This window comes from Lygodium microphyllum, chromosome 13 (assembly GCF_053477565.2).
Source record: "Lygodium microphyllum isolate KBCC chromosome 13, Lygodium_microphyllum_v1.1.10, whole genome shotgun sequence".
NCBI lineage: Eukaryota > Viridiplantae > Streptophyta > Polypodiopsida > Schizaeales > Lygodiaceae > Lygodium > Lygodium microphyllum.
The window spans coordinates 39351174-39495352 of record NC_141147.1 but is presented as its reverse complement, the minus strand read 5'-3'; positions in this window follow the sequence as shown (position 1 = coordinate 39495352).

Here is a 144179-nt window from a genome sequence, read left to right as displayed (position 1 = left end):
TGAATCAATTGATGCCCTTGGTGGAGTTGGAGAAAGCTACCTTGGATGGGCAAGGAGTAATCGGGGTATTGTTGGCTGATGCAGATGCAGATTCATTGAGGTCAGAGGTGTTTGAATACATCAAGGAGCTCTGGGGCCAGTCGGCTGGATTGTTTCAAGAGCATCTAGCAACACCTATTGACAAGTTAAAAGCCTAGTTTGAAGCTCCAAGAGAATATTCACTTCGGGCTGAGAATGTAGATATTAACCGTTAACTGTCAGACGAACAAGGTGGAAAATCTAGAAAAGCTAAAGCAGAAGACAAAGGCCAAGGCAAAGTGGAACAGAAGACGAAGGCACGCTAAGAAAATTTTGGAAACACAAGAAGTGCGGAAAAGTCCTAATTAAGAAAAAAAGCGCACAATGAAAAGTGCAAGTCAATACTTTTGTAAAAGAGTGCAAGCGGATCATGGTTTAATTTGAGGAGCACCGAGCTCTCAACCGTGCAATTTGTAAATGTAGACGGGCGGTGTAAAGGAAGCTAGGAGGATAGGAGGACAATGGGAAAAAGGGCCTAGGCCACGGCCGGCCATGTAAAAAAGGGGATAAGAGGATGACCGCCCAAAAGGGATTTAGGGTTTTGTATATAAAGTTGAAAAGTGAATGATGTTGAGATGGCAAGCTCAACATGTGCGGACATCGATGATGGACCGCCTAGCTAGATGAGTCCACACATCTACATTTAGCACGTTCGTGGTCATTATGATACTCACATGGCCACTAACTTATCACTTATTATACTTAGTTTGTTACACCTACCTACAACTGGCAAAGACATAGCACCAGTCGATTAGTGTAGTCAGTTATGCATTGTTTGACTTATAAGCCACTTTCCTTTATTTTGTATCTTATCTATACTTTGTGTACATTGTATAGTGCGTGGAAGAAGAAGAAGAAACCAGCAAGAAAATGTTTTGGCCTCCATCTCTCTTCTTGTGTTCTTGAGTGAGCTTCCTCTTGTGTATGCAATGTGTGTTTTTGGTGCAGCAGCTCAAGCAAGTCCCCCCACCATGCGATTCTTGACATGGTATCAGAGCTGCGCCACTGAGAGAGGCTAATTTTGAAGGCTGAAGTGAAGGAGAAGAAGCAAGGTTCAAGCAAGCAAGCGATGGGTAAGAAGCTCTCCCATTCTTCCACTCTCTCTCTTGGATAGTACATGTGGAGGCACCGGAAGTAGGGTTGAGCAAAAATCTCAAATTGCTATGAGATTTGGTGTGTGAGCAGTTATTTTGGCATCTGAGGCCATTTCAGGCCCCGTTTTAGAACCGCAAGGTTGCGGACAACAATTTTAGGGTACACTGTGATTTCAGCTGTATTGACCAAAAGTGGGTGTGCAGGTTACAAATTGCAAATCTATAAATTTTGAGGTATTTGCAAGAAGAAAACATAAGGTTATCTGCAAATAGGTTGTAGATTACATGTACTATTGAGCAATCAATGAAAAAGGTTGCTTGGTGTATTATTGTGTACGTGTTGTGGAAGATTGTAGAAGACTAGCTTGCTATGTTATATCCTTGTTTGTGATAATGGCAGAGAATAGTGGAAATCCGATTATTGAGAAGCTCAACAAGAATAACTACCCTTCATGGAAGTTCCGTATGACAAACTTCCTCACTGGAAAGGGCCTTTATGAGTTTGTCTCAGGTGAAGAAAAGGAGCGAGAGCTGGGTATCCCTCTGGCTGTAGATGAGTTAAAAGCATGGAAAGAGTGGAATGTGAAAGACAAAAAGGTGATGTACTGGCTATCTGCAGTAATTGATAATACTATGCTGGGACATATCAGGAATGCAGAAACTTCACATGTAGCTTGGACAATTTTTTGAGAGCATGTTTTTAGTAAATATTCAGGCATGAAAGATTCAACTCAAGCAAGAGTTGAATGCCTTGAAGAAAGGAAAAATGTATTTCAATAAGTATGTGTTGAAGGTGAGGAGCATTGCAGATGCTTTAGCAGAGATTGATGCAATGCCAGATGATGATGATTTGGTTTCATCCACTCTGAGTGGCCTTAACAATGAGAAGGCATGGAAATCATTTGTTACTTCAATATATGTATGGAAGCCATTTCCAGTTTTGATGAGCTAATCTCTCTCATGATTACTCAAGAGATCAATATGCAGGGTGATTCGTCTGAACGAAATGGTGAACAGGTCCAAGCATTTTACTCGAGTTCAGGAAGGGGACGAGAGGCCGTGGTATGGGATGTACTGTCGATAACTAGCAAAATAGGTTCAATCAACAGTTTGGTGAAATGTAGGTTTCTAGAGGCAGAGAAAACTTTAGAGGCAGGGAGAGCTCTAGAGAAAGAGGTGGATGGAAGAATAGAGGTTCTGGAAATTCTGCTATTTTTTACCATTATTGTGGCAAAACAGGCCATGTTGCAGCCCATTGCTATGCAAAGAAGGATGATATTCGTAGTGGTAAATTGCAACAAGGAAACTATGCATCATCTTCATGACAGAATGAAGACAAACATGAGCGTCTCTTTGTTATGCAGCATATGATGAATGCAGTTACAGGAAAGGGGACACATGATGATGTATGGTATGTCGATTTAGGTGCATCTAATCATATGACCAGTCATGTTGAATGGTTTGGAGAGATGTAAGACCTACAAAACCCAAGTTATGTGCAGGCGGGTGATGATTCATGCCACCCAATTTCACACATTGGAAAGGTTCCCCTGTATGATGGCCAGACAAAGAGTCTGATAGATGTATTACATGTGCCATCAATTACAAAGAATCTAGTATCTATTGGCCAAATGGTAGAGTAGGGATTGCAGGTCCAATTCAATGCAAAAGGTTGTTTTGTAGAAGACTTTAATGATAAATGTAGGTTGGTCACAAAAGGAAGTAGGGTTGGCCGAATGTTCACCTTAGATGCTGGAATTCTTGCAATGGATGCTGCTATGTATGCTAAAGGAAAAGGAGTAGTTGTAGATATTGAAATATGGCATAAATGTATTGGACAGGCAAATGTGCAAAGGCTGAAATTAATGCAGTCCAGAGGATTGGTTACAGGGTTGCCTTCATTTAGAGTTGCAGAATTGCATAAAGTCTGTGAAGCATGCCAATTTGGTAAGCAGGCAAGACAACCCTTCACACATGACAGAGAAGTGAGTAGAAAAATACTTGATGTAGTGCATACAGATGTTTGGGGGCCTACACATAATGTATCTCTTGGTGGCAGTAAATACTTTGTCACATTTATTGATGACTGCTCAAGGAAGTTATGGGTATACTTTATGAAGGAAAAAAGTGATGTGTTTGAGCACTTCAAAATTTTTAAGGCAGCTGTTGAAACAGAAACAAACTTAAAAGTAAAGTGCTTGAGATCAGATGGAGGGGGAGAGTACCTCTCTAATGAGTTCAGTGGCCTCTTGAGGATTAATGGGATAAAGAGAAATTTTACTTGTAGGTATACCCCACAGCAAAATGGTGTTGTAGAAAGAAAAAATAGGCATATTGCAGAAGTTACACGAGCATTAATGGATGAAAAGAATATGCCCAAACATTTTTGGTCTGAGGATGTCCATACTGCTGTCTACATTATGAACAGAACTCCCACAACTGCAGTTCATGGGATGACTCCTAAAGAATGCTTTATTAGCAAGAAGCTTGATGTATCGCACTTGAAGGTATTTGGTTGTGTCGCATACGTTCATGTGCCAGATGAGCTATGGAAGAAGCTTGATCCAAAGGCATAATTTTTTTTTCTTATTGGATACTCTTTAGAGCAGAAAGGGTATCGTTGTTATAACCCTGTCACACAGGTGAGTTCAGAGTGAGCAGGGATGTTATCTTTGATGAGATGAGAAGTTGGTATACACCTGTGCTGGTGATGTTTTGGATAATGATAATGATCAGGACAGCTGTGTAGAAAGATAAACAAGAATCACGGAGTCTTAGTGGACTAGAAACATCATCTGGTACTACACCTATATTGAGCCCATGGTCTGGGAGACTAAGGAGTAGCCCCACATCTTCAGGTGGATCTATAAGTGCTGCAAGGAAGGACAAAGGAAAGAAGAAAGTGTTGGATGGTAATGATGCATCTACCAGTCATTTGGGATTGGATGGACATTCTAGTGGTTTGGAGAGCTTGGATGATGAGCTTGGTATTCCTTCAATCAGGACACCAGGTGTACAGAGAGCTCATAGTAATGTAAAGGCTCCATTGAGTGATCCGGTGGTATGCAGATCTAGCAAGGTTAGATACCCTATTAAAAGATTTGGTTTTGAAGGTTATGCAGCTCACCATTATGCTTATATGGTGAAACTAATTGAGGATGTTGAGGCCACTTGTTTTGAAGATGCTGTTGGTCATGCTCATTGGGATGTAGCAATGGATGAGGAGATGGATGCATTAGAAGCCAATAAGACTTGGGATTTGGTACCCTTACCTAAGGGTAAGAAAGCTATTGGCTGTAAGTGGGTTTACAAATTCAAGCATAATGCATATGGTTCAGTTAGCAGGTATAAGGCTAGCCTGGTTGCAAAAGGCTATGCTTAAACATATGGCATAGATTATGAAGAGACATTCAGTCTAGTTACTAGGATGGCAACTGTTAGGTGTGTGATTGCCTTGGCAGCAACCAAAGGTTGGATTTTGTAGCAAATGGATGTTAAGAATTCCTTCTTACATGGTGAATTGCAAGAAGAAGTGTATATGGAGCAGCCAGCAGGTTATGAGGATTTAGAGCATCCCACATATGTGTGCATGTTAAAGAAGGTGCTCTATGTGCTGAAGCAAGCACCTAGAGCATGGTCTGACAAGATTGGAGAGTATCTTGTCAATATTGGATTTTGTATTTTTGATACTGATCACTCACTTTATGTGAGAAAGGGAGATGCAGGGTTGGTCATCATAGTCATCTATGTGGATGACTTGATTATTATAGGTGACAGTGACAATGGGATTGCTGAAGTTAAGGACTTCTTGAAGAAGAAGTTTGAGATGAAAGATTTGGGTCAGTTGAGATACTTTCTTAGTATTGAGATGATCAGATGTGATGATGGTATATGGCTATCCCAAAGGCAGTATGACCTGGATATGTTATCCAAGTATGGTATGACAGCTGGTAAGCCTCTTTCAGTACCATTGGAGCAAAATGTGAAGTTGAGTGCCGATGTTGGAGATGAGATAGAAGACCCTACTATGTTTAAGAGGATAGTAGGGAGTTTGATTTACATGACTATCACAAGGCCAAACTTGAGCTATGATGTTGGCCTTGTCAGTCAGTTTATGCAGATGCCTAGAAAGCCTCATTTGGATACAGTTAGACGTATATTAAGGTATGTGAACTCCACTTTACATTATGGACTTTTTAATGAGATAGGTAAGGACGTATAGGTCTTTGGATACACAGATGCAGATTGGGCTGGTAGCATGTCAGACAGAAGATCTACAAGTGGATTCATGTTTTTCCTTAGTAGTGCAACAGTTACATGGAGCAGCAAAATGCAACCTACAGTTGCTTTATCGAGTACAGAGGCTGAGTATAGAGGTGTTGCTATGGCAGCATGTGAGGTGGTATGGTTGCAAAAGTTATTAGGTGACTTGGATGTGCAGGGAGATGGTCCAGTTGTCATTCATTGTGACAACATGAGTAGCATACATCTAGCTAGGAATCCAGTGTTCCATGCTATGACAAAACACATTGAGGTGCACTACCACTTCCTGAGAGAGAAGGTACTTGCAGGAGAGATTGACTTGGTATATATCAGCACACAAGATCAGATAACTGACATTTTAACAAAGGCATTGGGTGCAGAGAAGCTTTGAAAGTTTCGAAGCTTACTTGGAGTTGCAGAGATAGAGTTGAGCTTGAGGGGGAGTGTTGAGATGGCAAGCTCAACATGTGCGGACATTGATGATGGACCGCTTGGCTAGATGAGTCTGCACGTCTACACTTAGCACGTTGGTGGTCATTATGATACTCACATGGCCACTAGCTTATCACTTATTATATTTAGTTTGTTACACCTACCTATAGCTGACATAGCACTAGTCAATTAGTATAGTCGGTTATGCACTGTTTTGTAAAATATTACACGGCACAGCGAACAAAATCTGAGATAGAGATAGAGAGTACACAATAGATAAGAGGAGAATCAGTAAATTCTTTAACTCCAAACAACTGATACAAAGATGGCTCTGTCCACCCGTGCGCTTTCACTGTGTGAAGCTTAGATGGCGATCTAGATAGAAGATAGGTGAAGAGCTTAAAGCTAGCTACAACAACAACTCTGACTGGGTGAAAGATGAGTGTTCAATGGCTGTGAAGGGGTTTAGCTTTTATAGCCTGCGAAGGCCGTGAGGTTGGCCTGATCGACCTACCATATAAGCCTCCAGTAGTTGGCCAGTGAATATTCCCTTTACCATCGGGCCACGGGCACTGCCCCCGGACCCCCGCTAGGGGGGCCGCTGGCCCCCATGGGACCCCCTAGCTAGGGGCCGCTTCCGTGGCCCCCGAACCCCACAATAGGGGCCCCTTTTAACTCCCTTACCCCGCAACTTGATGCAATGCGCCTTGAGTTGGTACCCCTTAACCACTCTGTCTAACCCAAAGATTAGACCCACAACGGTCACCTTTTTGCCATCCGGTCACATAGGCCTCATCTGATATACAAGTTAGGACTCAACCAATGTCGGGCATTTGGCTTCTCCTCATAATGGAGGCCTTACAACTTTGAGCACCATGGATCATTGGTAGCACCTAATGAGGGTGGGGCATTAATCATATCTAACACCCCCCCTCAATGTCCACCCATAGGTGAACTATCTCCTCGGCCCAATGCCGAGTCTCTGAAGATGAACTTGAAGTAGATCCTTCATAAGTGATTTGGTGAAGATATCCGCTCCATTCTCCTCTGTTGGACAGTAGACCAGTTCCACTATCCCATCCTCCATCAAATCACGCACATAGTGATGCTGGATCTCTATATGTTTGGTGCGTGCATGAAACACTGGATTTTTGGCAATGGCGATGCAACTCTGATTGTCACATCTCAGCATAGTTGGTTCTTCATCCTACACTCCCATATGTCATAGAATCCTTCTCAACCATACTGCTTCACATGCAACAAAACAAGATGCCTTGTACTCTGCTTCGGTAGAAGACAATGCCACTGTTGGCTGCTTCTTACTAATCCAAGAGAAATTTCCTGAACCCAAAGAGAAACAATAACCAGAAACTGACTTCCTGGAATCACTGTCTCCTGCCCAATCTGAGTCACAGTTCCCCACAAGAGAATTTCTGAAACTATATGTGATACCATAGTCAAGAGTTTTCTTCAAGTATCTGAGCACCCGCATCCCAGCCTTCCAATGACTCTCATGAGGTTTGTTTGAGAACCTGCTCAAAACACCAACAGCAAAACTGATATCTGGTCTGGTGTTACACAAGTAGATCAGACTGTCGACCAACCTCCTATACCTCCCAATGTCTGCTAGTGCTGATGTATCCTCGACGGATAACTTTGCATTCACCTCCATAGGTGTAGCTATCTCCTTGCACTTGGTCATGCCAAATGCCTTCAAGATCTCCCATGCATACTTCTTTTGAGAGATGAAGATCTTTCCTGGCTCTTGCAGACTTCAATCCCCAAACAATAGTGTAGCAAGCCCAAGTTTGTCATTTCAAACTTAGAACTCAAAGCCTTTCGAGTTTGGTTGATCATATCTTCATAGTCACCTGTAATAAGAAGGTCGTCCACATATAGGACAATCAGTATAGACTTTTTACCATCCTTGTAAACATACAAGTTAGCATCTGAGGCACATCTTTTGAAGTTTGGGTTTAAAAAGAACTTATCTATCTGTTGGTACCATGCTCTGGGGGCTTGTTTCAACCCATATAATGCCTTCTTCAGCTTACACACTTTGTTCTCAGAATGGGGGGCCTCAAACCCTGGTGGTTGAGCCACGTACACCTCCTCCTTGAGGTCACCATTTAAGAACGTTGACTCAATATCCATTTGGTACACTGGACACTTCTTGTGGGCAGCCACTGCAAGTACCGTGCGAATAGTGGTCATTTTGGCAACCAGTCTAGCTTTGTGAAAATCCTTGGGCAACCAATCTAGCTTTGTACTTTTCTAAGGTACCATCAGCCTTGTACTTTACCTTCCAGATCCACTTGGTGCCAATAACCTTCCACTTTGTTGGTCGATCCACTAGCTCCCAAGTGTCATTCTTCATTATGTTGTCATACTCCGCCTGCATAGCAGCCTTCCATGATGGATCTGCAAGTGCTTCTTCTAAGTCAATTGGCTCCTTTACTTCTCTCATAATCTCAACCATCAAGGCCATATTGACTATGTGAGCAAAAGCCCTCCTTTGCTCCTCTATTCTCTGAGACCTCCTTGGTCTGTCTGCCTTCTCCTCAACAGATGCATGCATAGGATTATTGTGCTCATAGAGCTGCTTCACCTAGCACGGCAATGGCTGTTCTGGTGGAGTGATGTCAGGTTGGTGAACTTTTTTCTCATCATCTGAAGATGATGCTGTCAAGATTGTGGGAGAGAAGGAAGGAGTCTCACTTGTAGCTTTCTTACTTGCATAATGGGGGAATACACACACAGGTGGAGGCTGAAAACAGTTTTCCTCTTCTTAGTTGTGTAAGCCAAAAAAACTCTAGTACAAGGAAATAGAAGAACCCTATATATAGGTCTCAAACCAAACTCAACTACTAAGGTGGCATACTAACTGAGCCACGAACTAGAGTAGATAAGGATAGCTATCATGTAGCTATTATTCATGGGCGGTGTACCAACCGCATCTGCAACTAACAAGTCGGTGACATAAATGCACAACGGTCACCCTGGCATATCACGAGTGGAGCTCGATATCTCAACACTCCCCCTCGAGCTCAATCCCAATTCCTGCACACCAAGAAGGTCTCTGAACTTGCGCAGCTTCTCTGCGCCCAATGCCTTCGTAAATATGTCAGCTACTTGATCCTCTGTGCTGACATAAACTAGATCAATAAGACCTAGTAAAACCCTCTCCCGCACATAATGATAATGCACCTCAATGTGCTTTGTTCTAGCATGATAGACTGGGTTATTTGCCAAGTGTATACTACTCATGTTGTCACAATAAATGACAACTAGCCTATCTGTAGGCTGATGCATATCATAAAGTAGCTTATGCAACCAAGCTACCTCACATGCAGCCATTGCTGCACCCCTGTACTCAGCCTCTGTGCTGGACAAGGCAACTGTAGGCTGTTTCTTGCTGCTCCAAGTGACTGCAGCACTCCCAAAAGAGAACACATATCCACTGGTAGATCGTCTATCAGAAATGCTACCAGCCCAATCAGCATCAGTGTATCCATGCAATTGTATCTGAATCCCAGTCTCATAAAATAGTCCATACTGCAATGTGGACTTCACATACCTGAGTATGCGTCTAGCCGCATCCAAATGTGGTTTCCTTGGAGCCTGCATAAACTAACTTACCAATCCAACAGCATAGCTCAAATCTGGCGTGGTAATAGTCATATAAATCAAGCTTTCTACTATGCGTCTGTACATAGTAGAGTCTTCCAGAAGCTCACCTGCATCTGCGCTCAGCTTCACATTCTGCTCCAAAGGAACTGAAATAGGCTTACAGCATGTCATCCCATATTTGGACAGCATGTCCAATCCATACTGCCTCTGCAAGAGCTGTATCCCACTTGGTGATCTAATCACCTCAATGCCCAAGAAATAATGCAACTCTCCCAAATCCTTCATCTCAAACTTCTGATTCAATAGCATTTTCACATGAAGGATATCTTCATCACTGTCACCTGTCATAATCAAATCATCAACATAAATGACAAGTAGCATAATACCTTTCTCTGTTTTTCTCACATAAAGTGAGAAATCTGCCTTGGAAATCTGAAAGCCAATGGTGACAAGATACTATCCTATCTTGTCAGACCATGCTCTAGGTGCTTGCTTCAAGCCATACAAGGCTTTCTTCAACCTGCAAACAAACTGAGGATGAACAGCATGCACATAACCTGGTGGCTGCTCCATATAGACCTCTTCTTGCAAATCACCATGCAAGAAGGCATTCTTTACATCCATCTGATGTAAAGACTATCCCTTTGATGCAGCCATATCAATGACTGGTCTTACAGTTGCCATCCTTGCAACCGGACTGAATGTTTCTTCATACTCAATGCCATATGTTTGTGTATACCCCTTGACTACTAATCTTGCCTTGTATCTGTTCACAGAACCATCTGCATTGTGCTTCACCTTATAAGCCCACTTACAGCCAATTGCATTCTTACCTTTAGGCAAAGGTACCAATTCCCATGTAGCATTTGCTTCCAAGGCATCCATTTCTTCATCCATGGCTTTCTCCCATTTCTCTTTTCCCATGGCTTGCTCAAAAGAAGTGGGTTCTGGTTCGTGTATCACTTTGACCATATATGCATAGTGAATGGCTATAAATCCATCATATTTCAGCCTATCCACAGGATACCTAGCTCTCGTAGACCTGCGCAAAATAGGTTCTCTCCCAGGTGCTCTCAAAACATCCCTGGTCTTTCTTACTCCAGGTGTAACAATAGAAGGAATACCCAACTCATCATCAATGCTCTGTTCTGAGCCACTGGATTCACCATCCACATAAGAGTGACCTGCATTCACATCAAACATGGGCTGATCAACCTTCTCTTTTCCTTTTCGTGATACCTGTATACCACTATCTGCATTGCTTTGAGAAGATTCTCCTGATCTCAATCTGCCTGTCCATGGCAAAGAATGTGAACCACTACTAGAGGACGCTCCAGGTCCACTAATATTTTGTGACTGCTGCTGTGAATTCTGTGCAGCATTACCATTTTGTGCATCTACATCATCAATCACATTTACTGGTTTATACCAGCTACTCATCTCATCAAAAACAACATCTCTGCTCACTGTAAACTTACGAGTAGAAGGGTTATAACATCTATACCCTTTTTGCTGCAGAGAGTAACCAATAAAGATGCACTTCTCAGCTTTTGTATCCAACTTGGATCTCAACTCATCTGGCACATGTACATAGGCAATGCAACCAAAAATTTTCAAATGAAAAATATCTGGTTTCCTACCAGTATACCTCTCCTCTGGAGTCATCCCATGTATTGCTGCAGTGGGAGTCCTGTTCATTATATAGAGTGCTGTAGCAACTGCTTCAGCCCAGTAAAAATCTGGCAAGTCTTTTTCGTTGAGCATGGCATGAGATACCTCTCCAATATGCCTGTTTTTCCTTTCTGCAATTCCATTTTGTTGTGGGGTATGACTGCATGAATATTGCTGCTTTATGCTATGCTCCTACAGGAACCTTGAAAACTCATTTGAGAGGTACTCTCCCCCTCCATCTGACCTTAGGCATTTTATTTGCAGGCCTATTTCTTTTTCAACCATAGCTTTAAGAGTTTTGAAATGCCCAAAAACTTCACTTTTCTTTTTCATAAAATACACCCAAACTTTTCTGCTATAGTCATCAATAAAAGTGACAAAATAATGACAGTCTCCAAGAGATGCAGCTTTAGTAGTCCACACATCAGAGTGGATTAATTCCAATGGCTTCTCACTCTCTTGAACATGTCTAGGAAATGGTTTCCTTGCTTGTTTTCCAAATTGACAGGCTTCACATACCTTATGCATTTCTGCAACCTTGAATTTAGGCAATCCTGCAACAATATTTTGGACCTGCATTGATTTAAGTCGCTGTACATTAACATGACCAATGCGTTTATGCTAGATATCAATATCTGCAACTACACCGGTCCCATGTGCAAACATTGCTGCACTCAATTCAGGCATGTCTGCATCCAACGTAAACATTCTGCCCTTCTTCTTTCCTTTTGCTATCAAGCGACCTTTATTTTTCATATCCTCAACAAAGCATCCATGAGGATTAAATCTGACCTGCAAGCCCTGCTCAACCATTTGACCAACAGAAACCAGATTCTTGGTGATATTCGGGACATGAAATACATCGGACAGGTATTTCTTTTTCCCATCCTGCATAGACAAATGAATTTTTCCAATCTGCACAATAGGATGTGCAGTATCATCACCGGTCTCCACAAATCCTGGTTTTTTCATTTTCCTTGCATTCTCCATCCATTCTGCATGACCTGTCATGTGGTTTGATGCACCTGAGTCAACATACCACACATCATTGCTTTCTTCTGCACTTGTCATAGAATTGTTCATGTGCTGCACCATAAACATATGCTCATTTCTGTCATCACCTTGTCTACTAGAAGATGCATAATTTCCTTATTGCAATTTTCCATTCATGATGTCATTCTGCTTTTTATAGCAGTCTTTAGCCATATGACCCATTTTACCACAGTAGTAGCATTCAACATTGCTATTTGCATTTTGGCCTCTTTGCCATCCACCACGACCTCTTTGGCTCCCCCTACCTCTGGAGTTACCACGTCCTCCTCCATAGGACTGGTTTTCTTGAGTTTGCTGCATATTCTGATTTCTACCACGGCCTCTAAATCGGCCTCCTCTACCTCTGCCTCTACCTCTTCTAGCATTTGAGTAGAAGACAGCTTCTTTTGAAGTTCCTCCTGAAGAAGGTGCACCACCATTTCTCTGCTCCTCAGAAATTAGAAGAGCAATCAACTTCTCAAAATCAGGAAATCTTTCACGGATGGAAATGGATGTTCGGAACTGTGCATAATCCTTTCCTAGACCATTCAAGGTCACATAAACTAAATCATCATCTTCCACTGGCGACCCAATGGAAGCAAGTGCATCTGCAATCTTCTTCACCTTCATGTGGTAGTCATTGATGCTCATATTTTCTCTTTGCACATTATGCAACTCTTGCTTGAGTTGCATTTTTCTAGCTTGCGTATTTGTGCTATATATTTTTGACAAAGTATCCCATGCCTCCTTTGGTGTACTTGCATCCTGAATATGCACAATCATAGAGTGTGAAATACTGATAGACAGCCAGTACATAACTTTCCTGGCTCTCTCATGCCATGCTTTGAATGCCTGCATTTGCTGTTGATTGGGAACATCAGGAAGAACTGGTTCTTCTTCATTTCCTGCAACAAATTCCCAATATCCTTTTCCCATAAGGAAATTCGTCATTCTAAACTTCCATGCTTAGAAGTTGTTCTTGTCAAGCTTTTCAGTTATAATCTGTGAAAGAGAATCAGACGCCATTATAGAATACTGCAAAAAATTGTGTCACTGCAGAGAACACAGCTTCAGCCTCACAAGGGCAAATCTGCAAAACTGTAGAACAGTGGTCGCATAGCATAAAACTGGGCCTTTTCTTGAGTGCGTGCAGAAAACTTTCGCCTCCAAAACAGGCCCCGAAATGGCCTCAAATCAAAAAAATAGGGTCGCCATGGGGCTAAAGCCCTCTCCCGCAGCATGTACTGCCCTCTTGCCTCACCGCGAAGGGCGTCTGAACCTGAGACAATGCACTCTTGCAATTTCCAGCTGTGCTACTTGCATAGATCTGCTCCCAAAACAGAAAATGAAAGCAACACTGCTCCTCTTACCAGAACACTGCGAGCTTGGCTTGCTTTCTTGAGCTCCTTACCACGAACAAGGCTCTGATACCATGTCAAGATTGTGGGAGAGAAGGAAGGAGTCTCACTTGTAGCTTTCTTGCTTGCACAATGAGGGAATACACACACAGGTGGAGGCTGAAAACAGTTTTCCTCTTCTTAGTTGTGTAAGCCAAAAAAACTCTAGTACAAGGAAATAGAAGAACCCTATATATGGGTCTCAAACCAAACTCAACTAACTAAGGTGGCATACTAACTGAGCCACGAACTAGAGTAGATAAGGATAGCTATCATGTAGCTATTATTCATGGGCGGTGTACCAACTGCATCTGCAAAACTGACAAGTCGGTGACATAAATGCACAACGGTCACCCTGGCATATCACGAGTGGAGCTCGATATCTCAACAGATGCTTCCTCCTCCTTAAGGATAGGGATAGCTCTCGGGACAGGTTCATACTGGACTACTTCTTCGCTTGATGATAAAGTGGAAGAACTTGCCTTCTCCTCCTCCACTGTATGTGGCTCCTCCTTGAACACCACATCACGGCTCGCGATGATCTTCTTTTCCTCTTGGTCATATAATTTGTAAGCCTTCTACTCATCACTATAACCCAAGAAGATACATTTTCTATTTTTTGGTTTTAACTTGTTTCTCTTCTCATCTGGAACATGTGCATAACATTCACATCCAAAAATTCTGAAATGGGAGATAGATGGTTTCTTACCAATGTAAGACTCATAAGGTGTTTTTCCCTTGAGAGCCTTTGTGTAGCTCCGATTTAGAATGTAGGCTGTAGTATTAATAGTTTCAGCCCAAAAATGGTTAGGCAATCCTTTGCCCTTTAGCATGGATCTTGCCATCTCCACAATGGTGCGATTCTTGCGTTCCACAACACCATTCTGCTGAGGTGTGTGAGGCGTCGTCAATTGACGCTTGATCCCTTTGCTCTTGCAAAAGCCTTCAAACTCCTTTGAGTTGAACTCACCACCACCATCTATTCTAAATTTCTTCACACTTTTCCCTGTTTCATTCTCAACAAGTTTTAGCCATTCTTTAAACTTACCAAAAGCTTGAGCCTTATCACGAAGGAAGTACACTCACATCTTCATACTGTAGTCATCGAAAATCAACATAAAATAAGAAGATCCCCCCAAGGCCTGTGTAGGCATCTTACCACACAAGTCAGCATGCATTAACTCTAGAGGAGCCTGTGCTCTATTCTTGCTTTCTTGTGGAAATGCCTTTCTCTGTTGCTTGCCCATCATACAAGCTTCACATGGTTCCTTCAATTCAGTTATTGTAGGTAGGTGAGCAACCATACCTTGCTTTTGCATCTCCTTCAACACTGCAAATCCGATGTGTCCAAACCTTTCATGCCAAAGCTTACTTGTACCCACTCCAGCGGTGACTGTAAGAGCACTTAGCTCATACAGGTTGTTCCTTCTTTCTCCTTTGCCAACAATTGTGCCAGCACTATCAAGAATTTCTGCATGTCTTCTTGAACCTCACTTCATGACCAAGATCAGTTATGGCAGTAAAACTGATAACAAATTTCTCCTTTGCCAACAATTGTGCCAGTACTATCAAGAATTTCTGCATCTATCTTCTTGAACCTCACTTCATGACCAAGATCAGTTATGGCAGTAAAACTGATAACAAATTTCTCTTGATTTCGGGAACATACAACACATTTGAAAGCTTTTTGACTTCACCATTTGTAGCAACAAAAGAAATAGTACCTGTGCCCGTAGCAGGGCATTTAGCATCATTTCCAACCATCACAGTGATGGATGCTTGTAGAGGCTGCATAGAACTGTATAGACCTTTCTTGTTGGTCATGTGACGGGAGGCCCCACTATCCAACACCCATGAGTCAGTGGTAGATTCTTCTTGCGCCGAGGAGCACACTTCCTCAATGGTCGCCATGAATAATTCCAGCTCTGCTTCAGCCGTATTGGCTGTCTCTTTCCCCTTACTTTTAAGGATATCATTCTTTTCATCTGCCTTCTTGACATGACAATCTACAATTGTATGTCCTTTCTTCTTGCAGTAGAAGCACTCTCCTTGAAACTTCTTCTTTCCACCCTTCTTCTTTTTGTCTCACCATCATTTTTGGTGGAGGAACCACCTTTGCCTTTTGCATTGGCAGAGAATGCAACATCTCCATTATTGCTTCCTTCTGGGGCTTTCAGCCTCAACTCCTCCTCCATCAATAATGCACAAAACTCCTCAAAAGTCAAAGCTTGACGTCTCACCTAAGTATTAAGGGCAGTTACTAGTCCATCAAACTTTTGTGGACAAATTCGAAGACACCTCCGAGCTAGCTCTTTGCTAGTCTTTTGTATCCCAGCGCCAGCCATCTGGTCACGCAGATTCTTAATCCGAGTGATGAATGCTTCAACCGTCTCTCCTTTAGCAAACTTCTCCGCTGCTAGTTGATTCTCCAAGTTTTGAATCCTTGTTTGGTTTCGTGTTTCATACTGACTCCTTAGTATATTCCAAGCCTTTGACGCTTTGGTTGTATGCTGAATCAAAGTCAGAACACTGTTAGAATAGCTTGTAACTAAGGCACACAATGCATCTGCATTCCTTCATTTCCAAGCTCATAGAAGATCTGCATTCGGAGGAATCATCACACTAGGATTTGATGGGTCGGGGGTAGGCTGTGGTTCTACGTTAGTCCCCAGTACAGTCTCCAGAAGCTCATAAGAATCAAGGATAGTTGTAATTTTGAACTTCCACAAGGTGTAGTTTGTACCATCTAACTTGCCTTCGCTGAAGGTTGGTGGACGAATCCTCAGTGTTTGAATAGTCAGTACAGCAACACCACCTCCTGCACCACTTCCTGATGTGCCAGAACCGCTTCCGAAAGTCGACATAGTTCCTCTTTGATGTTGAAGCCTTTGCCTCTTGCACACTCTCCGATCTCTAGAGCCCCCTGGGCTCTGATACCATGTAAAATATTACACGGCGCAGCGAACAAAATCTGAGATAGAGATAGAGAGTACACAACAGATAAAAGGAGAATCAGTAAATTCTTTAACTCCAAACAACTAATACAAAGATGGCTCTGTCCACCCGTGCGCTTCCATTATGTGAAGCTTAGATGGCGATCTAGACAGAAGATAGGTGAAGAGCTTAAAGCTAGCTGCAACAACTCTGACTGGGTGAAAGATAAGTGTTCAATGGTTGTGAAGGGGTTTAGCTTTTATAGCCTGTGAAGGCCGTGAGGTTGTCCTGACCGACCTACCATATAAGCCTCCACTAGTTGGCTAGGGAATAGTCCAGGGAATATTCTCTTTACCATCGAGCCGGGGGCGCTACCTCCGGACCCCCACCAGGGGGGCCGCTGGTCCCCTTGGGACCCCCTAGCCAAGGGCCGCTTCCGTGGCCCCCGAACCCCACAATAGGGGCCCCTTTTAACTCCCTTACCCCGCAACTTGATGCAATGCACCTCCAGTTGCTACCACCTTAACCACTCCGTCTAACCCAAAGATTAGACCCACAACATCTAATATACAAGTCAGGACTCAACCAATGTCTGGGCTCACTTTTGGCTTCTCCTCATAATGGGGGCCTTACAACTTTGAGCACCATGGATCATTGGTAGTACCTAATGAGGGTGGGGCATTGATCATATCTAACATGTTTGACTTAGTAGACCACTTTCCTTTTTGTTTTATCTTATCTATACTTTGTGTACATTGTATAGTATGTGGAAGAAGAAGAAAAAACTAGCAAGAAAACGTTTTGGCATCCATCTCTCATCTTGTGTTCTTGAGTGAGCTTCCTCTTGTGTATACAATGTGTGTTTTTGCCGCAACAGCTCAAGCAAGTCCCCCCACCACGCGATTCTTGACAAATGAGAAGCTCATTCTTGTGTGTGACCAAAAGTGACTCTCCTCTTCTTCTTCTTCTTCTTCTTCTTCTTCTTGCTTGCTTACTTGAGCTTGTGCTTGAGAGAGGGAGTGTGAGTGTGAGGGAGTGAGTGTGTGAGGGTGAGGGACCGGGGAGGAGAAGCTCTCCATCTTTTCCTATCTTCTTCTCTTCTCTTCTCTTCTCTTCTCTTCTCTTCTCTTCTCTTCTCTTCTCTTGCTCGTGGCTATGGAGCTTGGAGCGTGGAGCTTGAGGATGGAGCTTGCTTGAAGCTTTGCACTTGGATTGTGGAGCTACCGGAGTGCGCGGGAGAGGAGGTGACTTGATCGGCATGGAGGTAAGCTCACTACAATCATAGATATAGATGGCACGTCAGCTATGTGAGAGGTAGCCATTAGTGATCGACTTGGAACGCTTGAAACAATAAGTGGTCCGTGGGTATTGGCGGTTGAGTGAAAGCTCTCACATTTTGATTCCATTGTCAGGACCAATGGATTCAAACCTTGAGTGCTTGTGCGCTTCAAATCGAGCATTGAAGTAGGGTTTTTCCCGCCGAACCGGTGCTTGAGGTAGATAGGTAGGAAGTGAGGGAGTTTGAAGAGGTATTCGATCTCCTTAGCAAGTAGGTTTTTGTTGTTTTGGACTTGGGAAAGTATGATGGAGTAGTGTAGATATTTTCCTTATGATTTTTTTTCTTGCATTTAGGAAGGATAAGAGCAAAACATTGGAGCAAACAGTAGGGTTTTTTGTTGTTGTATAATAGGCTGAAACAGGGAAAATAAGTGCTAAAAATGAAATTTTGGGGTAAGTGTTAGTAAGGGAGGCAAAACTAAGGTGAGTACATACTTGGGCAGGGTGATAAGGGGCCAGGAGTGGCAAGAAAGGCCACATTGTGCATTGTAGGGTTTCAAGAGATCAGGAGAGAGGGAGAAAGCTTCGTTGCATAGATCTGCTTTGACCTGGCCGTTCAGGAGTTATTTGCCCAGTCCAGGTAATTTTACATCTTCCCCTACATGAGTAGGTTGTATCTGGAGCTGCTTGACCAGTGGGAAGACCTCCAATGCTCAATGCGATGAGTTTTGTGAAGTTCGGCGAAAAAACGGGTAGCGCTCGGCATGTCCGAGTGACAGTGATTTTGGGCCGAGTCCCAAAATCAGCCCTTGGTCTGCTCAGCCATCCTCGGCCCACTACCACTCCGACCACTTGACTCGGCCTACTCAACTCAAACACCCACCACTCGACCCATCTGAATTGATCATTCGAACCAACTTTGAAATTTGGCCCTCAGCCCTGCCGACTCGGCCCACTTGACTCGGCCCACCTGACTTGGCCCTGTCGACTCGGCCCACCAGACTTGGCCCTCAGTCCACTCAGCCCTCGGATAGGCCGAATTTGACATTTGGACCAATTACATTCGGCCCTTTCTATTCGGCCCTCGGACGGCCCGAATTGGACACTCAGACCCTGCAATTCGGACCTTTTGGGTCGAATTTAGATTTTTTCAAATTTTAACATGTAGACCCTGAAATGGACCGAGAGATCATATAGAGCCAAAACCACCTCATAGATCTATCACTCGGCTGAAATCTAGAGCAAGTAGTTCAAAACTTGACGAAAACTGTCCTTCAAATTGCACATGGCATTTATCGTAACGGCCTTGTGGGCCGGGGGGGACTACCCCTTGGACCCCTGTAGAGGGGCCCCCTCTGCATCTCCCCCAAGTAGGTTGGAGAGAAAATGCATGCCGTGACATGTCCTCCAAATTAGACCCTAGTGTGGTAATGGCTCTACACGAGCATGGATTGTCAGTTGCAAAAGAGCAACCAAAAGCCCATACCTGAACACAGACAAACAGAGACCCTAGAATCTCAATGGACCAATCTAGCTAACAAGGGCAAAAAGGCCACACTGCAAAAACACGTACGTGTTGCATTCGAACAGCATCTAGTCAAAGGTAAAATCAACAACATCAAGCTACAACTGTGAGGATGACTAGATATGACAGTCCTGACGATAGATGCACCTTGAATAGCACTGCACAGATGATCCAAGACATCAGTGGAGAATCCATATCTGGTCATGCAGTTGGGGACCCAAGGGCATTTGTAAGAAGGCTTAAATTTATGAGCCAAGACCCGAAAGATGAAGACATAGTACCACGTGCTTATCTTAGGGTCAAACTCACTGCGAAAAGAGAGCACACTATCAATGCTCTCATTGATGAAGGAGCAAGTTTTAATATATTGACTTATGAATCATGGACCCTACTAGGCCAACTAGAGCTCACACCGACTAATGCAACTCTTAGCCCTTACAGGAGACACCCACAACCATTCATAGGGAAGTGCAAAATCCTTGCGACAATTGAAACTGAAAGCTTGCCTATCCTATTTCATGTTCCTCCAAATAGTGCTAATTATGGGAAGGAAACCCTCCCAGGAAGACCCTTCAAAAGAGCGACCAAGTGTGAGGCCAACTATCTAGCACAAAGGATACACCTGACACTACCGGGCGTGAGGATAGTCACAACCTTTAGCAAGGGTGACCTCATTGAACCTCGAGGGAAAGGCAAGGAGGGTGCTGACATAATAGTCAAGCCTGCTAATGAGAGCAAGGACTTGTTGGAAGAGTTGATACAAACACATGTGGAAAAATGCGAACCAGTGAGTGAGGCCATGCCTGAATTAAGAAGGTCAAGAGACAATGCCAAGGACGGGGTCGTATTGCTGCGCATTCGAGGTGTGAAAACCACCCGAAAGTTGTGTGTGCGATTTAATACTTTATGCATACTAAGTTGTTGTGATTACATTTATTCTCTGCGTATGAGTATAGATGCTCACATGAAGGGCTTCACTTCAGATGCTTTTGTTAATAGCACACTTATTAGTATCTATGGTAAATGTGGCAGCATTTTAGAAGCGGAGAGCATGTTTGATGGGCTGTTTGATCAGGACATTGTCGTGGCATGGAATGTGATGATCTCATTACACTCTCAACTAAAGAATGGATGTGGAAGATGGTGATGGAAAGAGACATTGGAAGTATGGCTCCCTCATCATTTACAAGTCTTTTAGAGAAGAGAAGGGTTTCAAGCATAGAACTTGCACGCAACAAGGAGATTGTGAGTGCACACAAGAGAAGCATTAATAGTCTTCAGGTACCTGATTTCGGGAGCATCAGATGGATCTGTTGCTGCTTATGACATTCAGCAGTCAAGCGGCTTTGTGATATGGCAACAGGAGCATTCACTCATATACTCACTGGTCATCGAGATAGTGTGTGGGCTGTACAGTGGTCTAGGAGAAGTGAATGGGTTCTTGTTACGGGTGGTTGTGATGGAGCCATTCGATTTTGGGACATTCGAAGGTCAGGGCTGTTACAGATGGATAAACAGTTGAACAACAGGTTTTGGAGTCAAATCCGCTTCTTGAGGCTTTTGACAATGCAAAAAAATAGTGCGAAACGACAAATTGAGAGGAGCCATGCTTTAGGGAAAAGGAGCCGTGCTTTGGGGGGGAAAAGAGGAGCTTTTGTGTTTTTGAATCGAGCTTGGGGGATTTTTTTTCCGGAATTGATGGATCTGGTATACGACATTTTTGGATGAGGAATCAGAAGGCGGAAAAAAGGGGGGAAAAACGACGAAAAAGCTTGACGGAATGCAGACTGAGTGCTGAAGTCTTGTGCAAGAGAGAGGATTGGAAGAGAAAACAGTGAAGATGGCGGAACAAGAGGGGAACTAAAACAGAGAAGGAGGAGGACGATACTCTGAGCTGAAAAGAGGGGAGCAACGAAAAGTGCAGAGAAAGGATTGGAGGAAGAGCTACGAGGAGGGCAGACAGAGTATTGGGAAGGAAGGCGCAGAGAACAAGTGAGGAGGAACAGAGCATGGAAGAGGAGAAGAAAAAGTTGTCCACTGGGTGTTCTTCGGGAGGTTTTTTTTTGGGAGTCTCGATCGAATGCCTGAAGACGGAGGGAGATGGCTCTACTGGTGATGAAGTACAAAGAAGATGACGGAGGGGAATTCCTCATTGGATTCGTATGAGGACGAACTGAGACGCTTTATAAAGCCTTTCCCTATCTGCAATCGAATCCACACGAAGAGAGCTTAACAGCAGCTTCAGCAAAGTAGAGAAGATCTTGGATGAGAACAGGGTGCTTATTGGGGAGATCAACTAGAATCATGAATCCGAGATGCTTGAAAATCTCACCAGGAATGTGACATTGATCAAGGAATTGAATAGCAACATTTCCCAAGTGGTGGACCTCTACTCGGACATGTCGACGTCCTTCGTCGACCACATCGATACCGGAGCGCTGGATTATATGAATGAGACTAACTCTAGCAATGATGCTGAGGCAATGGCTGGATCAACTGGTCAGAAAAGGGTGCATGGCCTGACACACAACACACTCCCTCGCAGAGATTTTCGCCCAGAGCAAAACGAATAGAGATTTTCACTTGAAACAAGAATTATCACAGGCTCACAGCCAGCAATTCAATCTTCCCAGCGATGAAGATCTTAGATGATGGCCAAGCTCTCCGTCATCCCTGTACGCTGAGAGTATACTGTGCCCTGCAAGGTCACTAGGAAATGTGGGTCCGTCACTGTCCGCCTTGTGCCTACACCTCATGGTTCAGGCAACATTTGACTGCTTGCTAAAGACCTACGGTTTCTTGATTCCTGCAGGACCTTTGGAAAGAGACAAGGAAACAGAGGGGGTGACTGAAAATCCTTCGACAAGAGGAGGTAGAGCATTTGTGAAGCTTTGGAGGAGATGAATAGAAAAGAAGACTACCTTTTTACACGTTACCAAAGCAGAAAGATTTGGGTATGGAGGGATGAAACATGAATCAACTCTATTGTAGCTCATGAGGAGATATGTGTGAAGAAGAAGAACAACCTGTCACGAGAAGAGAAGAAAAAAATCAGACAGTCATCCTTGGGAGAATAACAACAGTAATTACAATTGGAACTTGAGCTTGGAAATTATGTTCTCTCATACAGTGTTAATAGATATGGCCTGAAAAGCTTTTGAATCGGAAAGCCCTCATCCAAATGTTGTAAATCTTTCTTCTAATTCAGATGATGGCATGTCAATGCCTCATGAAGAGCCATCAGTTTTGTCTTGATTTAAATACCATTAGTCCTTGAACCATACCATCAAACTAACTTGAAGAAAGAAGTCGTGCTGTCCAAATTTCCAGCTCACCGATTGCTATTTCTGCTTATATGCATGTGTATCATGATTGATGAGAAAACATAAGATTCCAAGGCAGATTCTAAGCTTTCCTTTGATCATTCATATTCCTCAGTAGAAATTATGTTTATTCTTGATAAAGAGTGCCAGAAATCTGATTGATTAACCACAATTGATGACTATCTCTGGGTCTGACAATTCAGAGGCTGCTCAAGTTTTTTCTTCTTGAAACAGTGTCTTGGGATCATTTTCTCATCTTGATTAATCACCTGTTTGATCTTTTATCCTGAAATTAGTCAAGGTCTTCTGTAGACACGACTTTGCTTTGCTTTGGCAAATCCTTCGACAACGGGCTTTGGACTTATAAATATCATAGAAGACCCCAAAAGAGGCCCAAGCCTTATAAACGAAGGCATCAATGGAGAGCTAATACAACGCCAAGATGGATATCCAAAGCATTGCTACGTGCTCAAGGGTACCATGTAGGTAACCGATGGATTTGGGTACCAAAACCCCCTGCTAAACCACCTCTATCAATTGAAGGCGAGATTGCATCAAAAGCTATGAAGCACAGGAGGAAATCTAAGAGAAACTCTAGGTCTCGAGACAAGAAACCAAACATGGGTGTTCAAAAGAAAGAGCCTCAGCCTAGCATGCTTAATAAACAGATGTCATATGTAACCATTGAGCATGCACAAAGACCACTAGTGCTCAAGGAGCTTTTGACTTCCCAAGAGGATAATGAGCACTAAAGGCACAAGGCTGCTCGTGAAAAGGCTAATTACTCAACAAAGCAAATGGCATAATCGTCTAATAGCCTCGAGAAAATCATTCAGCCAGTGCCAAGTCCACTTAAGAGTCCTAGATCTTCTACACCCTCTTTTCCCAAATGGACACAGGAAGCACAACATCAATCGTCAAGGCTAGTTGCTCAATCCCAATCTCTATCTCCATCTAAGCTTCCAAATGTCCAAGAGGTGGGACATGGCACCACTCGTAGCTCTCGGCCCAAGGATATGCTTGTGCAACCTAATGTGACTAGATCAACTCATGCTCGATCTACACAGGTGAATGCTCAAAGGGCAACAAAAGACATGCCCACTTCTGATCTCCCTAGGGACTTGACACCGCAATCCACCAAGGGTAGCCAGCCCACTAGACTAGCTGCTACTACTTCCAATCAGGGATCACAGTAGTCACAACCCCTCGCCGTTGTCAAGATTGTGGGAGAGAAGGAAGGAGTCTCACTTGAAGCTTTCTTGCTTGCACAATGGGGGAATACACACAGAGGTGGAGGCTGAAAACAGTTTTCCTCTTCTTAGTTGTGTAAGCCAAAAGAACTCTCATACAAAGAAATAGAAGAACCCTATATATGGGTCTCAAACCAAACTCAAATAACTAAGGTGGCATACTAACTGAGCCACGAACTAGAGTAGATAAGGATAGCTGTCATGTAGCATTTATTCATGGGCGGTGTACCAATCGCATCTGCAAAACTAACAAGTCAGTGACATAAATGCACAACGGTCACCCTGGCATATCACGAGTGGAGCTCGATATCTCAACACTCCCCCTCGAGCTCAATCCCAATTCCTGCACACCAAGCAGGTCTCTGAACTTGCGCAACTTCTCTACGCCCAATGCCTTCGTAAATATGTCAGCTACCTGATCCTCTGTGCTGACATAAACTAGATCAATAAGACCTAGTAAAACCCTCTCCCGCACATAGTGATAATGCACCTCAATGTGCTTTGTTCTAGCATGATAGACTGGGTCATTTGCCAAGTGTATACTACTCATGTTGTCACAATAAATGACGACTGGCCCATCTGTAGGCTGATGCATATCATAAAGTAGCTTATGCAACCAAGCTACCTCACATGCAGCCATTGCTGCACCCCTGTACTCAGCCTCTGTGCTGGACAAGGCAACCGTAGGCTGTTTCTTGCTGCTCCAAGTGACTGCAGCACTCCCAAAAGAGAACACATATCCACTGGTAGATCATCTATCAGAAATGCTACCAGCCCAATCAGCATCAGTGTATCCATGCAATTGTATCTGAACCCCAGTCTCATAAAATAGTCCATACTGCAATGTGGACCTCATATACCTGAGTATGCGTCTAGCCGCATCCAAATGCAGTTTCCTTGGAGCCTGCATAAACTGACTTACCAATCCAACAGCATAGCTCAAATCTGGCGTGGTAATAGTCATATAAATCAAGCTTCCTACTATGCGTCTGTACATAGTAGGTCTTCCAGAAGCTCACCTGCATCTGCGCTCAGCTTCACATTCTGCTCCAAAGGAACTGAAATAGGCTTACAGCCTGTCATCCCATATTTGGACAGCATGTCCAATCCATACTGCCTCTGCAAGAGCTGTATCCCACTTGGTGATCTAATCACCTCAATGCCCAAGAAATAACGCAGCTCTCCCAAATCCTTCATCTCAAACTTCTGCTTCAATAGCATTTTCACATGAAGGATATCTTCATCACTGTCACCTATCATAATCAAATCATCAACATAAATGACAAGTAGCATAATACATTTCTCTGTTTTTCTCACATAAAGTGAGAAATCTGCCTTGGAAATCTGAAAGCCAATAGTGACAAGATACTGTCCTATCTTGTCAGACCATGCTCTAGGTGCTTGCTTTAAGCCATACAATGCTTTCTTCAACCTGCAAATAAACTCAGGATTAACAGCATGCACATAACCTGGTGGCTGCTCCATATAGACCTCTTCTTGCAAATCACCATGCAAGAAGGCATTCTTTACATCCATCTGATGTAAAGACCATCCCTTTGATACAGCCATAGCAATGACTGCTCTTACGGTTGCCATCCTTGCAACCGGACTGAATGTTTCTTCATACTCAATACCATATGTTTGTGCATACCCCTTGACTACTAATCTTGCCTTGTATCTGTTCATAGAACCATCTGCATTGTGCTTCACCTTATAAACCCACTTACAGCCAATTGCATTCTTACCTTTAGGCAAAGGTACCAATTCCCATGTAGCATTTGCTTCCAAGGCATCCATTTCTTCATCCATGGCTTTCTCCCATTTCTCTTTTCCCATGGCTTGCTCAAAAGAAGTGGGTTCTGGTTCCTATATCACTTTGACCATATATGCATAGTGAATGGCTATAAATCCATCATATTTCAGCCTATCCACAGGATACCTAGCTCTCGTAGACCTGCGCAAAATAGGTTCACTCCCAGGTACTCTCAAAACATCCCTGGTCTTTCTTACTCCAGGTGTAACAATAGAAGGAATACCCAACTCATCATCAATGCTCTGTTCTGAGCCACTGGATTCACCATCCACATAAGAGTGACCTGCATTCACATCAAACATGGGCTGATCAACCTTCTCTTTTCCTTTTTCGTGATACCTGCATACCACTATCTGCATTGCTTTGAGAAGATTCTCCTGATCTCAATCTGCCTGTCCATGGCGAAGAATGTGAACCACTACTAGAGGACGCTCCAGGTCCACTAATATTTTGTGACTACTGCTGTGAATTCTGTGCAGCATTACCATTTTGTGCATCTACATCATCAATCACATTTACTGGTTTATACCAGCTACTCATCTCATCAAAAACAACATCTCTGCTCACTGTAAACTTACGAGTAGAAGGGTTATAACATCTACACCCTGTTTGCTGCAGAGAGTAACCAATAAAGATGCACTTCTCAGCTTTTGGATCCAACTTGGATCTCAACTCATCTGGCACATGTACATAGGCAATGCAACCAAAAATTTTCAAATGAGAAATATCTGGTTTCCTACCAGTATACCTCTCCTCTAGAGTCATCCCATGTATTGCTGCAGTGGGAGTCCTGTTCATTATATAGACTGATGTAGCAACTGCTTCAACCCATAGTAAAAATCAGGCAAGTCTTTTTCGTTGAGCATGGCACGAGATACCTCTCCAATATGCCTGTTTTTCCTTTTTGCAATTCCATTTTGTTGTGGGGTATGACTACATGAATATTGCTGCTTTATGCCATGCTCCTGCAGGAACCTTGCAAACTCATTTGAGAGGTACTCTCCCCCTCCATCTGACCTTGGGCATTTTATTTGCAGGCTTGTTTCTTTTTCAACCATAGCTTTAAGAGTTTTGAAATGCCCAAAAACTTCACTTTTCTTTTTCATAAAATACACCCAAACTTTTCTGCTATAGTCATCAATAAAAGTGACAAAATAATGACAGCCTCCAACAAGAGATGCAACTTTAGTAGTCCACACATCAGAGTGGATTAATTCCAATGGCTTCTCACTCTCTTGAACATGTCTAGGAAATGGTTTCCTTGCCTGTTTTCCAAATTGATAGGCTTCACATACCTTATGCATTTCTGCAACCTTGAATTTGGGCAATCCTGCAACAATATTTTGGACCTGCATTGATTTAAGTCGCTGTACATTAACATGACCAATGCGTTTATGCCAGATATCAATATCTGCAACTACACCGGTCCCATGTGCAAACATTGCTGCACTCAATTCAGGCATGTCTGCATCCAACGTAAACATTTTGCCCTTCTTCTTTCCTTTTTCTATTAAGAGACATTTATTTTTCATATTCTCAACAAAGCATCCATGAGGATTAAATCTGACCTGCAAGCCCTGCTCAACCATTTGACCAACAGAAACCAAATTCTTGGTGATATTCGGGACATGAAATACATCGGACAGGTATCTCTTTTTCCCATCCTGCATAGACAAATGAATTTTTCCAATCTACACAATAGGATGTGCAGTATCATCACCAGCCTCCACAAATCCTGGTTTTTCCATTTTCCTTGCATCCTCCATCCATTCTGCATGACCTGTCATGTGGTTTGATGCACCTGAGTCAACATACCATACATCGTTGATTTCTTCTGCACTTGTCACAGAATTGTTCATGTGCTGCACTATAAACAAATGCTCATTTCTATCATCACCCTGTCTACTAGAAGATGCATAATTCCCTTGTTGCAATTTCCCATTCATGATGTCATTCTGCTTTTTATAGCAGTCTTTAGCCATATGACCCATTTTACCATAGTAGTAGCATTCAACATTGCTGTTTGCATTTTGGCCTCTTTGCCATCCACCACGACCTCTTTGGCTCCCCCTACCTCTAGAGTTACCACGTCCTCCTCCATAGGACTGGTTTCTTGAGTTTGCTGCATATTCTGATTTCTACCACGGCCTCCAAATCGGCCTCCTCTACCTCTGCCTCTACCTCTTCCAGCATTTGAGTAGAAGACAGCTTCTTTTGAAGTTCCTCCTGAAGAAGTTTGCACCACCATTTCTCTGCTCCTCAGAAATTAGAAGAGCAATCAAAGCAATCATTGCCATCAACAATTGCTTGCAACACCCAATTGTTGAGATTCAAAGTTAAGAGCTGAGTGCTCTCTCTTTCTTCTTTCATTATCTAATAGACCACACACATAACATAAGTGCATACAATAGTACTAAGGTACGTAAGACCATTCACACTAGGTCTAAGACCACCGACTTATTTAATGTCCCACACTTGCTGATACAGCTGGACATAACTAATGTCGGTCATACAAACTAACAGGAGAATAATAGGAGCTTGATATTCTAACACTCCCCCTCAAGCTCAAAGCACCTGATAAACTCCAAGTAGCTATCTAAAATTACTAATTTTTTCTTTACCCAAAGACTTTGTAAAGATATCTGCAACCTGTTCATCAGTCTTCACATGCATAAGATCTACTCTCGTTGCAAGAACCACCTCTGTGATAAAATGGTAGTGTACCTCTATGTGTTTTGTCCTGGCATGGTATACTGGACTCGTTGCCAGGAGTACACTACTGATATTGTCACATAATAAGGTCACTGAAGCATCCACCTGAATATCCAAATCAGCCATAAGCTTGAGCAGCCATGAAATCTCACATGCTGCCAATGCAGCACCCCTTTACTCTGCCTCAGTATTAGACAATGCAACCGTTGGTTGCTTCTTGCTGCTCTAGCTGATCATGCTACTTCCAAAGCCAAAATCATAACCACTCGTAGATTTGCGATCATATGAGCATCCTGCCCAATCCACATCTGTGTATCCAACCAGTTTCAAGGGCTTATCTCTCATATAGAAAAACCCATAATCTACAGTCGACTTAACATATCTCATAATCCACCTAGCAGCATCCAAATGTGGGTTCCTAGGCTTCTGCATAAACTGACTTATGAGCCCAACTGCATCACTCAAATCTGGCCTAGTGATGGTCAAGTAGATCAGACTTCCAACCATCTGCTTATACATAGTTACATCCTGAATTTCAGCTCCAGTGCTAATGTCCAGCTTGACATTCTAATCAAGGGGTGTCTCGAATGGTTTGCATTTAGCCATGCCATAACTTTTTCAGCATTTCCATGGCATAATGTTTCTGCATCAGCCATAAACCATTTTCAGCCTTGATTACCTCAATACCCAAAAAGTACTTCGATTCACCGAGATCTTTCATGTCAAATTCAGATTTCAGCATCTTCATCACATGCTGTATGCCCAAGTCATCATCACGAGTGATTATCAAATCAACATATATGACTAGCACTACCAAGCCAGTGTCAGTATTCTTTGTAAATAGGCTATGATCAGCCCTACCAACAGTAAATCTCAACCTTTGCAAGTAGTTACTGATCCTAGCATGCCAAGCTCTCGAAGCCTGCTTCAGCCCATACAATGCCTTTTTTAGCTTGCATACATAATGTTGAAAATCAGGGTGAACATACCCTTCTGGCTGAACCATATAGACATCCTCTGCTAAGTCACCATTAAGAAAGGCATTCTTCACGTCCATCTGCTATAACTTCCAGCCTCTAGCAGCAGCCAAAGCAATCACAGTGCGTATGGTTGCCATCTTGGCAACAGGGCTGAATGTCTTCTCATAATCAAGTCCATACTGCTGAATGTCTCCTCATAATCACAGTGCATATGGTTGCCATCTTGGCAACAGGGCTGAATGTCTCCTCATAATCAAGTCCATACTGCTGGGCATACCCCTTAGCAACCAGCCTGGCTTTGTACCTTTCCACACTGCCATCTGATTTGCATTTGATTTTGTAGACCCATTTGCAGCCAATGGTCTTTTTTCCTTCAGACAGTGGCACAAGATCCCATGTCTTATTTTCAGCCAAGGCATTCATTTCTTCATCCATAGCTACACACCAGTTCTCATATTCCACTACTTCAGCATATGTACCTAGTTCTTTGATCTCCATCACTTTTTTCATGTAAGCATAATGCTTTGCAGTGTAGCCACTATATGTCAACCTATCAACAGGGCATTTGACCCTCTGTGAGCATCTAGGTTGTGGTGCACTGCTTGATTCCCCTCTCTTGTGAGGTGGAATGTACCTGCTCTGCCTTGCGCCAGGTGTATAGATAGTCGAAATACCAAGTTCACTATCTAAAGTGTTAGAGCTGACTCATATCCAGAAGTCATTCTACCAGGTATCATCATACCAGATGCATCCTTAGTAACTTTCTCTTTTCCTTTGCTGTCCAAGACATCATATCTCCCCCTCACTAACATACTGGTGTCAGTGGACGGTGAGCTCCTCAATCTCCTTGTCCATAGGGATACTGTATGACTACTAGGTCCTGTCATAATAGTGCTCCGCTACAAATCAATTGTAGATACATGAGTGGAAAGCATATCCAATGGCACTATAGGCGGTGATACATACCAAGAACCCATCTCATAAAAAATAACATCCCTGCTCACCAAGTTCTCCCTGGTAGAGGGATCATAGCATTTGTATGCCTTCTTCTCCTGCAAATATCCAATGCAAACACACTTATGCGCTTTTGGATCTAGCTTCCTCCTTTTTTCATTTGGAATATGCACATAAGCAAGACAACCAAAAACTTTCATGCGACTTACATCTGGCTTATAGTCATACAGCTTCTCAACCGGTGTCATCTCATGAATACTTGCAGTGGGATACATGGCTGTCGTAACAGCCTCAGCCCAATAATAGAGCGGCATCTTCTTCTCATTCATCATGGCACAAGCAGCTTCCATCAAGACCCTGTTCTTTCTTTCAGCTACCCCATTCTGCTGAGGTGTGTAGCTACAGGTAAGCTACCTGTGTATGCTATTTTCAACCAAAAAGTTGTGAAACTCATTTGACACATACTCCCCACCGCTATCTGATCTCAAGCAAGAGATATAATAGTCAAATTCCTTTTCAACCTTCTTTTTAAACTGCTGAAAAATAGCAAACACCTTATCATTTGTCTTCAGAATGTAAACCCAAGTATAGCGACTGTAATCATCAATGAATGTCACATAATACTTCGAGCCTCCCATGGATGCATTATGGGATGGCCCCCAAACATCAAAGTGCACTAACTGCAATGGACGTGTACTCTGCCTTACATGCTTGAAAAATGGCAACCTTGACTGCTTACCAAACTGGCAAGCATCGCATACATGACCAATATCTGAATATTGGTAACAAGCTGTTTTTTCTGCATAATTTGTAGCCTTTGCAAATTCACATGCCCCACTCTCTTGTGCCAAATTTCCAAATCTCTGATAGTGCCAGAACCATGGGCAAACATAACTGAATTTAGCTCTGGCAAGGTAGCATCAAGAGTAAACATTCTGCCATTCCTGTGACCGCGAGCTATCAACTTGCATCCATTGCCAAACTCTTCAATAAAGCAACCATGCTTGTTGAATCTAACCTGCAAGTTCTGCTTCGACAGACAGTTAGTCAATGTCATCATGAGTTCTCTCTTCATCTTCCATCCTCCATAGCTTCAGCAGTTTGCCATGCTCTAGATCCCACATATTTGACAAGAGGGAGGTCTCTTGGTTTAATGCATTAAATTTGGTGATTTCAGAGGCGATGAAGAGCAAAAAAATGGTGGAGATCACAGCCAAGAGAATTCCTCATAAGGTTGCAAGCTTATAAAATCATTTTTTAATGATTGGAGAGGGCATCGAAAAAATGGCCCCCTCCCTCCCCTCTTCCCACCAAAAATCAAAATTTTCATGTCTCTTCATTCCCAACAAGCTTAAACTTAAGTTTCAAAAAAAATAGATCACTTTTGCATGTTTACACTTCTTGCCCATGGATTTTTCACTTTTGAGGGGAAAAACACACTCGAAATTGAGTTCCGTCTAGACGATTGGCTTCGTGACATTGAAATCTATAAAATTGCCTAGCGTGATGCACTTTCCAGCTTTCGGATCGTGTAGCTGCTTCATAATATGAACCTTGCAAGGATTAAATGGGGGGTCAAATAGACTCTGGTCGACAAACTGAGACTTGCATTGGCTTCCTGGCATTGAATTCCATCTAGGGAAACTCTAGCACATTGATCCAAAACCTTTTTTTTTCTTTTGAAGTGGGTAGACTTGGTGGAAAAGAGGAAGAACTTACACTTCCTCCTGCACCTAACGGACTATGTGCAGGAGTTGGGTGACTGAGACCACTGCCTCTTATACGTACCGGGCTACTCCTTTGAGGAGAATAACGACTTACAATCTCCAACCACTGTCTAGCCCTCTCAGCACGTTCTGCTTTTTGGATTTCGGCTTGACGGTCCTTGTCAGAGGACATAAACCAACTTCTTTTTGGTCCCTAGAAACCCTAGATCCAAAAACCACCACTTATAGGCGGCTCTCGATAGTAGACGCACCACTGATGGGACCTAAAATGGGCCGGCACTAGCTATAGCACTAGCCGGACCTCATGTTCATGACACACAAACACCCTAACGGCCTCGCGGACCAGGAGCGTCAATCAAATGCTAAAGGACAAATTGCCCTAAAGTTTAATTCATGCGTTTATAGTTTATGGTCCAACGATCCCCTTAAACTCCTCGGAGGGAGAACCCAAAGTACATAGGCATAACGGCTCATCACACACACAAAGGAGGCACTCCACCGACTAATAGTCAGAGCTCCACTGCAGCTCTCCTACATTGCAGGGATTGGCCCCTTGATGCGTTGCTAAACATATAACACATACGAACACAAACTCCTCTCTTTTATATTTCTTGTATTTCCATGAGATATACCATGCTTCCTCACTTAACAGTCCCTTAGGAAATCAACCCTCTACCCTACGGCAAGGGATAACCTCACACTCTCAATCGTGGATCAAAGTCCTAAGAAAACAATTGCTATGCATGAACCATGCATAGTGCATAATGTGAATGGTTTAGTGTACAAACATAAGAAAATCAGCATTGTGTATCATGTATAAAGCATTCCTTCCATGAATTTTACTAGCGCGTGCTGCGTTGAAAGGAGGCACCGAGCCATATGCTCATGCTACCATCCTCTTTATTTAAACCATTTCCTATATGCCAAGTGCAATGCATAAATCAAATATTTTCTTTATCTTTCAGCATTTCAGTCCCTCTTCATCCAACTCTTAGCATTTTGTATCATTGATCGGTTAGATAGGGTTTCTATGCATTTCTCCATTTTAAAAGAACGATAAATACACACAAAACATAGAAATGGGGACAAACTGAGGCCAACCTCATGCTTTTCAATCGTTATACATTGCACAAACATAGATATAATTTTCCCTAATTTTCCTCAGCCCGTTTTTTATTTTTCCCTATTTTTAAATCCATTTTTTCTCTTTTTGGTATTTTTCCCTATTTTTCTTTAATAAATAATGACTAAAAATGAAAATTGATTGTGGGATGTGGCCCTTAGGTTTATTGACAGCAAAAACTCAGATTTAGTTGGTGTGACATATCATATTTGGTGCGCAGATTGCCAGAAATCTGCCTGTATCGACCGTTCACGACGAGATTAACCATAGAACCCGATCGTTCCAGGAGCTCCGCCTTTGCACGAGATGGGTAGCGATTGGAAGCTCTTGATCTCAACTTCACTCTGATACCACTGGTGTGCAGATCGGATGCTGTACGCTCGCGTAGTGAATGCCGGAAGGTCCCCAAGAACAATAGAACTTTACTTTTTGCACAAATTACAAGGTAAAAAGCATGAACGACAAGAGCAAGAGACCAATTGGGTGCAATCTCCCCCCATGCCTTGTGTGAGCACTCCACAAAGCATGTATTTTATGTATTATTCATCTTCAAGCTCAAATAATAGCCCAAATTACAAAATAGCAAGCTTTTAGCTTTTGAGTTTGCTTTAACACAAAAATAGGAATAAAGCTAATGGACGGTGCCCAAAAAGTCTGGCACACCCAATACAATGTCCAAATAGAAATAACATAATCATGTGTCCATGTGCATACAAAATAATAATAAATATCCGATGCCTTAATAAAGAGGCGTAACAAAATATAGGCGCCATGCCTAAGATATGCGCCCATCAAAATATAATCCATAAATCGAATACTCACTATCCTCCAATGCTTTCCTCCTCCACTGCTGCTATCTCTACACATCAACTGAAGCATTCACAATCGTTAGTAAAATAATACAATTAAACTGACAAAAGTGAATACCTAGCAGTCTTCAGCTACATAAATAAATCAACTGGTTAGAAATAAATCCTAACCTTAATTTATTACGAGTGCGCACTCTAAACTCATAAACGTTTATTAATTTAATATGCATTTTTCGGAATCACCCGCTATGGAACCACCAATGTACACACTAAATTAATGAAACGCCCGAAAAGGACAGGCGTCCCCATCAACTTCTTGCACAAAGAATCCACTTTGTGTATGAGCCCCGGTCATCAAAGTTTACGGAATCCACCGTAAAACCTCACGGAATCCATCGTGGCACGGAATCCACCGTGAAATATGCCTACTGGCAAAGAAATTCAGAGTCAAGTTGAGGAATTACTAAATAGAGGATTGATTAGACCTAGTAGTTCTCCATTCGGTGCACTTGTTCTGCTAGTCAAGAAAAAGAATAATACCTATCGTATGTGCATTGACTATCGAGCTTTAAATAAGATCACTGTAAAGAATAGGTATCCCATTCCTAGAGTTGATGACCTTATGGACAAACTGCAAGGATCTGCTATATTTAGTAAAATAGACCTTAAGTCTGGTTATCATCAGGTGAGACTAGATACGTCAGACATATTTAAGACTGCATTTAGAACACAGTTTGGTCATTATGAATTTTTAGTGATGCCATTTGGATTGACTAATGCACCTGCTATGTTTAGTAGAATGATGAATCGTATATTTTTGAAATATCAGTATTGTGTAATTGTCTTCTTTGATGATATTTTGGTGTTTAGTCAAAATGAGAAGGAACATTATGAGCATTTGTCATTGGTTTTCCAGTTATTAAAAGATAATCAAATGTATGTAAATCCTGAAAAGAGTGAATTCTTTAAAATAGAAATTGAGTATTTAGGTCATATTGTATCATCTGATGGAATTAAAGTTGATCCTAAGAAAATAGATGCAATATTAAATTGGCCTGTACCTAAAAATGTGCATGAATTACGCTCATTCCTTGGTCTTGCTAGTTTCTATAGGAAGTTTGTACGTAATTTTTCATTACTTGCTTTACCACTGACTAAACTTCTGAAGAAAGGTATTGTCTATCATTGGTTTGATAATCAACAGAAATCCTTTGACTTATTGAAACATGCCTTAACCCATGCCCCTGTCCTAAAGTTGCCTGATTTTAATAGACCATTCTTTCTAGTAGTGACCGATACTAGTGGATCAGGAATAGGAGCTGTACTTATGCAGGATAATCATCCTATAGCCTATTCTAGTTGTAAGCTGAAACCCTCTGAACTGAAATATTCCACATATGACAAAGAACTATTAGCAGTTGTACAAGCATTAAGACAGTGTGGAAACACTACTTAATGGGTTCAGAATTCATGATTAAGACCGATCAGCAAAGTATTAGACATTTACTTAGCCAACCCCAAATCTCTGACCGACATATCAAATGGGCATCCTTTATTCAAAGTTTTCATCCTATCATTCAATACCAACCCGGAAAAGAAAATGTAGTGGCTGATGCATTAAGTAGAAGACCTGCCATTCATAACATTTATGTTATATATTTTGATTCTTTGATTGCTATGAAAGATACTTATCATCAGGATATTACTTTTCATGCTGATTGGAATAAATTAGTTCAAAATAACTTGATTCCTATTGATTCATTGTCATATAATGATGGATTTATGTTTTATGAAAAGAGATTGTGTGTTACAATTCCATTCCGATCTTTTGTTTTGAATGAAATTCATTGTCCCCCATATCAAGGTCATAGAGATATCATATCTACTTTATGTACATTAACTGAAGATTTTTATTGGCTGCATATGGACACTGATGTATCTAACTTTGTTTCTGAATGTTTGATTTGTTAAAGAGTTAAGAGACATCATGGCAAACAGTATGGATTACTTATGCCTTTGTCTATTCCATCTAAACCTTGGGAACAAATTTCTATGGATTTTATTACTAGCTTACCTAATACTAAATCTAACCATGATATGATTTGGATAGTCATAGATAGATTTAGTAAACAAGCATATTTCATACCATGTAAGAAAACTTTAACAGCATCACAAGCAGCACAATTGTTTTTGAAAACTGTTTTTACTAACCATGGATTGCCAAAAGTTATTATTTCAGACCGTGATTCTAGATTTTGTAACAACTTTTGGATTACTCTGTTTGCTAACCTAGGCACAAAGATTGATTTCTCATCTGCATTTCATCCAAAAACTAATGGACAAACAGAAGCCACTAATAGCACTATTCTAGATCTCTTACGTACATATACTATCTCTAAACCTCAAACATGGGACACACATTTACATTTATTACAGTTTACATATAACAATACACCACACACATCTACAAAGAAAGCACCGTTTGAAGTGATTTATGGTTATAGATTATGTACACCTGTTGCATCTTTGTCAAATAGAATTCAGAGTACTGATGATATTGCTAGTATGCATAATACTATTTTTTATGAGGTAAAAGACATGATTGCCAAAGCCCAGCAATCCTATATCAAACAAGCCAATAAGAAAAGACAAGCAATGAATTTCAAAGTTGATGACTATGTTTGGTTGAGAATAGAAAAACGTAGACTACAAAGTGTAGATAGACACCCAGTTGTGAAATTAGCCCCTAGATTTTATGGACCATTTAGGATCATTCATAAAATAAATGACAATGCATTCAAGTTAGAATTACCACCTCATTGGAAAATTCACAACACATTTCATATTAGTTTACTAAGACCATTTAGGGGCCAATTACCTGTACACCCTGTTTATGAAAACCCACCTTTGTTAGAGGAAGAGACTGAAATACTTGAACCAGAAGCTATCATAGACACTGACTTTATGACCACTAGAACTGGCCGAAGATATTCTAGATATCTAGTTAAATTTAAGAACCATCCTGTAGAGGAAGCACAATGGATGCAGGCTAGAGACTTAAATGCTTTCCCCACTCTATTAGCTCCACATTGAGCTAATAGCAATTGAGGTCAATTGCTATCCCACCCCGGGGGTATGATGCTAGGAGGCATATTTCACGGTGGATTCTGTGCCATGGTGGATTCCGTGAGGTTTTACGGTGGATTCCATAAACTTTGATGACCGGGGCTCATACACAAAGTGGATTCTTTGTGCGAGAAGTTGATGGGGATGCATGTCCTTTTCGGGTGTTTCATTAATTTAGTGTGTACATGGGTGATTCCATAGCGGGTGATTCCGCAAAATGAATATTAAATTAATAAATGTTTATGAGTTTAGAGTGCGCACTCGTAATAAATTAAGGTTAGGATTTATTTCTAACCAGTTGATTTATTTATGTAGCTGAAGACTGCCAGGCATTCCCTTTTGTCGGTTTAATTGTATTATTTTACTAACGATTGTAAATGCTTCAGTTGATGTGTAGAGATAGCAGCGATGGTGGAGGAAAGCATTGGAGGATAGCGAGTATTTGATTTATGGATTATATTTTGATGGGCGCATACCTTAGGCATGGCGCCTATATTTTGTTACGCCTATTTATTAAGGCATCGGATATTTATTATTATTTTGTATGTGCATGGGCGCACGATTATGTTATTTCTATTTGGACATTGTATTGGGCGTGCCAGACTCTTTGGGCACCGTCCATTAACTTTATTCCTATTTTTGTGTTAAAGCAAACTCAAAAGCTAAAAGCTTGCTATTTTGTAATTTGGGCTATTATTTGAGCTTGAAGATGAATAATACATAAAATACATGCTTTGTGGAGCGCTCACACAAGGCATGGGGGGAGATTGCACCCAATTGGTCTCTTGCTCTTGTCGTTCATGCTTTTTAACTTGTAATTTGTGCAAAAAGTAGAGTTCTATTGTTCTTGGGGACCTTCCGGCATTCACTACGCGAGCGTACAGCATCCGATCTGCACACCAATATTTCTCATTTATATAGCAAAACTCCCAATTTTACCCTTAAAACGCGTGTTTTTCATATATTTTGACCCTAATTCTGGCCATGTAGCCTTATATTTTCTGATTTTTAGGTTGCAAACATTTTAAACTCATGGCAAACAATATCATAATGAACTTTCATCCCATATGAACAAAGTTTCATAAAGCAAATAGCATAAAAAGATCATTTTTCTTTATAAAAATAGCATTACCGCTTATTTTCAGGTCTCGGTTTCTTAGTCTTGATTATGGGACTAATTTCCAGCATGCATTTAATGCTCAGCATCTTCAAGAATAGCACTCTTCATGTCTTCATCCATCCGGAAGAAATCCGGTCTCATCTGGACAAGCTTTCCTCCATCATTCTTCATTGTCTTCTTCCACACAAGAATAGCCCCTTAAGGGAGAGAGAGGGAGGAGAGAGAAAGACTAAAATTAGAAATCTTCATGCAGGCCATCGTTGCGTGAGCGAGAGGCGGTGATATGATCAGCAGGGAGAAGGTAGTCAAGCCCCAATGTCCATTGCGTAGGTTACATTGAGGTTGCAACCTCCATCTCCATGCATCAAGCGCATTTTTTGGCGCATTCCTGGCGCCTTTTCCTCTCGTTTTTCTTCATCTTGATGTTGTCCAAGATTTCATGCTACATTAAAAGTTACCCAAGGCCCCAAAGGTCATGCCCTCTTTGGCCAAAAACCTTTTCGTATCTTAATCGGTTCCTTGGCCATTTCCCCGTCGGGACTCCAAATTGAGCTCTGAAAAATCCTGGGCGTCCGGCTTGACATCCTGCATTGGCTGGCAACTCCTAACAACCTGCACCATAGTTTGAAAAATCATCAAAAATCAACAAGTGTCACTCGGGCGCCTTTTAAGAGTCGTATTTCACTTGGTGCTTAAAATCGTCCTAGAGCTGGAGCCGCCGCCTTCGATGTTAAATATTTTTCCCCTAAATTTCAGATTTTTTGGCAAATTTTAGGCATATCCCGGGCTCAAAACTCCGCTCTGATTGGCGACCACGGGATAGGGCGACTCAGCCCGTCGAATCCCACAACAAATCTACACAAAACAACCAAAAGAAGCATCAAGCTGATACAAAATAAATACACACTAAAACGCAGCACAATGCTCACCCTACCCCCTCACAAAACCAAGGCATGACATCCACAAGGAGTAGGCCTAGCATAATCTGATAACAGCTCCAAAGCTAGTCACTAACCAAGTGTTCTAACACGGCCAAACTAAAAAGAACTATAAAAGAGGTTGCCCTAAGTGGTGGTCTGAACTACCTACCTAACTAAGGACAACACAACCAGGAGCTCCTACTAGGCGAGGACTCCTATAGCCTGATCAAGAAGTATTTTCTTTCAGCATATTTCTTCTTTTAGGATTTTACCCTTCTATACTCGAGTATGTAAAAAGGAGGGAGTTGAGCGTAGTGACCCAAGGAGAACAGGGCATCGGCCTCAGGACCTGTCTCGGTACCCAAGAGCATACCAAGCCCTCGCAAGGCGACACTTAATCCTTTTTTTATGCTCACTTTTATTTTCACTCCAACCTTCCTTACTTTCTTCTTTTCCAGCAAGATACCACCCCTAGGAAGACAATGCATCAGCCCCGGGTCTGACTTGTCCCCAGGAACCTACCAGGCCTTCGCAAGGCGATGATCAACTGCTTATAAATTTTCCTTTCTTTTCTTTTCTATTTTTATAGGGGGTTAGAATCCCTTTTTACACACCTTTGTATATATTTAGTTCCTTTGAGATATTTAGGGTTTCTTATCATCATCATTAGTTTTCTTCTGGCAGGCTTCTATAACTGCCTCACAACTAACAAGAACTCCTAGAACGGCTGCCTAGCAAGCTAGCAGAACAAGGTCACTAGGACTACCTTCTAAAACAGGTCTTTCGATGTCTGGCAATGTCTTTACAGGAGGCAACGACTACTTAGACCTCCCTCAAACATACTGAACCTAAACCTGGGAATTCATGCCTTGGACTCCGGTCCCCAGCAAGAAAAGAAAAACCCCTTAACAAGTACACAGACATATATAGCATAAAAACCACGGTACTCATAAAGGAGAGATATCACCTGGATAGGGCCGCGAGAAGCTTCTGCGCAACAAAAGGCTCCTTCCAAGCTCTTCTTCCGAACCTATCTAGCACAGAACTAAAACAAGAAACGATTAACCACACCTGCACTAAACACACAACTGGCCCTCTTGGCCTAATGACATAAAGCATTTAACTACAAAACTTGATCGGCTCTCTTGGCCTAATGAAATAAAACAGTAAAACCTCGCAATACGGGCCCTCTTGGCCTAATGAGATCAAACAAAATAGCACCTACACATCCCTCCCTGAAATAATACAGATATACAATAATAGGCTCCTTTCCAAGGAGGAAAACCACAAGGCTCACAGCCCTAAACTAAATGCATAAGGTTATGACCCATCCCTCCTGCATATATAGCAAGAGGTGTACGCATAACATGTTGTCTAATCAACCTATGGGTCCAAGATAATAACGGTAGATTGGTCTCGGCTACTCTATGCATCACCCATATCAACCATCGTCTGCCATATATAACATGCTCTGAAAACATTCCCCACAAGCGACCGGGTCCTGTTTCATCATTGATAGCAATATCCAAACTAGGACTACATTTAAAGAAAATGTCTTCTTCATAAGCAAGATTTGCCAGTGAATCCACAAACTAATTCCAGTAACGTGGAATTAGTTGAAAAGACACTCTCTCAAACTCCTCAAGTAGGGTCATCGCAGTTCGATGATACATATAAAGAAAGGGGATTCCGCACCGTGTATGTCCCATCTAGCTGATTTAGGATCAACTGGGAATCCCCTTTTACTAACAACCAACGAGTACCATCTTATTTGGCAATATGCAATCCCATAATCAAGGCTTTATACTCCGCCATATTGTTAGTGAAACTTGCCCAGAGATAAGCAGCTAACTTTATCGTAACTCTACGTCGGGGATCTCGAATTACTACTCCAACACTCCCTCTTTTATTAGGGCCCCTGGACGCTCCATAAAAATATAATGTATACGTCCACAGTGGGTTTACACATCCTGCCATCACGAACTCCCCTATTCGTAATTATGATAGTCAAAGGTTAGCATGTTTAGAGGGTGAACTGACGGCTCCATCTCACCTTCTTCATTGAACTCAACAAGGATACTCGTCAACAGTCATAAGCAGTGATGGCGGAAGACTTTAATCTCCCACACAAAGGTTTCGTCTTCTTGCTCAATCACTTTGTATCCTTTGCTCCACCAGATGAGTTTCCCCTAATGGTATCTCTGCTCCAGATACGGGTGCTCCAAATAAGGAATTAACTAACCCATCAACCGGCTTTAAAGCTCTTTTGCAGGTCTCAAATCATCCCCAACATGGACTTGCAATGCACTTTCTTTGTATTAGCATACTTAGAAATAATAAGGTTTAATCTTATTAAGATTAACCTTATTTTTAAACTTTCCTCCCTGTAGATCAGCCAGCAGAGTCATAGACCTATTTTTTCCTATCCTAATAATCTTGTTGGGGCCATCCCATTTAGGTTCCAGCTTCCCTGGAAACAGCTCCCTACGCGCATCATAATATAGGACTAATTGCCCTTTTTTAGAGGTATATTTCTTCGCTCTAAGGTCATGCAACTGCTTCGTCCGACTTTTAGCTACCTCCTGGTGTAATAAGCTCTGCAACTTCAGCTCATCCAGATGGGCTATGGTCGTGAAACGTTCAAAAAAGGAATCCTCATCCCCCAAAGAGTGGTTAATTGCAAACCGTATGGTTGGCAACTCAATTTTGAGGGGTAACACACACTCTTTCCCATAAACCAATTTAAATGGAGTATGGACGGTAGCTCGCTTGAACGTTGTATTGTACACCCATACTGCCACATACAACTTCCTATCCCAGTCTCATTTTTTTTCGGAGACTATCTTAGACAAGATCCCCATAAGCTGCTTATTAGTACTTTCAACCTTTCTGTTTGCTTGCGGATTATAAGGGGTCATTTTATTATGCTTGATTTGCCATAAGCTTCAGTCAAGCTTTTGATCGGTTTGTTCAAAAAATGGGTTCCATGGTCTGACACCAATTCCTTCGGTGGACCAAAACGGCAGATAATCTGCTCTAAAAGGAAACTTGCAGTCTCTTTCGCATTGTCCTGCCTCATCGCTTGCAATTCTGATCATTTTGTAAAATAATCTATTGTTGCTACTATAATGTATCTCTTCTGGGTAGTAGACAATAGGGTAATAGGATCCACAAAGTCAATGCCCCACTTCTCAAATGAAAGGATAGCCATGATAGGCGTAAGTGGGCGTTTCCTATTCTCTCTACTGTCATGTCTTTGATAGGTATCACATCTCTTTACATACTCAAAAGAATCTTGGAAGATGGACGGCCACCAATATCCAGCTCTTAAGGCTTTCTGTGTCGTCAACCGTCCCGCAAAGTGCCCTCCACATGCAGAGTCATGGCACTCTTCTAAGATGAAAGGAACCTTGTCACGCATCACACATCGGCGGTAAATATCATCAACACCCTACCGATATAGTGTCCCTGATTAAGGAAAAGTTCAAATCTTGTTGTTTGATTTTCCTCTTTTCTACTTTTGATAGACCAGCTCTCGTCTCTTCTGTTGATAAATAATGTGTAATAGCAGCATACCAAGATGGGATAGAAGCTGTATTAATTTTAAACATTTCTGCAATATCACTTCCTTCAGCCAAAGTCTCTTTCGGCTCCCCGAAATCCACAAGGCATTCCAAAATACCCTGCAACCTCGGTGGCTTACTCTTAATCTCATAATCAAACTCCTGCAAAGTGATTAACCACTTTGCCAAATGATCATGCAGTTGCAGCTTGTTCATAAGCAATCTAAGCCCTTCCGCCTTCGTATAGAACACTATCTTTTCATAGAAGATGTAGTGCCTGAATTTCTTAGTCCCAAAGACCATCGCAAGACACAACTTCTCCATGTAGGTATAGTTGATCTCTGAAATGCCCAATTTTCGACTAGCAAAAGCTATCGGATGATACCACTTTTCCTCCCAGATTTGGGCTAAACAGCAGCACAGCTGATACTATGCATGGTGGCTGCTAAAAATATATAGAACACCTCACCCCTTTTAAGTGCTTTTAAAACGGATGCTTTTACTAGCTCCTATTTCACATCCTCGAAAGCTACCTTACAAGGGTCGCTTCATTCAAATGAATAGCTAAAGGATAATAAATTCGTTAATGGCAACGTCATTTCTGCCAAGGCATTTATAAACCGTCAATAGTACCCTATTGATGACAGAAAGCTATGAACCTCTTTCGGAGTGTGTGGTGGATTCATGGCAACTATGACCTTGATCTTTTCAGGGTCAATTGCTATCCTTAGTGAACTGACCACATGGCCTAGCAAAAGCCCGTAAGGTACTCCAAAGACACACTTCCGTGGATTAAGAGTCATACAAAATTGTTTGCAGTGCTCAAAGCATTTTCTTAAGATAACCAACATCCTTTCCCTTACAGTGGCTGCCCCCAGGTCATCAATAAATACTTTCAACTCATTTGCAGAGATGTCACCAAAGGTCTTGTCTATTGTTCGTTGCCATGATCCAGGGGCATTGCACAAACCAAAGGGCATGACATGGTATGCAAAAGTACCAAAAACAGTAATAAAAGTTGTTTTCAACTTGTGTTCTTCTGAAATCGCCATCTAGTTATATCCTACAAAGAAATCCATAAACGAATATATTTCCCTACCCGCTAATTGATCCAAAATCTGGTCAATAAATGGCAACAGGTAGTAATCCTTAACTGTCTACTTATTCAGCTCTCTAAAATCCACACATAGTCGGATCTGGTTGTTTTTCTTCTTCCTAATGACAACTAGTGAACACTATTCTGTGTGTTGTACAGGGAAGATTAAACCATCTTTTCATAACTTCTGTAACTCCTCAAACAAACCATCTCTCAATTCAAAAGGCATACACCTTACTTTTCTAACGCACAGGATGACTGCCTTCTTTTACATGAATAGTATGAACAGCCAGGCTGGGAGGAATGCCTCTCAGCTCATCATAACTCCAAGCAAAGATATAGTGGAACTCTTGAATCAAGGACACATAGTCCTCCCTTTCTGCTGAACTGAGCATGGAACCTAATTTAATTGGCCGCGAATCATTCGGCGTGCCAAGAATACCATATTGGGGATATATGGGAATTTCCCATAAGTTTGGGACACATGGTCAAATCTTTGGATTTGTCATAACTTGAACACTATAACTCCAAATCAAGCGCTCTGTAGCTCAATAGATTCCATTTTTCAAGCACTTTCCAATGATAGGTCACATCATATGGTTTTGAGAAACTTATGGGCATGTTATCCAAGTGCCACCTTTTTAGTAATCAAAAAATGGGAATTGGGAGATTCCCAAACTCACTAATATTGTGTTCAAGGTCTAACTCAATCACATCCGTGTCTCTTATCCTATCTTGAGGCTCTATTGGCTCATTTAGAGTTATCCGATAGATATCCCCTGTAGTGAACCCCTCTTTAGATTCATCAACTGGATGATGTCTCACTACCAGATGGATCATCTGCTGTCTCTAATTCAGTAGAAGATAAAGGAGCTCTCTCACTCTAAGGAGACTCAGGGTAAGCATCGACTATTACTCGATTAGCACCTCAACATAGAACCACTCGACCAGTGGGTATATCGACTTGACAGTCTGTTTGTAAGATCCAAGGCCTACCTAACAAAAATTGATAGCTAGGACATCCTGCAAATCTTATCACCCTAAAGTCCAAGAGGCATTCTACACTTGCCACTGTAACATGGACTCTAGTAACGCAACCTTCTGGTTGTCTTAAACTATCATCAGCCATTCTAAGAAGGGTGGAACTGTCTTTTTGGATGCCTAGACCCAACCTCTCCATCAGCCATTCTAAGAAGGGTGGAGCTATCTTTTTGGATGCCTAGACCCAACCTCTCCATCAACTCTAAACTCATGATATTGACAGAGGATCCAGTGTCTACAATAGCATGTTCCACTAATATTCCATCCACATAAGCTGGAACCCTAGGACAATTCTTTTCAGCATGGTCAAACCAATCTTCCCCTACTCGTGCTATGCCCAAAGGTTCTACAATATACCCTATGCGTAGGATCTTCTTAAATTCCTTGCGTACTCCTGGAGATAATTTGATCAATTGCAAGAGGTTCACATCTGGTTTAACTTTGCAAAGAGAACTTGCTAAATCGAAGTCATGATAAGTAGCCAAAGCTCTTTTTCTCGCCAAACTATCCTCTCTTTTGGTCTTTAGGCTGGTTTTGGTGCCTCTTTCTTAGATCTTGCCTTCTTTCTTGGCACTTCTTCATCCTTCTTAGGGTCGACTTTCTTGTCAGCGAGCCTTAGCAGTCCACCTTCCACGCTGGGACTCTGGACTTGCGTCCCCTTATCCCCTTGTTTAGGGTTTTCCTCAACCGGTTTTGCATGATCTTTGTCAACCTCTTTAGCCTTTTGGCCCCTTGTCATGGCTCTTAAGTTAGAGGTTTCAGCATCATTGACTCATATAGCCTCAATAAGGCTGACTCTGTTGCCTTGTGGCAACTCTTCTATAGTTGTTTTTTCCCTCTACAATATTTGTCTTGGTGCATCATTCTGCTGCAAGTTATTTCCTTGCGCTCTATGATTCACTAGGCCTGGTTGTTTACTCCCTTGTTGGAGGGAACTAATCTTACTCCAACAGGGAGCAGCTAAATGGCCCGACTTCCCACAAATGTCACATTTCACATTTGGGTAGTTTCTAGGGAAATGATGTCCACCACACGACTTACAACTGAATCTAGAGGGTCGACCCTCTTCACGGTGGCGACTCCCTATCATATTTTGTTGCTTCTTCAAGAAATTAACGTCGACAGCTATTTGTCGATATTGTTCGAAAATCATATCGGTATAATTATTCATCATATCCTTAACTTCGCCAAGGACATTTGATGCACTCGACTCATAGCCTCGATCGTCGACCCGTCGTTCCATTGACCTAACAATCTAATTTGGCATTGGCTGTTGACCCACATGAACAACATTAGAATTCGAAACTTGGCCTCCAACATTTGGTGGAGCCAACTGACTTGCCATAGGCATAGTCACACTAGGATGAGCTGGCAGCAAATGTACATTCTGAACCACACTCCCTCTCCCATTAGGGTTAGTCATAAGCATCCCTTGACTTCCATTTGTCAATGATGGATTGCCTCCAGGTACTAAACCCGCATTAACATTCATTCGAGAGGAGTAGGCCGTTTGTAATCGTGCTTCTACTCCCTCTGCCCGCGTAATAGCGGTGTTTATATCTACCAAGGCCACACTGCTCAATTGTACTTGGATATTAAAATCCAACCCATGCAAAAAGTATTGCAATTGGGTAGCCGGCGGAATGGGAATGTAAGTTTGTAACTTACGAAATACTTCCTTTAATTTCTTGGCATATGCTTTCACATTCTCATGAGGATCTTGGCATGTTACATTCAAGACACGCAACCAATATTGGCCACCTCTTTCAGGGGCATATTCTCCTCCAAAAGCTGCATAGAATTGATCAATTGTGGTTATGGTCCCAGACTCTATGCTATGATACCATACCGTAGCCCTTCCTTTTAACGTCATATTAAAGAACATCATGAGATGTCCCTCATCTTGGATGCGATAATTGAACATCAATCTTTGGAATTCACAAATGTGAAATTCTGCATCCTCTTCCACTAACTCATTAAAAATGGGCAAGGGAACTCCTAAAGCTGGTAAATCCGGCATCCCTGTAGGAATTGCAATGGGTTGTGCCATGGTGACAATTAGATTAACAATAGGAGCTTGAATGGTTGAATTCACCCCCCCACTTGAAGTGGGTAGACTTGGTGGAAAAGAGGAAGAACTTACCCTTCCTCCTGAACCTAACGGACTATGTGGAGCATTTGGGTGACTGAGACCACTGCCTCTTATACGTACTGGGCTACTCCTTTGAGGAGAATAATGACTTACAATCTCCAATCGCCGTCTAGCCCTCTCAGCACGTTCTACTTTTTGGATTTTGGCTTGACGGTCCTTGTCAGAGGACATAAACCAACTTCCTTTTGGTCCCTAGAAACCCTAGATCCAAAAACCACCACTTATAGGCGGCTCTCGATAGACGCAGCACTGATGGGACCTGAAATGGGCCGGCACTGGCTATAGCACTAGTCGAACCTCATACCCATGACACACAAACACCCTCACGGCCTCGTGGACCAGGAGCGTCAATCAAATGCTGAAGGACAAACTGCCCTAAAGTTTAATTCATGTGTTTATAGTTTATGGTCCAACGATCCCCTTAAACTCCTCGGAGGAAGAACCCAAAGTACATAGGCATAATGCCTCGTCACACACACATAGGAGGTACTCCACCGACTAATAGTCAAAGCTCCACTGCAGCTCTTCTACATCGCAGGGATTGGCCCCTTGATGCGCTGCTAAACATATAACACATACGAACACAAACTCCTCTCCTTTATATTTCTTGTATTTCCATGAGATATACCATGCTTGCTCACTTAACAGTCCCTTAGGAAACCGACCCTCTATCCTATGGCAAGCGATAACCTCACACTCTCAATCGTGGGTCAAAGTCCTAAGAAAACAATTGCTATGCAGTTTTGGAGATTTTTCTTCGATACTATGAACCATGCATAGTGCATAATGTGAATGGTTTCATGGTTTAGTGCACAAACATAAGAAAATCAGCATTGTGTATCGTGCATAAAGCATTCCTTCCATGAATTTTACTAGCGCGTGCTGCGTTGAAAGGAGGCATCGAGCCATATGCTCATGCTACCATCCTCTTTATTTAAACCGTTTCCTATATGCCAAGTGCAATGCATAAATCAAATATTTTCTTTATCTTTCAGCGTTTTAGCCCCTCTTCATCCAACTCTTAGCATTTTGTATCATTGATCGGTTAGATAGGGTTTCTATGCATTTCTCCAATTTAAAAGAACGATAAATACACACAAAATATAGAAATGGGGACAAACCGAGGTCAACCTTGTGCTTTGCCATTGTTATACATTGCACAAACATAGATATAATTTTCCCTAATTTTTCTCAGCCCGTTTTCCATTTTTCCCTATTTTTAAAAATATTTTTTCCATTTTTTGGTATTTTTCTCTAAATTTCTTTAATAAATAATAATTGAAAATTAAAATTGATTGTGGGTTGTGGCCCTTAGGTTTATTGACAGTAAAAACTCAGATTTAGTTGGTGTGACATATTATATTTCTCATTTATATAGCAAAACCCCCAATTTTACCCTTAAAACGCGTGTTTTTCATGTATTTTGACCCTAATTCTGGCCATGTAGCCTTATATTTTCTGATTTTCAGGTTGCAAACAGTTGAAATTCATGGCAAAAAATATCATAATGAACTTTCATCCCATATGAACAAAGTTTCATAAAGCAAATAGCATAAAAAGATCATTTTTCTTTATAAAAATAGCATTAACGCTTATTTTCAGGTCTCGGTTTCTTGGTCTTGATTAGGGGACTGATTTCTAGGATGCATTTAATGCTCAGCATCTTCAAGAACAGTACTTTTCATGTCTTCATCCATCCGGAAGCAATCCGATCTCATCGGAACAAGCTTTCCTCCATCATTCTTCATTGTTTTCTTCCACACAAGAACAGCCCCTTAAGGGAGAGAGAGGGAGGAGAGAGAAAGACTAAAATCCGAAATCTTCATCCAGACCATCATTGCACCAGCGAGAGGCGGCGATATGATCAGCAACAAGGAGAAGATAGTCAAGCCCCAATGTCCATTGGGTAGGTTGCATTGAGGTTGCAACGTCCATCTCCATGCATCAAGCGCATTTTTCGATGCATTCCTGGCGCGTTCTCCTCTCGTTTTTCTTCATCTTGATGTTGTCCACGATTTCATGCTACATTAAAAGTTACCCAAGGCCCCAAACGTCATGCCCTCTTTGGCAAAAAATAAGTCCACCTTTTCGTATATTGACCGGTTCCTTGGCCATTTCCCCGTCTCGGGACTCCAAATTGAGCTATCAACAAGTGTCGCTCGGGCACCTTTTAAGAGTCATATTTCACTTGGTGCTTAAAATCTTCCTATAGCTGGAGCCACCGCCTTCGATGTTAAATATTTTTTCCCTGAATTCCAGATTTTTTGGCAAATTTTAGGCACATCCCGGGCTCAAAACTCCGCTCTCAGGTTGGAAGATAATGCTATAATTAGTTGCTTCTTATTGATCTAAGAGAAAATTCCCCTAAAGAGAAACAATATCTAGAAACTAATTTCCTCAAATCATTGTCACCTACCTAATATCTGAGTCATAGTTTCCCACATAAGAGCACTTCCGAAACTGTATGTGATACCATAGTTAAGAGTTCCTGCCAAGTATCTAAGCACCCACTTCCCAACTTTCTAATGACTTTATCATGGTTTTTTTGTGATTTTGCTCAAAACACCAACAACAAAATTAATATTTGGCCTAGTGTTACACAAGTAGATGAGATTTCCTATCAACCTTCTGTACCTCCCAATGTTTGGTAGTACTAATGTATCCTCAATTGATAACTTCACATTGACCTCCATAGTTGCAGCTATCTCCTTACGCATGATCATGCCAAATTATTTTAAGATGTCCCATGCATATTAAGTCTATCATTTCAAACTCAAAGCTCAAATCCTTTTGAGTTTGATGGATCATATCTTCATAGTCACCTATAGTAATAAGGTTATCCACATATAGGACAATCACTACAGACTTTTCACTATCCTTGTCAACATACAAGTTAGCATCTGAGACACATATTTTGAAATTTCAACCTCAAAAGAATTTATCTATCCACTAGTACCATGCTCTAGGGACTTGTTTTGACCCTTACAATACCTTCTTTAGCTTACACACTTTGTTCTTATAATGGGGGCCTCAAACCCTCGTGGCTGAGCCACATATACCTCTTCCTTGATGTCACTATTCTAGAATGTTGATTTGACATCCATTTCATAAACTGGCCACTTCTTATGAGCAGGCATTGCAAGTAGTGTGTAAATAGTGGTCATTCTAGCATTTGGAGTAAATGATTCTTGAATATCAAATCCTTCAACTTGTGTCCATTTGTAGCTAATCTAGCTTTGCACTTTTCTAAGTTGCCACCATTAGCCTTGTACTTTACCTTCCAAACCCACTTGGTGCCAATAATCTTTCATTTTCTTAGCCAATCCAGTAGCTCCCAAGTGTTATTCTTCATGATGTTGTCATACTTAGCTTGTATTGCTACTCTCCATGTTGGATTTCTTCCAATTTTTCTATCTCCTTTACTTCTCTCATAATCTTAGCTAACCATCAAGGCCATATTGACTATATGAGCTGAAGCCTTTCTTTATTCCTCTATTCTCAATGACCTCCTTGGTCCATCTGCCTTTTCCTCAGTTGCGGTAGACATATGATTTTTGTGATTATATAGTTATTTCACCCATTGCAGCAATGGCTTTTTTGATGGCGTGATTACAGGTTGGTGAACTTTGTCCTCATTATTGGAAGACAGTAGTGAGGATATGATGTACTATTGAGAGAGAGAGAGAGAGAGAGAGAGAGAGAGAGAGAGAGAGAGCCAAAGATAGACAATTCTATAAAAACAGTGTAAATATATATGAGAGATTGAGGGAGAAAACTATGAAGACATTGAAGATGAATACTATGTGATGCTTCCTCATCCTTGATAATAGGGACAATAGTGCACTACCTCTTTGTTAGATGATAAAGTGGAAGGACTTATATTATCCTCCTCCATTGTATGTGGTTGCTCCTTGAACACCACATCATAGCTCGTTATGATCTTTTTTACCTCTTGGTCATACAATTTGTAAGCCTTTTGCTCATCAATATAACCCAAGAAGATACATTTTGTGTTTTTTGAATTTAACTTATTTCCCTTATTCTTTGAAACATGTGCATAGCATTCACATCCAACAGTTTTAAAATGTAAGATAGATGGTTTCTTACAACCAAAATAGGCCTCATGAGGTGTTTTTCCCTTAAAATCCTTTGTATAACTCTCATTGAGAATGTAGACTCAATATTGATAACTTCTACCCAAAACTAGTTAGGCAATCCCTTGCTCTTAAGCATGCATCTTGCCATTTTCACAATGGTGCAATATCGTTGTTCAACAATGTCATTCTATTGAGGTGTATGAGGCATTATCAATTGACACTTAGTCCCCTTGATCTTGCAAAAGTCTTCAAACTCCTTTGAGTTGAACTCACCACTACCACCATCTATTCTAAACTTCTTCATACTTTGCCCTATTTCATTCTCAGAAAGTTTTAACCAATTATTCAAACTTCCCAAAAGCTTGAGCCTTATCATGAAGGAAATACATCCACATATTTCTACCATACTCATCAACAATCACACAAAGTAAAAAGATCCTCCCAAGGCTTTTGTAGGCATTTCACTATACAAGTTAGCACACACTAACTCTAGAGGAGGCTTTTCTCTATTCTTACTTTCTTGTGGAAATATCTCTCTCTATTGCTTGCCCATTATACAAGCTTCACATGGTTTCTTCATTTCAAGTACTGTAGGTAGGTAAGCAACTACACCTTGCCTATACATCTCCTTCAACATTGCAAAACCAATGCAACCAAATTTTTCGTGCCAAAGTTTACTTGTGCCCACAACAATGGTGATTATTAGAGCACTTAACTCATGTAGGTTATTTCCCCTTTCTCCTTTGCCGCAACTTTGCTAGCATTGTCAATAATTTTTACACTTGTATAAGTGAACCTCATCTCATGGCTAAGATCAGTTTTTATAAAAGCAACTGATAGTAGATTTCTCTCAATATCTTGAACATACAACACATTTGAAAGATTCTTGAGTTTGCCATTTTATAGTAACAAAGGAAATAGTACCTACACCCTCATTAGGGAATTTTGCAACATTCCCAACCATAATAGTGATGGATTCTTGCAAAGGCTTCATAGAACTATATAGACTTTTCTTGTTAGTCATGTGATGAGAGGTGCCATTATCCAATACCCATGAGTCAATGTTAGATCTTTCTTGCACCAAGAGACACACTTCCTCAATGGTCACCATGAATAAATCCTACTATGCTTTATCTATATTAGCTATCTCCTTCCCTTTATTCTTCATAGTGCCATTCTTTTCATCTACCTTCTTGACATGACAATCTACAATTGCACCTCCTTTCTTCTTGTAGTAGAAGAAATCTCCTTGAAACTTTCTCTTACCACCCTGCATCAAGTAGTGCTGCTGATTCATTAGGTGATGTTGTTGTTGTATCAGTAATTCAAACACTAAGGATTCATCCACCAACCCTCAACAAAGGCAAGTTAGATGGCACAAACTATACTTTATCAAAGTTTAAAATCACAACTTTCCTTGATTCTTATGAGCTTCAAGAGATGGTGTAGGGGACTAACCCAGAACCACAACCCACCCCGATCCCATCAAATTTGATTGCTTCCAGTGTAGATCTTCTATGAGCTTGGAAATGAAGGAATGCAAATGCATTGTGTGCCTTAGTTACAAGTTATTTTGACAATGTTTTGACCCTGATTTAGCACACAAACAAGGCATCAAAGGCTTGGAATGTATTGAGAAGACTGTGGAAAGACATAATCAAATAAGGATTCAAACTTGGAGAATCAACTAGCAACAAATAAGTTTTCCAAAGGAGAGATAGATGAAGCATTCATCACTCAGATCAAGAATCTATGTTACCAAATGGCTGTGTTTGGATATAAAAGACTAATGACGAGCTAGCTAGGAGGTGTCTTCAGATTTTCCCACCAAAGTTTGATGGATTGGTAATTTCACTCAATACTTAGGTGAGACCCCAAGCATTTACGTTTGAGGAATTTTGTGCACTACTAATGGAGGAGTTGAGGCTTAAAGCCCAAGAAGGTAGCACCAATGGAGATGCTGCATTCTCTACCAATATGAAAGGAAAAGTTGGTTCCTCCACCAATGGTGACAAGACGACATTTTTCATGTTTGATATTGAAGCCCTCACCTCTTGCATACTCTTCACTCCTCAAAGACCCCTAGGCTCTAATACTATGTAAAGATTACATGGCACAATGGATAGAATCTAAGTAAGGAGTGGAGCACACAGTAAATATGAGAAGAATGGAGACTACTTTAATTTCAAACAAACTAATACAAAGATGGCTCTATCCACCTATGTGCTTTCACTGTGAAGCTTAGATAGCGATCCAATCAGATGATAGGCAAAGAGCTTAGGATAGTTGGAAGAACTCTGATTGGGTGAAAGATAGATTGACGATGGCTTTAAAGGATTCTTCCTTTTATAGCTTGGCAAGGTAGTCACGTCAATAAGTTTGACCATATTATGAACCTTCCCTAGTCGGCTAAGGATCATTCCAAACAATATTTCCTTTACCATCAGGCCAAGGGTACTGCCCCTAGACCCCCATCAAAGGGGCCACTATTCCCCTTGAGATCCCCTAGCTAAGGGTCACTTCCACATCCCTCGGACCCCATAATAGGGGCCTTGATAACTCCCACACCCCACAACTCGATTTATTGTGCCTTGAGTTTCTACTAGCATAACTACTCTATCTAACCCAAAGGTTAGATCCAAAATGGTTACCTTTTTTCCATTGGGTCACATAGACCTCATCTGACATACAGGTTGCAAGACACCCAATGTCAATGCTCACACATGGCTTCTCCTCATAATGGGAGTCTTACAACTTAGAGCACTATGAATAATTGGTGGGACCTTATGAGGATGGGGCATTGAGCATATCTAAAATTGACATGTTATCAAGAGCACGCTTTGAGAATGAAGAGGAAAGGATGAAAGATGAAGATCATGGTGATTTTGTTGATAAAAATACATGTTTTACTATAGGAAATAGAATGGAAACTATTGTAATTGCAAGTACAATTTTCATAAATGCAAGTACAACTATCATGAATGTAGGAAAAACATTAAATACAATAAGTACAATAGGTAGGTTGACTAGGAATAGTGCTGTAATAGTGAATTCAATAGTAAATAAAGTGAATTTAAGCAAAAATTGATAGAGCTTGGATGACAGGAAGAAAACATTATAAGTGTTATGTTTTAACCATATAGAGGTGTTTCTGGAGGACTTATATGCAAGAGAATCACTAAAAATACAGCAATACATTAGCATGCTATCTAAGAAAGATGAGTGATCAAAAGAGGATTAAAAGAAAGGCATATGGGTTCTTCCTAATAGATGGATATCTCTGGAGGCATGCAAAGAAGAAGAAATGGGCTCCATTGCAAGTCATTAGTGATAAAGCTACTCAGTTATTGCAAGTAATGTAGGAGTTCCATGAGAGTTTGTGGGCTATCCATAGAGGTGTTTGGGATACATTTGAGAAGATCAGGGAAAGATATTGGTGGCAAGGGATGTATAAGGATATTACACACTTTGTGGAATCATGTAATACTTGCCAAATATAATTAAATAAATAAAGATAAAAATGCAAAAAAAACCCATCGTCTTGCGCTTATGAGCGGGGCGATGTAAAAAAATATACAGTGGTGGGAAGCAACGGGGGACCGAGACGATAATGGGGAAGGTGCGGATGCCACGGGGGCGTCACAAGGCACGTAAAACAAAAAACGGGTGCGTTCATGCACAAGGCGAGGCGCGCGGGGACACAACAAAACAAATAAAATTTAATAACATGAAAACCTTGAGCCAGAACGCAATGCAATAAAAAGGAAAATAGTGTTAGAAGTCAAGGGGAAGACAACAAAAAAGGACAATGGGGTGTCCAAGAACAATTCAGGCCATTCACATGGGAAAAATACAGAAATCGGGTCTGAAAACGCATATGATAATTAATATCGAAAAATTCTTTTGCTGAATTGAAACACGGAAAAAAGCTCGAAACAGAATTCAAAAATTAATATTAAATAATCCGTGCACCGGAATGGGGGGCAGTAAAAAGGAAAAATGTCTATGGGAAGGGGATTCAGAAGGCAAGCACAATAAAAAGCATATCCAAGGAATAAGTGTAATAAAAGAAAATTACCCTGATATTTTTGTACTTTGGAATCATGCTAATTCCATACCTTGTAATTTCCAGCCCTTGTAAACTCAGCCCTTGCGTATGTAAATGTGCCCTTAACTTTGAAGATGAGGAGTCAGGATAAAGAAGGCAAAAGGCTAAGAGAAGACATCTTTTGGCTCATTCACAAAATGTTACTGTTCACTTTCTTGAAGTTAGCTTCCTTCTTGCTAGATGAAGCATCAGCCATGGTTGTCACGTATTCTTTGGAACTCTCATCATTAATACATGGCAAGATGTCTTGGTGCAATAGTTCTTTGTTATTTTATGTCTATTTTAGTTTAGTTAGATTTTTTTTCTTGGTTGAATGCTTCATTACATTGGTATTAGAGCTTTAGTTTAGATCTTGTCAAAAGTTCATTTTCATGCAATAGATTTAGTTATAGTGGCTAGGGAGTGAAAACCGTAGTTAAAATTGAGTCACAAGAGTTAGTTCTTCCATAATCGTGGTCTGACATGGAGAATTCTTACAAACCATGAACTAAAATGGAGGTTCTTGGCATGAGACAGTGGACAATGGCGGGCTCCCACCATTTTGGCAGGTCGTGAGCCAAGTTTTGGATCAAAATTGGGGTAAGTTCTTGGCATGAACCAGTGTGGACAATGGCGGGATCCGACCATTTTGGTAGGTCCTGACCAAGATTTGGATCAAAATTGGGGTAAGTTTGAAGAGAATGAGGGTTACATGACTTAGTGGAGCTTAAACTATGATTACTTTTCAAGAACAGGGGTTCTTCACTTTTCCTATAAGCTTCTCTCATGGAAACCATAGAAATCTCTGATCTTACCTTCAAGCCATGAACTCCACCATGCCATTTGACCTCACAAGCATCTTCCCTGCCACTTGAGCTTTCTATGGAGTACCAATTTTGAGAGTATTGCTCATTTTTTTCAACGTGGTATATGAGTATGCAGGCTGCGTGATCTGCACCTGATCATACTCATGCCTCACGATGTGAGATTCCAAGCTCCTATTTCCTTTGGCAGTTGGTCTCTTCCAAGATTTGATGAGATTTCTTCCATCTTGAGTCTTTCCCTCTCTCATGAAACCCTAACAGGGATAGTTTTGGATAGCAAGCTTATCTTCTCGGATTTCTTATCAAGATCATGGGGCTTTTGGTCAATCTCACTTCCTAAAGCCTCTACACAAAGGATAGTACCAACATTGCATGGATTTTCCACCATTGTGGAAGAATGGAGTGGATTCTTAAAGGATTCAAGGAAGGGGCAGCCAATGTCAATTGAAGGAAGGGAAGTATTGGATTATCTTTCGAAATTTTAAGTTTCTTTGAAGCCTACTTTATACAATGAAGAGTAATCAACATCTTCAACTCAAGTGGTATCTCTATTGAAGCCTTCTTTATCAAATTTTGGTTCCAATGGTTAATGGGAGCACTCTTCATGAAGATTCTTGATCAAGAAGCTGGATATTAGCATTGGAAAGCTAAAATGGGGATTTCTTGGATTAATAGAAGCTGAATTCAAGCTCTATTTGCTGAAGTCAAGTTCTATTTGGGGAGATTCCTTCTTCAACAACAACACTCTTCTTCTACCAGCTTAAGAGGTACTCTAATCAATTTTAATCTCTCTTTAAATCCTTTTGCTGAGCTAAGTCCAATTGATGAAAGAGGGATTAAAATGATAAAGAATCCCATCCATTCTATCAAATGCATTTCATGAGAAAATCCATAGAGCTATGTTAGTGATTGATCATTGCATAATCAATCTCTTTCACTATAATAATCATTTCCAAGTGCCTCAAATTCTCATTTCATTTACCTAACCCTGATAGTGAATTGTTTGCTCTTTTTGTTCATTGACATGAGTAAATTTTTACCTAATGGTAAGTGGAATAAGAATTGTTAAGTAGTGAGTCATTGCTGAGGTTATCCCTTACCTATCCCCATTTCAATTTCATCATATTCCATTCAAGTTCTTGCATATCATCAAAAGGGCAATCAAATTCTTTTCATTCCATGCATTTCATGCTAATTTTTAGAGCTTAGCATTGAAGTGCCATGTATATACCCACGAGGAAAAGTGGATGCCGGGTGAGTTGGTAGGACAAAAGAGAGGTGACCCTCCCCTACTAACAAGGACCCTGAAGGGGAGCACAAACCGGCTTGAGAGGGAAATTTGCACACCCCTCAAGTCTCGGATCCCACACATTTAAAGTTCAGGTGCAAGTACGACTCAAGGGAACAAGAATTCAGTTTTTAGCATGGTATTTTGACATTGGATCAGCATTGAGGTTTTGGGACAGGGTATACAAACAGGGTCCCATTAATCTTGCAGTCTACAGTGGATTATTCAATCATTCTGGTTATTGCAGAGGGTATTTTCAGTTTTGGCAAATATATGGAGTTCCCTTACAGGTCTATACGGTTGGTACATACATGAAAATTGATGGTACAAGTCACTATATGATCAAAACAGAGCACTCAAAGGTTGCAAGAATTTCCAGACAGCTACAGTAAACTGTTTATAGAAATTTTTGTATTCAAGTACTTTCAACACTTGATAGTTCTTAGAAAGGGGACTTCTCAAGCTTCAACCAGAGCCAAAGAGCTTTTTATTTGGAGCACTAGAACTCAAGATATTTGAGTTTTTTCCTCTGCTGTATATACAGGACAAGTAGTTACTCATGGCAAGGAATAAGAAAAAGGATCCTATTTTGGAGACCATCAATGATGAGGAGCTAAGAGAATACCAACATGAACATGAACATGAAACCCCTCAAGAAGCTATATGCCATAGGCATCATGAGAATGAAGAGGTTGATGTAAGTTCCACTCATTCTCCTATATCAATCAACCAATGAATGGAGTTGAGATGTCCCATGCTTCCATGAACTCTAACAGCCTACAACAACTCTCAAATGATATTAAAGAGATGAAATCAGGTTTTGATGGTATGAGGATGGGTATTGATAAGTTCGTGGCTATCTTTAGTGAAAAGATATTGCCTATAGCTGGTCCTAATGTTCCAAACCCTCCTTGTTGAGATATCGAGCTCCACTCATGATATGCCAGGGTGACCGTTGTGCATTTATGTCACCGACTTGTCAGTTGCAGATGCGGTTGGTACACCGCCCATGAATAATAGCTAGATGACAGCTATCCTTATCTACTCTAGTTCGTGGCTCAGTTAGTATGCCACCTTAGTTATTTGAGTTTGGTTTGAGACCCATATATAGGGTTCTTCTATTTCTTTGTAAGAGAGTTCTTTTGGCTTACACAACTAAGAAGAGGAAAACTGTTTTCAGCCTCCACCTCTGTGTGTATTCCCCCATTGTGCAAGCAAGAAAGCTACAAGTGAGACTCCTTCCTTCTCTCCCACAATCTTGACATGGTATCAGAGCCTTGTTCGTGGTAAGGAGCTCAAGAAAGCAAGCCAAGCTCACGGTGTTCTGGTAAGAGGAGTAGTGTTGCTTTCATTTTCTGTTTTGGGAGCAGATCTCTGCAGGTAGCACAGCCGAAAATTGCAAGAGTGCATTGTCTCAGGTTGAGACGCCCTTCGCGGTGAAGCAAGAGGCCATTTCCGGGCCTGTTTTGAAGGCGGAAGTTTTCTGCACGCACTCAGGAAAAGGCCCTGTTTTATGCTGTGCGACCACTGTTCTACAGGTCGGTGAAAAGTTACCACAGAGATTGCATCGTATGCTTGTGTGCAGAGACATTGGGAGTTACAGAATCATCCCTGTTGCCTGTTTATGCAAAATTGTCACTAGGAAGTGACTGTGTGGTCAAATACCACTTTCGCCAGTTTTGCAGATTTGCCCTTGTGAGGGTGAAGCTGAGTTTTTTGCAGTGACAGAATTTTTTGCAGTGGTCTATAATGGCGTCTGATTCTCTTTCACAGATTGTAACTGAAAAGCTTGATAAGAACAACTTCCAGGCATGGAAGTTTAGAATGACGAATTTCCTTATGGGAAAAGGATATTGGGAATTTGTTGCAGGAAATGAAAAAGAACCAGTTCTTCCTGATGTTCCCAATCAACAGCAAATGCAGGCATTTAAAGCATGGCATGAGAGAGCCAGGAAAGTTATGTACTGGCTGTCTATCAGTATTTCAGACTCTATGATTGTGCATATTTAGGATGCAAGTACGCCAAAGGAGGCATGGGATATTTTGTCAAAAATGTATAGCACAAATACTCAAGCCAGGAAAATGTAGCTCAAGCAAGAGTTGCATAATGTGCAAAGAGAAAATATGAGCATCAATGACTACCACATGAAGGTGAAGAAGATTGCAGATGCACTTGCTTCCATTGGGTCGCCAGTGGAAGATGATGATTTAGTTTCTGTGACCTTGAATGGTTAGGAAAGGATTATGCACAGTTTCGGACATCCATTTCAGTTCGTGAAGATTTCCTGATTTTGAGGAGTTGATTGCTCTTCTAATTTCTGAGGAGCAGAGAAATGGTGGTGCATCTTCTTCAGGAGGAACTTCAAAAGAAGCTGTCTTCTACTCAAATGCTAGAAGAGGTAGAGGCAGAGGTAGAGGAGGCCGATTTGGAGGCCGTGGTAGAAATCAAAATATGCAGCAAACTCAAGAAAACCAGTCCTATGGAGGAGGACGTGGTAACTCTAGAGGCAGAGGGAGCCAAAGAGGTCGTGGTGGATGGCAAAGAGGCCAAAATGCAAACAGTAATGTTGAATGCTACTACTATGGCAAAATGGATCATATGGCTAAAGACTGCTATAAAAAGCAGAATGACATCATGAATGGAAAATTGCAACAAGGGAATTATTCATCTTCTAGTAGACAGGGTGATGACAGAAATGAGCATTTGTTTATGGTGCAGCACATGAACAATTCTGTGACAAGTGCAGAAGAAAGCAACGATGTGTGGTATGTTGACTTAGGTGCATCAAACCACATGACAGGTCATGCAGAATGGATGGAGGATGCAAGGAAAATGGAAAAGCCAGGATTTGTGGAGACTGGTGATGATACTGCACATCCTATTGTGCAGATTGGAAAAATTCCCTTGTCTATGCAGGATGGGAAAAAGAAATACCTGTCCGATGTATTTCACGTCCCGAATATCACCAAGAATCTGGTTTCTGTTGGTCAAATGGTTGAGCAGGGCTTGCAGGTCAAATTTAATCCTCATGGATGCTTTGTTGAGGATATGAAAAATAAAGGTCGCTTGATAGCAAAAGGAAAGAAGAAGGGAAGAATGTTTACATTGGATGCAGACATGCCTGAATTGAGTGCATCAATGTTTGCACATGGGACTGTGTAGTTGCAGATATTGATATATGGCATAAACGCATTGGTCATGTTAATGTACAGCGACTTAAATCAATGTAGGCCCAAAATATTGTTGCAGGATTGCCCAAATTCAAGGTTGCAGAAATGCATAAGGTATATGAAGCTTGTCAGTTTGGAAAACAGGCAAGGAAACCATTTCCTAGACATGTTCAAGAGAGTGAGAAGCCATTGGAATTAATCCACTCTGATGTGTGGACTACTAAAGCTGCATCTCTTGGAGGCTGTCATTATTTTGTCACTTTTATTGATGACTATAGCAGAAAAGTTTGGGTGTATTTTATGAAAAAGAAAAGTGAAGTTTTTGGGCATTTCAAAACTCTTAAAGCTATGGTTGAAAAAGAAACAGGCCTGCAGATAAAATGCCTAAGGTCAGATGGAGGGGGAGAGTACCTCTCAAATGAGTTTGCAAGGTTCCTGCAGGAGCATGGCATAAAGCAGCAATATTCATGCAGTCATACCCCACAACAAAATGGAATCGCAGAAAGGAAAAACAGGCATATTGGAGAGGTATCTCGTGCCATGCTCAATGAAAAAGACTTGCCAGATTTTTATTGGGCTGAAGCAGTTGCTACAGCAGTCTACATAATGAACAGGACTCCCACTGCAGCAATACATGGAATGACTCCAGAGGAGAGGTATACTGGTAGGAAACCAGATATTTCTCATTTGAAAAGTTGAGTTGAGATCCAAAAGTTGGATCCAAAAGTTGAGAAGTGCATCTTTATTGGTTACTCTCTGCAGCAAAAAGGTATAGATGCTATAACCCTTCTACTCGTAAGTTTACAGTGAGCAGAGATGTTGTTTTTGATGAGATGAGTAGCTGGTATAAACCAGTAAATGTGATTGATGATGTAAATGCACAAAATGGTAATGCTGCACAGAATTCACAGCAGCAGTCACAAAATATTAGTGGACATGGAGCATCCTCTAGCAGTGGTTCACATTCTTCGCCATGGACAGGCAGATTGAGATCAGGAGAATCTTCTCAAAGCAATGCAGATAGTGGTATTTAGGTATCACGAAAAGAAAAAGAGAAGGTAGATCAGCCCATGTTTGATGTGAATGCAGGTCACTCTTATGTGGATGGTGAATCCAGTGGCTCAGAACAGAGCATTGATGATGAGTTGGGTATTCCTTCTATTGTTACACCTGGAGTAAGGAAGACCAGGGATGTTTTGAGAGCACCTGGGAGTGAACCTACGTTGCGCAGGTCTACCAGAGCTAGGTATCCTGTGGATAGGCTGAAATATGATGGATTTACAGCCATTCACTATGCATATATGGTCAAAGTGATACAGGAACCAGAACCCACTTCTTTTGAGCAAGCCATGGGAAAAGAGAAATGGAAGAAAGCCATGGATGAAGAAATGGATGCCTTGGAAGCAAATGCTACATGAGAGTTGGTACCTTTTCCTAAAGGTAAGAATGCAATTGGTTGTAAGTGGGTTTATAAGGTGAAGCACAATGCAGATGGTTCTATGAATAGATACAAGGCAAGATTAGTAGTCAAGGGGTATGCACAAACATATGGCATTGACTATGAAGAAACATTCAGTCCGGTTGCAAGGATGGCAACCGTAAGAGCAGTCATTGCTATGGCTGCATCAAAGGAATGGTCTTTACATTAGATGGATGTAAAGAATGCCTTCTTGCATGGTGATTTGCAAGAAGAAGTATATATGGAGCAGCCACCAGGTTATGTGCATGCTGTTCATCCTGAGTTTGTTTGCAGGTTGAAGAAAGCCTTGTATGGCTTGAAGCAAGCACCTAGAGCATGGTCTGACAAGATAGGACAGTATCTTGTCACTATTGGCTTTCAGATTTCCAAGGCAGATTTCTCACTTTATGTGAGAAAAACAGAGAAAGGTATTATGCTACTTGTCATTTATGTTGATGATTTGATTATGACAGGCGACAGTGATGAAGATATCCTTCATGTGAAAATGCTATTGAAGCAGAAGTTTGAGATGAAGGATTTGGGAGAGCTACGTTATTTCTTGGGCATTGAGGTGATTAGATCACCAAGTGGGATACAGCTCTTGCAGAGGCAGTATGGATTGGACATGCTGTCCAAATATGGGATGACAGGCTGTAAGCCTATTTCGGTTCCTTTGGAGCAGAATGTGAAGCTGAGCACAGATGCAGGTGAGCTTCTAGAAGACCCTACTATGTACAGACGCATAGTAGGAAGTTTGATTTATATGACTATTACCAGGCCAGATTTGAGCTATGCTGTTGGATTGGTAAGTCAGTTTATGCAGGCTCCAAGGAAACCACATTTGGATGCGGCTAGGCGCATACTCAGGTATGTGAAGTCCACATTGCAGTATGGACTATTTTATGAGACTGGGGTTCAGATACAGTTGCATGGATACACTAATGCTGATTGGGCTGGTAGTATTTCTGATAGACGATCTACCAGTGGATATGTGTTCTCTTTTGGGAGTGCTGCAGTCACTTGGAGCAGCAAGAAACAGCCTACAGTTGCCTTGTCGAGCACAGAGGCTGAGTACAGGGGTGCAGCAATGGCTGCATGTGAGGTAGCTTGGTTGCATAAGCTACTTTATGATATGCATCAGTCTACAGATGGGCTAGTTGTCATTTATTGTGACAACATGAGTAGTATACACTTGGCAAATAACCCAGTCTATCATGCTAGAACAAAGCACATTGAGGTGCATTATCACTATGTGTGAGAGAGGGTTTTACTAGGTCTTATTGATCTAGTTTATGTCAGCACAGAGGATCAGGTAGCTGACATATTCACGAAGGCATTGGGCGCAGAGAAGCTGCGCAAGTTCAGAGACCTGCTTGGTGTGCAGGAATTGGGATTGAGCTCGAGGGGGAGTGTTGAGATATTGAGCTCCACTCGTGATATGTCAGGGTGACCGTTGTGCATTTATGTCACCGACTTGTCAGTTGTAGATGCCGTTGGTACACCGCCCATGAATAATAGCTAGATGACAGCTATCCTTATCTACTCTAGTTCGTGGCTCAGTTAGTATGCCACCTTAGTTATTTGAGTTTGGTTTGAGACCCATATATAGGGTTCTTCTATTTCTTTGTAAGAGAGTTCTTTTGGCTTACACAACTAAGAAGAGGAAAACTGTTTTCAGCCTCCACCTCTATGTGTATTCCCCCAGCCATCCAGTCGGATCGTGAATCAAAGTCTATTTGCATCCCCAAACAGGCCGAAAACCCTTCTACGGTAGTGTGAAAGTGGTTTTTTTAAAGTGGACATTTTATAAATGAAATGAAATGAAACTCTAAATGAAAAAGACATGCAAAAACATGTCGAGATGCAGGGAGGGGCGTTTTTTGATTGAGCCCCATTTTTTGGGGGGTTTTGTGCCTCTTGGATGCTCAATCATATAGAGAGAGAGGGGGAGACCCTTGATCTATACAGAGAGGATAAGATTTTGATGGTAACCATGTGTAATATGATGAAGGGAATAAAATTTTGATTTTCAGTCTTTCTCTCTCCTCTCCTCTCTCTCCCCTAAGAGGCGATTCATGTGGAAGAAGCCCAATTGATGAATGCTTGTTTGACATGGTACCGGATTGCTTCCAAATCGAGTGGGGCTGAAGATGTATGATTGGAGAAGGGCTGAGCATCAATGGTGGATTGTTTTGCTATTCGGAATCAGACTTTAAAAAACTTGCAACAAGGAAAAAAAACCGGTAACTCTCTTTTATGAAGGAAAATGGCTATTTTTTATATTTTATTGGTCAAATGGTGTTCATATTGGATGAAAATCAGTGGACATGTTTTTTGTTGTTTGCTTGAGGCTTGCGTGGAAAAAAATTTAGAATACATAATGCCATAATACTGAAAATAATTTACTAAAACATGCATTTTACAAAAAAATGGGATTTTTTGTCATTTCGAGTTTGATAAAAAAGATGTATGAGGGATGAAATGTGAAAAATAAGTGATTCTCAATTGTCATAATTTTAAAAAAATAGTAAATACTTTTTTCTTGATTAAAAAATAGGAAAAATAGGTTTTTGTACTCCAAAAATTAAGGAAAAATATGGATAATGTCCATGCATTTTTGGCAAGGTTGAGGAATGAGATATAGCCTTATCTTACCCCTTTTTTATATTTTAGTGTGTCTTTATTGCTTTTTATATCGAAAATGATAATGTAATATCTCCCCCCCCCCCCCCCCGGTGACCCCCGTGCTTTCCCCCCCCCCCCACCATGCGAACCCCTCCCCTTAGAGTTTTTAAAAAAAATTACACAATTTTTTTAATCCCTCTCTCTCTCCCTGCCGACAACTCGTCTCCTCCCCCCCCCCCCCCCCCCCCCCCCCCTCCCCCCCCTTCGGCTGTGAAGGAGAAGAAGAAGAGGGAGAGATAGGAGAAGAAGAAGAACAGGAAGAGGAAGAGAGAGAAGGAGAAGGAGAAGGAGAAGAGAGAAGAAGAGGAGGAAGAAGAAGAAGGGAGAGAGAGAGGAGAAGAAGAGAGGAAGAAGAAGGGAGAGAGAAAGGAGGAGAAGAGAGGAAGAAGAGGGAGAGAGAGAAGGAGAAGAAGAGAAGAAGAGGAAGAGGGAGAGATAGAGAAGGAGAAGAAGAGAAGAAGAAGAAGAAGAGAGAAGAAAAAGGAGAAGAGAAGAAGAGGGAGAGAGAGAGAGAGAGAAGGAGAAGAAGAGAGAAGAAAAAGGAGAAGAAGAAGAAGAAGAGGAGAGAAAGAGAAGGAGAAGAAGAGTAGAAGAAGAAGAAGAAGAGGAAGGGAGAGAGAGAAGGAGAAGAAGAGGGAGAGAGAGGAGAAGAAGAAGATGATGAGAAAGAAGAGAGAACTTGAAGAGAAATCAGAAGGCCAAGCACGAAGACTCATTCGCGGCCATCAAGAAATCAAGGACACTTAGGGTTACACAGACGCATGAGACTGGAAGTCATAGCATTATCAAATACATGTCTTACCACATAGGGTCCAAAACATCTTTTGGAAACTTTACCCATGGCACTATGCTGGTTGTCTAAACTGCTATCATAAACCAATAACCAATCCCCATCGTGTATAGTTCTTGGTCTCAGTCTATGTCTTTTGTCAAACCGTTTCTTGTTATGTATCCTTGTTGCCCTTAACTTTGCAATTGCTGCCTCTATGTCTTCTGACTTTCATTCCAAATGTCTAATGTGTAAGGCCAATAACTCATCTTGATTTAAACCCTCCTCCCAAGGTAGCACACTCCATGTGATTGTCATATCTTCTATGGGCATGATAGATTTTTGACCACACATCAATTCTGCAGGGATATATCCTGTAACAGCACTATGAGTTGTTTGGTCAGTCCACAAAGCATAAGGGAGCAATCATGGCCACTCTTTTACCTTCTCTCCACATGCTTTTGCCAACGCCTTCACAATAGATGGATGACCTCTTTCACTTTTTCCATTTCCTTCAGGGTTATAGGCTGAAGTTAAAGTAAGCTTTATCCCCAACCGTGTAAAGAAATCATGAGCTTCATCTGCATCCAACTCACCCCTATCTACTGTAATTTTTCCCACACAGTCATATCGACAAAAGATCTCTTCTAAGAGAAAAGTATACATAGCATTTGTTGTATTAGTACGTAGTCTAGCTCTCCCTTCCACTTGATGAGTCAAGTCTTCACGAGCAAGCACAAGATATCTCATTTGCAAAAGACTTGTAAGAATCATGACTAAATCCACCACCCACTTAAAATGAAAAGACAATGGATATGTGGGCTGCAATCCATCTCGATGTCTCACAGATGAATACATTTGACATGTCGTACATGTTTTCACAAAGTGAACAACATCCTTATACATACCCTGCCACCAATATCTTTCTTTGATCTTTGCAAAAGTACCCCAAATACCTCTATGACCAGCCCACAAGTTTTCATAACCTGCCACCAATATCTTTCTTTGATCTTTGCAAAAGTACCCCAAACACCTCTATGACGAGCCCACAAGATTTCATACCCTGCCACCAATATCTTTCTTTGATCTTTGCAAAAGTACCCCAAACACCTCTATGACCAGCCCACAAGCTTTCATGAAATTGTTGCATAACATTTATTTGTGAAGCTCTGTCACCCAAAACTCGCAATGGCATACCCTGTTTCTTTTTAGCATGTTTCCATAAGTATCCATCTTTTAAGAAAAACCCATAGGCTTTCCTCTTGATCTTCTTAAACTCCTCATCTGACCATTCATATCTTTTTGTTGATGTACTGAGGTATTGACCAATTCTCAACCACTCTTCTGCATATTTGTCTTCAAGAAACATTTCTACACAAGATGTAAAACATCTAAAGTGTCTTCTCTTTGTTGTCCAAGCTCCAGTTAATGTTGTAGCAACACCTTGCATTGCTAAATTCACTCTTACAACATCATTTTCAGCCGCCGCAAGAAAGTCATCTTCTTCCTCCTCATCCATCATCCCATCTTCATTCTCATAGCGTGCTCGAGATAACATGTCTGCCACTGGGTTATCTCTTTGTGCAATAAGCTGAAATTCAAGGTTCAAAAATTTGATGTATGCAATCCACCGAAGCATAACAATGTCTGGAGTAGCACAACTAGTAATCATACCCAATACCGATAAACAATTAGTCTCAACGACTACATGAGTATCCATAAAATACTCCTTATCACATTTTAGGCCTATCATAATTCCCCATAATTCTCTTTCTACATGTGGATATCTTCTCTATTGTTTAGACAATACTTTAGCACCAAAGCGAATTGCATATCTTTTCCCTTCCTCATCATCTTGCCCAATTTCCCATCCAATCTCAATTGGGCTTGTATCAACAGTAATAATGATAGGTTTTCCATGTGAACAGTCAGTCTTTCTCAATGTAGGAGCAGATTTTAAGAGTTGCTTCAATTTCTTCATTGCTTTCTGATGCTTCCTTTCCCAATGAAATTTATGACATTTCCTCAGAAGCTGATATAGAGCATCGGCTACATGTGCAAACTGAGGAATCTGTATCAAATAGAACACACATGCTCCCAAGAATCTACGCACCTCTGATACATTTATGCATACTTCTTGCATTCTATCAATCCCATCTATTTTTTATGGTGATGGTCTTCACCCATAAGGCCCACACATATGCCCAACAATTAAAACCTCTTTAACTCCAAAGACAGACTTTTGTCCAGAAATAGTTAAATGCACCTCTTCTAGACGGGTCAAAATCCTCTCACAATCCATAATATGGTTTGCAACAAACTGTCTGCACCCATGAGCATTCATCTCTTCATTCTTCTCGTCCACTACACACCCTTTTATTGGAATATCACCCAATAAGGGCATTGTCAATTGTGGTATAAAATCCCTGAGTACCCTATTCATAGCATTTGTCATATGTGCCATTGAGTTTGTTGCATCCTGTGGGAGAGTACACATCCGTACTAACCCCAAGGGAGTCTTCATGGTTGTGATATCCCTACTTTCAATTGCAAGCTAAAACTGATCATACCCTAAGTAAAGATCGCCCAAAGAATAGATTTCTCTGCGTGCAAAAGCCTCTGCAAATTCATCAACCACAGGACCTGCACCCACATTTCTTATGGTCACTTTATTGACCGATTTCATGTCTTGAATAAATCTCAAAGCCCCATTCTTTTTGGGCACAGTAAACCAATGATTTGAGTATGGGGTTGAAGAAGGCTCCAAGATCTTCATGCAAATATTTTCATTTAGCAAATCCATCAGCTTTGGCAAGTAAGCTTTAGGAATAGGCTTCAATTTCCTTGGTACACGTGGCACAGTAAATATGACCATAGGAGAGACAACATTTGGATCCACACAACCTATTTCACTTGGATGAAATGCAAATGCCTTTCCATGCCTAGCCAACATCTCCATAAAATAGTTTCTCTCAGTAGGCAAAAGAAACCCTTCTGCACCAACTTTCAATTCCTATAATGTTTCAGATGCAAACTAATGACCTATATCTTTAGGGTCCCGTAAGCTTGGCTGCCTTGACACTTTTTCATGCAAATCCTCACTCTCTAGTGGAAGTGGCAAAGCAATTGGTTTTAGCTTTTTGTCAATTGTCTTATACTTTGTCTCCATAAGTGCTTCAGCCCATTGTAAACCTTCTTGCTAAGCAAACAATGCTATAACATCATACATGTCCAAAGAACATACTGACAACACTATATTTTCAGCCTCATTTTCTGTATGTATAGTTGCTGAAATTTCAGCCATAGTGTCATTAATATTCAGCCCATAAAAGATGCCTAAAATTCCTTCATTTTCAGCTAACAATGCCAATGCTCTCAGTTCCTTAGTAGCTCGTTTCATAGATATGTGCTCAACCTTGCACATAGCTTCCATAGTCTTAAACCAACATGAACTATTTGCTGTAAACTAAGAATAACCAATAGTAAATACATCCTTCATTTCATCAAGAGGCGAGTACATCCTTTAAACAACACTATTGTAGCCCGCATTACAACAGTGCTTAATGAAATTCCAGGTCTTTGAATTTCCTTGCATTTGGAGCCAAAGGAGACTCTCAAAGTGTATCCTGATTTCTAAGATGATTAACACAAATAGTAAGAATTTGGACTGCTTTCTTCCCATCCTTGCTTCTGACTCTTGCATAAGCAGAACCATCATCAAGCACCTTTGTTTCCATATGCACTCTTGTAATATAGGGCTGTCCCAAGATCACATGATAAATTATCTTGCACAAAGAAGTGTTGCCCTTCTTGTACATCACCAATCGTCACTTTCACATTAGGACATGCAGTATAAAGCTCTCCCGAATAATTATTTGCAGCTCTCATATGCCAACCATGATTAGTATCTACAGGCCATGCACCATTTTCATACAATCCATGCTTAATGACATTTATCTCATATCCATGGTCAAATAAAGCAACACAAGGAGTTTCACATTCTCCTATTTTCACTACCATTGTAGTGGTAGCCCTAACCGAATGATTTCTTGTGTAGTGACTTGGAGGAATAAATCCTAGAGTCTCTTCCCCATATTGTTGCATCTGCCTTACTCCACCATGCATATTGCTACAAGACAATGCATTTTCAATCACTTTCTTCTCTTTTCCACATGTTGTCCATTGATTAGTAGCATCCTGCATAGATAATCTAGTACTTACTTCATGCTCATATTTAGCACGAATACCCAACAACCCAGTTTCCTCTTCAAATTGCAGCAATGCACTAGTGGTATCACCAAGAAACTAATGCTTCCTCTTAATTATGTCAATGATCTCATCATGAAATTCTCACTTGGTCATGCCAAGCACCTCTCCCAAGTGAATTCCACCCGATTGTTTAAGATCTGTTCTTCAATAACCTTCTTAAGATCTGTGGCTTCTCAATGTCAAATTGCAACTTATATATTGGTTGCTTGCCCTTCTTTTTGCCCTCTTGTTTGTTATCCTATTTTTGCTCCTGACTGACCTCTTCCATAACATGCTTGGGAGGGGGATAATTTGTAGCATTAGGCTGATCCACACTTCTTCTTGTCATTCTTTTAGATGTCCCTGCATTATCTTCATCTCTCTTTTGTTTTTCTTCCACAAGTATATTTGTGTTTTGTACCTTTGCTAAATATGCATACACTGAATATGCATCTATCGGTGATTTCCAACCAGTTATGCCTTCCTTACATGAGACATTTCACTATCAGTTATCTTTCTCTTTTTAGCTGCATGTAAATCATGTGTCCATATTTCAGCCTTTGGGCCAACTATCACTTGGCCATGCATTCTATCCAATTGTATACCAAAAGTAGAAGCATGCACCACTACATAAGCATTTCGGACAACCAAGTCTTCCAACAACTTCTGCATACCTCCCTTTCCAAAATTCAAAGCAAGAGGCAATCCCCTTTCTTGTGCATGGATCTTGCCATCTTTCCAAAAGATGAGGTGTCGTGCCAAGGCCTCCTGATAGGCAACACAATCCTTTCTCTCATGCTGCAAACTATCACACCACATATATCTTTTTCCTGGCTTAAGGGCTGCTTCTTGTCCCCTTTCCTCTTGTCCTTTTTCATCCAATTTTGAAACCTTCAATTGAAGATCCCGCATCCCTTTGACCAATTCATCTAAGACATCTTCTCTAATACAGGGAACAATAGCAGGTACAACCATAGGGTTAGCCACAGAAGTAGGTGGCTTACTGGATACATCAATTGTCTTGCCTGTAAGAGTGGGCAAGCTAGAGATATGCAATCTTTCTCTTCTTCTATGCTTCTTCACAAGTGCAATAACAGCTTCCTTGACATGTCTCCACTTTGTTTTTAAGACATGTCTCTGTAGTCTGATCCTCCAGCAAATCATCAAGCATCTCCCGAGTCTCAAGATCAGGTGCCTATAGAAACAATTCAATTTTCTGACTTGCAAGAGCTTGTTGTTCTACAAGATCCAACTGCTCGAATTGACTTTCAAATTATCTTAACAATTCTATAGCCACAAAACCCTGATTGGGTTGTAAAACCCACTCCTAAAAAGTCTTGCGCGTAATCAAACTAGTATCTTCAATGTAAAATTATTCCCTGAGTGTCTTCTTGAAAGCTACCTAGTTAGCATCCTGCAAGTATAATTTAGTAATCCGTGCTTTCAATTCATGTACAGTAACACGTACAAAATACTAGCTCCATGCAGGTTGAGCCACCCCAAAGAATTTCATCTTTTGAGTATAGGTATGTACATATGCAGACACATTCTTGCCATTGAATAACTTCACCTCACGCTCAACTGCTTGCAAAGCATTCATCACAACACTTTCTGTTTGAGTAGAAGCTTGCATCACCTATTGTTGTTACACCTGCATAAGCATATTCATATTTTACACCAACTGTTGCAAAACATCACTGGAGATTGTATTCAAAGATTCTCCCATCTTATCTTTCCTTCTTCTGATGACCTTTCACATCCGGTTCACCAATGTCGGAGGGGTTTTTGTCGAAAGGTCGAATCCACTGGGAATCAGAGATAGAAGGAAGTAGAGATAGGAGATGGAAGAGTAAAAAGAGAATAGAAAAGAGGTAAACATGGCAAACATAAAGCACAATGAATTGAATCAATATGTATTGAAAGAACTTGGAATCATTGCACTACTTAGAAGCAATCTCCACGCATTAGATCTCCTCGAGGTTCTTCGTAGAACAAAACGTGCATCAAATTTACAGCTTCTTCTCTGTTGCTCGGAACCCAAATCTGATGGCTCTGAAAGGGGGGTAAAACCATGGGGCACCTGCTCACAGATCTCCCATATCACTTCTTCTTTCTCTTCTCAGTGATCGTGACGCGGGCGATTTCGTCAATCTGTATTTTTTATCAAAATCCCATAATTGGCTGAAAAAGAAACTTGCTTTTTGCATGCCATCCTAATCTAGAAGCTTTTTTGAGCTTTTTTATATTTTTTACAATTAACACTACAAGAAAAAGGCCTCATAGACGCACATTTAGACGCGATATTTGAATATAGAGAAAAACTTATGGGTGCGTCTATCCGCCCATCTATTTGCATGTCTATCATTTCACGTCTATAATTGCATGTATCAACGAATTTACACGCACAAATAGGCATGCAATAGATGCACATATACACGCGCATATAGACACACTGGTAGACGCGCTTTTTCCAAGCACTGATAGATGTGAATGGAAAATAAAAAATGTCATTAAATATATATATATATATATATATATATATATAAATTTTTTTAAAAAAATTAGAATTATGAAGCGCGTGTATAAGCGCGTGTAGTCTGCATTATAGACGCGCGAATAAACACGGATTTTTCTGCAATTTAGATGCACTGATAGACGCGCAAAACAGAACTGGAAAAAAAAACCCAGGAGCATGTGGTTGCTTTGACCACATGCTCCTGGTTTTTTTCCCCCCCCCATACATCAGATTGTGTATTTGGGAAAAAGACAATGTATCTTACGGGCACGAGAATTGAAAATAAAAGTCCATGTATTCATTATATATCAAAGCATTTACAAGGGAAGTTTAAGTGCTTGCGACCTAAAGCGTGGCCGCAAGCAGTAGGCTCAAAGAGATATCATACATATACAAGAAAAGAAGGCCTCATGAGCAGGTATGGTGCTCCTCTACGAATCTGAAGAGGAAACATCCTCGCTAGTACCACCATGGCTACTAGCATCGCTATCCCCCTCCTCGCTATGCTCCACATCCGGGTTCGCCTACACACACAAAAGATCAGGGTTGCTTACATAGATAAGGTGGAGAAAAAGTTATAATTAGTTATACTTTTAATAGGAAAGTAAGAAAAACATATCTCCTCTGGCTGTCGAATCCTCATGGCCCGGTTGTATTGGTCCTCAGTGATGAGACCCTCCTCATAAAAGTGAAGCCATGTCGTTGCACGGTTATGGCCTGGATGGTAACCTACCTCTCTAGGGGTAGGTGTCCTACCAACGATGGTAGTCTACAAAACATTTAGAGATATACAAACAATTAGACGTTACAATATATTAGACTAAAATATATAAATAATTGAAAGAAATATAAATTAAAAAAACTAGAAATCAAAATATACTTACAAACTCTGCCTCCCATGACTCTCTGCCGCCCGATCCGTAATGCGACGATCCCATTGTTTCCATTTGGATCCGTCGCGTCTCTGCGTGCTGGCGACTCTTCACTTTCTCAGTTGCTTTCTTCTTGGCTTTCTTCCACTCTACGCAGTGGCACATAGGTGGTTGGCTGTAGGCTCCACGCCCCTCCTCCAGCCTCCGCAGTGAGTCCCTGGCCCGTGTCATGAGGTGGGATCTTTTGTTGTGAAGCATACCCCTCACTTTTGTACGTCCACAATCATCCGAGAATCACTGACCCTCAGGATTTGGGTACCTCCTATGGACTGCCCTCAACACCTCCTGCCACAAGCCGCTTTTCTGATTTTTGAAGGCAATGAAACAATCTTTATGCATCGCATGCACGATGCTCCTCATGTACGCCATTACATCCCTTCCCTCATCATCATGAAAGATGCCACTAGCATCTGTAACTCTATAGTATTGGCATACAACCTCCTCTACATGATCTACTGGTGAGGGTGATCGCTCGCCACCTCCTAGGAAACCCCCACACAACCCTCATCCTCCCCCTTGACTCTCCCTCCTCCCTCTCTGTCGACTGCCCTCTGCCTCGCTGGATGCACGAGCTTCTGCAGATGCTTGTGCTTCAGTCGATGCACGTGGAGCACGTGGAGTACCTGCAAATGGAGTACCTGCATATGGAGTACTTGCATATGGAGTACCTGTATGTGGAGTACCTACATGTGGAGTCTGGGAAGTAGTGCCAGGCAAAGACGCCAGAGGCGTCCCAGACATGACACTGAACACCTCGTCCACTGTGGGAGAGTGGCCAAGGTGTCTGGTCATCTCTCCCATGAAGTCTTCTCTACAAGGAAAACCTCCAAAAAATGCATTGATCCCCCTGCCAAAGGAGGCCAATGTATCATTCATGCGATCCACATCTGGGTCATTGCTAGATGAACCAGGATACGACATCTGCAAAAAAAACACAAGAAAAAGACAAATTTATTTGCATACAAAAAATCATATATTACCTACATTTTCAAAGAGCTTTCTTTAGACATTGAGCATAACACTTAAGTGCTAATGATTCTCTTAAACAAGAAAACTGATAAACACAAACATGGGATTGGTCACATTCATCATTGCAAAAATATATTGTTTAAAATTAGAACTGGGACACCTGGCACGTGTATCCCCGCATCTACATTGCAGGTTAGACGCGCTCTCAGACGCGCTCCAGAGTGAACCTTCTATCCAACGCGTCTATCTGCGTATCTAACATGCAGCACAGACGCCCAGCCAGACGCACATCCCAGGTCAATGCGCGTATATAATCGCGTGTAGACTGCAGAGCACACGCGCCAGCACACGCGCTCTAAGACGCGCCCTCAAACGCTCTGAGAGGAAACATTTTTTTGCGTCTATGTCTGCGTCTACACTGAGATGTAGACGCGCTAGCAGACGCGCTCGGTCGGTCGATTTTAGGCCAATAACCGCCATTGAAGATTTACAAAATGCAATACATAATGGAATCACAAATCCTAAATACACAGACAGAGCAGAGAGAGGAAGAGAGAAACACACAGAGAGAGAGAGAGAGAGAGAGAGAGAGAGACTCACCTTGGGTGTTTGGTGTGGCGGGTGGTGGTGCTTCTCCTTCTCCTTCTTCCTCTCCTTGGTAAGTTACCTTCCCTTTATGCTTGTTTGCTTGTTTGCTGCTTCTTCTTGTTCTCGTCTTTCTTGTTTTCTCTTTCTTTCTCTCCTTGGCTTTTCTTTTTCCCTTCTTGTGTGTTTAAAATGAAAGAAGAGGTGAGTCATGAGGAGGTGAGGCATGAAGAGACTGCATGTCGGCTAAACTCAAGCTTCAGAACCGCAAAAAACGCAGGAAAGAAAAGGCGCAGTTTGAAAAGAAATGATTTAAGTATGGTTTGAATTTTGACGTGTGCGTCTATTTTCGTGTGTATATGTGCGTCTATTGTTCAGATAGACGTAAGTATAGACACAAATATAGACGCGTTGTTAAACGCAGATATAGACGCGCATTTGGGATTTATCATAATTTTTTGTTTTTAGGATAAGTTTTGATAGTGAATTCTTATCATAAGTTTTAATGTATTTATGATGATTTTTGTGTATTTAAAATTAAGATCTTATGTAAACATATGAATGACAAATATTTTGATGTTGTCATGAATTAGGTTTAATCATGTTGACGTTGTCATCACCTAGTGCAGTGCAAGCTGGTGAGTCAATGAGCACATCCTCAAGTGAGGATGAAACATTGTGTCTTCATAATCGAGATGCATGGCTACGAGAAAAAATTAAATGCATGTGTGATCGTTGTCGAGGGTGTATTTTTCGAGCACGTCGAATTGCAATGTCACACCTCAGCTTGTATGGAGAATGGGACCGAGAAAAATCACCAGTATTCATAGTTTTTTTTTACCACTAAGATTGCATATCTATGTTACGGGAATTATATATCAACGTACATGAAACTCCCTTTTGTGGTTGAGTAGGATGCGGTGCCACATCCTCAGATGCTCTCTCCCGGGCGTCGACAAGCTGCAAAACGTTGACGCGAGGAGGTAGAGTCTTCAAGAAGAGTCGAGACTGATGACCATGATAGTAGCCCTCATGAAATGCCCCATCAAGTCGTAGAGGATGAGATTTTGGACAACATGGTACACCATCTATTTTCGCAATCGGTTCAGGGAGAAGGTCACTCTATGAAGCCAGATGATCCACTATATGTAGCATCATCTACTCCGTTGTATGAAGGTTGTATGTACTCCATTCTACGTGCATCCCTTGAGATACTTAACTTGCAAACAATTTATGGATGGAGTAATGTCAGTTTGGATGCGTTATTGAAGTAGGTATCAATTCAGTTTGGCTTATATATGAATCATAATATTAATTGTTAATTCTATTTTGAAATCAGACAGAAATATATGTTGGTGGTTTTTTAACTCACTTTTAAAAATATATGTAGATTATTATCACAAATGCTTCCAAAAGGAAACAAATTGCCAACTAAGAGAGAGCAAGCAAGACATTACTTGACATCTCTGGGAGGCCTCGATTATGTCAAGATCCGTGCATGTGTCAATGATTGTGTCTTATTTCGTGGGATTCATGAGTTCGCACGAGAGTGTCCTGTTTGTGGCGAATCAAGATACGAAGTGGAGATGAAGTCAATGGATGTGCCTTGTAAGGTTTTGCGACATTTTCCGATTGTTCCACGTATAAAACTTATGTTCAAGTGTAAGTCTATTGAAAAGCTCATGTCATGGCATGCTAGTCATCGTTCAAGTGATGGAAAATGGAGGATCCCTGCAGACACACCCGCATGGCAACATATAGATAATTTGTGGCCCGTTTTCAAAGAAGAGCCAAGAAATTTGAGATTTGGTTTAGGTATGGATGGAATCAATCCATTTGGCATCAAGAGCACATAATATAGTATATGGCCAGTGGTATTGGTGAACTATAATATTCCTCCATCCATGGCAATTAAAAAGGGACATGTGATGCTGTCCCTTCTGATTCCTGGAAAGCACAAGGTAAAAAACATGGACATTTACTTAGAACCTTTGATTGAAGAGTTAGAAATGTTATGGGAAGGTATTGAGGTGCAAGATACAAGTGCATCTGCATCCTCTAGAGATTTCACATTGAAGGCCATGTTGTTGTGGACCATGCACGACTTTCCAGGATATGGAGAGTGTTCAGGTACATGTATATAACTCTATATTTGAAATTCAAGACTTGAATCAATTGCATTTTATTAATTCACTTGTTTTTTCAGGTTTAACCACGTCAGGATATCATGCATGTCCTATTTGCGGTCCCTCTCTAGTTTCATCTAGGCCGGCACGTTTAAAGAAGGTTCTCTACGACAATCATCATCGATTTCTTCCTATTGACCATCCCAAATATGTTCTCCCTACTAATGGAATGACTCCACATTCTCTAACCATTCAAGATTGGAAGAAGAGATGGATTAATGCCGATAGCCACCCTCCACTCGGCATGAGTCAGTAAGAAGTGCATTTCTCTCGATTGACTTTAAAGTATTTAGCATGATGAATTGTTTAAATAATATATTGTTTGTTTGTTAGTTTCTCTATATTCTTTCGTCTTCCGTACTAGATTGAACTCAAGATCAATCACCTATTGGACCCCATGTACATATTCAAAAATGTTGTATCTACATTATGGGATCACTTGATAGGGGCTTGTGATTTAGTTAATGTAAGGGAGGATTTACGTACATTGGTCGCATGAGACGAGCCTGGCCACGCATTGGACCCAGAGGAAAGATTGAGCTACCCCATGCACCTTGGATGTTGTCAAAGAACGAGGAAAAAATAGTGAAGGAACAAATATATAGCTTTCGAACACCCACAGGATATATGAGATGTCTCAAGGGAGCCTTCATAAAGAAAAAGAAAAGAGATGTGGAGCAACTATCTAGTTTGAAGTCCCACGATTGGCACAAAATGATTCAAGTAAGGGTATCTCTAACCATGAATATAGTAATTAGTGGAGTAACTATGTGTAAACTTTGGGGTATGATGACTTTTTCCTCAACTAATCATTTGATCTATGAATATTGTTTACATTCAATTCGTACTTCCTACTAGCATATCCCATTGTGCCTCCAAAGATGTACGTGATATCATTTACAAGATGGGAGAGCTTGTGAGGTGTGTATACATTGTATTTTTTCATTATATATCTTTGAATTTCTACACAAAAATAAACAATTCCCAAATACATCTTGACAGATACGTGAGCTCGAAGGAAATTGATCCAAACACATTGCAAGATGCTCGAGTATTATTTGTTGAGGTGGTTTGTTTGGTGGAGGAAATTTTTCCTCGATCCATTTTGACTGCTCAATTACATTTACTCGTACATTTGATTGATGAGATCGCACTTTGTGGGGCAGTTCATGTAAGGTGAATGTTTTTTCTTGAGCGCTTCATGAAAACCTTGAAAGATTTTCTGAGGCAAAAAGCATGGCCTGAGGGAAGCATGGCTGAGGGTTGGTTAGTGCAATCATCCCTTGTTTATATCTCTGAATATCTTGCTGAAGTGGATCCCTCTCAACCACAACTATGGAAAGATGATGAAGACTTTGTAAAATATTACACGGCGCAGCGAACAGAATCTGAGAAAGAGATAGAGAGTACACAACAGATAAGAGGAGAATCAGTAAAATTCTTTAACTCCAAACAACTGATACAAAGATGGCTCTGTCCACCCGTGCGCTTCCACTGTGTGAAGCTTAGATGGCGATCTAGACAGAAGATAGGTGAAGAGCTTAAGGCTAGCTGGAACAACAACTCTGACTGGGTGAAAGATGAGTGTCAGATGGCTGCGAAGGGGTTTAGCTTTTATAGCCCGCGAAGGTCGTTAGGTCGGCCTGCTGACCGACCTACCATATGAGCCTCCACTAGTCGGCCAGGGAATATTCCAGGGAATATTCCCTTTACCATCGGGCCGGGGGCGCTGCCCCCGGACCCCCGCCAGGGGGGCCGCTGGCCCCCCTGGGACCCCCCAGCCAGGGGCCGCTTCCGCGGCCCCCGGACCCCACAATAGGGGCCCCTTTTAACTCCCTCACCACGCAACTCAATGCAATGTGCCTCGAGTTGCTACCAGCTTAACCACTCCGTCTAACCCAAAGATTAGACCCACAACAGTCACCTTTTTGCCATCCGGTCACATAGACCTCATCTGATATACAAGTCAGGACTCAACCAATGTCCGGGCTCACATTTGGCTTCTCCTCATAATGGGGGCCTTACAACTTTGAGCACCATGGATCATTGGTAGCACCTAATGAGGGTGGGGCATTGATCATATCTAACACCCCCCCTCAATGTCCACCCATAGGTGAACTATCTCCTCGGCCCAATGCCGAGTCTCTGAAGATGAACTTGAAGCAGATCCTTCGTAAGTGCTTTGGTGAAGATATCTGCTCCATTCTCCTCTGTTGGACAGTAGACCAATTCCACTATCCCATCCTCCATCAAATCACGCACATAGTGATACTGGATCTCTATATGTTTGGTGCGTGCATGAAACACTGGATTTTTGGCAATGGCGATGCAACTCTGATTGTCACATCTCAGCACAGTTGGTTCTTCATCCTGCACTCCCATATGCCATAGAATCCTTCTCAACCATACGGCCTCACATGCAGCAAAACAAGCTGCCTTGTACTCTGCTTCGGTAGAAGACAATGCCACTGTTGGTTGCTTCTTACTAATCCAAGAGAAAATTCCTGAACCCAAAGAGAAACAATAACCAGAAACTGACTTCCTGGAATCAATGTCTCCTGCCCAATCTGAGTCACAGTTCCCCACAAGAGAAGTTCCGAAACTGTATGTGATACCATAGTCAAGAGTTTTCTTCAAGTATCTGAGCACCCGCATCCCAGCCTTCCAATGACTCTCATGAGGTTTGTTTGAGAACCTGCTCAAAACACCAACAGCAAAACTGATATCTGGTCTGGTGTTACACAAGTAGATTAGACTGCCGACCAACCTCCTATACCTCCCAATGTCTGCTAGTGCTGATGTATCCTCAACGGATAACTTTACATTCACCTCCATAGGTGTAGCTATCTCCTTGCACTCGGTCATGCCAAATGCCTTCAAGATCTCCCATGCATACTTCTTCTGAGAGATGAAGATCTTTCCTGGCTCTTGCCAGACTTCAATCCCCAAACAATAGTGCAGCAAGCCCAAGTCTGTCATTTCAAACTCAAAACTCAAAGCCTTTCGAGTTTGGTTGATCATATCTTCATAGTCACCTGTAATAAGAAGGTCGTCCACATATAGGACAATCACTACAGACTTTTTACCATCCCTGTAAACATACAAGTTAGCATCTGAGGCACATCTTTTGAAGTTTAGGTTTAAAAAGAACCTATCTATCCGCTGGTACCATGCTCTGGGGGCTTGTTTCAGCCCATACAATGCCTTCTTCAGTTTACACACTTTGTTCTCAGAATGGGGGGCCTCAAACCCTGGTGGCTGAGCCACGTACACCTCCTCCTTGAGGTCACCATTTAAGAACGCTGACTTAACATCCATTTGGTACACTGGCCACTTCTTGTGGGCAGCCACTGCAAGTACCGTGCGAATAGTGGTCATTCTGGCAGTTGGGGCAAATGACTCTTGAAAATCAAACCCTTCAACTTGTGAAAATCCTTGGGCAACCAGTCTAGCTTTGTACTTTTCTAAGGTACCATCAGCCTTGTACTTTACCTTCCAGATCCACTTGGTGCCAATAATCTTCCGCTTTGCTGGCCGATCCACTAGCTCCCAAGTGTCATTCTTCATTATGCTGTCATACTCCGCCTGCATAGCAGCCTTCCATGATGGATCTGCAAGTGCTTCTTCTAAGTCAGTTGGCTCCTTTACTTCTCTCATAATCTCAACCATCAAGGCCATGTTGACTATGTGAGCAGAAGCCCTCCTTTGCTCCTCTATTCTCTGAGACCTCCTTGGTCCGTCTGCCTTCTCCTCAACAGATGCAGGCATAGGATTATTGTGGTCATAGAGCTGCTTCACCCAGCGCGGCAATGGCTTTTCCGGTGGGGTGATGTCAGGTTGGTGAACTTTTTCCTCATCATCTGAAGATGATGCTTCCTCCTCCTTAAGGATAGGGATAGCTCTCGGGACAGGTTCATAGTGGACTACTTCTTCGCTTGATGATAAAGTGGAAGACCTTGCCTTCTCCTCCTCCACTGTATGCGGCTCCTCCTTGAACACCACATCACGGCTCGCGATGATCTTCTTTGCCTCTTGGTCATATAACTTGTAAGCCTTCTGCTCATCACTATAACCCAAGAAGATACATTTTCTGCTTTTTGGTTGTAACTTGTTTCTCTTCTCATCTGGAACATGTGCATAACATTCACATCCAAAAATTCTGAAATGTGAAACAGATGGTTTCTTACCAGTGTAAGCCTCATGAGGTGTTTTTCCCTTGAGAGCCTTTGTGTAGCTCCGATTTAGAATGTAGACTGCAGTATTAACAGCTTCAGCCCAAAAATGGTTAGGCAATCCCTTGCCCTTTAGCATGCATCTTGCCATCTCCACAATGGTACGATTCCTGCGTTCCACAACACCATTCTGCTGAGGTGTGTGAGGCGTCGTCAATTGACGCTTGATCCCTTTGCTCTTGCAAAAGCCTTCAAACTCCTTTGAGTTGAACTCACCACCACCATCTGTTCTAAATTTCTTCACACTTTTCCCTGTTTCATTCTCAACAATTATTAGCCATTCTTTAAACTTACCAAAAGCTTGAGCCTTATCACGAAGGAAGTACACCCACATCTTCCTACTGTAGTCGTCGACAATCAACATAAAATAAGAAGATCCCCCCAAGGCCTGTGTAGGCATCTTACCACACAAGTCAGCATGCACCAACTCTAGAGGAGCATGTGCTCTATTCTTGCTTTCTTGTGGAAATGCCTTTCTCTGTTGCTTGCCCATCATACAAGCTTCACATGGTTCCTTCAATTCAGTTATTGTAGGTAGGTGAGCAACCATACCTTGCTTTTGCATCTCCTTCAATACTGCAAATCCGATGTGTCCAAACCTTTCATGCCAAAGCTTACTTGTGCCCACTCCAGCGGTGGCTGTAAGAGCACTTAGCTCATACAGGTTATTCCTTCTTTCTCCTTTGCCAACAATTGTGCCAGCACTATCAATAATTTCTGCACCTGTCTTCTTGAACCTCACTTCATGACCAAGATCAGTTATGGCAGCAACTGATAAGAGATTTCTCCTGATTTCGGGAACATACAACACATTTGAAAGCTTTTTGACTTCACCATTTGCAGCAACAAAAGAAATAGTACCTGTGCCCGCAGCAGGGCATTTAGCATCATTTCCAACCGTCACAGTGATGGATTCTTGTAGAGGCTGCATAGAACTGTATAGACCTTTCTTGTTGGTCATGTGACGGGAGGCCCCACTATCCAACACCCAAGAGTCAGTGGTAGATTCTTCTTGCGCCGAGGAGCACACTTCCTCAATGGTCGCCATGAATAATTCCAACTCTGCTTCAGCCGTATTGGCTGTCTCTTTCCCTTTAGTTTTAAGGGTACCATTCTTTTCATCTGCCTTCTTGACACGACAATCTGCAATCGCATGTCCTTTCTTCTTACAGTAGAAGCACTCTCCTTGAAACTTCTTCTTGCCGCCCTTTTTCTTTTTGTCACCATCATTTTTGGTGGAGGAAACACCTTTGCCTTTTGCATTGGCAGAGAATGCAGCATCTCCATTGTTGCTTCCTTCTCGGGCTTTCAGCCTCAACTCCTCCTCCATTAATAATGCACAAAACTCCTCAAAAGTCAAAGCTTGAGGTCTCACCTGAGTATTAAGGGCAGTTACTAGTCCATCAAACTTTTGTGGACAAATCCGAAGACACCTCCGAGCTAGCTCTTCGCTAGTCTTTTGTATCCCAGCGCCAGCCATCTGGTCGCGCAGATTCTTAATCCGAGTGATGAATGCTTCAACCGTCTCTCCTTCAGCAAACTTCTCCGCTGCTAGTTGATTCTCCAAGTTTTGAATCCTTGTTTGGTTTCGTGTTTCATACTGACTCCTTAGTACATTCCAAGCCTCTGACGCTTTGGTTGTATGCTGAATCAGAGTCAAAACACTGTCAGAACAGCTTGTAACTAAGGCACACAATGCATCTGCATTCCTTCGTTTCCAAGCTCGTAGAAGATCTGCATTCGGAGGAGTCATCACACTAGGATTTGATGGGTCGGGGATAGGCTGTGGTTCTGCGTCAGTCCCCAGCACAGTCTCCAGAAGCTCATAAGAATCAAGGATAGTTGTAATTTTGAACTTCCACAAGGTGTAGTTTGTACCATCTAACTTGCCTTCGCTGAAGGTTGGTGGACGAATCCTCAGTGTTTGAATAGCCGGTACAGCAGCACCACCTCCTGCACCGCTTCCTGATGCGCCAGAACTGCTTCCCGGAGTCGACATCGTTTCTCTTTGCTGTTGAAGCCTTTGCCTCTTGCACGCTCTCCGATCTCTAGAGCCCCCTGGGCTCTGATACCATGTAAAATATTACACGGCGCAGCGAACAGAATCTGAGAAAGAGATAGAGAGTACACAACAGATAAGAGGAGAATCAGTAAAATTCTTTAACTCCAAACAACTGATACAAAGATGGCTCTGTCCACCCGTGCGCTTCCACTGTGTGAAGCTTAGATGGCGATCTAGACAGAAGATAGGTGAAGAGCTTAAGGCTAGCTGGAACAACAACTCTGACTGGGTGAAAGATGAGTGTCAGATGGCTGCGAAGGGGTTTAGCTTTTATAGCCCGCGAAGGTCGTTAGGTCGGCCTGCTGACCGACCTACCATATGAGCCTCCACTAGTCGGCCAGGGAATATTCCAGGGAATATTCCCTTTACCATCGGGCCGGGGGCGCTGCCCCCGGACCCCCGCCAGGGGGGCCGCTGGCCCCCCTGGGACCCCCCAGCCAGGGGCCGCTTCCGCGGCCCCCGGACCCCACAATAGGGGCCCCTTTTAACTCCCTCACCACGCAACTCAATGCAATGTGCCTCGAGTTGCTACCAGCTTAACCACTCCGTCTAACCCAAAGATTAGACCCACAACAGTCACCTTTTTGCCATCCGGTCACATAGACCTCATCTGATATACAAGTCAGGACTCAACCAATGTCCGGGCTCACATTTGGCTTCTCCTCATAATGGGGGCCTTACAACTTTGAGCACCATGGATCATTGGTAGCACCTAATGAGGGTGGGGCATTGATCATATCTAACAGACTTGAGGATGACCTCTATAGTACCTCAAGGAAAAGGAATGAGTAAAGTGCTAACAAAAGAACTTCGTAAGTTAAATAGTTTTTGTGTGCTCAATAGTGATGTTATGAGCAAATGGGTGACACTATATAATGAAGCAAGGGCAAGAAGAAAAAGCGAAAGACAAGAATTTCACACTAGATATGGACGTAATGTCTCATTTCCAGATCATCTAAATGCGCTCCCACGTCATATTGACATAGATTGGTTACATGAGGAAATGGAGAGAATGGAAAAAGAGGAGGAAATTAATATATCTCAAGAAGAGTGGGAATACGCACGAGGTTGCTTATCAAAGGTGGTTTTTATCATGCGCACATGTGCATGCTTAAGAATCAATTTCAGCTAGTTAAATAATTATTAACTTTGGTTTTTCAATTATGTGAATTGCTAATTTTAGGTGGTTAAATAATTGTGTGTCTGCTGGCGCGTCTATATTAGCGTCTATTTGTGCGGATATATAGACGCAAAATTCGTGTCTATTTACACGCACGTTTACATGCACTTATAGACGCTCTGATAGACGCGCTCGACTTTGTGCGTCTAACATGCACGTCTATGCCTCGTTTCTGTTGTAGTGTAATAAGATAAAAAATATGCTAAAATTATCTAAAAATCTAGTATTTTTAGATAATCCATGCCACTCACACTAGTACTAATGACTCAAATCACATTGACTCTCTTGATCAATAAGAAAATTGGATGATCATGTATTTCAGAGTTTTTCACACCGTGTCCGTGTAGTGGCATAACACCATTAAAATTACTCATATAGACAAATACTTCATTCTACATTATTATACCCTCGAATATACTTGGATCGTTGAATATATTCAAGTCCAACTACAGAAAATATAGAAAAATTTTAACCAAAAAAAAATCTGAAAGACCTTCAAAATCCCTTGGATCTAATTTAATATTTAATTTTAATAAATAAGTAGAAGAGATGAGCTATAATATATCATTATGCAAATACAATATTGCATAGATTATAGAACTCCAACCTACAATTTCATTATGATTTTAACCAGTACAATTGACTAATTACATTATGTATTATCGTACGCTTGGATCATAGTAAACTAAGATTATCTAAATTGAAAGTACTCAGAAGTTTAAAAAAACTTTATATTCATTCTTTATAATAAAAAACTTACAAGGATTTCACTATCTCAAGGAGATGTGGAGAAGCACATTGTTTGCATGTCATAGATTGCTCACTATGAGTCCTAAATTTTCTATTATCTAACTTGAAATAGAAGTAGCAGAGGGGATCATTGGACATGAATTGGATTTCTTGTCTCAGAAAAGAAATTGACCAATGGCTCTCTGTTCTAACCACAAAAGGATTATGACCATTCCACGAGATAACCACATCTATGAGAGCTGTATGTGTCTCATCTTGGGTATCTTGATCCAAGCTAATCCACTCCCCTCGCAAAAGGCGCCATCTTCTATATCGAAATCAAATGCACAAAGTTTGTCTAGTGATGAAATACTTGTAATAAAAACAAAAATAATGGTAAGTAAATGCCAATAATACAACAATTCATCTAAGCAAGACCTATATCAATTAGATCAAGGCATTCAAAGTAGTAAAAAGGATTTACCTAAATATGAGATCAGATTGGTTGACCTTGCATTCAATCGTCTCATCAAAATGTGTTCTTTTGACTTGCCAAGACTCACCCAATAGCTGACTCATCCATTCCTCGGATGGACACTTGCATTGATAAGTAATCTTTGTTTTTTTCATAACATCACATGAACCAACCAAATGTGCAAACAATGAGAATGGAATAAAACAGCTAAGATGCACATCTTTGGAGCCTGTGGTGGGTTTCATAGCACTATTGATGTTAGATTTTATCTTGGACTTACATGCTCTTGACAACTCCAAGCTACCAATCAACCATTCACCACTAGCTAGTAGTAGCAATGAGAGACATGCCGCAATCTTTGGCTTTCTACTACATACAATGAATTATAAAAAAAGATATTTTGAGTTGCAAGTTTACTTGTAGAGTTATTATCATAGATCAAAGAATCTATGTCTTCATGTCAAACATGTATCTTGCCGCTCAAACATTCCACATTCTACCACTCATGCAAAGTTGATGGATATAGAGCTATCAGTAAAACAAGATTGAATTAGAACACTGCAAAGATATTTAAAAACAAATCTGACAAAAAAGAATAAAAAATTATAAAATTTAAAAACTTACTGTTTTGTTTAGAATTTGCAATGTAGTTCTTGTTGTGTACAGAGATTTGTTTGTGCGTATAAATAGGTTGGATCAACACTTCTATTACTGTACTTGTTCCATTGAACACTTTTATGAACTCTAAAATTCTACCTTTCCAATGTTTGCTAGGGTTTGCAACATCCTTACGCCTGACCTTGAAATTCCCTCGAGTACTTGGGTGCATCAAAATCCAATCCAACTTAGAGTACTTATCACAAATCCAATTACCACCACTATCTTTCCTATTGAAGACCTCCATTGCAAGTATGTTACTGACATTTTTCCTCTGTGAAGAAATCTATGATAACCGAATAGAAAAGTTACCTATAAGCATGTGTATAATTTACAAATGTTCTCTCCAAATAAAATGAACTTTAAATGGAGAAATTTAAGAAAAACAGTGTACCTGCAATTCTTTTCACAAAGAAGCCTAGAGATGTTGAACAAGAAGTTGACTTATAATAAGACCATTGTTCCTTCCCTGACAAACTCCTAGAGTATAAAAACAAAAGAAATATCAAGTCAAAGCATACATATAACTTACATAGGCTTTGTCCAAATGAGTTGAAACTTAACCATGGAGCAACAGAAAAAAGTGGCAATATACCTATGGCTCTGTTTGCAAAGAAGCCCAAAGATGTTGATGAAGTTGAGTTTTAAAAAATCATTTTTCTCCACCCTCAAAGACTCTAGGAGTAAAAAAGCAAAGGAAAAATCAGTATGCATATATTTTTTTCCAAACGAGATAAAATTTTACCATGGAGCAGCAAGAAAACAAGACAACATACATGTAACTTTGTTTACAAAGAAATCGTAAGATGTTGAAGAAGAAGTTTTGTTCCAAAAGATCACTATTCTTGACTGTAAGAGACTCCTAGAGTACCAAAACAAAAGAAATTACATGTCAAAGAATGCACATAACTTGCGCAAGTTTTGTCCAAACGAGATAAAACTTTACCATAGAACATTCATGGAAGAGAACAATATACCCATAAAGTTTTGTGAAGAAAATCTTAGGGCTTTGGTAGAACAAGCTCTGCTCTCATAAAATGTGTGAAATTGAGTCTATGTTTGTGTAGAGGAAATGAAATTTCACAGGGTTACAAGTAGGGCAAGCAACAATGAGGCTATAAGATTTTGAAGCAGGGAAAGATATATGATAAATTTGAGATCTGCCTAAGAAAGAGGGGGAAACTAAAAAGGGGAGAAATGAAAAGTCAAACATTAAAAAAAAGAAAATGAAAATTCAAGTCACAAACTTCCAGGAAGTGTCAGCATTGTATTTCCCATATTTTTCCTTATTTTATTACTGAGGGAAAATTTGGGTCTAGATATGGCTAGAAGATTCATGTTATATGAATTTGGAATCCCAGTTCTCTCATTGGTTAGGCCTATATGATGGGACCAAAAATGGGCTGGCACTGGCTATGGCACTAGCCAGACCTCATGCACACAACAGACAACTCCACCACCACACGGCCTTGTGGGCGAGGGGTATCTGAGAGAGAGAGAGAGAGAGAGAGAGAGAGAGAGAGAGAGAGAGAGAGACAGAGAGACAGCGAGAGAGATAGATAAAGAGAGAGAGAGAGAGAGAGAGAGAGAGAGAGAGAGAGAGAGAGAGAGAGAGGAGAGAACCTTCCAGTAGGTTCCCCCCTTTCCCCTCCCTAGAGGGTGTTCAGACGCGTTCTTTCTTTCCCTTTTTCCCGCAAAACTTTACCTTTTCCACGAGATTATCCTCCACACACAAGCTTAATTCTCTCCCCAATTAGTCCCAACTAATCAAGTAAAAGGCATTAAAGTCTTTTTTGAGAATGGTCCCCAAGTGGAGAATGGCATGCGCAAATGGCAATCCCGCAATGAAAGCCTCGAGCAAGGTTATCACTACCAATCCAACTGCGGTATCAGTTGTAAGCATTATGAAAAATATGGATTCTCTTTTTTTCCCCTTAAGGCCGAGTGATAAAGAAATATAGTGACATGTGATTTTTGATGCTGAGAAGTGCTTAAAAATAGCCAAAATTTCTGAATTTTAGGGGAAAAATAGACTTCTTCGAAGGCAACAGCAGTAATCAGTACGATTTTAAGCGGCAATGCCCAAGATTTCTTTAAAGACCCATTGGATGGAAATTGGTGAAGTTTCATAAATGTTCGACTTCCGGATTGGATCTCAGGAGATGTGAGGCAGTGGGGGACTTCGAGGTGGATGCCCAAGAATTTTGGGAAGCTGATTTGGAGGCTGAACGATTGAATGGGGTGTGCGGGGGGCCAAGTCCCAAAAAGGTCAAAGTGTAAAGGGATTTGGGGGGTATTAGGGGGTGTGACCTTTGGGGTCACCCCCCTTATTTTTCACGGGACAGGGGGGGCTTTTTTTTCCCACAAAAAAAAAAGGATGGGGGCAACTTGCACATGGTGACGTGATGAGAAGGGGGGAGGGGGCTATGCCACCTCTATACACCCCAATGATCTGATGATATCAACCTAATGATGCTTCTCTTCACTCTCTATCGCCACTCTCGGCTTCAAAAATGGCTGCTCGGTTGCTGAGATACAAATACAGTATTTCTTTCTCCTCCCTCTCTCTCTCCCCTTAAGAGGCAGTTCATGCCCATGAAGAAGATTGTAGACCGATTGAAGAACACTTGTCCAGCATGTTACCTAATCACTCCCGGATCCATGGAGGGATAGAATTGGCTATCCAAAGGTGGGCTGAGCCTTGAATGAGGGCTGATCTATAGTCTCGCATCAGATTTTAAAACCCGCAAAGAAGGAAAAACCGGTAATTCTATGTTACAAAGGAAAATTGCTTGTTTTGACATTTGATTGAGCCAATGTTGTTCTTATGGAGTGAAAATTGGTAGACATGTTGTTTACTATTTGTCCTATGCTTGCATGATGAAAAAAACAGAAACCATAAAGTCAAAATGTTGGAGATAATTTTTAGAAACCTGTAAAACATGGTTTTTATGAGGAAAATGGGGTTTTTGGTGTTTTCGGGTAGGATAAACCAATACACATGGGATAAAATGCTAATAAAATCTATAATTCTGATGTTCTAAGAATCAAGAACCATAGATTTGAAAATATATCATTATTTTTGTTAGAAAAATAGAGAAAAATGGAGAAAATTAAGAGGAAAAATAGGAATATGCCTGAGAAAAATACGAAAAAATATGATTAGTGGTTGTGGATGTATGGTAGGGCAAAGATGAGGTTTGGCCTCAATTTTGCCTATTCTTTTTCATCATACTATGTGATTTATTGCTCTTTATACACTAAATCATGACAAAATAATCTCTATACACCTATGCGATGAAGCAAAACTTAAACGGTGAGGGAGAGGAGGATTCTGTGCAACAGTTTGAGGGCTAAAATAATACAAGTTCTGATTGGATTTTTCTATGCATATCATTTAGGAAAAGGCATATTTGGAAATAAGGGATCTAGTAGCACAAGGTTCGCCTTGGTGCTAGATTCTTGCAATGAAGCATATACGTATTAGTTGGAATTCATGGAAAGACTATTTGCATACTAGCACATAGGCTGATTTTGAAACATAACTGTTTGTGCACAATGAGACATCCACTATTGCATTGATCATACATGTGGTATCAAATCCTAGAAATGCATAGCAAATTTTTGAATTATAGTTGACCCACGCTTGAGAGGGTGAGATTCCCCTTGCCGTAGGTTAGTCATTCATTTCTTGGGAAAAATAATTGGTGAGAGGTATCTCCTGGATCTCACTGACAAAGAGAGGAGTCTTGTGTGAATGTATTTATATGTAAAAGTAGCACATCGAGGGGCCAATCCCCAAGATGTAGGAGAGTTGCAGTGGGGTCACAGCAATCAGTTGATGGGGTGCCTCCTATATTTGTGATACGTGACACTTATTGACAATATGTGTGGGATACCCCCTTTGAGGGGTTTTGTGGAAGGTACTGTTGGACTCTTATCCAACTACAAATGTAGTATTAGATGTATCTAGTGTGACGGAGCATTTGCAGTTGAACCCACTAGGATTGACTTGAAATCTGGATCCCTAATGGCCAAGGTCTCCTAACAACATTCTAACATCGGGTCCTAGATATCCTACTTTTCGTAGAGATACCCAAGCCAAAGTAGATCCATGCCGCACTTGGCTCAAAGAGAATGGGAAATAAGAGGGATGTGTCACTCCACCTCCCTATTCATAAGGCATAGGTCCCCTACGTTGAGAAATGTGCAATCACATTCACCATAGCCTCTTTGTAAGGAACAAACAAGGCAAAGAAACAAATTTCAAATAAAGCCTTAGACTAGGTCATATATGCATGGTTTATTAAAACACAATTGGTGAATACCACAGTCACATTCCACATTTCCTCACCTACCAATACCACCTAATGTAAGCCTATAAAAGGCATTCATCCCCACACTCATTCTATTAGTCATTCTCATCAGTTGTACTTCCATTATGCTTGAATAGTATTACTTGTTATTCTTTGTCAATGATTATGCCTCATTATGAATGTCTATTTTCTTATCAGTGATCCTCCTTAGCATGCATCCTCAATATTTTAACATGGTATTAGAGTGGGTTTCAAGTTAATGAGTCATTATGCCACTGATTGGGTCATTCTAGTTTGAATTTCTGGCTCCCTTCACTTTTTCTTTAAATCTCTCACCTACCTCCATACCACCCACCTTCAGTGGAGAACTTGAATCTCTCTTCCCATGCCATTTCAGCTCATGCTTCCTTTTGGGTAAATCTTCCTTGACTCTAGGAAATCCTCCCTATCACTTCAAAGCTCAACATTATTGACTCTATGCTCCAACATTGATTCGTTTCTCAGTCACTGCCCAAATTGCACCTTCTGTGATTCGTACTATTTATTTTGCATGCATGTGCAATGATGCTGTCCACTACCATAGGGCAATTGAAGATTATCTCTAACTTAGAGGGTTTGTAAAATGGTTGTGTCTACATGCTACGATTGACAAAAAACGAGTCACATGTAAAAACCCTAAAGAGGGCAGCCATAGCCATTAATCTCAAAGCTCAATTTTTATTTCCCTAAGCTTGTTATATGGAAAGAACTTCATGTTGGAACTTTTTGGGTAAATTTTAAAGTACTTTCAGCCCTTGAAATTTTTCTTTTTGCCTCTCTCATAGTTTAAAAAATTTTCCATTTTTTGGAACATAATTTCCACCCCATTTAGATGCATAAATAGTGGGAACAGTTGGCACTTTGTTGTAATTATTGTTTTGACTATTGAAACCCTAGTTTTCTTGCTTGAGACCCTCTCTTGATTGGCTAAAAACTTGTCCATATCTTGTAGGTTGATTGGAGGAATTACTCCCCAAACGTCTTTGCTAAAAATTCCTTACATCTTTCTTGTATTTTTGAAAATATATTTCAGCCAATTGAATTGCTTCATGCTGAGTTTTGGGTTGTTAAGCTCCCACTTTTGATGACAAGGCTGAGTGAAGAACAAAGAGAAAACAAAAACATCAAGCATGGATTGCTTGAGCTCTTCCCATGTAGAAAAATGTTAGCCAACCTTGCATATATATTTCCACCAAGTATGAGCATAGCCTTCAAGGTGAAGAGCTACAAAATAATTTTTTTCTTCATCACTTTGAGAATAGAGAGTGAAATACATCTTAAGGATTTTTATCCACTCCTACTCTAAAGGTGAAGAATTGTCACCCTTGAAGTTGGTGATGTTGATATTTTATTTGCACTCCTCATTGTAAGATGGTTACAAATTGTTATTTTTCTATTTATAAGAGTGTTGTCTCCATGAATCCTTATTCCAATAATGTTGCCTAGGATAGGGTTGTCCAAAACCAAGTGATGGGGACTGGCCATTTGAAATGTGCTCTTTACTTGAGTAATCTTGGGTTGATCTTCTTCCGTCATTTTTCACATTAACATGAGCTTGGTTATTGACTACATTCCCTTTAGGTAAATTAATAGGTTGATGATAAAAGGATTTATAAAATGGGTCACATCTATGATCTTATTCATCGACAGGCCTATGATCATCCTTAGGGCTATTGAACTAAGGCCTTGAAGTATAATTTCCATGAGCTTGTAATAAAAATAAGTTACCCTTTAATTTTGATGGTTCACCTCTTTCAAAAGTAAACATAATGACAAGAGACTCTATAAAAGGTCACCAATAGGTTTGGATTCTCTTTATGATGTGTAATTGTCCACATTCTTTATGGCTAAAATAAGCTCTTCAAATATAAATTTGTTTCTTTGCTATAGTTTTCTAATCCCTTTATTCATTTGTGCCAATGATTGAATCAACCCATCATTTATTTGTGTTAAAAATTCATTCAATTCATTTAAGTCATTAGAAATCCCTTCATTCATGTGGCCCAACTCTTTGGATAATAACAAGTAGTTAATGAGACTGCATGTGGCTCATGAGTAGCTTCAATCCTTTGATGCATATTGTAGACAACTCCTACAATAATGTCTTCATTCACTTGCTCATGAATTTGAGCCTCATTAATATAGTTTTTAACTTCATAAAACACTCTAGCATCATCATTCATTGCTTCTAAAACAAGATCCTTGTTCTTGTTCTCTTGGCCATGGAAAAACGACTACTATAATAGTGGACTACCTGTCACTATGAGGTGGGGATATATTTAAAAAGGTTTCAAGTTGGGACAAAGATCTAAGTGAAATAATGTCAAATAGGTTACCCTATTATGTTGTCAAACTGAAATATCTTGAGCCCCCTATATCAGATCAATGAGATTTTTGATTCAAAATGGAGTTGAATATCCCCTTTACATATCAAGATATCAAGCTCCAATTATGGATCAATGGAGAAAACTTTGTAATAAGATCTTCATTGATGTATTGAAGTTTTATGTAGTCTATCTAGTACTTGTAAATGCCTTGTTTGGACCTATGAGAACTCCCTAGGTACAACAAACCCTGTAAACACCTGTGGATCCTGAAAAAAGTTATGGGGCTCTTGTGAGGTCAAAGTAGACTTGTAAAAAATTGGATACTTGCTATGTAAACCTGTAAGACTTGTAGAAGCTTGTAGGTATCAAGAGGGTAAGAAATACCCTATTCCTTATTCACTATTTGTTCCCATGCCTAGATGGGTAGAGATACTATTGTACCACTATCAACCAATGCCAAGAATGATGTACTTGCATCTAAAATTAAAAATTGTGTGGGTTTTGAGACTTGAGGGGTGTGCCAAGTTTCTCCTCAAGTTGGTTGATGCATCCCTTTAGGGTCATAATCAGGAAGAGAGGGACACCTCTCTATTGTTTTCCAAACTCACCTGGAATTTACTTTTTTCTCTCATGGTAAAATACATGCTACTTGAATAAGAAAATAGTGATTCTATACATTGATTGAAAAACTCTTTGAATTCTTTAATGAAATGCGAGTGGAAAATAGGAATTGTCTGAATTAAAATGAGCTAAAGATAGGATATTATCCTTTTACAGTGACTCACTGCATTACATGTATCCCACTTACCATTTTCACTAATATTTTTAGTCATGCAGCATCAATTATCAGCCACCACAACAAGTCAAGTTCCATACCAGATATAAAATGTAGGCAATGAATAAATTATTGCAACCAATTTTGACACTAATCTTGAGTAGATAAGATGAAGAAATATGAAATACTCACAATCATCCCTACATTAAGCTCTATATACTCTTCAATATTAAGCTTGATGATCGAATATTCTTAATCTAGACTTTTCCAATGATAGGTTTAGCTCAACAATGGGATAATAAGAGACATTAAAAGCATCAAGTAGTAGGAATACCTCTTATTGTTGATGAAGAGTATTGAATGGGATTCAACCGATTAATCCTTTACATAATCCATCCCCAAATTGATCAAGATCGAGTACCATAGATTCAACTTCAATCAAAATTCAGTCCCATAATACTTGCCCAAATATGTCTTCAACTTGTATTAATGAAGAGTGCCCCAATGGATTATTATAAATCCATGCTTGAGTAAAAGACTTCAATCATTGTAGTAGAAGAGCCTTTGAGTAATGAAAGCACTAATTCTTGATGGAGATCAAGAATTGAAGAAGATATCATATATTCAAGTATCCAAGAGAGTGAAAATACCTTCAATTGTGATGGTATGCCTCAATGTTGGCCAAATCTTGGTGGTGTGGCTTTATTCTTGCCTTTCTTGAGTTGAATCAACCATAAACCTCATGGTTGGAGACTCATTCAAGCAAACATTTGAAGAAATTTGTGGCTCTCTTGTTTTTCCCCAAATTAGAATGAACAAATTGCTTCAAATCTTGTCAACAAGAAGCTCTTATGTCAACTCAATTATAAATGTAGATGCTTGTCTTCAACTTTTTGAGGCCAAGGAGCACAAAACCCTTCTCAAATCTTCAAGAAATTTTCAAAATATACTTTTTGCCTTGAATCTACCATAGCTGGGGTTTCCATAAAGCTTCAAAGACTCAATAGAAGAGAAGGAGCTACAATATAACTACTAAGATCTATTTATTGAAGAGTATAGAGCCTAACTGTAGCTTAAATGAATCAAAAGGAGACATGCCTTGAGGAATCTGATGACTGAAATTCAATGCAAATTTTGCCAATTCATCCTATTATGTACACGTGGTCTTTTGCTCAACTTCCATAGTATGTAAGGTGCTCAATGGGTAGGAAATAATGTCAAGAAGAAGTCTATGCCATCCTTAAAGCAAGAAAGGAAGAAGGAAGAAATATTGAAGCAATAATCTACATGAAAGCTTGTGAAAAGGCTTGAAAGAGAGAAATGTGACTCTTGAATAGTCAAAAGTAAACTACTTTAAGCCCTTTCCTAATCTTCACTAATTCGACCTATACCAAACACCTTAAAAATGGGCCTCTTATTGACCACAAATTTCCAAAATGTTCAAGAACCCACCATTTCACTTTAGATCTTCTCCATGAGCTCTAAATTTGGTCAATGCTATAGGAAGCCCTGACTAGTCATAGGTTGAATTGTACCAAGTCCAATTATTAACCAAATCTTGAACCCCATTTACTCAAAATGGTGTTAGTAACAAGATTTGAACTTGAAAACAACCTTGCCACAAATCAAAGTCAAGGCTCTGATACCATTGTAACAAAGATAATTCCAAATTAAGTTAAAAATATTAAAAATAAAAGAAATGTTCTAAAATGCCAAGAAAGTCATAGCCAAGGTATCTAGACTACCATGAATCATGTTACCACTCGAATACAAATACTCAGAATCATTCATGAGAGGCTGCAACATGATATCCTCTTCATGCTATGGAGAGGCATGAAATCCATCCCAATACCATGGAGGCCAAAGAGCATGCACCCTCACTAGATGGTGGAAACCTCAACAAGAAATGTTTATAATTACCAAAAATATCCTTGACAAGTTACAACTTAGCCTTTTATATCCAACCCTAGACCAAAGGCTAAATATTGACTAAAGTATTAATTTTTATTTACCACACATCCCCGATCAAATCTTGGATATGGCTGAACAACAAAGAAGATGAAAATTTGAGGGTGATAGGAAGAGTGCCAAAGGTGATAAAGTCTATTGATGTAGGCCACCAATGAAGCTCCTCATGATCCTAGGAATCCCCTGCATCAAAGAAGTGGGTGGGGGATGGGATGAAACTAGTGGAATAAATAGTGCACAACTAAGGACTAATGCAAAAGAGATGTGAGGTGTCCACCAGGCTCATTCCAAGGCATACCTTTTTGTAGTCTATCAATAGGTTTTCCAAATGATGTTGCCTCGGCACTCCCTTGGAAAATCATAGGGTTTATCACTTATACCCCACTAAGTCTACATCACAACAGAAGTGTTTCAGCTAAACCCACTAGGATCGACCTAAATTTTTGGGTTCCTAAAATCAGACGGATCTCCTAATCCCACTTCCTACAGGATTACTCAAACTGAAGCAGACTTGCCATTGCACTTAGTTCAAAGAGAATGGGAGATAGAGGGGAGTGAGGTACGTCAACCCTCCTTTCCATAAGGAAAAATCCCATTCCAATTCCCTTAAACAATGCAAGTTAGTTCTACCTAACGAGTAGTTGGCATCTTCCTATTTCTATCACTGATTTAGAAAAGCTTCCAACTAACCAAGACCACCCTACCGCTAGACCAAACCCATCGGGGGTTACACCCACCCACTTTTCTTTGGTGATGGAATCATCTTTAGTTTTTTAATTACCTACAACACATTTATTGGAATATATACAACCAGCTTCCTTTACGTAATTTATCTCATGGACATGCATACAATTCAAACAACCCTTGAGAAAAACAGTTTTCTTTATTATATTGAAATTTTATTACAATTTCCATCTTTTCGACCCTAAAAAAGATATAAAAATTTCCACAAGGGTATTCTACCCACCAAGATTCCACCCTTATAACTAGTATTTAGGGTTTTAGGATCCCATCCTGGGTCTTGATTAATCTAACTACAAATCATAGGTAGTAGTTAACCATTTATGCGTGTATTAATACGCTCTCTAGATAAAATTGTCAATTTGTGTAAGTGGAAAAATATGGAAGCTTTTTTTTTTTGGTAGTTAGTTCTTATATGGATGTTGTCCATGCAATCTAACAGTAGATCTTGTACCATTTAATGCAAAAGCTAACATTTTATGTAAAATTTTGGTAAAAATCTTATTATTCAATGTGATGATATGAAAATAATAGCCTATTTTTGAAACGTTGTCATGCTGCTACATGCACAAAATGTGAAAAACTCTAGAGTGCAGCTTCTTATTGATCTAGAGAGAGAATGCCATTAATATTAGTGTTCGTAGTGTGGATGGTTCAAAAATACTAGATTTTTGGACAAGTTTAGCTAATTTTTGATAATTTAGATATTATCTCTTGTAAAAGTCCTAAAATTGTAGACAACTTCTAGAATAGGATGATATATAAAAGAAATCATGTATCTTTTAGCCATTTTGGGAGGATTTTATGTAAAAAGAAGGATTGAAAAAATCGTGCAACGTGCGATCGTTGTTTTTAGGCAATGATCAACACTTTGAAACTAGGAGATGAAGAAGGATTGATCTGGGAGTATTTTGGCTAGATGTCTTGGCATTTTACCCCCCTTTTGGAGCCAATGGAAGCATCAGATTAGTAGTCTGAACAATATAGAGGAAGGTATTTTTTTATGTATGCTTTTGTCTACAAGAGATTTATCTTTTCATAATGTAGAAATAAATTGACAGGGTTCATCTCTTTGAGTATTCTTCTACATCTTCTATTTCTTTAAACCCCTTCTCTTTCGTCTACTCCTCTCCCTGAATCTCCCTTCAACCTACTGTCTCTTACCCCCGTGGTAGACTTTCGACCCCAAACGCTGCAATAGTGGTGAACCGGACGTGAAAGTCAGTAGCAAAGGTGTGTAAAGATGAGGGATTCTCCTAGTTCAAATGGTGATGATGCTTTACAATAGATGATTGCTTTGTTGTAGCAACAACAACAGCAACAATTGTTGTTACAATAGCAAATGCAAAGTCGAAAGGAAGTAGAAAGAAATGATTCCTTACCTGTGAATGTATTGCAAGCAGTGGGACAAGAATTGAAGCAATTTAAAGGTTAAAATGTTTTGGCCTTCATCTAGTTGTATAAAGAAAAGATGTTTCATGGGGGTATTGTAGTATGCATGGAGTTAGTATTTCTCGCGTTTGGCCATGCATGATCGGATTGATGAGTTACATAGAAGAGATGCTGATTGGGCAGCTTTTAAGAAATCTTTGAGAGAAGAGTTTTTCTTGGAAGATGCAGGATTGGTAACTAAAAAGACATTTATAGATTGGATTGAAAATCCCAATAACGGATTGGTTGCTACAACTTTGCTCCATGAATTTGAAAGTTGGTATGCGCAGTTGGATGTCGATGAGTAGCAATCATCATTGGAGAGTCAAAAATTTGATTTGTTTCTGAAGGTTGCGGATATTATCTTGCAGGAGAAGATTCCTCTTTTGAAACATGACTGAAATCAGATTGGGCTAATGTAATTAAAGCAGTGCATATATTGGTAAAGATAGAGCGGACGAAATTAATATGGGGTATAGGCACCTCACCTGCTAGTGCTCAGAAGGGGGCTGAAATTGCAAGTCAAGGCACCTGTAGCTATGGCAGAACAACCGATTATACCTGTTGGTCAAGCTCTTAAAGGTGATGCTGTGTGGATGAATTAATCAAAGGCATGCATAATTTGAGGTTGAATTTAATAGAAATCTATGCAAAGGTAAAAAATTTGGATGTCAAGGTAGAAGAGAAGGGTCGGGCAAAAGCCCAAAGGCTGTATAGAGAAGGATGCAAGAGGAGATGCATTTGGTGTGACTGTTTACAGCATGAAAAGCAAGATTATATAGCCTATCATGAAGTGGAAGCAAAAAGGTTAGTCTTTTGGAAAGATGAAAAAATACATGTATCAAAAAATGGTCTTCCAATAGAGCCAAAATTTGGAAATGGTGGCATGCAGAAGAGGTTGGAAGATATGGATGCAAGGACATCATTTGTTGCCATAGATGTAGCCACATACGGGTTGAGAATTGAAAGGACCGATGAAGCTCGTAAAGGAGGCATGGCTAAAGCAAAATCTCGCATTTGGATGCAAGCATTAGATTGCATGGAAAAGGGAAAAACAAAAAAGTGTGAATTGGCTTATGCAAGTCAGAGTATACAAGGGAGAACAAGATGGAGTGCACCAGTGGATTCATTTTTAGCCTATGCTTATTTGGCTAAGGTTCATAATCAAGAAGCTCTTGTGGAAGAAAAGAGAAGAAGAGATGAGAATGTTGCTGATCCTTCCTCTTCAGGTCCATCTAAACACATCACACGAAGTAAAATGGAGCAGCAAAAAGAGGTTGAAAAAGCCATACCTGAGCATGTTATGGAGGATGCATCTCAAGAGAAGAAACAATAAGGGAAGAAAAGGGGCAAGCAGCCCAATTACAAGAAACATCTTCAAAGAGAATATGATGATGCATGTCACGCTATTTTGGAATAGGATGATGCTAAAAATGGGCTCAATGGAAGTATAGATAGCAAGCTCGTGGGCTGAAAATGGTATTATGTGCAGCATTAAGCATAGAGAGAAAGCTATGTATAATGGGGATGTCTATCAACAAGAACATGAAGAAGAAGATGCTCATTTTATTCCAAACTGTCATTATTCATGAACGCATTAGGCTCGTGCTACAACAAAGACAATTGTTAAAGTGGGAGGAAGAGAGATGCTTTGCATAGCTCTCTTGGATCATGGTGCTGAAATCAATGCTATGGCACACAGCTTGTATGAGAATGGAGGTTGGCCGATTGATGTAGATCCAAGATGGCTCATGCGAGCAGCAAACAATTCATGAAGGGATCGTTATGCGGCTTGTCTAAATGTACCCGTGACTATTGGAGATGTTAGGGATGAACATCTTTATTTTGTGCAAGATTCATGTAGTTATTCAATGATTTTGGGGCAACCCTATATCTCGGAATCAAGGCTCAAAACAAAAGCCTTGGACGATGGTTCTTCATATGCTTGGGCTCGAAACAAAAGCCTTGGATGATGGTTCTTCATATGCTTGGGTTTGGAATAAAGACAATACAAAGGTGGTACAGTTTCTCACCATTTGTGTGAATCATCCCCACAATTGGGATAGAATATGGGATAATCCCATGCCACCTATGCATGAGAGTTTAAGGGTTTTTAGAAAAAATTGTTGTAAGTGGAGGCTATGGTAGTGACTCTAGGAAGATAATTATGCCTCCAAGAAAGGGGGAAACTATGTTTGTGTCTGGATTGCAAGGATGGACAACATGTAGTATTGGCTATTTTAACAATATTTTAGCCATGTGCAGGGCTGAAAAGAAATATGTAGAATGGGCTGAAAAAGAACTAAAGACATATGGTTTGATGGCTATAAATGAAGGTATATCATGGCTATTTTAAAGGCTAGGATGTTGATACAATGGCTGAAATTTCTACAGTAATTAATGTTGAAAATAGGGCAGAAAAAGAGGTTATTTATGTTGTCACTTTAGAGATGTATAAAGTCATTCAAGAGTTTGCTGAGCATGAATATTATGGGCTGTAATATGGGCTACAAAATAGGCTTGAAGCAAGGGTGGATACAAAAAAAATAGTTACAAAGAAGGTTAAGCCTCTGGCTTTGCCTTTACCACCTGAAAGTGATGGGTTGGTTGAAAAAGTAACTTAGCAACCTAGTTTACAGGATCCACATGGAGTAGGACATAAATTTATAGCTGAAACTTTACAAAAGCTAAAAATTAGTGATACAAGCTTTCTTTTTCTTGTAGAAAGAGCTTGTTTGTTGGCAAGGCATGGAAAAGCCTTTGTGTTTCAGCCGAATGAAATTGGATGTGTTGATCCAACCATAGTTGCACCTCTGGTGATCTTTATAGTACCTCATGTGCCATGGAATTTAAAGCCTATTCCAGTACCTCGGGCATATTTTCCTAAGTTGCTAGAACTTTTGAAAGAGAAGATCAGGATGGGCTTTTGGAGCCCTCTTCAGCTCCATATTCAAATTGATGGTTCACTATTCCAAAGAAGAATGGTTCTTTGAGGTTTATACAGGATTTACAACCAGTTAATAAGGTCACCATAAGGAATGTTGGATCAAGGCTGATGGTGGATCAATTTGCAGAAGCATTTGCAGGCAATAAGATTTACTCTATGGGAGATTTATATTCAGGATATGATCAGTTCCAGCTTGCATTAGAAAGCTAGGATATCACTACCATGAAGACACAACTTGGATAGGCTAGGATGTGTATGCTTCCACAAGGAGCAACCAATTCAGTGGCGCATATTATGACTGCTATGTATAAAGTTTTGAGGGATTATATTCCTCAATTGACCTTACCCTTTCTTGATGATGTGTCGATCAAAGGATATGATATCTATGAGAAGAATGAAGAGTTGAATGAGCATGGATATAGAAGATTTGTGGTTGATCATATTGCTGATTCTGACAGGATTTGGGCCGTCTTGAAGAAGTGCATTTGACTCTCTTAGAAGAAAAGTCAGTTTTTGGAGTGGAGGAAGTATTAGTTGTTGGGCACATGTGTGGACCATATGGGAGAAATCCCTCACCAATAAAGATTGATGCCATAAGCAAGATGTGGGAGACATGTTCGAATGTATCTGAATTGAGAAGATTTTTGGGTGCATGTGTCCTTTACTTGATATGGACTCTACATTTTGCTCATGTGGTTGAAAGTTTACGTCAGCTCTTGAGAAAAGGGCAAAAATTTTAGTGGGGAAAAATCATACGAAGGAAATTCAAAAGTTAAAGAGCTTATTGATTTCAGTCCCAACACTAAAGAGATCAAACTATGAGAATGGCAGCCTATTATTATCACCATGGATACAAGCCCAATTGGAATTGGTTGGGCAACGGGTCAAGATAATGCTGATGGACATAGGTATGCCATTTGGTTTGGAGCAAAGGTCCTCAATGAATGGCAATGGTAGTATTCTCAAGTCAAAAGAGAGCTTTGGGATGTAGTGACAGCCTTAAGTGTGATAGGGAGTATTTTATGGGAGCTCATGTAGTGGTAGAGACTGATTGTCTACCTCTATTGGGCATGATAGTGAGAATTGCTCAATTCCTGATATTGCCATGTTATGGTGGATTGCATATATATAGTCACTTAACCCTGATTTTCAGCGTATTGCAAGTAGAGAAAACCCCGTGGCTAACATGCTTTCATGATCAAGGTTTGAAGATGAAGAGGAGTAGATGGAAGGTGAAGAGAATGATGTGATAGGTGCTGAAAATGACTTTATGACAGTAGGGAACGAGTATGCAGCTGTTGTTAATGCAAGTACGACTGTTGTAACAGAGATTTAAGTAGTAAGAAAAGAGATTACAACCATGGAGAAGAGATGGGCAGTAGAGAAAAAGCATCATTAGTGTTATGCTTCAATGAGAACACAAATTTTGGAATAGTTGTGTGAGGATGGTTGGCTAAAAATAGGCCAATATCTCAGTCTCATGACAAAGAAGGTTGAGTGGTCTAAAGCTGAATTCAAAAGTATTAAAAGAAAAGCTTATGGGTTTTTCTTGAAAGATAGATATTTATGCAAGCATACAAGGAAAAAGAGAGGAGCTCCAGTATGTGAAATAGGAGATAGGGCTTCTTAACAACATGTGATGCAGGAGTTTCATGAAAGCTTGTGGGCTGGACATAGAGGATTTTGGGGCACATTTTCCAAGATCAAAGAGAAGTATTGGTGGAAAAACATGTATAAAGATGTGGAGCATTATGTGGAGTCATGCGATGTCTGTCAATTGTATTGCAGGTAAAGCATAGAGATGGGTTGCAAGTGACCTATCCATTGTATATGCATTACAAATAGGTATTTGATTTGGTTACTCTGCCTAAAGGTTTATGAAATATGAGATATCCTGTGCTTGTATGAGAAGACTAGGTACGACTGTGTTGGTAAAGTGATTGCAAATAGAGAAGACTTGGATGTGGATGAGGCTTGTGACTTCTTTTCACGATTGGGTATTAAGATGGCTTTAACTTTAGCCTATAAACTTAAAGAAAATGGAAAAAGTGAAAGAGATCATCAACCTATCATTAAGGCATGTAACATGCCGGCCTGTCCAGGCACATTTTTAGCAGTCCAAGTCTAAGTGATACCACCCATCACTCCCATGGAATTTCACGGGGTTTGTTGCCTAGGGTTTCCAAAGTGGAGCATCCATGGCCAAACCCACTAGGATTGATCTAAAATTTGGTTTCTAATATACAAGGTCTCCTGACAACATTCTAGCATCAGGTTCTCAACATCCTACTTTAGGTAGGGATACCCAAGCCGAAACTTACCCATAGCACACTTGGTTCAAAGAGAATGGGAAATGAGAGGGATTTTTCTTGACCTCTCTACCTGTAGAGCATAGTCCCATTCCGGTCCCCTAAAATGGCATGAATCGGAGTTCTAACCTAATAATTCCTAAAGGTCAAACATTGATAAAACCTTGTGAGAAGCCTCCTAGTTTTTCGGGACCACCTTGTCGTACAGACTCGTCAGGGATTCCGCCCACCTGCTTCCCTTGATAGCTTTAGTTTTCTAATTAGACCCTACCACATTTATGTGCGACATTGAAAATTAGCTTCATTAATTAAGCCTTTTATGGAATAGGATTCGTTTGCGTAATTTACAGCATAGACACGAAAAAAAAACAAGTATTCCTTTTGACAAACAAGTTCCTTAACTTATCTTCAAGTTAATCTTTGTCTCCTGCCCATACAAGAGAATTATGTATCCCCTTCTATCCAACACAAATATCCGGTCCAAATCACATGGCACCAAAATTTCCATCCTTTATCTAGAATAAAATCTTCTAACGCCCTAGACATTGGGTTTACGGCAGTCTACAATTCCGTTCCGGTCTAGGCAAGGGATGTCTAGTGCTCCACTAACCCCAAGCGACCTAGGAGTGAGACACAACTTCCGTGGTTGGCCTTTTCACCACTTGACCTTTGGCCCATGAATTGAGCAGTGCCCTCTCAGGGTAATCCATTGTGCGATCTTGGAGATGATCCACCCGTGCAAAATATCCTTCTTGAATTAATCCATTTAGGAATCAAGCACAATCAAGGCAATCAGCCTAATATCATCTTCCAATGAAACATTCCTTTATTTCCCATGGCTACTTGTCATTACTGACCTTTGCCATGCTTTTACCATCAAACACAAGCACTTGGAATATTGATCAAAATCACAATGCAAAAATCAATTGATTGTAAAAATCATTTAGGATGTTGTTCAATCAGCCAATAAAACTAATTGTATTTTTCCCAAACAATACAAGAATAGATGAAATAATAATTCCATCGCATACTTTCTCTCCCCCTTGGGATCAAAGAGCGATTCTATGCAAAATTTACTTAATACTTGTATGCACAATTTCTAATGTTATTCTTTTTACAATTATGCTATTCATAACCCCTGATCGATTGCTCTATCAACGGATAAGCCATACGCAACTAAGTGCAATTAACTTTCCTGAATACATACACTTTGCAAACACCATCTTTCGAATATGTGAGAAGAGGCCTATCCCTTCCCATGACCTATTCTCGTACATCATAGTATGGAGCCTAATGTATATCATGAGAGAATCAAAGAAAGCATCTATCAATTTAAAAATACATTACTTACGACTGGAACTATAGTTGGATTGATAATGATGCCTTCGCTTGAAGCTTCGTTGTTGGTTGTAGGATTGCTATGCGCATGCGACATTTTTCACTTGGAGGCCATCGTCCACAAGTAGACTCAAGAGATTAAGAAGGTGGAGTAGATTCGAGATGGGAGAGCGTAAGAGAAGATGGCTAAGTCAAGGATCGAGATAGAGGAAATTGAGCTAACTCTCTCCCTTGCAGCCTCTCGGGGTAGCTCTTATCTCGCTCTCTCTCTCTCTCTCTCTCTCTCTCTCTCTCTCAAGCTCTCTCTCACAATCTCTTGGAGGGGTATCCTTCTCTCTACCTCTCTCTCATATCCTTTCAAGGTCTACTTATGCTCTCTTGTGCCTTCCCATGCCTCATATTTATAATGAATTAGAGAAGAGAGGATGTGGCTGAGAATAAGAGTTCTTGTGGAGGGGCTGTTGGAAGAGTTAGTGATTTGATGCTCAAATCATAAATCTGATGGTTCCATTGGCTCCAAAAGGGGGGTAGAACCCTATGACACTTGGTTATAAATCTTTCAAATCACTCCTTCTTTCTCTCCCTATTCGAAGTGATGTCTACTACCTTTAGACTATGATTGTGGCATGTGCGATTTCGCCAATCTCTCTCTTTATTTTTATTTTTTTATAAAATCTCAAAAACTAACTAAAATATAACTTGTCTTTTCTTTTAAATGACATCCAACTCTAGAAATCTCCATATCTTTTTAGGATAATATCTAAAATATCTAGAATATGCTAGTTTTTCCCAAAATCTAATACTTTTAGACCATCCATACTATTCATATTAACACTAGTGATTAATATGACTCATAACTCTTGTTCACGTAAGGGTGGCACAACTGGAGCGTGTGGACCACCCTTTTTGGACAATGATGAATCACCATTATTGACCACACTAGGGCCTCCATTTTTTGACACAATAGCACCACCATTATTAGTTGCAATAGGGCCAACGTTGTTGGCCACCAAGGGGCCTTTGTCATTCATAGTACGCTAACTAGATTTGGAAGAGTGTTGAGCTTTTTCTCTTGCGGGTGCCTTCTTGATAGGAAGCTTGGAATGTGCCATGGCTATGATGATGAAGGATAGAAAGGTGGAGGGTAGAGTGAAGAGTAATGGGAAAAAATGAAAGGAGAGACTTAACTTAAGTACAAAACTTTTAAACTTACTATGGTGTAAATGAACTTTAAATTTTAAAAACATAGTTTGAAATTAACTTTGAAATAACATAGTGATAAACCTTTGAAATTTTAAACAAAATTTGCAAGGCATCTCATGTTAAAGATAGGAGTATTGATGTATCATATCCTGGTTATCCATGCTCTCTTGTGGACTCTAAATGCATCAAAAGTATTATCTTTATCTATGTCTCCATTTCTTGCCATCTCTCTCTTGGGTTCCCAACCATTCTGCGTGGCGTTGTCTAGTTGTGCTATTTTCAAATCTTTCTTTTCTCACTTCATATATTGCCCTACTTATAAATTCTACTTGAGAGGTTTTGGACTTCTTTTCTTTTTCCTTGTATCGTATCTCTAATCTTCTATACGACCATTGTAATAATTTCCTCATAGAATTGGAATCATTGATGCCACCTCCATGATCAATTGCCTTCTGAAAAGCACATTCAACTTGCCAATGAGATCATTCCATGCCTTGAGTTGATCATACTGCCAAAATTCCTTGATCTGCAAAGTATGGACCATGTGCTTCAAGTATATGCTACACAAGAAGAGAGATTAGAAACACAAACTAATTCGAAATGATGATTTTTTTTGTAATGGTGACAATATTGACCATGTAGTGTGTTATACTATTTATAGTCCATGCCTCCACCATGGACTGATGAAATTTAGCAACTATCTCTTTAAATATATTGGCATCACCATCCCTAAACCTCAACTTTTGTAAGAGAGTTGTTAATCTACCTAGGTGTATCTACACTTCTGCCTTTGCAATCCTCATTCATCCCCCATTGGTCCAATCCAGAATAGCAAGGTGCAACTTTTTCCATACTTCATAGTTCTCTAGTTGTTTTACAAGTATATTGCCTTCCTCATCTTGAGGTGGAGATATAAACTTCCTAGCTTTTTTTTTTAGTTATAAGGATTTTGAGAAAAAGTGACCTTATCCTACAGTTTGAGAATAAAATAATATGTGAAATCTATTGAAAATACAAATATGAGATTTGCTTGATTGTAGAAGATCTCTTATTCTAATATTATTTTGGAATCTCTTTTTAGAGAAAGAGAGTTGAGAGAAACCCCTTAAGGGGCAAAAAAGAGAGTCCATACTTCTCTTAATGGTAGGTACATGCTGTAAGATATGTAAAATCTGTGACCATCACTTGTAGGTATATTGAAAATAGGAGATGTCATGAACCTCTTCCAATCTTGTTCCACTTGAATCGTTAACTACCTATGGTACCTTGAATAGGGTTGATCACAGTTGTACTACTACCAAACTCTGACAATGGGGAATGTACCTACACCTAAATTTGACCATTGCATGGGCTCTGAGACAAGAGGGGTGTGCAAAGTTTCTCCTCAATCCGGGTTGTGCACCCCTTTAGGGTCATAATCAGGTCACTCTCTTTTGTCTTCCCGACTTTCCTAGCATCTACTTTTCCTCATGGGAATCTGTTGAGATATCGAGCTCCACTCGTGATACGCCAGGGTGACCGTTGTGTATTTATGTCACTGACGTGTCAGTTGCAGACACGGTTGGTAGACCGCCCATGAATAATAGCTACATGATAGCTATCCTTATCTACTCTAGTTCATGGCTCAGTTAGTATGCTACATTAGTTAGTTGAGTTTGGTTTGAGACCCATATATAGGGTTCTTCTATTTCTTTGTACTAGAGTTCTTTTGGCTTACACAACTAAGAAGAGGAAAACTGTTTTCAGCCTCCACCCTTGTGTGTATTCCCCCATTGTGCAAGCAAGAAAGCTTCAAGTGAGACTCCTTCCTTCTCTCCCACAATCTTGACATGGTATCAGAGCCTTGTTCGTGGTAAGGAGCTCAAGAAAGCAAGCCAAGCTCGCGGTGTTCTTGTAAGAGGAGCAGTGTTGCTTTCATTTTCTGTTTTGGGAGCAGATCTCTGTAGGTAGCACAGCTGGAAAGTGCAGGAGTGCATTGTCTCAGGTTGAGACGCCCTTCGCGGCGAAGCAAGAGGGCAGTATATGCTGCGGGGAAGGGCTTTAGCACTCGGGAACCTTGTTTTTTTGATTTGAGGCCATTTCGGGGCCTGTTTTGGAGGCGGAAGTTTTCTGCACGCACTCAAGAAAAGGCCCAGTTTTATGCTGTGCAGCCACTGTTCTACAGGTCAGTGAAAAGTTACCACAGAAATTGCATCGTATGCTTATGTGCAGAGACATTGGGAGTTACAGAATCATTCTTGGTTCCTGTTTATGCAAAATCGTCACTAGGAAGTGACTGTGTGGTCAAATACCACTTTCGCCAGTTTTGCAGATTTGCCCTTGTGAGGGTGAAGCTGTGTTTTTTGCAGTGACAGAATTTTTTGCAGTGTTCTGTAATGGCATCTGATTCTCTTTCATAGATTGTCACTGAAAAGCTTGACAAGAACAACTTTCAAGCATGTAAGTTTAGAATGATGAATTTCCTTATGGGAAAAGGATATTGGGAATTTGTTGTAGGAAATGAAGAATAACCAGTTCTTCCTGATGTTCCCAATCAACAGCAAATGCAGGCATTTAAAGCATGGCATGAGAGAGCCAGGAAAGTTATGTATTGGCTGTCTATCAGCATTTCAGATTCTGTGATTGTGCATATTCAGGATGCAAGTACGCCAAAGGAGGCATGGGATACTTTGTCAAAAATGTATAGCACAAATACGCAAGCCAGGAAAATGCAGCTCAAGCAAGAGTTGCATAATGTGCAAATAGAAAATATGAGCATCAATGACTACCACATGAAGGTGAAGAAGATTGCAGATGCACTTGCTTCCATTGGGTCGCCAGTGGAAGATGATGATTTAGTTTCCGTGACCTTGAATGGTCTAGGAAAGGATTATGCACAGTTTCGGACATCCATTTCAATTCGTGAAAGATTTCCTGATTTTGAGGAGTTGATTGCTCTTCTAATTTCTGAGGAGCAGAGAAATACCTTGAATGGTCTAGAAAAGGATTATGCACAGTTTCGGACATCCATTTCAGTTCGTGAAAGATTTCCTGATTTTGAGGAGTTGATTGCTCTTCTAATTTCTGAGGAGCAGAGAAATGGTGGTGCATCTTCTTCAGGAGGAACTTCAAAAGAAGCTGTCTTCTACTCAAATGCTGGAAGAGGTAGAGGTAGAGGTAGAGGAGGCCAATTTGGAGGCCGTGGTAGAAATCAGAATATGCAGCAAACTCAAGAAAACCAGTCCTATGGAGGAGGACGTGGTAACTCTAGAGGCAGGGGGAGCCAAAGAGGTCTATATGGAGCAGCCACCAGGTTATGTGCATGCTGTTCATCCTGAGTTTGTTTGCAGGTTGAAGAAAGCCTTGTATGGCTTGAAGCAAGCACCTAGAGCATGGTCTGACAAGATAGGACAGTATCTTGTCACTATTGGCTTTCAGATTTCCAAGGCACATTTCTCACTTTATGTGAGAAAAACAGAGAAAGGTATTATGCTACTTGTCATTTATGTTGATGATTTGATTATGACAGGTGACAGTGATGAAGATATCCTTCATGTGAAAATGCTATTGAAGCAGAAGTTTGAGATGAAGGATTTGGGAGAACTGCGTTATTTCTTGGGCATTGAGGTGATTAGATCACCAAGTGGGATACAGCTCTTGCAGAGGTAGTATGGATTGGACATGCTGTCCAAATATGGGATGACAGGCTGTAAGCCTATTTCAGTTCCTTTAGAGCAGAATGTGAAGCTGAGCACAGATGCAGGTGAGCCTCTAGAAGACCCTACTATGTACAGACGCATAGTAGGAAGTTTGATTTATATGACTATTACCAGGCCAGATTTGAGCTATGCTGTTGGATTGGTAAGTCAGTTTATGCAGGCTCCAAGGAAACCACATTTGGATGCGGCTAGACGCATACTCAGGTATGTGAAGTCCACATTGCACTATGGACTATTTTATGAGACTGGGGTTCAGATACAGTTGCATGGATACACTGATGCTGATTGGGCTGGTAGTATTTCTGATAGATGATCTACCAGTGGATATGTGTTCTCTTTTGGGAGTGCTGCAGTTACTTGGGGCAGCAAGAAACAGCCTACAGTTGCCTTGTCGAGCATAGAGGCTGAGTACAGGGGTGCAGCAATGGTTGTATGTGAGGTAGCTTGGTTGCATAAGCTACTTTATGATATGCATTAGTCTACAGATGGGCCAGTTGTCATGTATTGTGACAACATGAGTAGTATACACTTGGCAAATAACCCAGTCTATCATGCTAGAACAAAGCACATTGAGGTGCATTATCACTATGTGCGAGAGAGGGTTTTACTAGGTCTTATTGATCTAGTTTATGTCAGCACAGAGGATCAGGTAGCTGACATATTCACGAAGGCATTGGGCGCAGAGAAGTTGCGCAAGTTCAGAGACCTGCTTGGTGTGCAGGAATTGGGATTGAGCTCGAGGGGGAGTGTTGAGATATCGAGCTCCACTCGTGATACGCCAGGGTGACCGTTGTGTATTTATGTCACCGACGTGTCAGTTGCAGACGCGGTTGGTAGACCGCCCATGAATAATAGCTACATGATAGCTATCCTTATCTACTCTAGTTCATGGCTCAGTTAGTATGCCACATTAGTTAGTTGAGTTTGGTTTGAGACCCATATATAGGGTTCTTCTATTTCTTTGTACTAGAGTTCTTTTGGCTTACACAACTAAGAAGAGGAAAACTGTTTTCAGCCTCCACCCTTGTGTGTATTCCCCCATTTTGCAAGCAAGAAAGCTTCAAGTGAGACTCCTTCCTTCTCTCCCACAATCTTGACAGAATCAACATGGAAAGTACATTCTAATGGCTAATCAAATAAGGATGCTATGCATTGACTTAAAAGGCCTTTAAATTCTTCAATGAAATGGAAGTGGGTATTGGGAAATGACTAAATTGAAAAGTCTATGGATAGGGCATCACCCTTTTGCAGTGACTCACTACTTTTACAATATATCCACTTACCATTTTCATCATTATTTTGGTCCTATAGCATCAATGTTCAATCATCCAACAAAAGCCCAAGTTAAGTAGGTAGTCAGTACCATTTATGCAATGGATTTAGCATCAACATTTGAATGGGCATATCAAGTAATCATAATTAGTCCTAGACTAAATTCTACATGCTCTTTAATGTGAATTAAGCGGTCTATTACACTCAATATCTCTTATGAACAATACGAGTGATTCAATACTTGAATGAAAAGAGAGATTAAGATGAAAGCATTAGAATTATGTCTTTAATGTTGATGCAGAGTAGTCGATGAATCCAATCAATCAATATTCAACATAAACTACCTTCAATGGACCAAGATTGAAGATTATAAGACCAACTTCAATATTGCTTTGTCCAATATGAATACTCCCATGTAATTTCAGCTCCCAATCAATAAGATTACTCCAATGCTTCAAGAAAATCCAATGACTTGATAGATACAATGGCTTGTTGGAGAAGATCCTTTGAGCTTTGAAGAGTGTAGATTCTTGTTAGAATCAAGGATTCCAAGAATGTTCAAACATTGCCATGTTCAAGAGGTTAAAAATGACGTCAATCTTGAAGAAATTCTTCAAAATGTAAGCCCAATATTTATGAAACACCTTCAATTAAACCTTTTCAGGGTTGTAGACAACAAAAGCCTCATGAATTGAAGCCTCAAGGAAGCAAAATTTGATGAAGATTGATGGCTTCCCTATTTTGCCCCAATCTGTGATGAGGAAAATGCTTCAATCTTGCTTGGAAGCTCCAATGTTTGCCCAATGTCGGTTGTAGATGCTTGCTTTCCACTTCTTGAAGCTAAAAGAGACCAAGATTGACTCAAAACTTCAAGAAATTGTTAAAATCTTCATGCTATCCATTTTCAGCCATAGCTAGCATTGTAAAGGAAGCTTAACGGCTGAAGGAGAGTGAAAGATCAAGTAATAGAGTGTATGTACTTCATGTCAGGGGCTGCCAAAGATTCAACAAATGAAGAAGAAGCTCAATGATGGAGAAGTTGAATATCTAGGAGGAGATGAGTAGAAAAAAATTGGTGCAAACTGTCTAGGCCCTTCTACTGCTCCAGTGATGAAGATCCATCAAATAGGTAGCCAATAGATCGCCCATGGTATCAAGAATCATCTCCAACAGTAGGTGGCTTGAAGAGAAAGGACCATGGCATAGAGAAATGAGAAGATATCTCCAAGGCAATTTTTAGTAAGAAGCTTGGAAAGAGGAAATATAATCCATGCTCTAAAAAGTTACCACGATTTAACACTTCTAAACCCAGTTCAAGCTTTCGCTAGGTCTATGATCCTTCAAAATGGCCCCAAATTGACCACGAACCACCAAAATGACCATGAATCTGCCATTATTTCTTCACACATTCATCAAGACTATCAAATGTAATCACGACTTACTGCAGAGACCTTAACTAGCCATGGTTTTAACTGAGTCAAATCTTATGACTAATTCTTGTGATCCATTTACTCTATGCCTAAACTGTAGTTAGATTCACCATGAGAATGACCTTCCCTATTGGATCAAAGATGTGCTCTGATACCAACATAAGGAAGCTAATTCCCACAAGAAGCCATTAAACTAAAGATATAAGAAATAGACTATTTAACCAAGAAACCATAGCCAAGGTGGCTAGGCATGAAATGATATTACCATTATTGGGCCGAGAATCAAATGATGAGAGGTTGTAGCATGGTATGCACCCCAAGCTATGGTGGCCAAGAGTATGCACCCTCTTAGATGGTGGGAGGTTAAACCTCAAACATGTTATGTTGTAAATGGCAGAAAAATGCTAGGCTAGTTACAACTTAGCCTTTTATACTTAACCCTAGTAGGCTAAATATTAGCTAAGGCATTCATGCACTTTTACTCTATTACAAGTTTCTTGGAAATTTAGTCTATTTTCTTGTATTTCTAGTTTTATAGTTTGCTATGGAAATTAGCTTCTTTACAGCTATTGTTACCAATTTCATGTGAAGCAACGAGATGAGGTACATTGATATTTAAGTTCTTCAACCCTGGAGAGGTTTTGAAGTCTTGTAGTGGTGGGTACCTAGATGGGAAGAATGTGATATTTTTATAGTTGATATTCATGTAGTTCACAAGAGAGTTTCGCGTGGATAGGAATGCTCTTATAGAAGAGGTGCTCATACTCTTCCCATGTGAGTGCCATTGGGATGTAAGCATGGTCATATTAGCATAAGGTAGACCTAGATTTATCATAGGAATAGCTTTGCAAAGGTACCGAAGGTAGAGTCTAGTTGTAAGAAACATTTAGTTGGGGTATGCTAGGATTGTCAAGCCAATCCTTCTGTCATTTCGTGGATGGAGTAGTAGTACTAGCTACTATTTAGATGGCCAAGGGGAAGTGTCTTCTGATCACTGATTCTAAATGGATGTACATTGATCTCATGAGAGGTAGTTAGAGTAGTTGAGACAGAGGTTCTTTGTGAGACATGTTATCTTTGGATAGGCTATTTTATAAGGTGTATGTTGCAAGATTGTGTATCCTCCTAGCAACCCTGAGTTGCTACATATAGACTTAGGATAAGAAACTCAACTAGCTTAACTGCATCAATCTTGTAAGTTATGCTAAAGGGTGTTTGTCTTATAGACTACGTGATAAGCCAAAGTGCTTCCATAAGCTAATTATCCTAGTATGATTGAGTGGTTTAGAAAAATTTTTTGAGTATGCTAACCAATATTTTATTAGCTGCTTCTGCTTGGCCATTTGTTTATGGATAGTAGGGACTAAACTTGTAATGTAGAACTAGGAATGTGGACAGAAGGTGCTTGATGATGTCCTTCAAGAAATAAATTCTTTATTTCCTTGGTTTTCGACTATCTTGATGGAGTAGCCAAAGAATGAGATGGCCTAATCGCACAAGAACTTGGCTATGGTTTGAGTATCATTCTTTTTGGTGGCCCTTGCCTCTACCCACTTGTTCATGTAATCGGTTTCTATGATAATACATTGTGCTTGCGGCGAGTACTAGACAATAGGACTAATGGGTCCCTTAAAGTCTATCTCATACCTTTGAAATGGTTAGTGAGTAATTGTAGGGAAATTCTCCTTCTTATCCTTTTTGATTGGAAGATTGGTTCTTTAACAGTCACTTTAGTGTTTCATGAATCAAGTCATGTCTCCAAAGAGAGTGGATCTATTTTGGAAGAGAGTGGGACACTACAACTAAGAATGTAGGAACTTTACTTACAATGGTGTTTATGCCAAAGTGTACTCTTGCAATTCCTATATGTGCTTCTTATAGCACACCCTCAATTTCATGTTCACAAATGCAATGTATAGAAGACAATTATGCACTAGTTGTTGATAGAGTTGACATGTTATCATTTGATAGGATCAAGATTTGATCGAGAGAGATAGGTGACATATGCCTTTTTGAAGAGTCTTTCTAATGGTCTAATTTTTAATATACGGATGACATCATTTTCCTAATGAAATGTAAGTTCCACCTTGAAGAATTAGGCTTATTATTGAATATAGAACAAATGAGCATGAAGGAAATTATCGTCAACACCCATTATTTCCTCTTCTTTGTTGATACAATACATATGATTGCCAATAAAATATTTCTTTTCTTTGCATAGGACCATGGAATAAACAAATTTTAGCAAGAGTACAAGTCATTTAGCAATGTGGTCTATAACATAGGGCTTGTTCACCAAATAGAGTTGTGTCTGATGCTCTACAAAAAACTTGAACTAGGTAGCTAACACAAGTAGTAACAAAACTTCTTGATGGCATATACCACTTATCCTTCTTGTTCTATCGTGAAATAGTTTTTTTAGTCTTTGGAGAGTTGTATTCTAGCAAAGCTCACTATAGTAACTCCATAATATGCTTAGTATGTTGTCACAACATAGCTCACCAACTGGAATTTTGGATGCATCGATATGCACATGGAAGGTGATTGATCAATTTGGGCTCATAAAACTGGTGTGATCATGAGATCCCTTTTCAAAGCTTTATAAAAATAATTGGCCATCCACTCCCAAACAATTAAGAGGTTGTAAAGGTCATGCTATGGAAGCACAATTCAACACAAATGGCAGTAATAGCCAATATGTTTGAGGAAACATAGGGGATGCTAGTGTCTTGTGGGTTGTGGAAGAGCATTGTTAGCTTAATCTTTTTGTATGCACTGCAATTCCATTCCAAGATACTACATGACCCAAAATTATTCCATGTTTAAGCTAGAACTCATACTTCAAGGGTCTTAAAGATTGGTGGTACTACCAATATTCCTCATAGACTTCTTGAAGGTTTTTAAGCTATTTCTCCCAATTAGAGTGAACATAGAGGTCATCAATGAATACCTCAAGCCAACATCTCCACATATCCCTAAAAATAGTACACATGAGTATTTATAAAGTAGCTCATGTATTTTCCAAGTCCAAAATCCATGAAAATATAAATGAATATTTCCCATTCAGTGATAAAGGTGATCTTGGCCAATCATCTCCATGCATTTGCACTTGATTACACCACCCAAAAAACATCCAAGAAGCTATAAGCTTCCTTCCCGACCATGTGTTCAATCATGTGGTCTCTGTATGGTAGTGGATAATGGTCTCTTTTGGCTATAATATTTAGTTTCTTGTAGTTGATGCACATTCGAATCTTTTCATTCTTATTGAATACTAGGATGATGGGTGATACCTAGTCTATATGCTCAATCTAGTAAATACATCATGCTTTTTGTAGTCTTTTTATCTCTTCTTGCACATGTTGTGATAGCAATTATTCATGGGGTAAGGTTTTTATTTAGTGGGCTTGGTGTCTAGTTTCAAAGAAATAGTATGTGTCAATACTTGAGCTAGAATGCCCTTGAGATTAGAGTCATTCTAGCCAAACACATCCCAATACTCCTTGAGTAGATCAACAAGTTGTTCCTCAAATTCTATAGTGAGGTCCTCATTTATGTAGACTAGTTTAGGGTTTTCTCTTGTTCAATAAGGTTGATCTTCTTAACCTTCATTGAGCCCTCAATAAGTTTGCTAGTTTACCCTTTCCTCTTTGCTAATTTACCCTTCACTCTTTGTGGAAACCAATTTTGAAGGTTGTTATCCAATTTTCTTGTAGTGCAATATCTCTAGGTTCTCTAGCCATTCAAGTTCAAATTTAAGTTAAGTCTAAGTAGACATGTGTCAGTTAGCAAGCCTTCTGTCTCTATTATGAGGGCTTTGGGTTAGCCAAACTCTACTCTATCGTTTGGTCATCCATATTATAGTTGACTAAGTTAGTGTCTATGCCATAATCAACTAAGTCATTATTTGTGCTATCATCATCTTCATCATATGTATATTTCTTGCTTTCATCCTTAATGTCAACCCCTTGGTTGTTATGATAGACAAATAGGACTTGATGGAGGTTGGTCCACTACCAAGTAGGGCTATTCAATAACTTCTCAAAAATTAGGAGTTTCTTCTGATCATGATAAGATGGCAGCCAAAAAATGTTATCAAGGGATCAAAAAATAAAATCACAAATTGTAGGGCTAATCACAACATGTAGGAGCTGCATGGGCTAATAGGTATTTAGCAAAACTAAGAGATGCACATATAAATTGACTGGGAAAAGAAATGCATGATTTGAATAGAGTTTCCTTATCTGTCAAAGCATAGGATAGACATGTCAAAGCTCCTAACATCCCTCTTGAACTCAAATTATTAAAACTGATACTAAAGGTTCACATGTAAGAGATGATAGTGCATGACAAACATTACTTGCTAACATCTTGTAAAGAAGATAATTTCCACAAGTTAAAAGTATTGAAAATAAAATAAATACACTAAAATACCAAGAAAGCCATAGCCAATGTTACTAGGCTGCCATGAATCATATTACCACTTGATTACAAAGGTTGAGAATCATTCATAAAATGCTATAACATGATATCCTCCTGATACTATGGAGGGGCATGGAATCCACTCCAATGCCATGGTGGCCAAAGATTATGCATCCTCAATGGATGCTGGGAGGTGGAAACCTCAAGAAGAAATATTTACAATTGCCAAAAGGATCCTTGACGAGTTACAACTTAACCTTTTATATCTAACCCCAAACCTAAGGATAAATATTTACTAAGGTATCTTTTTTCATTATTACAAGCAATCTTGGCATAAAAGAGCTTTGTCCTCAAAGCTAAAATTGGAACAAATTACAAATGAAGACTATGAGGATAGCTTGAAGCATATAGACCATGCTAAAATGAAACTTCAAGTTAAATAGTATCATGTAAGATGATGAAGGAGAAGTATATTTGTTGAAGAGACTACTATAGGTTGTCCAAAATAGGCTATAGTACAATTTTGGCCATAACTTGAAGTAGAAGTGTCCAAATTCCATGTACATATCATAGAAATGTAGAGGAAAAGATGTATTATATCTAGACATGCCATCAAAATCCAAATTTGATGAAGATAAGGCAATTAATTTCTATATTAAAAAATTAATATAGAAAGCTATTTATTACTAGTCATTGAGAGAAGTATTCTCTTGAAGTAGTGATAAAAATTGGTCTAAATATGAAGCATGTTGCCAAGAAAGCTCTTTCATAGGTAAACCCTTCCACTTAATGAGACACTTCATAAGAATTTGGTTCCTTATAACCTTCTCCTACTTGCCAACAATATTTTTGGGTTCGTAAAGGATTAGATCATCTTCATCAGGGAGAGGTAGTTCTTAAAGAACTTGAATTCAAAGGCTAATATACTTCTTAAGTTGAGATACATGGAAGACATTGTGAATGATGGGCAAGTTTATTATGCCCTCCCTTAAGAGAAGCATAATGGGATTTTGGAACCTTTACAAAAACCCGTTCATCTTTGTCAAATTCCACACACCTTTGTTTCTGATTCCCATAGGATTTCATTGTCTCTTGATCTTTTCTAATATTGTCCTTGCATTGGTTCATAAGAGCCTCCATCTTCTCTAACTCTTTATGAGCTTGAGGATTCACATCATTATGAAACAATGTGGAAGGCACTTGAACTTTGTAACTATACAATGCTTCAAAAGAAGACATTCCAATACTCATGTAATGGGTATTAGTATAGCAAAACTCTGCAACAAGTGAAGCCAATGATCCCATGCATTTTGTGTATCATGGCAAAAGTGTCACAAATAGACCTCTAATCATTTAATGATCCTTTTAGTTTGGTTGTCTATTTGTAGATATTAAGTGATACAAGGAATCAAAATAGTCCCCATAGAAAGAAAAAAACTCTTCCAAAAGTTGCCCATAAATTTATATCGCGATCAGACACAATCTTCATTAGCATCCCATGAAGTTTGAATACACTTTCCATAAACAGATCAATCACTTGCTTTTTTGTAAAGTGAACCTTTATTGGATGAAACGAGTTGATTTAGTCAACCAGTCTACAAACACATAAATGCTATTTCACCCATGCTTCATTTTAGACAACCCCATAATAAATTCCATGCTAATGTTGTTCCACTTTCCATGAGGAATGGGTAGTGGTTAAAGCAATCCACGGTATAAGTGCAGAATCCTTGTTTTGTTAATACAAAAGATAGCTCATGACATAATCTTAACATCCCTCAAAATTCATTTCCAATAAAAGTTGTGGATATTATCAAATATATTGAACAAACCATGATGGCCTCATGATGGTGAATAGTGCATCTCTTGCAAAATATGGTCTTTGAAAGATGAATGAGGAGTCAAATAGAACTATCCATGATACCAAATAAGATAATTATGTCACTTATAATTTGAATACTCTTCTCCTTTACTTTGCTAAAATTTCATCATCATTTTGAATGCTTGTTAATCAAGCAAGTACTGTTCTTGAATGCCATGGATTTTATGTATAGTGGAGATAGTGGAAATGGAATACGCCCACATTCTTGACAAAGCATCCTTTATCACAATATATTTTCTAGCCATTTATGATATCTCAAAGTCATATCCTTGAAGAGTGGCTAACCATCTTCATTGCTTGGGAGACAATTTTGGTTGCGAAAGAAAGTATATCAACACACAATGATCGCTTTTGACTTTGAAATAGTTGCCGTAGATATAGTGATGCCGCTTTTTAATAGCACATAATATTTTTAACATCTCTTGCTCATAAACATGTAGTTGCTGCTCCTTGTCATCAAGATTTCACCTCTCAAAAGCTATGACTCCATTATCTTGATATAAAACAACCCCTTTTCCTCTTCCATAAGCATGCACAGATATAATAAAATCCTTAGAGAAGTTCGAGCACATAAGAATTGGTGTTGAAACTAGAAGAGATTTCAACTCATTAAAGCTTTTATTGGCTATGGAGTCCCAATAGAAAGATTATTTTATGTCTATTTGTCAATGAAGCCACACACATGAGTATAATTCTTGATGAATCTCCTATAAAAAGAAGATAATCCAAGGAATCTTTTCAAGGATATCAAATTCATAGAGGTAGGCCATTCTTTGACACATTTTACTTTGTTTAGATCCACTCCAATTTCTTGCTCTCCCACAATATGACCTAAGTATTCCACTTCATCTTCCATGAAAGAATACTTCATCATCTTGGTGAAGAGTGTATGTCTTCTTAATGCATTAAAGATCTCCCGTATATGCCTCAAATGCTCATCCTTGGACTTACTATAAATAAGGATATCACCAAATAATTCAAGGATTTTTTTGAACAAGTATGACAACAATATTTTGTTCATAAGGGATTGGAAAGTAGTAGGTGCATTGGAAAGTCCTAAAGGCATAACAAAGAAGTTATATAATCCCCTTTCAATCTGAAAAGTTGTTTTGAACTCACCCCCTTACTTCATTCAAATTTTATAGTAACTTGAATGAATATCTATTTTGGTGAAGACTTTTGCATTCTTAAGCTCATCCAAAAGATCATCAATACATGGAATAAGATACCTATTCTTAATTGTTGACTTGTTCAAATCCCTATAATCAATGCACATGTGAAACTATCCATCCTTCTTCTTGACCAAGAGCATAGGAGAGGCAAACGATGATTGACTTAGCTTGACTAACTAATACAATATTAGAGAATTTGGAAATCTCCTAAGTCTCACTTTCAAAAAAGGGGTAAAAATTTAGTCATGTGACTAAATCTTAAACCATGCTTCAAAGTGGGACTTGGAAAGACAACCTATATAGTAATTAAGGTAGACTCTAGTTTCAAGTAAGGGAACAGGATTTTATCATGTGGCCAAATAATAACTATATTGAAAATGAGAATTCCCATATTTCCTAATATAGTCTTGACTTGACGCTTCACATCTTTCCTCTCGAACTTAGATAAGTAATAGGGAGGTTTGTTGATAGTTTTTGCATTGGGGAAAAAGTCAATAGGATGGTCAACCTCTCATTTAGGAGGCAAGGATAATGGTGGCTCAAATAGATCCTTATATTACTCCAATAGCTTTTCCAATCTTGGGCCCATTTCTTTGAAGAAGAAGACGACTAATTTGATGGTTAATCTTCATCTACTTTTACAAGAGAAAGAGTAAAAATGCATAACCTAGGATTGATTTTCTTTCACAATTTCTTCATGGAGATGAGCTCTATGTGTTTGTGGACAATGCCCTCTTCAATATTATGTGCTATCCTTGCCAATCAAATTCCATTTTCTTTTGTCCTAAAACCAAAGTAAAATTGCCAAGAGTTTTTAGCCAATTATAGTGAATAACAACATCAATTGGTCCCATATCCAAAGTGATCAAATCTACTTTTACGTGTAATGTGCCCACTATCAGGGTGCGTTTTTAGCAGTCCATCAAGAGATAATCTAAGCGATGCCATCCAGCACTCCCATGGAATGTTATGGGGTTTGTCGCCTAAGTTTTCTCAAGTCCACCTCGCAATAGAACATTCACAGCAGCTGACGAACCCACTAGGATATACCTAGAATTTGGGGCCCTAGTGGCCAAGGTCTCCTGACAACATTTTAGCATGTTGCTCAACCTCCCTAACCATAGGGTATAGTCCCATTCCGGTCCCCTAAAATGGTAAGAACTAGGGTTCTAACCTAATAACTACTAAGGATCGGTAAAACCTTGTGAGAAACCTCCCAGCTCTCTGGGACCACCCTACCATACGTATTGATAAAACCTTGTAAGAAGCCTCCCCGTTCTTTGGGACTACTCTATTGTAGGACAAACCCATCGGGGGTTCTGTCCACCCGCTACCCTTGAGAGCTTTAGTTTTCTAATTAGGTCCTATCACATTTATGTGTAACATTTAAAATCAACTTCCTTAATTAAGTCTTTTAGGGAAAAGGGTTCGTTTGCATAACTTATAGCACTCACACGAAAACAGAGCAAAAAGTCCTTTTGACAAACAAGTTTCTTAACTTTCCTTTAAGTTAATCTTTGTCTCCTGCTCATATAGGAGAAATTATATATCTCTTTTTCCCAGCAGAAGTACACGGTCCAAATCACATGGGACCATATTTTCCATCCTTAATCTGGAATAGGATCTTCCAACACCATAGATGTTGGGGTCACGACAGTCTTCAACTCCATTCCTCCGGACTAGGCAAGGGGTGTCTAGAGCTCCACATGTCCCACAAGCGGCATAGGAGTGAGACACCATTTCCTTAGTTCCACTCGACCTTCAGCCCATGAATCAAGCAGTGTCTTCTCAGGTTGAAGTGCGGTGTGACCTTCGAGATGATCCACTTGCACAAAATATCATTTCCTTAATTAATCCAATTAAGAATCAAGCATAATCAAGGCAATCAACCCTAATACCATTTTCCAAGAAAACATTCCTTTACCCTCATGGAAATTTGTCATCACAGACCCTTGCCATGAATTTACCATCAATCACAAGTACTTGGAATAATCATCCAAACAATAAACCAACAAAGTAATTGAATGTAGAAGCATGTAGGACATTGCTTAATCAACCAACAAAACCAATTTTATTTCCAAAAAATGCAAGAATAGACATGATAACATTTCCATTGCATATTCACTCTCCCCCTTGGGGTCAAAGAGTGATTCTATGTAAAATTGATATAACACTCCCTTCCCTTTGGCTAAGGTATATGTTAAGGTTTCAAACACTATACAAGACACAAGCTCTGTAGATCACTTATGTTGATCGATAATGCAACCTTGAATTGGAGTGATGAAACACAATAGCTATCAAACGGATCTCAAGGCATCTTAGTTTTGACCCTTATGATCGTTGTTTGTACTAGCTACACATAACATCAAGACTCCAATCTATCAAACATGAGCTATCAGTTCATGTTGTTATGATCTTCGAGTTTTGAGACTGAATTTCCTCTAGGCTAGATTACTTACCATGCAATCCGCCGTCAAGTGTGCAAGCTACAACATACTTTTAGTGCGGTGAAATACATATCTATTATTTTCAAGAAAAAGAGAGTCAACAATACCTTGGAATCTTATATGCTATTTATGCTATGTAGGAATTTTTTGAATAGCAACTAAATACAAGTTACTTCTCTTGATACCTGCACTTTGCAAACTCCATCTTTTGAATATGTGAGATGGAACCCATTCCTTTCGATGACCTATTCTTGTGCAGCATAGTACGGTGTCGTGATGTTATGAGGACACAGTGTGAAAAAGTATAGAATGCATCATCATCTGACTTCGCTATTGATCTAGAGAGTCAATGTGATCTAAGCCATTAGTACTAGTGTGAGTTGCATGAATTATCCAAAAATACTAGATTTTTGGATAATTTTAGCCTATTTTTTATATTATTTATTGTAAAAATCTAAAAAAGTTAGAAAAAGCTTCTAGATTAGGATGGCATGCAAAAAGCTAGTTTCTTTTTCAGCCAATTAGGAGATTTTTCAAAAAAAAGACAGATTGACAAACTCGCGCACGTCACGATCGCTGTAAACAGGTTGAAAACTACAGATTGAATTGAAAGAAGAAAAATGAGTGATCTGGGAGATCCGTGGTCAGGCGTCCTGGGGTTTTACTCCCCTTTCGAAGCCAAGGAGCCATCAGATTCGGGTTTTGGGCAGCAGAGAAAGAGCTGATTTTTCTGATCCATGTTTTTGGTCTACAAAGGAGCTCCAGGAGAACTAATGCTTGGAGATTGCTTCTGAGTAGTGCAAAGATTCTAGGTTCTTTCAATACATATTGATTCAATTCATTGTGATTTGTTTTTGTTGTGTTTACCACTTGGGTATTATCTATCTTCTCTTCCATCTCCTATCTCTACTTCCTTCTACTTCTAATCCCTGATGGATTTGACCTTTCGACAAAAACCCCTCTGACAATGGGGCCTAATGAATCTCCTACAGGACTCAAAGAAAACATCTATTAATTTGGAAATACATTACTTACAACCGATACCGCAATTGGATTGGCAGTGATAACCTTGTCCGAGGCTTTTGTTGCAGGATTGCCATCTATGCGTGACATTCTCCACTTGGGGGCCATTCTCAATCTTCTTTGCTTCTAGGCACAATTGACACAAGACTTCAATGTCTTTTATTCAATGAATGAGGACCAATTGGGGAGAGAATTAAGCTTGCGGGTGGATTATAATCTTGCAGGAAAAGGTATAGGTTTGTGGGCAGAGGGGAAAGAAAGAACGCGTGTGGACACCCTCTAGGTAGGGGAATGGGGGGAACCTACTGGAAGGTTCTCTCTCTCTCTCTCTCTCTCTCTCTCTCTCTCTCTCTCTCTCTCTCTCTCTCTCTCTCTCTCTCTCTCTCTCTCTCTCTCTCTCTCTCTCTCTCTCTCTCCCTACAATGCCATTTAGCATCGAGGCCTTCCTCTCTCCTATGGCCTAGGGGAAAGGGAAGGGGGGCTTTATAGCAGGAGAGCTGGGTATTATTGGGGGGGGGGGGGGAGGGGGACATTGGAGTGGTGGTGGTGGCTCCACTAACGCATTGATTTCACATGGCAACGGGGAGTGTTTAGCTTCCCGTGGACTAGGCAAGGTGGCTTGGAGGGGTGGTAGGCTATGTGGCCTCCCCCTTGACTTCATATTCATCATAATCCTCTCCTTCATCATCATTGTGACCTTTGTCAACTTCAACTTCTCCTTCACTATTGTCATCCCCTCCTTTCTTGTCATCATCGCCTTTGCCTTCTTCCTCCCCATCGACATCATCACACCACCTCCCCTTTCATCTACATCATCTATTTCTTCTTCTCCCACGTCATTGACTTCCTCACCAATGTCGTCTTCTCCCTCTTTCCCCCACCACCTATTTGGAAAAGACAGGGGGGTAGAAGAAGAAAAAATCAATTAGTTTTAAGGGGGGGTTTCTATGTGCAGAGGGGTTGGAACATTACATCCTCTCCCCCTTAGAGAACTCGAGATGTCCTCATTTCCGAAGAACTGGGGATTTTGTTCTAGAACCTGTGGGGTAGGGCTCGTCACACATTTGTTGCTCATTCATAAGCATACAGTCTTTTAAAATATCAACTTATTGTATTTGATATATCCGAGTCTGGATTACAAGAGAAAATCTTTTTGTAGTTACAAGAGTAAGGTTTATTTCAATACAAGTTGTATTACATGTTGATAAAATTCCTAAGATTTTTAATCATCCTGAAGAGGTTTAGTGGGTTCTAGGTCTTCGTCTTCATCTGATTCCTTGATATATTTGAAGACTGCACTTGTGTAGCTTCATTTTCTTGAAGGCTCAATACCTTCTAGACTTAGGTCAGGGCAATCTTCTTAGACGTGCCCTAGCTCATTGCAATGGAAGCATCGATGTTTGGGACATCTCCTATGGATGTTCCCTATCTTTCCACATGTGTGGCATCTCTTGTCTTGATCTTTGAAATTCCCTTTGTCACAATTGCCCTGTTTAAGTTCTTCGATGATTGGCTTTGCTTGAAGTAATGCATCTTGCAATTCTGTTGGACGCATTGCTTCAAGACGGTGGTTCAGAGGAGTGTTTAGGCCATGGCCAAACTTGGATACTTGCTGCACAATATCCATAGGTGGTGCATATTTTAGTAGGGTTACAAACTTCGAGTAGTAGGCTTTCAAGGTTGCTCAAGCTTGAGAAAATCATTCATCCTCAAAGTCTAGTAGGTTGGCAAAAGGTATCATCCATGTACAACATCTTTCAACTAAACCCAAGTGACAGTGGCTTCAGAAATACCTTGATCCTTGCACCATCTCTTCCACCATATCTGAGCAAGTAACAAGCTGATTGGATTCATCGACAACCTCGTGGAGCTGGAAGCATAAACAATGTTGGGATCAAGAGGAGATCAAGGGGAAGACCAATTAGATTTAGGAGAATTTCCAACTTCGGTCTAGGAACCGGTACATGACTACAATCTACTCACCAGGACTGAGATCCAAGGTAGACCTGTAGAGGAAGTGGTGGCTAACCTAGAAGAAGAGACAAGTCAAGAGAGCATTAGAAGGCATAATTGCCTACAACCATGAGCAGAGGGCTAAAAGGCTGCAGTAGGACGTGGATATGTACGAGGCTAGACGAGTACTAGACCTAGCTGGGGCAGCCAAGTCCGGACCGAACGTAGAGAGGGAACGGGCAGCAGAGGCTGGCATGACGTTGAGTGAACTAGTGGCAAAGCGACACATGGAAAATACATCCGTGGAGCAAAGTGCTACTACCCTAGCCACCACGCTACTGTCAGGATTGGGAGTCTCACAAGGAGCTAAAGGGCAGGCTAGAATCCCCATAGTAGCGAAACAACTAGCTCGATACAAACCTAGCAGTGACCTGTACAGCTTCATGGAGCAGTTCGAGCAAGTATGTGAGGCGAACGGTCTTACTAACCCTGCACAGCGAGCTCAAGCTTTTGGCCTGTGCTTAGGCGACAAGGGGAGGACCTGGTACTCTAGTTTGGATGACGCAGAACGTACAAACTTCGCTCGTCTTAAGGGCCTCTTCATCAAGAGGTTTTCGGAGGAAGGGTATTCAGACAACCTCATTGTTAGGTTGATGAATATCAATCAAAGGGAGAAGGAAGACGTTAGGGATTACGTTACCCAGGTGCGTAGTCTCTATAAGAGAATCCCTACCAATGAGCAACCCACTGAGAGGGCAGTGTCTACAGTGTTCATGAACGGGATTCGAAGGGAGGAGCTCTACAAGGCTTTGGCCAGTAACTCCACCTTACAGCAAGACATGCTAGCTCGAGTCTTCGAGGAGGCAATACGCGTAGATGATCAACTTAGGGAACGTAGCATGAGGATTACCAATCGAGATAGTGTGAGCCAGAGAGACCCTGAGAGATCAGCTATCTTAGGGGAAAAAGTAATTGCTAGCGCGCAGGACAAGGGAAAGAGTGTAGACCACGACCAAGGGATGACAGAGATGAGACTAGAGATTGCGCGATTGCAAGAGCTCATTAGAAAGCCTATGAGATCGCATGTACAATGTGTGTACTGCGGTGGTAATCACCTCCCAGTGGAGTGCCAAGATCCTAGATCTCGGCCGTGCTCAAATTGCAGTAGATTCAGACATGATGCAGTGCACTGTAGAATGCCAAGGAGACTCTCGCATACGCAACAGTACAACCCTCCATACTTAGGTAATAGGCCACCTACTTTCTTTGGCAAGGGAACCCAGTTAGCTCTTCTAGCACCAAGTGACCCAAGACGTTGCGTGCCTAGGCTGGAAATGAACCCAACTGGCATACCTAGGCCATTAGGGCCTTTTGTGACTCACCCACCTAGCGATGCTCCTGTTCACTTTGTGGAGGAGCCCAATGAGGAAGAGGCATATGTCAATCCTTATGTATCCTACAACGAGGAGGGCAACCCAGTCCTGATGGACTATCGACCAGTACCGGTAATGGCCTTAGGAAGAGGGCGAGGCAGAGGCTTTGGGGGGCCAAGCCAGGATCCGGTCACATGCTGGACTTGTGGCCACTGAGGCCACATTTCATCATGCTGCCCAGAGCGAGAACAAGCCAACAAGGACAAAGCGGATCTCCGATGCACAGAATGTGGAATCACACATCTGTTTCCTGATTGTCCTAGGCTGAAGCCATCAATAAGCACTACCAACATGCCATCGGTGCCTTTGGGGCTCTTTGGAGTTGAAACTTTCGGTAGTGAGAATATGCCCATCCCACTACATGCTATGACGCGAGCTCAAACGGAATAAGCAGGTATCTCCTTACCAGGGCTAAGTAACCTTGATGCAACCTCAATAGGGAAGAAAAGCCGGAGGAAACGGAAAAAGAGGACTGATGCAAAGATAACCCTTAAAATCGAGGAAACGACTACGCTGGTGACGGGAAAGAGGGTCACAGACGAAGAGGCAGAGACATCGGCTCCTAAGACAGCAGAGCTAGGGAGTGCCAAGGTAGGGGAATATCCCCATCCCAAACGGCAACTCGAAGCTATAGCCAAGGTCAAGGAGTGGGTCAAGGACGCCCAAAAGCACCTTGAAGATGGTGAACCCATATTGGAAGACCCTATGGACGACTTCTCTAGTGTTAGCACACCAGTCTCACCCTCAAAACCATAGGTGGGGAACATGCCTGCACCACTAAAGGCAGCTCAGCAGCAAGGCCAGGGGAAGCTTACCAGGGTAGACAAGATGCATGGCCTAGAACTGCCAGCCTCCGAGGAAGACAAGGGTCCAATAGCCTCCTCACAACTTTGCTGTCCACCCCAGTAACTCTAAACCTTGAGGATCTGCTTAGGCAAAATCACTCCTTGTGGCAGGAGTTAAAAGACTCGATCGAGGAACACACGAAACTTGTGGGCAGCATTGATCCACGAGATCACGATGCAGTTATACAGATCCCAAGTCTAACTCTGCATGTAGATCCTAAGTCTTTGCACATCAATGCTTTTTGGGAGGGCACTGAAATGCACGCAGTTTTGCCCGTCCTAGCCTTAGGAGACATGACTCGGAAGGGAATTGTAGACACAGGCGCCGGTGTTAGTGTACTAAACCATGAGGTCCTAAAGGCATGGGGAAACCCTCCTGTAGAGACCGCTAGATTCAATGTCACGCTAGCAAACGGAATGAAGGTAAGACCATTTGGGGTCTTAAAGAATTGGCCGGTAAAGATTGCCGGTGTGCAATTCTCGGTAAACTTCATTGTCATGAAGGGAGTGGATTACGACATACTATTAGGCCAACCCTAGATGAGGAATGCACGAGTCATAGAGGATTGGGGCAATGGATTGATTTTCCTAGGGAACAGAACTAGTGCAGTGAGGGTAGAGATGGACACTTGGACGACGACTTCTATTCATTTGGCAACCATCTCAGCCATGCTAGAAGGCAATACGCAATTGACCAAGCCCTATGGATCGCTAACTAGATACATTCCTTTCCCTGAGGATGAGAGGGATTGGATGCACGTGCTGGCAACCATTGACCTACCATTCTTGAATGAGGAAGGACCACATCAGCAGGCTGCTAAAACTGCCACCGTGCCAATTGAGGAGCCAATTGTGCCGCTTTGCATGATGGTAGGAAGCTCACTCAACCTGGGCAAACCGGCCTCGTCTCGCATCCCCAACAACAAACTAGAGCTTCAAGAGATCGTAGAGTATCTGACCAATAAATTGAACGACAATTTGGCCACTAACTTAAAGCCTCTACGTGACCTTTTAGCTAAACCAGAATGGAAATGGAACAAAGTCCATGACCTGAACTTGTTATATAATTGGGCTTTAGTTACTGACGACAAGGAGAGTGAATAGGGAAGCTTAGGGGATGATGAGCAGTCGGAAGAACATGACCCGGACGAGGAGGAGTATGAGGACTGTCGCTCTGCGGGAGAAGAGAGTGAAGAAGAGGTAGACATGATAGAGTACGACACAGAGGAAAAAGCGATAGAGAAAATCAGGGCAGACTTAAGGCCTAGGAAAGAAGGGCTCAGTCGAAACGAAAAAGGAGTCATACTAATGGAGTGTGACAGATCCTGGCTGGAACGAATAGAAGCCGTAGATTACGAGCAAGCTGGAGTGGCACAACGGTGGGTAATCCCAGTGCTCAAGACGGATTCACCTACGGAACTAAGACCCCCTGGGGAAAGTCCTTCCTCAAGCGAAGGATGCGAGTTCAACTCAGAGTCGGAAGTTAGTACTGAGAGTGATCCTAAGATACCGCAACCCTCTGAGGTCAAACGCACCAAGGGAGACTTGCCAGTCCACCTGAGGCGCAGGAGGCTAAAAGAGGAGGCCAGGAAGCAAGCAAGGGACTCGAAAGTGGAAAGGCAGAGGAAACCACAGGATCTACCCAAACGGTTTACAAAATTTAAAAAGGGTGATAGAGTGGTGGTCCTGCTAGGTGCAAAAAGACAAGGTCATACTAGTGAACCGATAGTGGTGCGCAGATCGGTCGCAGATAGCTCACGTGGTGAATCCCGGAAGGTCCCCAAGAACAAAGTACTCTACCTTTTTGCACAAAAACCCATGTAAAAGCATGCACGACAAGAGGCAAGAGACAAATTGGGTTCAATCTCCCCCATGCCTTGTGTGAGCGCTTCACAAAGCATGTATTTTATGTATATTTCCAATCTTCATGCTCAATAATAGCCCAATTACAAAAATATGACAAGCTTTTAGCTTTTGAGTTTGCTTTCTACAAAAATAGGAAAATAAAGCTAATGGGCGGTGCCCATAGAGTCTGGCACGCCCAATCTCAATGTCCAAATAGAAATAACATATCCGGGCGCATAAGCGCATACAAAATAATAATCAATAATCAATGTCTCAATAGACATAACAAAATATAGGCGTGGCGCCTATCAAAATATAGTCCAAATGTCGAATACCCGCTAGACTCCAATGCTTTCCTCCGCCACTGCTGCTATCTCTACACATCAACTGAAGCATTCACAATCGTTAGTAAAATAATACAATTAAACCGACAAAAGTGAATACCTAGCAGTCTTCAGCTACATAAATAAATCAACTGGTTAGAAATAAATCCTAACCTTAATTTATTACGAGTGCGCACTCTAAACTCATAAACGTTTATTAATTTAATATGCATTTTGCGGAATCACCCGCTATGGAATCACCCATGTACACACTAAATTAATGAAACGCCCGAAAAGGACAGGCGTCCCCATCAACTTCTCGCACAAAGAATCCTCTTTGTGTATGAGCCCCGGACATCTAAGTTTACGGAATCCACCGTAAATCCTCACGGAATCCACCGTGGAATATGCCTCCTGGCATCAGATAGAGGGACCCGCCAAAGTCAAAGAGGTTAACTTGGCTGGGAAAGGTGAAAAACCAAGACTGGTATTCGTCGTAGATGACTTGGCGGAAGAGGAAGAAACCAAACTTGTTGCGCTCGTGCAAGAGTACATCGATGTGTTTGCGAACATAAGGGAGTCGATCCTAGGGTCGTGACTCATAACATCCCAATGATTCCAGATGCAGTGCCAACAAAACAACGACCTTACCCCATGAATCCTAAACACGCCCATGCAGTGAAGGAGGAAATTCACAAACTCATGAGGGCAGGTTTCATATATGAGATCAAGCACACGGACTGGGTGTCACCTATCGTGATTGTTATGAAGAAAAATGGAAAAATCCGAGTGTGCGTAAACTACAAAAAAGTGAATGCCACTACGAAAAGGGATAATTATCCTTTACCTTATACCAAGCACATGCTGGAGAGGGTAGCAGGGAAGGAAGCCTACAGTTTTCTGGATGGCTTCTCGGGTTACAATCAGGTGCAAGTGCACCCCAACGACAGGCACAAGACTGCCTTTGCCACGAAATGGGGCGTATTTGCCTACATTGTCATGCCTTTTGGGCTAATGAATGCACCTGCAACCTTCCAGCGCCGCCTAATGTGCACCATCTTTAAAGACATGCTTAGGCGCGAACTGGAAGTGTTTGTAGATGACCTATGTTTACACTCTAGTTGGGACGAACATTTGAAGAAATTGCGAGCTATCTTTGGAAGGTGTAGGCTGTACCACCTCTCACTAAATCCCTTAAAGTGCCAGTTCTGGGTAAAACACGGATGCATCTTGGGGCACGTAGTGTCAGGGAATGGCATTGCCACTGACTTTTCCAAAGTCAGAGTCATTGTTGACCTACCGCCACCCGACAACTACAAGGGAGTTCAGTGCTTCTTGGGACACACTAGATACTATCGATGATTCGTGCTAAATTATGCATTAATAGCTAGACCTTTGTACAAGCTATTGATAGTGTTTTAGTGGACGGAGGAATGCCAGCGCGCATATGAAGAATTGAAAAAGGCTCTTACGACTGCACCAATCTTGCGAGCCCCAGACTGGAATGTAACATTCCATGTGCACATAGACACCTCTAAGTTCTCTATTGGAGCCGTGGTATGCCAGCCTGGTGAGCATAACTTGGATTACCCGGTGAGTTTCGCCAGCAGAGGCAGCTCACAGAAACTGAGATGAACTATTCCACGACAGAAAGGGAGGGGTTGTCCATGGTATTTGCAGTAAAGAAATTTAGGCATTACCTGTTGGCCACTCCCTTTGTCTTCTTCGTTGACCATCAAGCCCTACTGTATCTTGTGAACAAGCCTTGCGCTACGGGGCGCATAGCTAGATGGTTACTCCTTTTACTGGAGTTTGACTTCTCTGTGGTTGTACGCAAAGGCAAGCAGCACTACATGGCTGACCACATGTCCCACATACCCACAGGAGAAGCCGCTGGACAAGGCGTGCCTGATGATTTACCGAACGCCCATCTTTTTAACTTGTCTAGTGAACGAGAATTGTTTAGAGCGGATCTGACGCCATATTGGGCCGATGACATAGTGCAAGTGCTAGAAAATTGACTACCAGAGCGACCCATGGAGAAGGCTAGGCTGAAGAGACTTATCCTGAAAATTCAGCCCTACCAACTGATAGCTGGCCAACTCTACAGAATGGGACAAGACGATTTATTGTGCATATGTGTGTGTGAGCATGAGATGCACGACGCATTAAACGAAGCACATGGCAAAATCGCTGGCGGCCATTTTAGGGGGGACACAACAGCCCGAAAGGTGCTACAATTCCAGCTATGGTGGCCCACCCTATTCCGCGATGCAGCTAAATTTGTAAAGCACTGCGATGAGTGCCAAAGGACCAAAGTGCCTATGTGAAAGGACAAGATGGAGATGACCCTGTCATAGCCCGACAACCCTTTGAAAAATGGGGCATCGATTTTGTTGGGCCTGTCAGTCCTGCAGCACAATATTCCTAGCTCGATACATCATAGTGGCAACCGACTATTTAACGAAATGGGTAGAGGCACGAGCCACGAGGAATAACGATGCTAGGACCACTGGAAAAATCTTGTGGGAGCAGGTTATTTCATGGTTCGATTGTCCAATCAAAATTGTAAGCGACCAGGGCACACACTTCATTAATGAAGTGATTGCCCACTTGCTCTCTACCTTCCTAATAATTCATCGGAAGTCTTCTCCTTATTACCCTTAGGCTAATGGCCAAGCCGAATCCACAAACAAAATTCTAGTCAATGTGCTTACAAAAGTTGTGTCTACTTCGAGGAGTGACTAGGATAACAAGCTAATGGCGGCCTTGTGGGCCTATCACACAGCTTATAAAACGGCTATAGGACAGACGCCCTTTAGGTTGACTTACGGAACTGAAGCCATTCTGCCCGTAGAATTCTTCGTCCCTAGTTTGAGGCTAGCAGTCTAGGAACGTTGGGAGGGAAGAGAGGCTTGGACTAACCGCTTAGTAGAACTTGAGCGCTTAACGGAGACCCGACTCCACTCACTCTCTAATTTGTGAAAAGGCTTGACGAAAGATGTGGTTTGACAAGCATGTCACGCAGCGAGACTTCGAACAAGGGGACCTTGTTCTGCTGTACTCGGTGAAAGGACATAAACAGAAGATGAAGTTTCGAGGGCTAGGGCCTTTCAGGGTACGCGTAATCGGTAGGACCGAAAATGTCGAGTTGGAGATGCTTGACGGTGAGGGAATAGGCTTTTTTAATGGCAGCTGCATTAAGAAGTACTATCCTCCTTCACATCCATTGCATGAGCCACCCATGCTAGAACCCCCACTAAACGTCCGCATGGCTACTGTAACTGACCTGACAGATCAGGACGAAGTAGTGGCACCGGCATACCTGCGGATCATAGTTGCAACAGGAGCGGTGTATTCTTTCGACGCCTTGATTGATGAAGGTGCTGACTGCAACATCCTAACATATGACCATTGGACACGCATTGGTCAACCGCAACTACAGCCCACTAATGCTCAACTCACCCCGTTTGGGGGTACCGCTTACCCACTCCTAGGGAAATGCAAGGTGGTCGTTTCCATCAAGTTTGAAAGTTTACCAGCCTTCTTCCATGTGTTGCCTGACACTAAGGACACTGGTAATGTATCACTATTAGGTCGCACTTTCAAGAAACAAACCAACTGTAATGTGGATTACAACCTAAATCACATACATCTTGCCATTGGCGACGTGCACATAGTGACGACTTTCAGCAAGGGCTGCCCTAACTCCCCCACTTTTACGAAGCCGCCGATGGAAACCCCCACGACCACGCTTCGGCCCGAGTCTAAACAAACAGAAACTACGGCCTCGTGCCCAGTTCTCAACCATAGACCCATGCCCACCAGGAGCGCTCACAAGGCCAAAGAGTCCAAGTTTCTATGGGTTCCAAAACGGCAAAAACCACATCCAGGTAAACCATCCAAGTGTGATCCTAAATGTCCAAGTTATCAACCGTCCCGAACCAAGAGGCAATCTATGCGCTATCGCTGTAGACGCACAACCACGCCGCACTGGATTCCCAAAGCCCTCTTGCGGGCACAAGGATACCACGAGGGCAATCCCTGGATTTGGGTGCCTAAAAAGGGGCACTTGGGAAGCTCATCTACAAGCAATCTCACCCTAATGAGAAAGGTTTGCATAGGTAGCACCCAGAACACAATTAACATGCCAGGGCCGACGGTGGCTAGCAAGCCTCGGCTCATCTATCGACCAAAGCAAATGCCCCCGGCCTTAACCCTACCTAATCCTAAGAACTTACAAACGACGATGACTGCCCGCTCAGAACCAAGTACAACCCCCATGCCTCTAGAGCTTCCTACAGCATCTCAAAGTGTTTTCCAACCGTGACACCGATGAGGAAGTCACAACTGTCTAGTCTAGTCGCACCAGCACCACCAGAGGGTCTTAAACCCGCCTACGCAATACGGCCTTTCGTCTCTTTGGCTAAGGACCTTGCCGCAACTTTTGGGGATGAGTTAATAACCTGCATTAAAATATTAGATGAAACTTTCACTACATTTGCCAGAAGCTATGAGAGGCTAGACCTAGGTCTTCTTGACGAAACACTTGCTTCAGATGTTCGTGCGTTACCATGCACTTGGCAGGAATACGAACTTATGACCACTAAAGTTCCTAAAATTGCTGCCGAGCTGATAGCAAATGATGAAATCTCGAAGGATCAGGCTGAACTCAGAAGACTTATCACTTCTTATCGTAAGCCTTTGCGTTTTGCTCCTGAACAGGAGTTGCAAGAGCTCATGCAGATGGCAAGCTCACCTTCCACATTCTTGCAGCAGTGGTTTACGCTAAGGATCCAATGGGAGAAAAAAGGTTGTCGCATAATGACCAATGCTGAGCAATGCAGGGCAATCAAAACTATCAAATATGACCCCACATATGTGGCACCTATCTCGTTTGGGGTCTTGGACATCACCCGTGATCAGCATTTGGATGACCATGTGCTCGCCCACCCCTACATTGACCAATTCCTCACCCAAGAGGAATTACATGTTGCCAGTCGCCTCAGTACCGGAGATCTCTTCCACGACATTTTGACCTACATATCCCAAGTCTCCATCCAACCATCCACTCTGGATTGTCATGCCCCCAACTCGAATACAATCCAAACTTCTATGATTGGCTATTGGCTAGGTAAGTCAACCCACGTGGACAAGTGCTTCCCTCGCCCTTCCTGTGCTAATCCTAGGAAGGATTCTTTGAAAGATTCCTGACAGAGGGGGAGCAAGGTGACCAAGAGTAGAGCAAAGATGAAAAGTTATGTTATCTAGCTAGCAGATTGTTATAATTAAGAAATTTTCTATGGAAGAATATTGCAGAATGAAACAATAGCAATGGTCAAGCCTCTAAGAAAGTGTGCCCACTTTAAGCCTTAAGCCCATCTATTTTTCTCTTAGACTTAGTTCTAATTAGAAATGCGCTGATTGTTAGGCATTAAATGTTGGCATGGTGTGTTGACAGGTCACCGCCATGGCAGGACAGGACAAAGAAGGCAAACTACCATTCTCAAAAGAGGAAATGACCAAATTCGGCATTGCCATCGAGACGCACAGATTTAATCACTTCACTTTCAAGCACACACTGAATCTGGACAAAGCCATCATGGAGGAACCCGCGATCAAAGACTTAGTGGACAGATGTCATCTCCACAAGTATGTGGAAAAGGTGGGGCAGGTGGTGGATTACAGTATGTGTGCAGATTTCTTGAGGAATTTCGACAAAAGTAGGAATTGTGGCACTGTCACAGTAAGGACAGGGGAGCAAGAAAGGAGAATTGAAGTGGCCCTCAGTGCAACCATCATAGAAAAGGCCCTGGGGCTTGTGCCAAAGAAAGAGAGAAGGCCGAGGCGAGACGTTTACACCATGCTGGGGGTCAAGAAAGAAGCGATGCATACTGTGGATGGAATCAGTTTGGCTGACATCCCGGACCTAGCGTTGAGACTACAAGCAAAAATGATCCATACCCTCTTCTCGGGCCAACGTTACAATGCGCTGATGAACAGGATCGGGGTTCCACTATTGGAAAGCATAGCAGCAGGAACCCTTGAAGAAATCGACTGGAATGGATTTGTACAGAAGACCATTCAAAGCTCAGCTGCCCTCCTCACTCCAACGGAAGCACCAACAGAAGGAGAGTCCCCCGCCTCAACAGCGCGCTCCACAAGGAAGAAACCTGCGTCAAAAGCGGCTACAATCAGATATGGGGGCATCTGACAGCCATCATAGACGAAGCAATAAAGAATGAGGACGTCATGGAGGAGGAAGCGGCACATCAAAGCTCAGCTCACCATGGCGGAAGGGAATCGAGCAAAAGAACAGTAAACGACAAGGGAGAGCAGGAAGTGCCGCCTCCGCGAGCGACCAAACCCGTAGAACAAAGCAAAAGTGATAGGAGATAGAAGGAGAAAAAAGAGAAATTAAGTAAGGAAGAATCGACTGACATCAAAAAGGCTAAGAAAGAGTCTCGAAGGGCCGAGGAAGAAAGGAGGAGGAAAGAGGAGGAGGAGCTCGCCAGAATAAGAGAGGAGTCGAAGAAGGCGGAAGAGGATAGGAAAAGGAGGGCAGAGGAAGAAGCCAAGGAGCAGCGACTCAAGGAACTGGCTGAACTGGCGAAAGCCACCCGAAGGTCGGTGGAAGAGACCCATGGGGGCGGAGAGCTCGAACCCGCAAGCCCTGGCCCCATAAAGTCGAAGCAAGCGCAAGTGTGGAAGAAGCACCGGTGGCCATAGGCAAGGGCAAGTCCCTCCTACATCCACTCCCTCCCTCCTTTGTGCCAACAACAGCTGAAATCATGACCGCCACCGCTGCACACCCCACGCCTCCTCTCAATGCGGCACAGCTCATGACCATGATGCAGATGCTCATGAGCAGGGTGGCCAAAATTGTCCCCAAAACTCGATTGAAAAGACCGCCGCCGCCGCAGATGTAGAGTCTCGACAAGACCCCAAACGACAAAGGTTGGAGGCATCGACCACCACGCCAAATACTCCCATACCGGTTGCAAACTATGACGCATATGTGGCCGAGTTATTGACTCAACTGGACAAGGTAAAATAAGAAAAGAGGGTGGCACTGCTGGAACTAGAGAAAGAAAAGGAGACGTCAGCGGCCCTCAGGCTAGAGGTCTCAAGGCAGGAAGCTGACAGACGGAGAGAGCTAAAGGCCCTGCAAGACCAGCTCAAAGAAAAAACGAAGCAAGCCCAAACCAATGAAAGCTGCCTTAGGCAAAGGCTGGAGGATGAGGAGTAGAGCCTGGTAGCGGAACAAAGGAACATAAAAATTTTGATACAGCAATACAACGATCTTCAGCAAAGGATGGCCCAGGTGGAAACGCTCTACCGGCAGGTTCAAGAAGGCAAAGCCGCTGTTCCACAAGAACATGCAGCGGAGCCCCAATCATGGCACTAGCAGGAAGAACAGGACAACCTAATCAGGGAAATCAAATTCCTGAAAAATGAAGGGCCGGGGGTCTCAGCAACAGCTGAAGAAAAATGACTACAGGATGAAGTGCAGAGATTGCAAGATGTGCTGGAGACCTCCCAAGAAGATGTGGAAGCCCTCATGGCCATGACCTTTAATCAGAAGAGGCTGCTCCACGCTGAAATCCAGAGCCTAGAACAGTTGGTCCAAGAAAAATCAAAAATCCTGACCGAAGCGCACTACAGGCTCAGCATTGTTGATCAAGCAAGAGGGATCGCTGAAGAACAGCTAGCTCAGAAACTCAAAGAAATAAACCAGTTATGGTTCTTATCAAATGAGCAGCAACAGGTGGTGACCACCCTAGTGGGCCAACAAGAGGAACAAAGGAAAAAGATGGAGGAGAGAGCCATGGAGTGGGAAAGAAAGAACTTTGATAGGGTGAGGGATCTAACAGAACGGCTTGCAGGCAGAGTGTGAAAGAATGCTGGCCGAGGCTAGGGTTGAGGCTGCAGAGATAACCACTAAGACCCAGCGACATGCCTTTCTCAACAGGTGCTCCACGTGATCCAAGCCGAGGGCGATGATACAATGGAACAGGTAAAAAGAAAGTTGGAGCTAAGCACCCGGGCGCTACGATATAGCCTTCAAGAGCGGGAGCTTCCAACAAGTACAAGAATAACTAAAGAGCAATAGTTCTACTACCTGCGTTGTACGGGCCTTTCCACTGCGGAGCTTGAGGAGTTGGGTTTTCAGGAGCAGGAGCAGCCACCACCACCACCACCAGTCGTTCCTCCTATGGTAGAGTGAAATGTCGAAGAGGGCCCGGACTTCGAGCAAGATGAGGACAAAGAGCCACCAAGGATGCCGAGTCTGCCTCAACCAGAGATCCCACAGGAGGAACCTGCCAATGCCGAACTACTTGAACGCATAATTGCAGCAAGGAGAAGGAGGCAAGAGTTAGCAAAGGAGGCCTAACGCCGAGTGCGCATACTTCCACGACAACTTCCTAAGGAGCTCATGCCACTGTGAAATGATACACATCCTGTAGATTGGCCCCAGGATTTGATCATATGGCGCCAGAGAGAGCTACATAGGAGGCCATTCGAGCTTTCATTCTCTTTCCCATGCTCCCTGGACCAGGCCCTACCCCTAGGAGTCGTAGCCAAGATCAAAGATCTGGCTAACGGACTCGCAAACGGATGGATGGAAGAGCGAAGCATGATAATAACTAGGTGGAGACAAGAGCCACGAGAATACTGAGAAGACAAGGTCAGTCTGGTTCCCAAATGAAGGATGGATTTTAGGCCCCGGAACATGCCTAAAAATAGGGGAAAAATATGGAAATGCGGGGGAAAATGCTCAACCACGAAGGCGGCAGCTCGACCTAGGACGATTTTAAGCATTAAGTGCTTGACGGGCGCCCGTGCGACACTCCGTGAATTTTCATAATTTTTCCGTGCGCCTGTGCCAGTCAGTGAAGCTGCAGGCCTGTCCGGGATGTTGAGACGAGCTCATAGGAATTTTCAGATCGAAGTTCCGAGTCCGGGTGCGGAAGATGGCCCGAAACCGGCCGGGGTGCCCAAGAGGGGGTCCAAAATGGAAATTTGAAAAGGTGTGGAGGAGGGGGGGTGACCTTTGGCACCCCCCCCTCAAAAAATCGTGGATATGGAGGGGGGGCGGCGGCTGAAAACAGCCGCCGAAAAAAACGCGACCCCCCCCCCCCACAATCGATTGCTGGCTCACAAAGAAGCCATGGTTATGGACCTCCAGGCCTGATGAAGATGATGTGCCGATCAATTCGCCGGTCTCCGCTCCCGCAATGGTGGACTGGTTGAAGAGAGAGAAAACCAGTCTTTCTCTCTCCTCTCTCTCTCTCCTCTTAGCCCCCGTTCGTGCTTGAAGGAATAGGATGAAGATGGACGGCCGGATGGATGCCGATTCTTGACGGGATGAAAGAGCAATGCAAAACCATTGTAGATTGCTGATTCCAAGCAGAATTCATGGCTGGAAATCAATCGTGGGACGTGCCAAATTTAATGGAAAAACCCGCAAGACACGGTAATAATTGTTTTTTCAAGGAAAATGGTCTTTTGATGCAAATTTGGTTGATAAAAATGTGTTCATATGGATTGAGTTTTGAGTATGTCGTGCTTTGAGTTGGTTTCTAGCTGTTCATCATTTAAAAATCTGGAAAACATGTGTGGGATAGCAGAAAATAGGGAACCGAGACACGAAAAACCATAAAAATGGGGAAAAACAAGGGTTTTGGGCATATAAATGGGGAAAACCGTCGATACACATCAACTAATCTTTCAATTTTGTTGCAAATGAACTAAGGGCCACAGCCCACAAACTGGTTTCAATTTTCAGCAATTTAAAAAATACAAGAAAATGGAAGAAAATGGGGAAAAATGATAAAAACACCATGAAAAATAGGGGATAAATACATTTGGGGCTACGAAAAATATAGAAAAATAGGATTTATGTTTGTTGATGTATAGCAAGGTTGGGGCATGAAGTTATGCTTCAGTTCAGCCTTGTTTATATGTTTTGGTGCGTGTTTCATTCCTTTCTCCACATAAAAATGACAAGGAAACCCTGAAAGAAATGAATGCAATGATGCACTATCAACGGGGAAGGGTAGAGTTGTGGAAAAATGGTTAAATGACACTGAGCATGAGGAATAATTTGCTGATTTTATATACATCGCATCTAGGACGGAATAATAATGATAAGAATTAAAACCTAGTAGCACGAAGATCACTTCGGTGCTAGGTGTTGCAACGAAGCACAAAGCGGTTAGAAAGAAAAGCATGAAAGAGATGATTTGCACTTGCACGCTGCTGGTTTTTAAGATGTTTGAGCACTAGGCATCCACCTCTTTGCATGATCATTTAGAGGAAATTAAAAGTATCAGAGTTAGCTCCTGGATATGCATTGCAATTGTTTTTGGGATATGACCTACGTTGAGAGGCAGTGAGGTTCCTATGTCGTAGGCTAGTCGTGGGATCATAAAGGGGAAGTCAAGTAAGGACAATGGTACATTCCTGGATACGTTTATTTGGTACCTTGAGTGACGTTTGTGCGAAATGTCTAAATGTTGAGCGGCGCATCGAGGGGCCAATCCCCAAGGTGTAGGAGAGTCGCAGAGGGTTGACGGCATTCAGCCGTAGGAGGAACCCCATGTGTATGTGATTCGAGCCTTTTGGCTATGTGAAAGGGACTCCCTTTGAGGAGCAATATTGGGTTAGGATCAGTTGGACTACAACGTATTACAAACGCAATGTGTAGGAAGGCAGAGATTTTGATAGACGCTCCTGGCCGCGAGGCCGAGGGGTTGTCTTGTGCATAGTGACGAGGTCCGGCTAGTGCATGAGCCAGTGCCGGCCCGTTTTTAGGTCCATCAGTGGTGCGTCTGCCGGGAGCTGCTTAAAAGTGGCGGTTCTCGAATCCTGGTTTTCTAGGGACCAACTAGCAGTTTATGCCAAAGGATACTGAGCTTGATCCGTTATTTAGTGATAAGCATCGTCTAGCAGAAATCCAAAAGCAAGAAAGAGACGAGAGAGCTAGGCGACGTGCTGAAATCTTTAGGAGATATTCCCCTAAGCGGAGCGGTGCTGAACCCTTACGAGGGAGTGGATCTAGTGGTCTTAGGACCCCAAGCAGTAAGTTAGGAGAAGGTGGAAGCTCTAGTGCTCCCCTTCTTTCCTTAAGCCAGTCCACGTCAATTGCGGGAGGTGTAACCCCACCGTTCCCTATTCCTCGTGCAAACCCAATCCTCGTCATGGCGCAGCCTATTGCAATTCCAGCAGGAACGACGGATTTGCCGGCTCTAGGCTACCCGCTACCCATTTTTAATGGGTTAGTTGAGGAAGATGCGGAACTCCACATTAGGGAGTTTCAAAAGCTGATGTTTAACTGTCGCATTCAAGAAGAAGGGCATTTAATGATGTTCTTCAACATGACTCTCAAAGGAAGAGCCGCTATATGGTATCATGGTTTAGAAGCCGGAACCATATTGAACATTGATGCATTTTATGGAGCTTTTCGAAGGGAGTTTGCCCCTGAAAGGGGTGGGCAATATTGGTTGCGTGTACTCAACGTGACCCGCCAAGATCCACACGAGGATATTCGTGCTTATGCGAAGAAGATAAAAGAGGTCTTCCGTAAGTTGGACACCTCTATTCCTATCCCCGCAGCTGCCCAATTGCAATATTTCCTACATGGTTTGGACTTTAATATCCAATTGCAGTTGAGTAGTGTTCCCTTGGGGGATATAGATACTGCCATTACACGAGCACAAGAGGTGGAATCCCGACTACAAGCAGCCTATGCTTCTAGAGGCAATTCGAACATGGGTCTAGTATTGGGAAACAATATGGCAATAGCCAATGGCAGTAGTGGCCAAGGGATAGCGATGGCTAACCCTAATGGGAGAGGGAACATGATACAGAATGTCCCTTTATTACCAACTCCCCCTAGCATGTCGATGCCTACGGGCAGTCAAATGGCTCCAAGTAGTGGAGGCCAGGCGGTCAATTCTAACACCATGCCTGCAGCTCAACAGCCTGTGCCTAATCGAATTGTTAGGCCGATTGAACGACATGGAAATGACCAAGGCTATGAGTCGAGTTCTTCCAATGTTCTTGGCGAGGTTAAGGACATGATGAAGCATTATACCGACATGATTACGGAGCAGTATCGACAAATAGCTGTTGATGTCAACTTCCTTAAAAAACAACAAAATTTGATAGGAAGTAGATACCCGGAGGAGGGTGCACCGTCGAGGTTTAGTTGCAAATGGTGTGGCGGGCAGCACTATCCAAGAAATTGCCCAAATGTTAAGTGCGACATTTGTGGAAAATCCGGCCATCTAGCAGCTACTTGCTGGAGTAAGATCAGTTCCCTCCAGCGGGGTAGTCGGCAACCAGGGCCTGTTAATCATCGTGCCCAAGGAAATGATTCCCAGCGAGAGGATGGGCCTAAACAAATACTTCAACGACCAAAGACTACAGTGGAAGAGCTACCAAGTGGAAGTGGGGTTAGTTTGATTGAGGCTGTACGCGTTAATGATACTGAAACCTCTAATCTACGAGCTGTCCTTACAAGAGGTAAAAAGGGTAGAGAAGCCGACATGGATAAGCCTGTCGACGGAAACCCTAAACAAGGCGACAAAGGAACGCAAGTTTTGGATCCTGCCCTAGAAGGGGGACCTTTGAAGCCCGTAGAGAGTAAAGCCGATAAGGAAGCACCAAAGAAGAAGGTGAAAGTTAGGAAAGAGGCAATGAAGCCAGTTCAGCGACCTAAAGAGCGGATGGTTTGGCGTGAAAAGCGAGCCCTATCGAACTATCATGAATTCGATTTGGCGGGCTCTCTTTGCGAAGTCAAGCCGGATGTGAACCTTTTGCAGCTTATTAAGCTTTCCCCAGGAGTACGTAAGGAATTTAGAAAGATCCTACGTACCGGGTATATTGTAGAACCTTTGGGTATTGCGCGATTTGGTGATGACTGGTTCGAGCATGCTGAGAAGCATTGCCCAAGGGTTGCAGCCTATGTCGATGGGATATTAGTAGATTATGCCATTGTCGACACGGGATCATCTGTTAACATTATGAGTTCTGAACTGATGGAAAGGTTGGGTCTTGCGATTCAGAAAGATACTTCCACAATTCTCAGAATGGCAGATGACAGTTTGAGACAGCCGGAAGGCTGCATTACTAAGGTCCATGTCACTGTTGCAAATGTAGAATGCCTGTTGGACTTTAGGGTGATTCGTTTTGCAGGGCGGCCAAGTTACCAAGTATTACTTGGACGACCTTGGATCTTGCAAGCGGATTGCCAAGTGGATATACCCGCCGGTCGATTGTTATTCGGCAGAGGTGCCCAGCGTGTGGTGGTTGATGCTTATCCTGAGTCCCCGCAGAGTGAGAGAGCTCCTCTATCTTCTACAGAATTGGAGACATTAGAAGATTTATCTGCTAGTGAGACATCATCGAGTGATGAGTCCAAAGAGGGATCCACCACGGAGGACATCTATCAGATCACTTTGAACGAGCCGATAGAGGCCCAAGATCGTATAAGAGATGCAGATGTTATCGAGCTAGACCTTGGTACGCTTGATGATTCGCGGCCAATCAAATTAGGCTCTATGCTCAGCTCAGCAGAAAGGGAGGACTATGTGGCCTTGATCCAGGAATTCCGTGATATCTTTGCCTGGAGTTATGATGAGTTGAGAGGCATCCCTCCCAGTCTTGCTGTTCATACAATTCCGTTGAAAGAGGGCAGTCGTCCTGTACGGCAGAAAGTCAGGCGTATGCCTTTCGAATTAAGGGACGGGTTGTTTGAAGAGTTACAGAAGCTTCGAAAAGCGGGTTTGATTTTCCCTGTACAACACACGGAATGGTGTTCGCCAGTTGTGATTAGAAAGAAGAAGAATAATCAGATCCGTTTATGTGTAGACTTTAGAGAGCTGAATAAGCAGACAGTTAAGGACTACTACCCATTGCCATTTATTGACCAGATTTTGGATCAATTAGCGGGTAGGGAGATATATTCGTTTATGGATTGCTTTGCAGGATACAACCAAATGGCAATTGCAGAAGAGGACAAGTTGAAAACAACTTTCATCACTGTATTTGGCACTTTTGCTTACCACGTGATGGCTTTTGGTTTATGCAATGCGCCTGGTTCGTGGCAACGAACAGCCGATAAGACATTCGGTGACATATCCCCTGAAGAGTTGAGGGTGTTTATTGATGACTTAGGGGCCGCCACCGTGAGAGAAAGGCAGTTGATCATTTTGAGAAAATGCTTTGAGCGCTGTAGACAATTTTGCATCGCCCTAAACCCACGGAAGTGCGTTTTTGGAGTACCTTATGGGCTATTGTTGGGTCATGTGGTTAGTTCGGTAGGAATTGCGACAGACCCCGAAAAGGTCAAAGTTATAATTGCCATGGGTCCACCACGCACTCCGAAAGAAGTTCATAGCTTTCTGTCTTCGGTTGGTTACTACCGTAGATTCATTAACGCCTTAGCAGAAAGAACGTTGCCACTTACAAATTTATTGTCCTTTAGCTGTTCGTTTGTATGGGGTGACCCTTGTAAGGTAGCATTTGAGGACGTGAAACAAGAGCTAGCAAGAGCGCCCGTTTTAAAAGCACCTAAAAGAGGTGAGGTGTTCTATATATTCTCAGCAGCCACCATGTATAGTATCAGCTGCTGTTTAGCCCAAATTTGGGAAGAGAAGTGGTACCACCCGATTGCTTTTGCTAGTCGGAAGCTGGGGGTATCCGAAATCAATTACACCTACATGGAGAAGCTGTGTCTAGCGATGGTCTTTGGGGCCAAGAAATTCAGGCATTACATTCTCTATGAGAAAGTTGTACTTTATACGAAGGCGGAGGGACTTCGACTATTGATGAATAAGT